Here is a 103,875-nt window from a genome sequence, read left to right as displayed (position 1 = left end):
TGGAGCCTGCTTGTGATTATGACCTACCATTTTAGACAAAAGTACAGATATTCTCTAGTTTTCTAGTCTGTTTGGAAGGAAAGCTTCCGCCATAAAATTCAGTTTAATCAAATTTCAAGTGAGTTCAACTAGCAAAGTAGTTGTGTTTCGAAAAAAACCACTCGAATATATCTATGAAAATTTGACCCCAAGATACTGTATCTGTGTCTCATGTCCTCTCTCTCCAGCTCTATCTGTTTCATCTCCTCTATCTATCTCTCCACATGGATATCGCTTCCATATTTCTTCCTCCCTCAATCGCACATTTTGATTGTAAGTTTATGCTGTGGAGAACCCCAAAATGGTAGGACAGTAACCATGGAATTTCTTTGCCAACTACGATGAAGTGTAATTTTTGTTTTATTCAACTGGTTTTGGTGGAGATGATTTACCTGTTTGGTGGTGGTGGTGCTGCTGCTGCTGCTTGAAAACTAGGAACAAAATTGAAGGTTTGGCTATAGAGGGGTGTGGAGTTGGTATTTTAAGTTGCTTTTGATCCTGAGTTTTTAAATATGTTAATGGGTTGGAAGGATTTTCAAAGAAAAAGGAATATGAATGTTTGTTTGGTGTCCTCCTAGAGTGCTTTAATTTGGAATAGATGGCATATTTTGAGCTGAAAGGCTTATCAACCGCATTTAACAGTAATGCTTGCTTCATGGTTGCCTCTCTTCCCCTTAGCTGAGCTTGTGCTGCATTTAACCTGGTTAAAGCAAGTTCTCAAGGTTTATTAATTACCAGAAACGTATATGAGGTTGAAAGCAGCTAGCTTTTGAGATCTTGAAAAGGTTGATCACTTTTGAAAATTGTGGCAATAAATGTTTCTTGTTTCTTTAAATTTTATATTTTCTAAGAAAAATAGCGGTGGAGCTATCTTTGTCTGTATCACATTTTTCTTTCACCACAACATCAATTATTAGTCACAAAATGGCATTGAGTGTTTGATAGTTGGCTTATATGTGGCTGTGATGTTCAGACCTTGCCAATAGAAGGTACCAAATGGAAAAAAAAAAAGAAAGAAAAAAAAGAATTGCAATATTAAAGTTGGTGGCACTTGTATGTGCTTCCTTTAAACCCTTGTCCTTCCATGAGGGAAGAATTTATAATAGTATATTCCTGTCTTTATATGCATAAGTTTGGCCTCTGGTGTAAAACATATTTTAGCTTTGGTTTACAATTTTACCTTGGATAGTTTGAATGATTGTTGTTTTACATGGACAAGGGGAGTGGGGAGAGGATAGCTGGGATAAGAAGGGAAAGAAATATCGGTATCTTGAATTCAATCTTCACTCGTAGCATCAGATGTGTTTGATTAATAGTGTTTTCAGCTCTTTCAGAGACAGCAAATTCCATTACCTGGAATTAGTATGTTCTTTAGTATATTCATTAGCATACAGATCCAATTCCACAACATGAGTATGGTTGAAATCCAGAGAAAAGAAAGTGAATTTGAGAAAAGATTCCAGAAATCTAATGGCCATAGGGACCCAGTAGTTGTGGCTAGAATAATGTTATCTTGTGAGTATTAAAGCTGAGGGATTGACGTGGATATTTCATTCTTAGCAAAGGTAGAGTGTAAATTTCCCGCCTTTTATCTCCTTTTCTCCTCAGATTCTCATCTCTATCATTCTCACGCCGTTTCTTTCTGCTCAGAGGACATGCAAAGAAGCAAAGTTGAAACAAGAACCCCTCAAAACTCTCTTCAATCCATAAAAACCCACCTTAAAAGAATCTCTGGAATCCTGCTTTTTCACTCTCAACCATCACATGCTAAGCGACATCGAAGTTGCAATGATGAAAGATAAAGTGCATAATCCACAAACTTTCAGTGACACTATCATCTTAACTTTAGTCTTATCATGTACTATAACTAATTTACAACACTTAAGAGAAGCAAAAACATTTAGAACTCGAACATAATTAACTTAGCAGGTAGTGCGAAGTAACTCACAAGCAGCTTAGTTTGTTGCCTGGCGGATCTTATTCAGACAGTGGTGGAACATATAGTCCCTTGCCTTGAACTCAAAGGTCCTGTTGGGAGAGTAGGTCCAAGAGCCATAACAGCAAGGCAATTAACATTAATTCTGTATCGCCCTGAAACCCAAGTTCCGACCTTCCACCTGATTCTTCCATTCACCTTTAGATTTAGAACTAGTTTTCCAGCAGTTCGATCACGCCCCACTTCGTAATTGAAGGATGGAGCCACAGGTAATCCAGTTCCAACCAAAGATGCTGTTAATAGATTGCTATCCTGATGTCCTTGGTAGAATGGGGGAACGAAGGTGTCAACAGTAATCTGTTGACCCTTGTAGGCAGCATAAACTTGTAACTCCTCGTAGTAAATGCTGACCTTTTGATTTGGGTTCTTAGAAAGTAGGGTGAGTTGGATAGAGGAGTTGAGAAGGTTAGGACCAGAGAGGCTGAGTTGGTAGATATCAGCCTCTTTGAGAGTGAACTCAGGCTTGGCAGGTCGCAGGATAAGCCAGATCATCAGTATTAGTAAGAGAAGAGTGGTAAAGATTCCTGAGAAGGCAAAGAAAAGCTTTTTGTAGAGCTTGTCGAAGTTAAGTCCTTGCTTAGCACAGTGTTTTGGAGATTTTATGGAGACTTGAGACATTTGCAGTAGGGAGGCAAAACAGAGAGAGAGGGAAGGGGAGAGGAGGAGAACAGCAAGTTTACAGGGCTAAGGAAGGGAGAAATGACGGGGTTAATAAAAGGAGCACTGGGAAACACACAAAGCAGCAATTATTTTGACTGGTGCTTATCCCGATTATGGGAGTTGCTAATAGATACTTGCTTCTAAGCTTCTTGAATTTACCTTTAACTCAATGGTTATAAATTCCATTAATATGTGAAGCATGCATCTCGACCGTTGGATCATTCAACTCATGCTCCCTGCTTTCTCTGGATGTAACGGATCATATAACGTACAATGCACAGCCAGGACCAAATTGAAGTGGGACAAGGCTACCCTTTTTCAGAAAAAAAGCATTCTGACTTGTTTGGTTTTCATTACCTTGGAAGTCAATAGTACTTTCCTATATGAAATTAGAAATTCAAAAGGTGCATGCTATTTTATATTTGTTAGGGTAGGAAGTAGTTGCTTCTACGGAATTTACGTGTCCCCATAACATAATAATGCTCATTTTGTCATTGTTTGATTATTTTCCACTAACGTTTGATAGATCATTTTACCATGTCATTTGCACTTCCAAGCTCAGTTCAAAGTTATAACCTTACCAGAGCAGTATGAAAGTAGTCCTTTTTCAGGTACATAGGATATCAGGATTATTACAGCTGCTCCTATAATTCCTATCAGAAGAGCTATTGTTTTCAGTTTCTGCCTTATTTTGGTTAAACACTCACAGAAAGAGGGACATTGAACATCTGATTGGGGTCCCAGTATCTAAGATTGGGAACTTCTATCAAACAATGTTCATGCATTTTCTCAACAACCTTTACTTTTCAGGTTTTTATTGTATGCATGCTTTTACAAGGGAAGGATCGTAGATCTAACATGGTGGTTGACAAGATAGGATACGTTGGAAACACTTTAATGATAATTGTAAGGAAAGTAAGGCTTTTAAAAGAGCAAGACTCGATAGTGTAGTAGCCAGTAGCCTTTCTTGCGGAGTAGTGGTGATAAGTATGTAATGTACGCAAGCAATAATGCAATGGCCTAGTGGCTTCTCCATAACTCTCTTTACTTGCTCAGCTTGTGTTCTAGTAAAAGGCTAATTGTGTTGAAAATGAAGTTTTGATTAAGATATTATAAGTTGATGGTGATAATACTCTCGTTTAACTAACCACAGATTGACTAATTAAGAGTTTTCAAGTTGAGGGTGTCTTTTGTTTTATTGAGCTGTGCACTGTAGAGAGTTCAAAGAAGAGAAAACATGGAGAATCTCTGAACTAGCTTTTAGGAAGCGGCTGCCATTGTTTATTACTTGAGAAAAGGGTTGATATAGTAGAAGGTATGTTGAGAAACTATATATAGTCAGTGTCATGATTGTTACAATCTCAGCCGTTTGACAATTCGTTGTCGTGTATCGCTGCCGTCGATGCATGCCACGAATACCAATCATTTGATCAGTGCACTGGTCAGGTAAGCCTTGCACGATGAAGCCATGGGACCCCCTAATCAGGATCTCCAAAGGAATATTTAGTGCTAGGAACCATTGACCCTACTTGCAATGCCCACAAGGCATTAGAGGTTTGAAATCAAGGGAAAGAGTAGTTTTATCCTCTTAGGTTCACTTTTGAAAGGCTCTTATGTTTTGCTGTTTTCTTGTCTTCCAATCAAACAAGAAAGCTAGATGGCCCCAGGATCCTAGTGATCTCTCATCTGCTCTTCTTTTTCTGGCTAGAATTTGCTTTTTTCTCTTTGTTATAAAATATAGTATTGAATTGTATGCTTAACCTATTAAAAAAGAACTCATCAACTATCTAACTTACGGTTATATATATCACTTAATATATGATGGAGATATATGTATTATATATAATAGCAAGGGACATTAAAATAATAATTTGATATGTTCTTGATTAGTAATCATTTTCTTATTATCATATATTCACAGTTATAGATGAAACATCTATTATAAAGCAAAGTTAAGAACTCGGGTAGATAAGGATTGAAATCTCCGAGAGGCAGTAGTTGTGGATGGACAATGTTATGTTTCCACCAATCCTGCCTTGCGTTCTTTTCTAGGGCGGTGGTGGGCTGGCAATATTTAGGCAACAGTCAATCAGAAAAAGCTATGTCAGATCCTGAAATCACAGCAAACACATCCCATCCATGGCAGTGCCCCCCCTAGAATTGAATTGTTTTCAAGCCCACGTATTTTCCAACATTTGGAATATACCATTGCATTATCATTATCCTTCAAAGGGTATTGGTAGGTAGAGAGCCATTTGGCACAGTAAATAAAGGTCGAGAAAAAGCAAGCAACCTGAATGGCCTCTGCTTTTAACTCCTCTTTTTTGAAACTTCACTTTCACCATATCAAACACTCTAGGAGAGAGAAGGAACCAATGCAACATGTTAAGCACACTTGAGCCCACAGGAACAGGAATCACTTGTGATCGTTGCATCGGTGACTGCCAAGCTTGCCTACTGTCCTGGTCACAGGAAACAACAATAGAGTCCATTCAACCTAAAATCTTGACCTCCTCGGGGAAACAAACGAAGGACAAGTTCATCGACAACGATGTGAGAGCACGTTTACCCAGCCTTCAAGAGATTCAAAAGCTTTCAGACAGATTAAACAAAAGGACTGCACCATAAACGATGGCTTGATTTAATCAGAGCTGTTGAAAATAGAAACCCTTAATGGATTTTGCTCAATTACTATTACATTTGCTCCAGCCTCCAGGCATTCTAAGTGAGTCGCAAATTATAGCCGCTATCTTAGTGGAACTCATTTCATATTATGTACAACGAAGAATAGACACTGTTCACAGCCATTAGGCATAAACATAAACCTGTTTATAGTATCTGTGTAGCTGAGACAGTAGTTTTACAAAGCTATTATTACTAGCTTAATCAAACAAATTACAGCATCTGTAATACAATGGTTTGAAAGATACATTGTAGTCAGGAAAATGGCCAAAGAAACAAAAAAGAAGACAGGTGCAGATGAGCTGGTTTGGTCCTACTATATTTTGAGACGTGAAGAAGGCAGTTTTTCCTAGTTCATGTACTAGATACCTACGTGTTTTTTAAGTAACAGAACCTACCAGTAAAAAATTAAGATAAGATGTTCCTCGCAAAATGTGCGGAAGAAAAACCTGCGAAATAGAAAACTAAGCTGTCATATCCAGAAATCAGCTCAGCATGAATGTGATGTCGGGAACATCCTCATACTCTTAACATATTGTTCCCTCTAGACTTAACAGAGCAAAAGGCAGAAACAATCAGTGCCGGGTAATTTAAGTCTAAGTTATCACAGAATCCACTCTAATTGACTGTAATTACAGTATCATACTATCACTTGAACTCCCACTCTACTGGTCAGTTTCAGCAGGTGAAGGATCAATGTGCACTTGACGTACAAATTGTCCTTTTACCCTAGGACGCTGCTCAGCAAGTTTTTTTCTGCTCTCATACCGAACCTGCACATAAAATTCTTGTGAGCACAATGAATCACATATTTTCTGTTCTAATTTAGTGTAACTAAAAGTGTTTCTCACTTCGTCACTGAAATCAGCAAGAATCAATGCTAATAGTATTATTAGTTGCTGTGGCAGTGGAGAAGATTACATACCTTCTTTTCATAGCATCTCTCTTTACGCTTCAAGCGAAACTTGGTTAGAGCTGCTTCTCTTTGAATAGATCGATGAGAGTTTGAGTTATGTGTGAAAACACCTTCTTCATTCTTGCTCACAGAAGCAGCACTGACAGTAGCAATTTGATCAGCATTGCTGTAGCTTCCAGAAGCACTTCCATAGCCTATGCTGTTAAAGTGACTTGCGGCTCCATTACAGAAACTGCTACTTGCACTCTGATCAGTGGCGGAAGAAATATGTTCTCTACCTTCCAAAGAATCCAATTTGTTTTCTTGCTTTTGTAGAGAACCATTGATGGAATCATTTGCATTTTGACCAAGTCGATCACAGAGCTGTACAGAGGTGCTCCCATAATTGGAACATTGAAATGGGTTCACTTTATGGATGGGTTCTTTCTGGCTAGCTGAGCTTTGACTCATCATTGGTGATAAATCTGATTGTTTACAAAATATTGGGGGAAGCACAGCACCATAACTGTTGCATAGATTATTGAACCTTGTATCTTTCACAGGAATGTGGATTGGAAATACTTTTTCGCTGGAAGATGAAGTTACAATTTCATATTCCTTGGTTTGACCAGCAGCAAGAGAGATAGCACTTCTTCGAGTACTTGGTGCTAGGCTCAAGGCATCAGAGTTGTAGCCATTAACATTACTGGATATTTTTCCGTCATAATTGGCCCTGAATTCTTCCCGATTCCCAGTATTTGCCAGTGCTGAATGTGGAAGCTGCGAAGCCCTGTTAGTGTACCTGCAAGAACATCGGTGAATGCATTAGAAAGCAGATGCTACAGACTATATCAGTTTATCTCCTGATAATTTAGTAACTGCTTAAACATAAAATGAATCAAGGATATGGTAAATAGATATAGGAACTCACCACGTAAAGGCTGATGCATTAGAATGCCGGAGAGTGTGTCTTTCTTCTGTAACTTGAGTCTCTAACCCACTAGGATGAGATCTTCTCAAGGAAAGATCCAAGTGTGGAGAAGAACCAAAGTGGATTTCGATGTTATTGAAAGAACTGTGATTCGTAGATGCTCCCATGAAGTCAATGGCTTCTCTAGGAGAGTTGGCAAGGGCACCAATTTTGTCACAGCCCTCGATGGCAATATTAGCTGTCACTCTTCCACTTCCTAGAGTAATTTCCTTGTCCACCGTAATTTTATTAGAATCCTCACAGACAGCTGTAGCTGAACCTAATTTAAGTGAAACATGCACAATGTTAGTTCTCCTTACAGACTTTAACAAATATGATATTGCTAGATGAAATTGTTCAGTATTTTTACCTTCAGCTTCACCATCACGCACAAGCAATTTCTGACCCAAATTCACATGCTCTTCGTGCTTCTGTATATTCGTGTCAGTCAATGAAAACTTGCTCCATACTGGCTGCAAAAATTCCTGCATGTTTTCCATGTGGGCACCCTCAGCTTCCAAGCCTGGCTTTGTACAAGAGCTCTGCAAGAGAAAGAAAACATGCACTCTCTACATCAAACCTCATGTAGCCAACCTAAACTGGAAGGAAATTTCTTTTAACCATAAATGTACTCTTAGATGCAGATATGTATGTCCCTGATGATACATACGTTTGAGCTTATTGAGCTATTCAATTATCCCAGGAGCAGAATTCACCTAAGGGATTCAGCATTCTAGATGGACAGTCAATCCATTCGAAAGAAGATTCTCATATGGAATCTGAAGTCTAGAATAAGCGATTGAGATAAATTAATGGCCCAGCTAAGAGGATGAATTCAAACAATGACTAAAGATTTAAAAGATGGGAGTTCTCAATCAAATTAAACCTGACAAAGGGGTTTCAGTTGAGGCTATAACTGAAGAATGGACTCATGTTTCCCAAATAACATTTCAAGAACCCACAACCTAACCTGAATAGGTTGGATTGGCTTGAAATTTTCCCAGCCTTTTCGACTATACAAAACAAAACTCACCACAAAAAGAACTGAAATGCATTTATTTCCATTTAATACTAAATCATCACTTGACGCTATTTATAAAAGAAATATGTATTGGTAGTATGATAGTTATGCTTTTAATACAGAAGCATATGAAAGAATAAAGCAACATCATTTAAGATAGGTTTCATGCTAAGCCAAGCACCAAGTACATCATGTGCTGTCTGATATATGAAGAGTGCTAACCTGAGAATCACTCCTTTTCACCGCTTGCTCTTTACTTCTCTGGATAGAAGCCATTTCACCACTTGAATGATTGCCGGCAACATTATTTTCAGAAGTTGCTTCAGTCTTATCCTGTCCAACACTTTCATCATGGGGGCCATTTCCTCCACCAAGGGACTGAGAAATAGGAACTGATTAGGGCTTTAGATAGAATGGACCTTCAACTAAAATGAAAAGAAGAGAAAATAATATAAAAATGATCAAGTGCAAAGAAGGCATACAGATTGTTTTCTCCATACATGCTGCCACAAGTTTCTCAGTTCATTCTTCCTAATAGGCTTAACAAGATAGTCAGCAGCACCTCTCAACATGCATTTATAAACTGTTTTAATTGAATCCTGAGAGGACATCACTGCCAAATCACCCAAAAACATCGGTGTAAGTTCCCTTATAATTGGGGATAATCAAATCATTTCTATTCATCTAGAAATCAATTCTTCCTATCATACTTATGACTGGAATGTTTTTGCAAATCTCGTGCTCCATAATAAGAGTAAGAAGAGCATATCCAGATACTGAAGGCAAATCCACTTCGGTCAATATGAGGTCCATGTTGTGTGGTCTTTCTTTCAGTATCTCCCATGCCTTTAAGCCATCAGAAACAGTAGCAACTGCTCAACAGAAAAGAAAAAAGAGAAGAAAATCATCTCAGTACTTACAAAATGGAGCATGCTATAAAACATTAAGAATATCATATTAGTGTGTGGCCTATTTTTGTGCTGAATATATTGTGGCATTAGCAAGTAGAAATAAAATAAAAAATTCAAAGGAAGTAATCAGCTAATACTCCTTAGAAGCCCGACCCAACAAGTCAAGGATCTCAAAGCAATAATGAATCCATGTTAAACATTTATTTAGTGAGCATCAGACAAGCTTCATCACATATAAAAGCATTGAAGAGAACATGAATGGCTTAGGAAACTCAAGAATGTCTAAATGATAATTATCTTTCTTTTTTTGGTACAATGTCTAATTGAAATGGCCATAACCTTTGATTCACTCAGAGTAAGAGACTTGCAAGATATACATGAAAAGCTTTTCCTAATGTCACTCTTAAGGTCAAAATCCACCATTCCACTGGCTTCGGGCCCGTTGTGAGCTCCAGGGTCATTGTTTTTGGGCAATTTAGGCTCGTTCATATTCAAATCTTGATTAGCTATTTTTCTTTCCTCTCAAATTAAGCCTAGACTTCCTTTATGAGCATGTATGTTGGCTTTTTAGAGCTTTCCTTCGGTACCTGATGCATCAGAACTGATTAAAAGCACTTGTACTTTTCCAGTTTTTACTTGTACTGGTTCCAACTTATCCATCAAAACCAGAATAGCTAATAGATGGCGGAAACAAAAAAGAAAAGAGAACATATTTCTCATTGCAATACAAAGAAGATCTTTTCCTCATCTCAAATAGAAACCATGGCAACCAATAACTAGCTTAACAATAAATTAACCTCAAATCATAACCTTCACATAAAACTAACAGACCTCATCTTCAAAGATCAAGTTTAGACCAACATATACACATAAAAGCCTGCAACTTGAGTCCCAGAGCCATAATGTTACAAACAAAAAATATTTCTCCATTTCTCCATCAAACAAAGACAAGCCCACATCACAATTATCATGCTTTAAAAAATCAACATAAACATCAAAACGAACAAGAACCCAGTTCACCAATCACATAATAAACACAAGATTCAAAAAGAAGAAGAAGAAGAAGCGATTGAACCAAATTCAGAAACAAGACCAAGCAACTTACCTTTATAACTACATTTTCTAAGAAGAGCAGCAATTATCTGTCTAGTTGAGTCATCAGCTTCAACCAACAAAACCCTTAATACCATTCTTGGTAAAAATCTCTCCCATCTCACTAACCCATTATTTGAACCGTCACCTTCTTTCTTCTTCCTCTTCCTCTTCCTCTTCCTCTTCCTCTTCACCTCCCCTGTCTCACTCTCTGTTTCTTCTTTACTCTGTTTCCCCTCCTCTGTTTCTATTCCTGTTTTCACTTCCAATTCTTCATCACTACTAACCACTACCTCTCCCATGATGTTACAGCTTCTCCCTACCTCTAAAGTTTGAACATTTTGTATCCTCAATATTTTTTTTGCGTGTGCGTGCGCGGTTTTTCGTGGTCTTCTTGTTGGCTTGGTGCAGCATAAAACACAAAAATATCTAATCCTTGGCTAAATATTCTAAGAAATATCTGAAATAACCCACCACCTCCTTTTCATCATCCAAAAAGAAAAAAATCCACCACCTCTAATATGAGGCCAAGATCCAATGGTTGTGATACAGAGTCTATTGCCTATCCAGTATAATCATAGGATCCACAGTGTGCCATCCCTACGAGCATCCAAAATATCTAAATGCCTGTAGTGTACGGTCCATGTTTATGGATCAAAAGGGAATATGGCTTTCCTTTTTTCTTTTTTTTTTCCTGTACTATTGCTTGTTGCTTTTTAAAATTATTTTTTATTTTTTTTTAGTGCGGGATACCTTGCTGGGTTGGGGCCTTAAGATATTTTATTTGTTGTTGGTGCTCTGAAGGAGACAGTTGTCATCTCATGGTTAGTATTTGTCCACGTGGAAGAGCATTGAGGATGGTTCTGATTTGTGGTTATGGCTTTTGTCTTTGACATTGTCAGCTAGAAATGACATGTGTTTTTTTTTGTGGTCTTTGCTTCTATTGTCGACGGACATGGCATCAGAGCCGCCAAAGGGCCTGCCATCTCACCTCTTCTTTTCACACGGGGTGCTTGCTTGCTTGCTTGCACGAGTTTCTCTCTCATCTTTTAAAATTTATTCTCGATGCTAGAATACGATGCATTAACATCAAAATTAATTAAGAATAAAGAATTTGAGATTTTTAAAAAAACTCATGCTGAAACAATATCCCAAGAAAATACTTAATATGTTTATTCTTCGTAGGGCAAACGCAATCATGTGTTTACTTGGTATAGAAAAGATAAATATAATAATAAATAAAAAAAAATAGCGAGTTAAAGAGCAAAGATTATATTTATTAATGTTGAGTTAAAGAACATAACTCAAGAGATTGCATGTGTGCATGGCCCTTGTTGGAGGTGGTGATATGTTGCATGGTTTGTTTCCAACAAGGAAAGGCTTCTTGTGTAGACAGTAATAAAATAGATCTTGAGGCATTTTTAATAATATTTTCTTAATATAAGACTATTCTTCAGGATTTAATAAATTCCTTTTTTTATGTGGAGGGTTACACAAATAGACAGACTAAAAACGAAAACAAATATTAATAAGTTTTGTAAACACAAAAAAATATCATATATATATAAAAACCAAAAACAAATTTATTATGGCAACCAAAATAAGTTTAAAAAGTACTTATTTTGCCTCGCACATAAAAAATATTAGAAATCCTCTTCTTGCTCAACTCAACCTTATATGCGCGCGGCCGCTGTCATTTTCTTATTATTATTATTTTATTATAAAGTTCATTATAACACAAGATGAAGGTTTTATTTTTTAAGTACAGGATAGAAAACCTTATATGTATTGCACCACCAACTATGCATCTTAAAACAAAACAGCTATAGTATTATGGAAATTTTAAGTAATATATATAGTTGTGTAAATATTTATTTTATTTTATTAATGTTAGTATCAAGACCAACTTGTGTGTACTTTGACTAATTTCATGACCTTTAAAGTTAACAATCATATAAACTTTTAATGGCTCTAAAATTTATGAAATTTGAACTAGTGATATCTAGAGAATCATTAAAAAGGTTTACTTCCTCTCTTATCAAGTTAATTGATCAAGCACTTGATCACTAAAATTTAGAGCTTGGTTGGCATAAAACCCACCAAGCTGCCCATAATCAGACCCTTCTGATTATACATATTTCCCCATCTTTTCCTTTTCCTCTTTTTTTTTTTTTTTTTTGGTTTTTGTCACAAATTCTGTACAGAAGAAATTGGACACCAGAGCTAGGTCATCCCTTCAAAGTTCAAACACAAGGAAATAAGATATGGGCACCGACACATTGGGCCCACAAGCCCATTTCATAATGAAAAAAGTGGGTCCTCTTCCAGAATTATCCACTAAACACATAAAGATTGAAGCTTCGGGTTCATGAACCTAAGGATTCAGTCCACATCTAGCGGGGACCAACCAAACCCAATATGGAATATCCATCAGCCGACGTGTCTCCTTATCCATTTCTCTTGTAAGAGAGTGAGAAACCTCTCCAAAGGGCAAAAACACGTTATATTCCTCCATTCAATCCAAGCAAACCTGAAAAAAAATTTGCCAATGGCTTCTCTTGTAGGCACTTTGCATGCAAGCTTTAACAACCGACTTGCCCCTTTAACATCAACAACTCCTACTCCTTCACTAGCTTCTTCTTTTGTAAACTCCACAAAAACCCAAGTCCCAAAAGTGTTTCTAAAGTCCAGGTTTTTAGGCAAAAATGTCAACTTTGTTGAGATTAGAAGGAAAACAAAGTTCCCTTTGAGCCATGGTGGCTCTTCAATTAGGATGTCATGGGATGGCCCACTTTCATCTGTCAAATTAATCATTCAAGGCAAACACTTGGAGGTTTACTCTCTAAAAAGTCTAACTACTGCGTTTGCATTTCTGATTTTTCCTGTCTTTGAATTCTATAAAGATTAAAGTTTTGATCTTTTCTGTTATTAATTGTCCATATTGTGAATGTAACAAAATGTTTGGTTTGATATAGCTATCTGATACCGTGAAGAAACACGTGGAAGACAAAGTAGGGAAGGCAGTTCAAAAAAGTAGTCATCTTGTAAGGGGAGTTGATGTAAGGTTGTCTGTTAGAGGTGGAGAGTTGGGGAAAGGTCCAAAGATTAGAAGATGCGAGGTACCATTCACATATTGAATTGAAAGTTAGCTTTCTTGCTCTTTGGGTTGCTTTAAAATGGTGATTTTTTTTTCACGGGGTGTTTTTATTTGAAGGTGACTTTGTTCACAAAGAGGCATGGAGTGGTGAGAGCGGAGGAGGATGCAGAGACAATCTATGCAAGTATTGATTTGGTGTCGTCTATTATTCAAAGAAAGTTGAGGAAGATCAAGGACAAGGAGTCTGATCATGGTAGACACATGAAAGGGTTTAATAGGTTGAAGGTTAGGGAGCCAATGCATCAAGTTGTGGAGGATGATGCAGATGAAGTTTCACAGCAAGAAGATGAGGACTATATTGAAGAGGTTTCTTGTTAAAATTTTTGTTTAATCAAATTAATCTCATGGTTTAGGTTGCCGTTTATTGTTTTTGCTTGTGTTTGGTTATTATGCATTGTTTCGTATCACCAAATTTAGGTCTCATCAGTACATATGAGTTCATTGAATGTGGTCATGGAATGGTTCTATTCGCCACAAATAGCCCTTTCCATTCCACCATCTGATGACCAGTATGGCATGTCTAATTTGCAGATAGTTAGCATCACACCTTGTGCCATGGCCAATGCCGTATTAATTTTGCTAGCTACTCGTTTATAGACTCTACAAAAGGAAATTGTTTCACAAAAATCTATTTTTGTCCACATAAAGATTCAGTCTCAATCTTTTCAAATTATGGCTTGGCACTGAAAATTCTTCCTTACGGCTTGGTTGTGATGCTCCATATCAATAGTTGAAATTATATCCATAGCATCCCTTACTGTTTGGAATAGACTCACTCTCTAAACCCAATTCAGGTTGTTCGCACGAAGTATTTTGACATGCCACCCTTGACTGTTTCGGAAGCTATTGAGCAGCTGGAACATGTGCATCATGATTTCTATGGTTTCAGGGATGAAGAAACTGGTAGGAACTTATGCTACTTATTTCAATTTGTTTTTCACTAATCCTCTGCAATTTGTTATATAGAGGTTGAATTGCTTTGTGCTTGAGTCCAGGTGAGATAAATATCATTTACAAAAGAAAAGCTGGAGGATATGGTCTCATCATACCTAAAGGAAATGGCGAAGCTGAGAGATTAGAGCCTTTGGTGGTGGAACCAGCCAGAGAACCATCCTTGGCTGAATAACCAGACCTCGAAAAGAAGATCTTCCAGTGAAACAGATTAGAAAACCCTCGTTTTTGGTAATGTTGTGTACATACTGCTAAGGCTTCTGAGAGAGCATGATACTAGTGTCCGAGATCTTGTAAATGCACATTAATGACAAGTAGTGACATGGTTGTACTGGTTATTTGTTTTTGAAATATGAGTTTCAGTGTGTTTTATCCCAGCTTTCACTGGGATGAGAAGCCAAACCATTTAGTCACCTTGCAATTTATAAGATGGGAGTAAATTAGATAAAAACATGAAGTCTTCTTTTCATGTGGTCTTGAGTCTTTAACCACTTCCTCTTTGCAGTGGATTTCACTTCTTTGTTTTGTTAGAAGTTCTATTTTCATCTTATGCTATGGTTCTTTGCATGCTGCCATGTTTGGTTTTCCTAATTTCTTGTGAATTCTCTCTGGAGAAGCTTTGCACGAGACAACTTCTGCGATGCTTCTGCCTATGTTCAAACAAGTTAAAATTGGACTTCTGACAACATCTGCCCCATTTGACCCGAGTTTGGATCCTGACTTGTATTTACCTTTGAGAGCAGGGGAAAACTTGGCGAAAGAGATGTCCATGATAAGAGTTGAGCACCAGTTATGGCTATGTCAAGTGGAGGTTCAGGAATGAGCGCATATTTGGATAAAATAGCTCACTGCTCCAGAATTTTCAATTAGAGTGAGTTTCTGAACCTTTGCGACAGTTGTGGACTGGATATTCACTTCTACAGTATAAACGATTTTCTGTGGGCTTGATGTGCAAAGTTCCGTGAACAGCGGATATGGCAGCAGGCTATCTAGTATAATAATCCACCATAAGCTTGTCAAGGACGAGCCAGATCTGCTGCACAATTCATGTTCACAATGATGCATGCAAAATGAAATGGATCCGCAAGCTTACCTCTAGACTCTGGAGGAAAACTAGTCAAGGCCAGCAGGCCGACTCCAGTTCAGTACTTAAGCGTACAGATATACAATAAATGCATTTTCTGTATCATATTTTATGTTTGGTAAGATGAACCAGATTTCTTTCACTCCACAACTGGTTGGAGGGAGCTTAAAAAACCCTCTTTGCCTGCAACGTGTAAACGGAGCAATGATTACAAGCCATGTTTGAAAGCTCTTATCCTATTTATCTAAGCTTCATGTCTCGTTATGTGGTCCTGCAAAAGGGTTTTATCCTTTCTTATTCTGATGTGAAAACTTCTCATCCGAGACACTAAGAGCTTATTGATGGACATTCTTTCCCCAATAGCCATCGTATTTAGCAGTCTTCAAGGTTGTGACCATGAAATGCACAAAAAGACTATCATTCCATCTTCGTGATCCATTTCCTCAATCAAGCATTCCAACTGCAGAATCTCGGGTTCTTGGTCATGGAAAGACTGCCTGCATAAGAAAGACCATCATAACTCAAGAATAACCCAATCAAATTTTGCAAACTCTCGCAGCTTCTCCAAGAACAAAGGCTCTTTGGTCACGAACTTGAGTATCTCATCAAATTCAACGTGCTTTTGCTTCTCCTCTCCTCGCTGGCACTTAGACTTCCGTAGCACAAAGATAATTATAATAAAAGTAACAATAACAATAATTATGCATTGATAATTATGTTGGAGCAGGAAGCATAATTCCACGATGTAAATTATCTAAAGGAGATGGCATCCTCTCAGCATTTTCGTTTCCTTTTTCTATTCTTTTTCAACATATTACCTATAATATAAATCATGATGTGTTTTTCATGTAGCCATCTTTATTGTTCCCCTTTCAGTGGAACATAATAGTGAGATTTTCTTAAAAAATTAATTTGCTCCTTGAATTTTCTATTTTATATAATTGAGCTATTTTGAACTCAAATTGAAGACTAATTGCATATTTTTTAGGAGTGAGGATTGAATTCAAAAAAAAAATTTAAATAAAAAATACAGGTAATATAGATGATAGTTTTGCAATGTATTTGAAAAGTTTATTTTAGTTCCTCAACTTTTTAAGTTAGTGGGTAATTGATCCCTATAATTTTTAAACATTGTATTTTGATACCATACTTCAATTTTTTTTTAGTCCTTCATTGGAGGGAAGAGATGGGACCGCCAGATTCTAGTTTAGAGAGAGAAAGTCATTGCTGGGAACGATTCTAATATCTAAAACAGTCGATTTTTATGTTAAATTGTTTTATATGATGAGAAAAGTTAAGATTGAGCGCTTTCTTATCTTGAAAAGACCTAAAAAAAATATGAGCTTTGAAAGATTTTAGATTTCGGGTTGATTATGGGTTTTAAAACTATTTTTTGAGTTTTTGAAGGTAATGAATTGGTTAAACAAGGTTTCGAGGGTTTTTTCTAGGTATTTTAAATAAAAAATAGATTAAAAATAGATTTTTTAATTGAAAACATAAGAGCCTTGCTTTTTTGGCCACCACAATAGCTGAATTCTGGACAATTATAAACGATGTGTCGTCTATTTATCTTTTTTGACAAAGAATGGAGCAGATGGTGCATTGTTCGCTCCATTAACTTTAGAAAAAAAGCCCTTAACACGTGAGCCTGGACTTGCAGGCTCACACGCAAGCCCTTTTTTCGTGGGCCAGACATTACGCCTGGCTTACCAGGCTCACAACATCTGACTTCATTTTTTTTTTAGATTCTTGTTTTTTTATGTATTGTTTTATAAAATATGTTTTTAAATTTATGTTTTGAACAATATTTTTTCTCAAAGATTGTTTTGGCTTATCTAGCCATTTTGAGATGGCAATGTTTTTTAATATAATGAGTGTGTTTTGTTTTTTTATAAGGTTATTGTAATTTATTTATAATTTGTTTTATATATTTTATATAGATTAAACTTATTCTTAAAAATAAAAAAAATTTATAATATTTTTATTGTATGTAGCCTTGCATTTATTTTTTTTTCTTTTTATTTTATTTAATAAATTTTATTTGTGTTAATTTCTATTACAAATTAATTTTTATAAATAAACTCATTAAATACAGTTGAGTAAATGATTTTTATTGCAATATTAAATATTTTAACTTATATTCATCTTTTAATTTCTCTAGTTTTTTTTGTTATTTTTAATAATTTTATTTATTTATTTATATAAATAACTATCAATTTATTTAATTAAATACTTATATAAAAATTTTATTTATAGTTATTTTTTTTCTTAAAACTAGCTTATATACCTATGATTTGCTTTTTAAAAATTACAACTCGCGGTAGCGGTCATATAACTAATAAAATAAATAAAAAGAAAAGGCATTAATACGTGGGGTGCTGCTGGAGCTTGGTGGGAATAAATATGAAAGGGTAAAAAAGAAATTTTATTTAATAGTAAATCCTTTGTAGCTACGAGGACATGAAAGAGACAAATGCAGAGCCGGCGGTGAGTGAACAGACAAAAAAGAAAGAAAATAAAACGAAAGAGAGAATGAAATAATTCAGTTCACTCTACAGCTTGATTATCAAAAGCAATCTCAATTTCTGGTAAGGAATACCTTTTCATGTTATTTTTCTATACCTGCATTGATTTGGGATTCTTTTTCCTTTTTTTGAGGTATTATTTGCTTAATTTGGTGAGGAATTGTTAAAGATAAGTTATTCTTTTTTTTAACAATCGATTCTGGAAGATAATCTTTGAGGATTGATGGGTTTTTTGAGATAGGAAAAGGTGGGTTTTTGGTACAGTTAACGCAGGCAGTGTGCTGTAAAGATTGAAGACGGTCATATTACGACACATTTCCAAACGGATTTGAATTCTTTTTTATTTAAAATTAATTTTTTTATGGTTTCCAATCGATTTCACATGCTAATATAATTTTTTTTAAAAAATAAAAACAAAATTATTTTAATGTATTTAAAAAAAAAAATACTTTCAAAAACATCTATTTTAGGTTTTCTAATATCCCTAAAATATTAGAAATGTTTCTTTTGGGTTCATGCTTGGTGATAGATTTTCAGGTTGGTAGGATTATGAAGTTCTTATTTGCAACTGATTATCAACTATTTTGGATAATTGGATTTAAGTTGAATGGAATACTTAGATTAAAATGGCATGTAGAATATTTCGTTTTTATAAATATACAAAGACGATGAAGGATATTTAGAATATTGGCTACATCAATAGTAATGTTTGATTAAGAAAATGTATTCTAAAAAAATAAAATTTTGAATATTTAGTATCGTAATATCATTCACTGTAATTAATCTAGGGTAGCATGATCAACCATTACCATTGATTTCTCTATTTATATGAGATTCATGTTTTCTTTTTCTTTTTTTTAGTTTTGATTGCTCGCTAATTTCATGTCAAGAGTTGGGCTCGCCTTTACATTCTTCTACTGTTCAGAATCAGGCTAGACCAAGCATCCTACGTTGGATACATTGGCAACTCGCTGCAGCCTATTGAGAAAATTGAGGAGCCTGGAATTGGACGTTGTGTTGTTGTAGAGTCAGAAAACAGAGCAGAAGAATGGAAAATGAGGAAGATAAAGCTAGAAGTAGCTGCAGAAGCGAAAATATAGACAGATTGAGTGATCTACCTGATAGCATAATTCATAAAATTCTATCCTTGGTTGACCTCAGATGTGCTGTCCAGACAAGTGTACTGTCCAAAAGGTGGAGATTCTTGTGGACTTCACTTACTGATCTCAATTTCAATGGAACCTGTATGGATTTCACGAACTTCTTAACTTTCAATAGATTTGTGAGTAGGGTACTATCTACCCGTGAGGACAGCAATGTTTACAAGATTCAACTCTATTCCACTTGGAGCCCCCATCATTCTCTCTTGGATATGGTCATAAAATATGCAGTTTCCCATCACATTCAGAATATGGTCATTAATTATGGTCATTCCACTATCCGATCTTTCTCTTTACCTCCTGCATTTTTAACATGTCAATCGTTGAAAACCAATTATCTGGATTCAATTTTAAAGCTTTGGGTTTTGCTCTCCCGAATCTCATCTCCTTGAGTCTCTCCCACTGTTCATTTACCAATCCCAGTGATTTCGATGATCCTTTTGCTAGTTGCCTGAAATTAAAAAATCTAAGCCTACGCTCTTGCAGTTTTCTGTCGTCAAAGGTCTTGAAAATATCTGGGCTCCAGTTACTTAACCTAGAAATTGTAGGCCTTGGATATATGAATCTAGCAGGATTACTGTATAGGATTGATATTTTTGCACCAAAGCTCATCTCTTTCGTCTACAAACTCTCTCATGTAGTGGATTTCTCTGGACTCCACCTTCCCTCCCTTAATTTTGCCCGTGTTCATGTTTGTACCAAGCAAGACAAGAAGAAAGAGGCGTATCTGGGCTTGATCAATATGTTCAAAGGGCTTGGCAATGCTCAATCAGTCATGCTACATTCTCAAACCATTGAGGTATTTATATGTACATATCTTGTGCATCAACTTAAATATTACTTGTTCTTCTGCTTTGTTGCTTGAACACTATATTAGAGCCGTAATTGTATTCAGCACTGTGTTAAAGGTTTAGTCACATTGAAGCAATTAAAAGAAGTTTACATTGCTGCCAAAAGAATTCATTGATTAATCTGCAACATTTCTATCGATATTAGAGCTGTAAATAATTATATTCACGTACTTTGTTGACAGCCAGAGGTGCAAACATGATTCCTTGTTTTTCGGTTTCTTGAAAAAGCTGTTGATGGTTATCTCTTACATGGAATTTTGGTGTCTCTTGTAATTAGGTCCTTGGTTCATTTCCTGGTTTACTAGAACAAGAACCTTCTCCTTTTAAAAGATTGAAGTCTTTGCAAGTTGCCCCCAACAATAAACCTTTGGTGCCTCCTCATGTGATGACCTACTTACTTGGTGGCACTCCTCACGCCAAAACTATATATGCAGATTACCTATAGGTGCTTATCTGTCTGTTTTTATCTCCTACATATAATTTGACTTTTGATTATATTCTTCAGCTGTTTGATTCAATGTTATTGATTTTTCTGGCATGTCATCAGTCACCTTCTTCCTAAGCTAGATAAATAGTTGATTTGTATCCACATTGTTTATGTTATCTGGTGATTCTGACATTCTAAAATGCTGAAAATTAATCTGCCTTGCATTTCTTTAATTAATTGCACCTGTTCTTAATTAGGATTTGGTTAGACATGATAATTGTGTTATTATGTTATGTGTGCACTGTCCCAAGCATTTTAGTGTATTATGTTTTTCCAAAACTTCAAATTCAATAGAAAAGAGTTTGAATTTGTGTCCCTTCCTCCTGTAATTCAAGCTGGTCAGAGAATATTAGTAATAGCTTCTTCTATTTTTTTTTTTTTTGGGAGAGCCTGGAGAAGGAGATTGTGCTCGATGTTTGTTTCCTTGATCTCAATCAAGTAGTGAATTGATCGAAACCATTTCAGCTTTCATAAACACTGGCACAACATCCTCAAATTTGGAATACCATGTGTACATGTTTGGGGAGCTGGAATCTATCACTTGCTTGTGTCAATAACATCTGAAATCAATGGACTTCCTAGGTAGCAACCTGAAAGTTGCACAACGTGGAAAATTTCTAGATATGTATCTTGAAACACATTGCTTGCTACTTTGAATTATTGTTAGCTATGCATATTCAAAATAGGGTTCTTAAATCCCCTTACTTTAATGCAGGTGGAGCTTGATGTTTGATACAGCTGCATCAACACCAGGAGTAAGTTGATTCTGCTTACTTTGCTTGTTTGAGCAGAGAGGCTTATGAAGCAAAGGCATATAAAGCAGTATACAGCAGCCAAAAGGATGATATGAGAAAGTGCCCACTGCTGTTCAATGGAATTCATCTGACGCAATGTGCATGGGTTTTTTTTTCTTTTAATCTTATGAAGTTGTGTACTGGTGGTAAGAACTAAAACTGAACCATATTTGTTGGCACACTCAAAACCTCCAGTTTAATCTGTGTTTCCATGAAATAGGAAGGATTGTTTTGCTACAATTTGGCCATTTATTTGTTTGGGAAAGTTCGGGTTGAAATCTTTGACCATCATAGAAACGTTAGGTGAAATTTGTTTTTGGAAAGAGTTCAATAAAGAAGAAGCTTTTCCTGAACACACTGAACAGGCTCGTCTTTTCATGAATTCCAATCTCAACATTTTGGAGTTCTGAGAAACTATTAAAATCAATCCTGTTAGGATATTAAGGTTTATTTTCAGCGTCATACGAGCTGAATATGTGTAATGTAATTGGTCTTGAAAGTCTAGCAGTTAAAATGCCCCCTACCTCCCATGGGAGGCAAAGGCTCATTAATTCTTTGTTGATATAGTTCTTTCTAGAATTGATGTACATAAGAATGAATTTATATGACGTTATATACATTCTGCAAAATCTAAAGGGCAAAAGTGTTTCAGCATCCTAACTAACAAATTAAGTCACTGATGTTGATTGAACTTTGCAATTAACAGATCACATGGCAGAAAATAAGGCATAAGCTCTTGCAATTTTAAAATATTACAAAAAACCTTAGAATAACATAGATTGAAAGAGGCAAAGAAGCGCCATTAAAGTCTTGTGAGATCCGCGAGCAGGGATGTGGATAGGTGATCAGTATGATCCCCCGGTTCTGCAAGAAAACTGCCTTCCATGTGTAAGGTTTCTTCAGGGAGTTCATCACCAAGTAAGTAGATCTGCACATGATCAGGTATCACAAACGAGTTATCCTCGCCATGCGCTTTCAAAGACTTCAATCTTCTGAAGGGGCAGGTCTGTCATTCGTGCTTGTAAGCCAGGAACCAAATTGAGGACTTCAATGGTCTCAGAAGATATCCTTACAAATCGTGCATTGTGTAGCCCTCGGAACACATTGATCAAGTTCCGAGTCTCCTTTAAGTTGCGCTCCAAATCATCGGATGATGGTCGACGGACATGAATATCAGCAAAATTAAGAGAGGGGAGGGGAGGTCGAGCTGAGAGAAATCCACAGGATGTGAATGACTATAGCGAAAGGATGTGAGTTTCGGTGCGAAAATCTCAATCCTGTTACAACAACTATTAGAATGGAACCAGCCTTGAGTATCTAGGTTAGCTAGTTGGAGTCCGGATATTCTTAAAACCTTAAGACGGTAAAAGCTACAATGGTGCAGACATAAACTCTTGAGATTGGAACAAGCAGCGAAAGGGTCAGCGAACGAATCGGTTTCATATGATATTAAACAATGGTTGAGATTCAAGGAGGTCAGATTTGTCAAACAACCCAAGGCAAGAGATTCAGGCAGACGATAGAAAGCAACAGAAGACAATTCAAGGGTTTTCAATGATTTAGACTGTAAGATTTTGTGTAGTCAAGAAAATGCCTAACATTCTGGGAAATTACGTAGTCTATGAGCAATGAATAAACGTCCTCAAGATAAATCCATCTGGAATATATTTCAAAAGTACAAACCGTGAAGGAATTATCACGGTGAGACAGTACCTTGGTGACGAAATCTGAGAAGTCCTTAGGCGTCATATATTCTGGACGGTAGCTATCAAATTTGAGACAGGGAAGAGAAGTCCACGGGAATCTCCATCGCTTAGAAAGCACACAAGTCTGGATTGCCTGTTTAAGGTAAAGGAAAGACAGAACTTTATGGATAACGTGGTCAGGTAGATCATTCAATCTGTCTATGTTTATCATGTCTTCTTCTTGTATCTTTGTTGCAGGACCATCGGCCTCAAAAGATCTTGCTCTCGCATATTTGATTAGCTATAGGTTTTCCTCCTGAGCGGTGGGACTCTTGTAGTGTTGAAAAAGGGAACTGGGAGAGGGAGAAGTCCATGATGGACATGGAAAGAAAGAAGATGTACCAAACGTATGTGGGCCTCAAAGATATGGAAAGAAAACAAGCTTTAATTGCCCTCGTAACGCAAAGGATCAATTTCAACAATCGCTGGAGAAAGAAAAGTGATGTCTAACCATCAGAATTTGCAACTCTCCTGTCTATAATATCAAGTTCAACGAAGGAATGATGTTGATCCACATCATTGTTCTTAAGAATCACACAGAATATGTCTAGAATTAACAACAAAAGAGAGATTTGTAAATAAGCGTCTTCTTACGGTGACGATAACATCAGTATTTGAAACTTGGAAAGATATTTTGTTGATCCAAAACCAAACCTGATCCCATCAAATTTCAAGTTAAGCAGTTGGATTAATCCGGATATTTTGAAAACCTTTTCAGGGGGGGCTGTTAAGAAACAGAGCATAAACTCTTGAGATTGGAGCAAATACCAAAAGGGTGACCAAAACCAGTTCCATAGAGAGAGCAGCAAGCACAGAAATGCAACGAGCTGGTTAACGCTGTGGAATTTATAACGAACAAGCTCAAGGGCGGGCTTTCAGTGAATTGCAAGTTGAAAATGCTTTTAGCAAAAGGGAAGGAAGGAATGTGTTATAATTGATGGCGGACATAAGATGCTGCTGAACATTTTGATCTTCACCGCATCATGGCTCTTTTTTTTTTTTAATGGTTGTGTGTTTATGCTGCTTCACAGTGTTTTCATTTTCTCTGAACCCTAAACTCAAACTCTAAATCCTAAAAAGAAAACCAACTCATAAGTTCTAAGTGGGTAAACAAAAGAGATAATTTAGCAAAAAAAACAATTCAAAAAAATTTAAATTCAAGTAAACAATTCAAGAACATTACAAAAATTAATTTTTTAAAAAAATAAAAAAATTATAAAACACAATTTCTACCAAAATAAAAAAAATAAGAAATTAAGTTGACAAAATAAAAATTACAGACCTGGGGAGAGGGCCAGCAGTCACAGTCACTCGCAGCAGATGAGTAACTTTTCTTTTCTTGGGGAAAAAGGAGCAGAGAAATAAAAATAAAAGGTTTAACTAGGGCTTTTCTTTTCTTCATTTTTTTCTCAACACCAAGCCAAGCCAAGCCCAGCTACCAGAGCCAAAAAAAAAAAAAAAATGTGGAGAAGAAGTAGCAGCACTAGTATTTCTTTGATCAACCACGGCGTAAGAGCCTTCCACCACCACCTCTCCTCCTTGTCGGCTACCACCACTCCCAGAACCCTCCTTTCCTCCTCTAATTCTCCCTTGTTTCACCCTCCGTCTTCTCACTTGGCCCATAACAACCGCCTCTCCGTCCGCTTCCTCCGCACCGGCCGCGACCCCTTCACCAGGTGCTTACATCATTACCTCTTTTATTATTTTGGATTCAATTTGTTTGTTTGTTTAGCAATTAATTAAATAAATAATAGTTATGAGATAACGGCGCCTGTGAATTGGGGGATACGGATTGTGCCGGAGAAGAAGGCGTTTGTGATAGAGAGATTTGGAAAGTATTTGAAGACGCTGCCATCTGGGATTCATTTCTTGATTCCTTTTGTGGACCGAATTGCTTATGTTCATTCTTTGAAGGAAGAGGCTATTCAGATTCCTGATCAGTCTGCTATTACCAAAGACAATGTCAGCATTCTCATCGATGGCGTCCTCTATGTCAAGGTGCCCTTTCTTCTTTTCCTTCTATTTTATTTATTGAATCAGCTATCAATACTAATACTAAAAACAATCTTATTGAACAGATTGTGGACCCTAAACTTGCCTCTTATGGTGTTGAGAATCCCACATATGCTGTTGTTCAACTTGCCCAGACCACTATGCGTAGTGAGCTTGGTAAGATTACTCTTGACAAGACCTTTGAAGAAAGAGACACCCTCAATGAAAAGATTGTGGTATGCTATCCCTACCCTTCTTTCACCTTTCTCACTTGTTTTCTTACTGGTTTTCAAAGCGGGTTGCATTTCATTCATTCATTTATTTATTGACGAAGAAAAGGCGTTGATTTTTTTGATAATGTTTCTCATTCAATAATTCTAAGGCTGTTGATTATGTAAAACTGTCATCATTTCTGCAGGAGGCCATTAATGTGGCTGCAACAGACTGGGGTCTCCGGTGCCTTCGCTATGAAATAAGTGAGCCCATATTCTATGTTAGGTTTCTGTTGCATCTGCTGTAAATGCTTCACTGTCTTCTCTTCTTCAGGGGATATATCTCCTCCACGTGGAGTAAAGCAAGCTATGGAGATGCAAGCCGAAGCAGAACGTAGAAAGAGAGCTCAAATTCTCGACTCCGAAGGTAGTAAATGAAGTTTAATTTTTCCATTTTTTGCTCAGCTTAACTAAACTCTACTTTAATCAAACTTTGTTGCAATTGCTTGCATGCATCATTTTTATCCATTTTTACAGAATTGTTACGCTGTCTTCTCCCAATTAGGTCCTTTTCCAACGCTCCTTCCTGTCACATTTTCTTCCTGCCCCTGTCACATCTTTGCTCATACATAATGCAATAACTTTTTTTTCACAGTTTTATCTATAAATCTTTGTCGTTCATGACTGAGCCATCTTAGGCAACCTGTTTTAAAATCATTTATTCCTTGTCCTGAGGCATTGCAATATTTCTTCATTTGCCAATTTAATGCTTAACTTTTGTATTGATGATTTTTAACAGGAAAAAGACAGGCCGACATTAATATTGCTGATGGCCACAAGAGTGCTGAGATCTTGGCATCACAAGGTTAGTTTTCTTATGTGCTGTAAGAATTTCATTGATTACAAGTTTCTTTAGAGACAGTTGTAACCTCTCTAGTACTGTTTTGAAATAGAGCACACTTTACTTCTCTAATGTTCATCATCTAATTACCATTATTTCTTTATGGAAACTCCATCCTTCTACAGGAGAGAAACAAGCTATCATTAACAAAGCACAAGGTTAGTTTTCTTGTGTCCGTGTTTGTGCAATAATCCATTGATGCTCTTCTATATTTCATTTTCTAGACCCACAAGCCATTATAAAATAGTAGATAAGCAAACAGATTTCATGAGGCAATATTATGGCGTATTTGATACAGCTATCCTATAGGTAGCTAATCTCATTCTCTTTCAATCCTTGTCTTTCTTATGTCCTTATGTATTTGTGAATTACTCCAATGATTATGTTTGGGTTTTTTTAGGGATGGCTGTAACATAGCTAGTATTATTTTTTAAACAAACCACATGACGTGAGAACTTTTTTGTTATAATCATACTTTCCAATCTGTTGAAACTTTTACATGACAGTGCTAATACCAAGTTGCGCATAAAATAGACTGGGCATTTGGGCTCTTAATTTTCTCTTCTGGCTGCCTTGGATTGTTAAGTTTGATGTAATCCTCTAGCATTTCATTTTCTAGATCCATTAACTGCTCTGAAGTATTTAATAACGAACCAGACTTGATCAAGCAATATTATGGCTTATCTTTATATTGTTTTCGTTTACCTTGCAATCCTATCATTAATATTTCAGGTGAAGCTGAAGCCATCCTTGCTAAAGCACAAGCAACAGCCAAAGGAATTGCCATCGTGTCAGAGTATATTAAAAGGAGTGGGGGAGTTGAGGTGAGGTTCTTTACGTAGATTGTGATAAGGTTGCATTGGGATTTAAAATCTCATCTAAAAGAGAGATTCCTTAGATTAGTTATTTTTACACATGTTTTATACCATATATATGATTTATGATTCAATCATTTTAGCATATGCTAGAGAATCAATTGTGCCATGTCTAATGTGCATCAAGGCTCAAGTTTGTGGCATGATTTGCAGGCAGCTAGTTTGAAAATTGCTGAGCAATATGTGGGAGCTTTTGGTAACATTGCCAAAGAGGTAAGGAGATTTACACAGCTGCACATGTGATTGTCTAGTTTGATAAGCAGTTACTTGACAACTTTCTAATGTTTTTTTCTTTTCAGGGAACAACAATACTGCTTCCCAGCGCTACTGGCAATCCTGCCAATATTATGGCTCAAGCTTTCACTATGTACAAGAGCCTGCTTGGTAATGTTTCCAACAGTGGTCGTAATGGGTCTTCTTCATTAGCAGAAAGCACATCTGCTGAATCCGTGGATTCGACCGCAGTTTTAGAGGACAATGCTTCCTCCTTTGCAATCAAATCCACGGGTGAGAATGCTAGAGATAATGGCGAACCAGGATTTTCACTTCAGAGCCGCAAAAAGGGGAAAGCTGAATAGAGTTTTAAGGAACATGAAGGAAGGATAGAGTTGATTCTGCCAAACAAATTCACCGCCAGCCATGGTTTTTTTTTTACCAGTTGTATGACTAATTAAAGTCCGATTCCAAGTTTAGTTTTCAAAGAGAGAAGTTGAACATAGGCCACTCTTAGTAATTTGGGGGGAATTATTGTTCTTTTATTTGCTCTATTGTCATGGTTTTCTCACATTACCCGCTTCAAATGGACGGAGAGTTATGCTAACAAATTTATATGGCAAGAACAGGAACCGTTGAGGTTATTTTGCAGATGTTGTGATGACCGTTTTATGGTACTCATTGTGCATATTTCCTAGCTGTCTATCAAGCTGGTTTCTGTTTCTTGTGAAGGTGTTTTATTAAAGGCGCTGGCTTAGACAACCATTGAACAGATGATCGTTACGGGGTAGAGGGTAAAAGCATGCATTTTGCTTCTATGCAAAGACAAGTTTTCTCCGACAAGCATTGGGTATGCAGAAAGATTCTGGAGTCTGGACCCCAAATAGTTGTTTTCCAAACTCAGTGTGCGCAAAACAATGTGGCCCCAGCAAAATGGAACCTCCAAGACCCTTTACTGAGGAGGGATTCGAAGTTCAAACTCTGCAGCAATCAAAATCTCGAGTCATGGTGGAAAGAGGGCATAGATGCGCTTTTACAAATTGGATGCACGATTAAGCAACAGAATAACTAGTAAAAGCAGGGCTGTATCAAGAAAAAATGAAAAGAACGATACCGTAAAATAGTTGAGTAAAGCAACAGAAAACATGAAAAATATAACAGTTGAGTTGAGTTCATGCATGCCATTAATGTGTATTAACTCCAATTATATGTTCACAGAAAAAGAAAAGGCGAGAAAAACGATACAGTGGCTGGGAAAACCCACCTCAAAGCTCTGTCTCTCATATTCAAACATGGAGCAAGTGCAGATATACAAAAAGAAGCAGAAAGAGGAGACGAGAATTCGAATCAAAATAATCCAAACAAGATGGAGAAACCAAGAACAATGAGCCAAACAATATGAACAAGAAGCAGAGCTTGAGCAGCAGCCCCATTATTTCCAACCTCACAGAAACCCTTCTTGGTCACCTTTGTCCCTGCGCATCGTGCATCATCACATCCACACCAGTAAGTCACACCGTCCACGCCACAAACTGGGTCTGGCCGGAAGCACTTAACAGGGCAGGAGGAGACAGGGGATCTTCTGCTCCATTCTCCGCACGCATCATCATCATCGTTGTTGTTGTTGTTGTGGTCTAGGGTTGGTAATCGGATTGGATTGGCATCTGATCGGACGGTGGGGGCAGAGAAGAGGGCAATGGAGGTAATGAGGAGGAAATGGATTAACAATGTGGATGGCATCATCATCATCATCATCATCTTCTTCTTCTTCTTCTTCTTCTTTGGGAACGGAAGCTGATAAATCGTGGGAAATTCCAGCTCCCGTCAAGAAGATGAAATCATGGAAAATTAAGACAAAAAGGAAAGGTAATTACAGAATGAAGGCATATACTAATCTTAGCTTAGCCGCTTGAGGTTGGCCGCCTGGCCCATCTCATGTGTCCTTTTCTTTTTCTTTAGGTTCGCTCGCCAACTTTTATCTGTCTGCTCTTGTGTGCTTTTCTTGCCTCGTAATGCAAAGCTTACACCACACACACGTCTTTCAAAATACTCCTCCTTTGTAATATTCACATGAAAATAAATAAATAAATAAATAATCTTAAATTAACAACAAAAGAAAAGTGTGAATTACTACATTGTTTATTACTAAACTAGAAAGAAAGATGATTGCCAATGATGATATAGAAAACATCCAAGGGTTTTTGTACTTGTAATAATTATAATATGATTTAAAACTATTTAATGTTTTGCTCTATGATTACCTTCATGTGGCTGCCATGTACTAATTAATTTTTCCTATTGTTTTCTCAAATTCATTTTATATTACACTTGTGTTGTGTGTGTATAACTCAAACTTACCCATCAAATTAGATTAAATATATTTGTAGGATTATTAATTAAATAATTGAAATACATCTTTTTTTAAATCATATCATAAGAATCCAAAATACAATAAAAATAAGCAAAAATGTAATTTTTTTCCCTGGATGGATATGCAATTTAAATTATTATTCATTCTCAATTTTAAAGAGATATTACAAATTTTATCACTTGATTTTATGGTTTTATTAAGAAGGGGTCCAATTGTAGTATAATTATAATATCACACATAATTCACTTGTATTATCCAAGGTAATTGTACAATCACACTAAAAAGAATAATTCAATCTCATCCTTTGAAAGATGAGAGGCGTGTGTCCTGGAAAGATCGTATGCATTTCTGTTGTTGCGACAATGTTTATCTCAGAGATGTGCGATTGTATTATAAAGATTATGTCAATCACTTCCAAGATAAACTATATTATAGCATTAGGAAGGCATTACTTTCTTCCAAGGTAATTGTGCAATCATACTAGGAAGAGTGAATTCATCCCATCTTTGGAAAGATGAGGAGCTTGTACCCTAGAGAGCTCCTGGAGAATAAAAAGTATTGTTACTTTGAACAATTTAATTCATATATAAAAAATTTACATTCTTAGTTGGTGACCATTATATAGTTACATTTTCCCTTAAGGTACAATCAATTTTATGACACTCTTGTTGAGATCATTATCTTAGGCCTAAAAGTGAAAGAATAAAGTTTCTCTAGTGGATGTCTTCTAGGCGGTCGCTGAATATAGTTCTATAATGATATAATTTGAATTGATACTCCACTTGTATTTTATCTAAAGCTTTCCAAAATCTCGAGGCTTCAATTGCGCTCGTGAAATGAACATATGCATAACCTGAATTTTCTCACCTTACTAAGCTCATGGGCAAGTTGAAGGAAGTCCTCCTCAGACTTAGAGCAATCAAATTATTGCCTATACTTTTCTAGGTAATGAAGACTTGCTGATGCACCGATGAAGCAAGTGTGCCAATAGCTGTAGGAAAGTCTATGACATGTCTCATTTCAATAGTTCTTTGATGATCTACCTTTGGTGGTGATTAGGGATGTCAATGACCTGGCCTTGAAAGAAAAATTAATGATTTTTTTATCACTCTCTCACAGATGACATAACCGATGAGGTTCGGAAGGCTTGAGGGCTAAGATGATATCTTGGATAATAGTTTAATCTTGTGGATCTAATGATCTGAATTATTCTCTCTAATCAAGGTGGTTGATGAATAATACTTGATACCTGTAAAAGGTCTTCTCTTATAAATTTAGGAACTCTCCGATGCTTAAATGAGTATTGTTTTAGAGAAAATACAATCATCTTTAGAGAAGAATGCTACGAATAGATATATAATAAGAAGTGGAGAAAAATAAAAACATGCCTTTGAGAGAGAAGGGGTTAAAGTATAAACAACGTATCTCTAAGTTATCAGAATAAAACATCTCTGACTCGTCAAAGGATAAAATATCTTTGTTTTATCAAAGTAAAATATTTCTAACTTATCAGAGTAATCATAGAGCCCAATATTCTTTAGAGTTAAAAAAAATCATAAGCTTAACACTTGGTTGAGTTTGAAGATGGTGGGTCTGACATCTTATCAGATTCATATATATCTGGGCTCAGTACTTTATTGAGCCTAAGGATGGTGGGTCTGATAACTTGCTAGACCCATATATATTTAGGCTTAGCACTTGATCGAATCCAAAAATACTAAGTTATTATCCTATTTTTGATATTTTTTAAGAAAAGAGGATCAAGGTAAAAAAAACAAAAATATTGATCCATCACCGTATTTGTTTTTTCCCTTCAGTTTGTTTCCCAAACTATCCTATTCAGACTGCATTCCACTGTTTGATAACTAAAATCCTGAAGGCAACAGCCATACAAACTGCCAGTTGTAGATGCAAGTTTTTCCGGTTAATTCTGGTTGTTGCCCTAGCTTAATGTAATGGCCAAAACTTAAGCAAGTCCAATTTTGCTTGTCTCTTCCTCGACTCAAGTAGTTACGGATTGGGGACAGCTAAAGTGAGAAAACAGTCTCTAAATATAATCAAGAAAAAATATAACAAATCAGAGTTACGAGGAGGAGAGGAGTATGCGAGGGAAAGACACTTGGAACCAACGAATCCAGCAGTTTTTAACTGTAATAACTGGCTGTCTAGCTCCAACATGAAAATCGCCGAACAGAGGCATGCTGTCCATAGGAAAAGGTCATGCACAGGTTTGCCAAACAAATTTGTCCCAAATATGGAAAAATGAATCAACTATATATTATGCACCCCCATCGTAATCAAAGTTGACCCCTCAACCTCAAATCACCTTCTTGGGAATCGATAGCCATTTGTGTTTGTGATTTTAATCACTCTGCCGCCTCAGAATCCCGCATCCATTCCACCGGTGAAAAACATCATGGGAGGCTGTGCGGGTAAATTCAAGGGCTCTGATGATCTGTCTCCAGAGCCCCTCCCAAGTGACGCTCCTGTCAACCCTGACCAGGCTGAGGGCGAGACCGTTGCTAAGGTATGTTAATTACCTTAACTTTATCTTCTTCATTCTTTTGGTGTTGATGATCTTTTATTGTGAATGCATGAATGAGTCTTATAATCCACATTATGTGAATCAATGCAGGAGAAGGAGGTAGGTGAGATCAAGACTGAAGCACCTTTGGTAGATGTCTCCGAGCAAAAACACGAGGGTGAGAAACCCGCCGAGCCAGAGACTCCTGCTGCCGAGCCCGAGAAGAAAGATGAAACCCCTGCTGCCAAATCAGAGGACAAGGTTGAGGCCGCCGCTGCACCTGAGAAGAAAGAGGAAACCCCTCCTGCCAAAGAGACTGAGAAGAAGGAATCAGATGTTGCTCCTACCAAAGAAGCAAACAAAGAGACTCCTCCGGTTACCGTCTGATCTGAAATGAAATAAATTGTGTTGACAGACAAGTATAAACCAGATAATCAGATGTGCCAGAAAGTCCAATTGTTAATGTAAGATTATTGGTTTTTTACATCTTTTGTTGTCCAAACTTGCGAGGCAGGATCGTCAACCCTTCGATTAATTTCCCCTTTAAGTAAATTACTGCATTTTAGCGCGTTTAAGAAACAATTTGCCACAGTGATGAACCGAATTCATCATTCTAATGAAATAGGGAAAATAAATTTACGTCATCAACCCTTCTAATAGAACAGTTCCTTTCCTTTTCTTCTTCTTTCTTCTGGGTTTGTAGATGTATTCTGCTTTTGATTTGCCGCTATGTATATTTGACAGCTGATGATGGAAAATCACACCTCATTACTTCAAAATCAAGAACCATCAATTTCTTGAATTAATCTCTAAGATAACTTTCAATCTGATGTTACAAACTGACAAAATAAGCATTCTTGCTCTGCTAAGCCTGAATTTGCTGCTGTGTTTGGTTCTGAATTACCAGTTCTTGCCAACCTGAAATGAAAAGGAAATACAGTTTGCTTAACTAGTGTCACAGTTTGCTTAACTAGTGTCGTATTTCAACCTGCTGTGTTTGATTCATAGTCCTTGAAGATGCTATTTGTTACCCTTTTTTTTATTTAATCTGTCTCATTTGGGCTTCAAGGACATGGTATTTAAATCAAGTACAGAGGTGGGGAATCAAGATTTTGTAATCTTTTAGCCACTTTCCTAAGAAAAGGTTTTTGACAAACAGGGAAAGTGACTTTGCATCTCAAACTAGTAGCATAGCACAGGGTAACGCCCTTTCTCCATTTCACAAACTTCTCTCTTTATCCAGTGCAAGTCGACTAAGGAGCTTTAATTTGATATGCAGGGTGGTTGTGAATTTTAGACCTATGGACTTTGATACGAAAGTTGTGCACTTGAGAAGTGGGGGTGCTACAGGACTGGTTTGGTTTTGAAAGCTCATTGGTTTAAACATGCCCTTCCCTTGCGCTTAGAAGTTGTTAGGATGCTCTTTTCAGCTAGTTAGAATTGTTGTTTGTATCTTCTGCCACTATACATCACAGCTTAACAGCTTCTGATTTTCGTATAGGTCCTTCAAAGGCAATCAATATATCTGAAAAACTAACTGGGACTCCCCACTGTAGCTGTCTTTCATGCCCAAACTTTATGGTGCTCCTAGTGCAGAGATTAATGAGGTAGCACGGACTATCCTGTATGAGGTATATTTTACAGGACAATATCTTACAGGTCATAATTGATATGGAAAGATTCAAGCGAGATAGTCAATAGTTCTTGTACGAAGGACAGCATCACCTGATGTCATGAGAACCTGTGGCTTAAAGACTACGTATAAGATTGTTCTTCATGATGTCAATTGAGATGTGCGTTATGAAATATATGGAACATAAATCATCCAAATAATAATAAGCAAGATCTGAAACTCTCTGCTCATACAATTTATTTGTTTTAAGCTGGGGTGTCTGTATAGCCAATTTATTTCATATGAATTTTTCTATCATAAATGGAGTTGTTGCCTCATTTGTGAGTGTGATTCAGTAATAAGCGTTTATCCTCATACGCAAACGGAGATCTTTTGTGACGATAAAGGAGCAAGTTATTCCTAGTCCATATCTGAACCTGCTAATTAATATATATTATGCATTTAGAGCAATGACTCGATATGATGCCCACTCCTCGCTATTGGAAGCACCGCAAGAACAATATTGCATACCTTCCAATTTAGAAAGGCTCAGAGACCAGTTTCCACGAGCATATTTTTCTTTTCAAGTTGCTTTAGATCTTGTTTTATTCCTCCAGTTTTTCAGTAAAGAGTGTTTTTCCCTGACCAATAAAGAGCAGCGATTGTTAATTTGTTGATGCTCTATCTAGTATCTTTTTATCATCTTAAGGCTCTCAAGAAACCTTCATGAGAAACTAAAGCTTGCCAGAAGGAAGGTAAGGGAGCATGGTACTGAACAAGAAAGTAGGGCAGCTTCGTGCACATGCAACACAAACTCTTCATTCTGCTACAGCAGATAAAAAAACAATTATCTACATGTGATAGCCAGTTTACTACAGCAGATAAAAAGGGATAGCCTGTGGGATATACGAGTACTTCAGATATTGAGATTAATAAACAACCATCAGATATTTTTCGAAACTCAGGAAAGTACAAGTTTCCTTGGGAAGAAGCTCTTAGTGCCAGCATGTTCTTTCTTAGACGTTTATGCTAAGCAAAAACGCCTGAACTTTAGTATGTTCACAGCAGCAATGACCAAGCTTCCTGAGGTTGGTGATGTGGTTAAAACCTCTTCACTGGGAAGGAAAGCAACAGTTCTGGGAGTGGATCCATGCAACATGAAGTTGAAGTTGAAATTTACTGAGATTGGCGTTGAATGGTAGAAAATAAGCACACTGCATGTGCATCATGGGTAAGAGCATTTCTTCTTAATCCACAGATTGCTCCCTGCTTGTGGTAAAAACTACCATTACGTCATTTTTCAGAAACAGTGGATTATCTTAGTATAACAGTGGTTACACACACGCGTATATATGCCTGTATAGTACTTGTACTGTGTCGAATACTATGAATTAGCGAATGCATTCTATCTTTATATATATATTATATGTATAGAGAGAGAGAGAGGTACAAAGGCATTAATATTCTTGGAATTGTTAACAGTGCTGGAAACAGTTGACTATACAATGACAGTGCTGGAAACAGTTGGAGACTGAGATTCAAAGAAGGAGCTTTGAAGTCAGTGAGTGCAATCAATATTCTTGGAATTGTTAACAGCCCACCTGTACAGGTGAAGAGAGTTAATGATGTATTCTTTATTTCTTTTTCTTTTTTTTCCTATTTGGGAAGCACTTACCATGTGGATATTATTGTAAGCAATATAAACATCGAACTCTTTTTGCTAAATTTGTACGTTTGCTTATGATAAGCAGTTGATCAGTCCGTCTTCTTTGAACAAAACTTGATTCATCTAGACTTGTACTGCAAAAATCAATGCTAAGACATGCAGCTTGCCAAAAGCAGAGAGCGTGCTGATTTAAAATATAACAATGGCATATAATAAATCAATGTGGGAAGGATGTGCTGGTTGAAAAATAGTGTCCTTCATCGAATTTATATCCTGTAAATGAAAGATTAAACATTAGAAACAAAGGTTTTCTTGATTTGCAAAGTGCGGCCGACACACAGTACTGGAAAGTGGAGTCGGGCAGGATGAGGAGTCTTGTCTTGACCTTGCTCCTTGAAAATTGATGCAAGAAACGAACGTCTGGCATCTACCACTGCACTTTAGAAGATACCTCCTTCTAATAAAAATCCACCAACTACAGAATCAGCTGGAAAGTGGAGGTTAGTTCACCATTTTAATGTTGCTCCGCCAACCACGAGTGACAAGCGTGCGTGCCATTTTCGTAGTGCTCGGGGTAAGTAGAATAGCCCGACGGAAAGAATGGGATTTAATTTTACATGGGCTATGTGTTTGATTTTGTTCTGCATAGTTCTAGAGAGGCTATTCGGCCTTCTCCTCTTCTTTTTTTTTAATGTGTTTACAGGTTGTTTGTATTGAAATAATATATTTTTACTTTTTAAAATCCATTCTTAACATCAACAACAGTATACAAAACAATTAAAAAATAATAATAATAATTTAAAGTTAAAAGGTATTTAAAAAATTTCAAAGACCTAAAATGGAGTACCTCAACAATCCAACAAACAAGTTGTGGTGGTGCCCGAAATTCAACATTCTACACACAATAATAAAAGAGACACTAACCTCCGAAGATATGCGAAGGGCTTTGTGTCTGAAGATTGTTGCGTAAACTGATTCGATTATGACTTTTTATGGTCGAAACAACAAGAAAAAATGGAACACTTGTTGCGCACACAAGCATAGTCTGCAAAATAACAATAGAAAACACAGATACGGCCTCTTCGTTTTTTGGAAATTGTAACGCAATTCAAGTCAACTTTGGTATTGAAAATGAATTGCAGTTTGTTTCTTTCTGCTGCCGCCGCCTAGATCCCTAACTTTATTTGTTATTGTTTTAGTCTAGCACACATCAAGTACATCTCTAGTAGAGAAATCAAACTTGACTTTGGGACCCCACGTTCTTGTGGCCGACATCGTCGTCCTCGTCACCATCAGCCCACCCAGTTCCCAAGGTGACATCCAGGAAATAGAGCATGGAAACCAGGAAAACGCATGACAAAAACATTGGAATGGGCCCAAAGATCCACAAAAAGAGTGGGAACGAGAAATAAAAGGCACGCAGCCCTAATGACCAGAAATAGCTACCCCTGTTCACGGACCTAGCCACATACTCGGTGCTGAGATGCTGATAGCGATGATTAGGGCACATCTTCTTGAAGGGCACGTTGATGAGGATACTTGCATGGCTGTAGTACCTGATTGACTGCACATTCAGCAAGAATGCCACCAGGAAGCACACCAGTATTGAGAAGAACTTGATAGACAACCCTAACTCACTCCTGTCCCCAAACACAAAATTCCTGGCTGACTTGTCCCCGCTGCCGCTTGTCATGAGAACGGCAATAAGGGAGCTGAGCATGATGGCTGTTGATGCCAAGACGGTGGATGCCATTATATTGTTTCTCAGCGTCTGCACTGCGAGAACTCCATTCTTGGACACGTCCTGCACCATTACAATTAAATCCTGATGGTCAGACGTACTGCTTCATCCTGAAAAGATGATCAAGAGAGAAATAACAAGAAAAATAAGAAATGAATAGGGATATATGCATATGTATAAGTCGACCTCCATCATGGCTCGAACCCAGAAGCGGCGATTGATAGCATTGATGCCAATGACAGTCTTGGTGGGGTGCTTCATGATTCGATACAGAAGCCATATGTGGTATGCCACCATCGTAACAAGTCCCAAAGGAACCAGTGTGTAATCAAGAATTGCTCTCCCCATTCGATCCTTAATTTCCCCTGATTTTGTTGATTCGGGCTGCAGAATAGAGAGGAGGGGGGGGGGGGGGGGGATAAAAAGAGTCCAAGTGTAACACGGGAGATTGTATGTGGACTCAGTTAAGAGAGATGGACTGGGCCGGGGCAGAGATTTCAAGGGATATTTATACATGGATGGATGAGTGACACCTGTGGGATTGTTTTTAAATAGTAATTGATAGCGCAACAAGTAGTAGGATTCTCACGCGGACGCAAACACATCTTTCCACTTATGTATGATTTATAGCTGCCTAAGGATTTATAAATTGATGAGATTTGTTTTTTGCATTTCTTTCCATAAGAAAAAAATAATACATATATATATATATTGACAAAAAAATATTTATTTATTTGATGTAAGAAAATTAAGCTAAGGAAATAAATCATACCAGGTCAACATTGTAATCTAAGAAATATGTATTTATTTGATGTAAGAATATTATTAAGCTAAGGATTTATAAATTGATAAGATTTGTTGTTTGCATTTCTTTCCATAAGCAAACAAAAATAAAAAAAAATATTGTCAAGAATGGGATTCCTGGATCTAGATCCTTAGAGCAGCAACTCGACCATCCTTGGCTATTTGTTCTTGTTAGCTGATCCTTGCATTCTAATTAAGGTTGTCTTTTACGACCAACACAACTCATGACACCATTGCTGAAAGGGATGGATCAGAAATCGCCAGTTTGAAACTGTTCATGAGCTGTGCAAAACAAAGCAGTGCTCCAAAATTTGGCAGGCCAGTAGGTTACAACCAACGCAAGGCTCAGTGCTCCAAAATCTTGATCTTTTCAAGACAGTTTTGCATGTGCTGATTAACATCAGCAGAGAGAGGTGCTCCAGCTGCAAGTTTGTAGTGCTCAAATTTCATTTCATCACACTTCAAGGCAGCATCTTTACAGGCCTTGATACTTCCTAGAACAAAAAGGACAAACAAAATTAAAGAGAAAAGCTGAGTAAAAGATCCAATGCCTGCAAAGGAAGTAAAATCAGAATAAAACATATTGGAACATTGAGATCAATTGGAAATAGTTTAATTTCGGGATCACTGAAAGGTTATATTGTTGCAAAAGGAGAGGGGGTAGAAGAAAAGGAAGATACTCACCACTTAGATCTAGCAGGTTGAATAGAACTGGGCAGTTACCAATGCGCCTAACCATGGTAATTGCAGACCAGACCTTTTGGTACTCCTCTCGTGAGGTTCTGATGATACATAGCTTGGTAATCGGATTCACATACTTGACTGCACATCACCCAGATATATAAGGGCAAGAGAAGATTTTAAAGTGAGGTAAAGGGAAATTTGCAAGCAGTGGAAAACTTGAACTGGCAACAAGTTACATACCTTGGAACGATCCAAGGGATGAAGCCAAACCACACTCCCCAAAGTTTACGAGAATACCGTCTTTAATCGCTTTTGAAACATTATATTGTGTTATTATAATAGGATCATCCACTCCAAGATCTCGATTTGGATCCAAGAAAACTTCCATTACCATGTACCTATTCTTAAATCCCACCATGATCCTTTACCTAGCTTGCAAAGACAATTTTGCCTGGATAAAGCAAATCAGCATAAAGAATATGGTACTTGGCATATGTTTTGTGAAACATGCACGAAATCTAACAAATTTTATCACCGAGAAGGACTTTGTGCACGGAAAAGACTAGTTTACATGTACTCGGAACATTCTAAACCCTGAAAAGGAGAAATTACTAAATTAGGAGAGAAGTGGATGAACTAAACCATGAATGGCTGGACAACCAAAGTAAATGAGTAGACTCACAACCCTGAACCAATAAAATTAAAATAAAACAAGGCACCAAATTTCTGTCAATAAGAAACATGTATTATCACCAAATAAGGTGGATGGAGAAACTCCAAGGCCCAAACTGAAATAACAACATATAATTGAAGTAAGCAATCAACTCTGAATTTAAACATAATTGCTAGCAGCATAGTCCCATTTCAGGCCTTTAAGTTCTGTCTCTAATGAAATCGAAATTTCTGATAAGTAAAGCTCAGATAGAAGGAAAAAAAGCGGTGTCTAACAGGATTAGCACTTGATGACACGGCTCACATGCACTGGGTGTTCACAAAATGATGATAAGCTTGTGCACGCCAGAGGAGAGAATCAAAATAAGGATGCTTCCAAGTTTTTAGCTACGTTGTTAGTGACCTAGTTAGTTATACCCAGTTATTTTTTATCATCACAGAAATGCTACCAGGGGGAATGTAAAGTCAAAAACGAATTCACATGCTATGTTTCATGGATATCAACTATACATACATAAATGCCACATCATATCACACTCCATGCACAAGCAAAAAGAAAATTCCAAAAGTCAATTAAAGCAGGAGGCGGTGAACTTCACTGATGTTATCGATGCCTTAAAATCAGTGCAATGCACAGAGAATCAGATATTAAGTAAATTGTCAGCCAAACTCATCATCTCTAACTTTAATATAACCATTCCAGCAATCATCATTTGCATTTATAAATGCAAAGTTAACTTCACCGAAACCAAAAGAAAAGTAAAAAAAAAATTCATTTAATAACTATCTATAGACCACCTTGAAACTACGCCAAAAACTATTAAACTATATTTAATTAAGATCAAACATTAGTTAACAAGTAAAAGAAAGGGCAAACCTGGCATTATTCCATCTTAACTCCATAAAAGCTTTGTGATGAGATTTTTTATTACAAATAATTGTATCCTCACCTTCGAAAACTTCAGTATCTCTACTTCAAATCAACCAGAAAAGAGCACGAGGAAGCAAACCACAAGGCTTTTGAGTATATTTAGAAAAAGCCTTGCAACGCTTTCCAAATGTGAACCTGAAGAGCTCACAGAACCTGGTGGTAAAAAATACTCATTGCAGTAAGCTCCACAGGCAAATGACAATGAATAAGCAGATTATTAACAATTTCCTATAAAGTTGGGCACTACTAGAATTAGGACTGTGGGGTGGAGCACCTAACAAAGAATCACTACTTCTGAATTGAGACCTAGCAAGGATACTATAAGGTCCTAACAATTCATCCACAGATTCTTCATGACCAACTTGAAGTCTTGAACTAAGATACAAGCTTGGTCAACGGTAGATACACCTTGAAATACAACTTCTCTTCTAAGATCATCATTCAAGCATTTACAAAATCTACACAAAGTCATGACTTCATTCTCTTTTATGGCACATCTCATCATGTAATCGTTAAACTGTGTTATATACTCATTGATAGACTCATTCCATTGTCTTAGATTGTTCCATTGGTCTAAGAGTTTATTCCTATAAGACTGGGGTAGGTACTTCTCTTTTTTTCATGGAAAGACATTTCCTGAGCACAAATACACATGTACACACAAGAACATAAACCTTCAACAGCTTTCAATAAATTTCTGGCCGAATCAAGAAAATCAATGAAACCAATTATTGTATATTGTAGTTATTAAAGAAGTCTTCTAATGATCCCTATCCATTTAAATTAAATAAAAAATAAAAAAAATACCACATTTGAAACTGAAATGTGATGGTTATAGCCATTACAAATGGGACAAAGAATGCTATCATCATAGATTACTTGAAACTAAATGCTGAAGCCAGAACGATACATTCCTCGGCCAAGTTAAAACAACAATCGATAGTTCATTACCAATTCACCCAGTCCGCTCAATAGTTTATTTCCCATATACCCAGTCCGCTCCTTTTCCCCTTTTACAGACATTTGTTCACTTTTCTGCAGTAGAAATGACTGTTCAACAGGGACTACCTCAGAAGCCTAAATTAATTGTTCATCATTAACCTACATGAATCTTTAGAAACTAAGTAATCAAGATCGACAGCTCTGATCAGTAAATAAAATAAAATAAAATAAAAGGCTAACATTTTAATCGGCTGTAAGAACCCTGGATCATAGAAATTCGACAAAAAGAACAAATAATACTAGATTACAAGATCAAACAAATGGGTTCAACTAGCAAATAAAAGAAAAATAGAGAAGGGAAAAGATCATGGAGAAAGATAAAACAACCATGACCAAAACCTAAGCCCTAAAATAATACATTACCGATTAAATGAAAGAAAAATGAATTGCTGAATCCGTGAAGCATACCTTGAGAAATATTAAGATCAGAGAGAATGATAAAGAGCTTTCCGATTGGTAGTAGCTTCTTCTCACCGCCTCGCCTCAACTAGCTGCTTCTTTCTTTCTTTTTTTCTGTTTGCTTGACCTTTCAAGTTCAACTGAGGCGGCATGCCCAATTTAACGCTCAGAATAATATTATTGGAAAGTTTTTTTTTTTTTTGGAAAAGTAAATTTTTAAAAAATTAATTATTTTTTTTGATATTTGATAGTATAATAAAAAATAAATTAAAAAATATTTTTAATATTTGATTATGTCATTAAAAATAAGTTAAAAAATAATTTTTTAATTTTTTAATTTTTTTAAGTTTATTAAAATAATGATGAATAAATCTTACAAATTAAAAAGTTAAATAAGAATGAAATTGAAAAATAATATAATTTCATAAATTATCTCAAATAAAATAAATAATAATTAAAATAATAGAGATCAAATCTAAAAAATTAAAAAATTAAAATAATAATAATAAACATTTTATAAATTATTTCAAATAAAATAAGTAATAATCAAAAGAATCAGAACAAAATTTGATAGATAAAAAATTTCAATTAAAAAATAATAAGAGAAAATCAAATAACAATTATAAAAATAAGAACCAAAGTTAATATAAAAATTAAATTTTAAGGGACGAAATTGAAAAATAAATATTTAAAACAAAATACACACACACACACACACATATATATATATATAACAATCAAAAGTTTGAGGACCAAATTTGATACAATCAACAAATAATATGACATTTCTAAATTTTTCACAACTTCTGGAAAGTGTTTTCCGCCAAAATAAAAGGAAAACAATTTCCTGAAAACCAAGCCAAAATAAAAGAAAAATGTTTTCTGTTAATCGGAAAATGTTTTCCGTTGACCAACTTTTCTAATGGCAAACAAACACAGGAAAGTTTGGAAGGTAGTTTCTCGAAAACCACTTTCCGGCAAACAAACACAGCCTACATGTGTGGTTGTATATAAAGTGGAGTCGGTACGCGCACGCCACTTCACTCGTGTGACACGCGTGCTCCTCTCTTTCAGACCTTTCTTGAATTTATGATCACGTACAGTGACAATCTCTCAGTTTTTTGATTGATACAATGAACACGGCGATCCAAATCCACTACGATCTCTCTTTGCACAGCGATCCAAATCTTTTTTTACCGTATATTAACTAAGGGTGAGAAAAAAACCGAAAAACCGATTAAACCGAGAACACTGTAAAAAAATAACCGAAAAAACCGAATCGTGAAAAAAACCGATCAAACCTATTAAAATTTTGAAAAAAACTGACCGGTTCGATTCAGTTTTAGTTTTTTTTCACAGTTCGGTTTTTTCGGGTTTTTTTTTTCAGTTTTCTCGGTTTAATTAATTTTTTGATTTTTTTGCTCACACATGGCCTAATGACCAGAAATAGCTACCCCTGTTCACGGACCTAGCCACATACTCGGTGCTGAGATGCTGATGGCGATGATCAAGGCACATCTTCTTGAAGGGCACGTTGATGAGGATACTTGCATGGCTGTAGTACCTGATTGACTGCACATTCAGCAAGAATGCCACCAGGAAGCACACCAGTATTGAGAAGAACTTGATAGACAACCCTAACTCACTCCTGTCCCCAAACACAAAATTCCTGGCTGACTTGTCCCCGCTGCCGCTTGTCATGAGAACGGCAATAAGGGAGCTGAGCATGATGGCTGTTGATGCCAAGACGGTGGATGCCATTATATTGTTTCTCAGCGTCTGCACTGCGAGAACTCCATTCTTGGACACGTCCTGCACCATTACAATTAAATCCTGATGGTCAGACGTACTGCTTCATCCTGAAAAGATGATCAAGAGAGAAATAACAAGAAAAATAAGAAATGAATAGGGATATATGCATATGTATAAGTCGACCTCCATCATGGCTCGAACCCAGAAGCGGCGATTGATAGCATTGATGCCAATGACAGTCTTGGTGGGGTGCTTCATGATTCGATACAGAAGCCATATGTGGTATGCCACCATCGTAACAAGTCCCAAAGGAACCAGTGTGTAATCAAGAATTGCTCTCCCCATTCGATCCTTGTGATAGTGCAAGTAGTAGGATTCTTACGCGGACGCAAACACATCTTTCCACCCATGATTTATAGCTGCCTTCCGTCTTCCACCTATCACCCTCTCTAGCAAGCGTTCATCTCAGTTATCAACAAGAGAATCCCAGCGAGGAATAAATCATACGAGGTCAACATTGTAATCTAAGAATTATGTATTTATTTGATGTAAGAATATTAAGCTAAGGATTTATAAATTGATAAGATTTGTTGTTTGCATTTCTTTCCATAAGCAAATAAAAATAAAAAAAATATTGTCAAGAATGGGATTCCTGGATCGAGATCCTTAGAGCAGCAACTCGACCATCCTTGGCTATTTGTTCTTGTTAGCTGATCCTTGCATTCTAATTAAGGTTGCCTTTTACGACCAACACCAAACAGTTGATTACGCATCTACATGACACCATTGCTTTACTTTCAGGTCAATGGTCATCAGCCCAGCTGATAAAAAGTCACTTTGCCTGACGCTTAGCAATCCCCTCTTTACTCCGGTGATACGAGGATCAGGGGAAACTAAATATAAGAAAAATCACTTGGAAAAGAAACATGGCGTCAGTATAGTCACAAATAATAACTTGAGGGCGAGTCTTTACTCTCCACCAAGTGTAGAACTGTATGAAAACTGAGTTCCGTTAATTTGAACAAGCAGTCAGTATGCAAATTCTCCTAATCATTATTCATGTGTGATATCCATGGATGATTGTTATAGCAGAAGTAAATTCTAAAAATTTCATGAGACTAAGGATAAACTCTCCAAATATTTTCTGCAGAGGAAAATATTTACCATCACTTGTAAAGCACACTTGACAGCAGTTTAGTGATGGTCATCAAGCCATCTTCATAACATCAGATACACAGATGCAGATGCAATCTATGAGACTCTTTACTGCTAAATAAGTTCTCCAAATTGATGCCGCAGCACCAGTGGAAGAGATATTCATTCCTTGTCCACTCATTTTTTCTGTTTTACAGAAATTAGGATTAGAGAATGTATATCAAAGAAAGATCGAACTATTGGAATAAATTGTTCTGTGATTTGATACATTGTGGTCAATAACATTTAAGTAGCATTCATAATAATCATTATTAGATGTGGACTCCCAAACGTGTATCAGCTTTTGCTAATGATTGCCAGATAAAACTTCACTTTCAAAATGTAAAACGATATGGCAGAAGTACACAAGTTCAAAATGAAAAAAAAAAAAACACAAAGCAGCTGCTTTGATAAAGGATGCACAAGATCAAGGTACAGTGGATCTCAAAGGTTCTTCACAGGCACTCTCACCTGGACAAGTTCTTGAAATGATGCTCTGAAACAAAATGGGTCAGCTAGTATGATTTCAAACATCTCAGATTTAACAACCCCAAAGACAAAGAAAAGCTGAAAGGGATGGATCAGAAATCGCCAGTTTGAAACTGTTCATGAGTTGTGCAAAACAAAGCAGTGCTCCAAAATTTGGCAGGCCAGTAGGTTACGACCAACACATGGCTCAGTGCTCCAAAATGTTGATCTTTTCAAGACAGTTTTGCATGTGCTGATTAACATCAGTAGAGAGAGGTGCTCCAGCTGCAAGTTTGTAGTGCTCAAATTCCATTTCATCAAACTTCAAGGCAGCAACTTTACAGGCCTTGATACTTCCTAGAACAACAAGGACAAGCAAAATTAAAGAGAAAAGCTGAGTAAAAGATCCAATGCCCGCAAAGGAAGTAAAATCAGAATAAAACATATTGGAACATTGTGATCAATTGGAAATAGTTTATTTTGGGGATTAACTGAAAGGTTATATTGTTGCAAAAACACATGAACCCACATGGACATCAAATTGATCACAGATGGCAGGAAGTCTGCGGGTCTAACTAATTTTTTTCTTTGTTCTAGTTCTCTTCATTATCAATTTGGTAATGAACAGTTTTCAGCTTACCACTTAGGTCGGCTCAAAAAGGAGAGAGGGGAGAAGAAAAGGAAGAAACTCACCACTTAGATCTAGCAGGTTGAATAGAACTGGGCAGTTACCAATGCGCCTAACCATGGTAATTGCAGACCAGACCTTTCGGTACTCCTCTCGTGAGGTTCTGATGATACATAGCTTGGTAATCGGATTCACATACTTGACTGCACATGACCCAGACATAGAAGGGTGAGAGAAGATTTTACAGTGAGGTAAAGGTAAGTTTGCAAGCAGCGAAAAACTTGAACTGGCAACAAATTACGTACCTTGGAACGATCCAAGGGATGAAGCCAAACCACACTCCCCAAAGTTTACAAGAATACTGTCTTTAATCGCTCATTTTGCTACAAAAATTTGTTTTTATTATTTTTTAATTCTTGATTGAGAAATAAAATAAAAAAGAGTTAATTTACATCATCAAAATAAAAAAAAGATATTTGTGTTAAATTATTTCATTTAATAATAAAATAGTCCCTTAATATTCAAGACAATACATCTTGATACCTGGTTTAACAAGGTTTCTAGGATGTTTTTTAGGTGTTTTGGGTTAAAAATAAAATTTTAAGTGTAACAACGACAGACCCCATTTTAGGTTGGAGCAAGCAACGCGTCATTTTTTAAAAAATATTTGGAGCAGACAATGCATTGTCCGTCTTAATAAACTTTTAAAAAGGGCCCGAGCTAGGGCCTGGTGTTACAGAGCATTAGGCCCGCGTGCGGGCCGTTGCTTCATTAGGCCAAGCGTTAGGCTTGGCTTGCTAAGCTTATAAGCGTCTGGCCTGGTTTTTTATATATATATTTTTTTTAATTATTTTTTAAAATAATGCATTATTTGTGTATAGTTTTTTCAAATAAATTTTTGGTTTATATTTTAATTAGATTGTGATTATTTTCAAATGATATTGAGTGTGTTTAGTTTTTAGAGAGGTACGTATGCTTCATTTGCTGTTTTTTTTTTTAATTTTATATAGATTAATTTTTTTATAATGATTTTTTTATAAGATTTTTTATATGTGCAGCCTTGTATTATTTTTTTTAATTATTGTTCAATAAATTTTATGTGTTATGTGCAGCCTTACATTGTTTTTTATATATATAATTATTGTTCAATAAATTTTATGTGTGTATCAGTTTCTATTATAAATTTTATGTGTTTTTCTATTACAAATTTATTTTGATAGAAGAATTTATTAAACATGACCATGTCAATTACCCGTGTTGCGATGTGAAATATCTTAATCTTTATTTTTTGCTTGGTTTTCTCAATTTCATTTTTGTTTATTGTTGATATTTTTTTTATTACTTTACACAATGGTTATTAGATTGTTTAATTAGACGCGTGCATAAGTTTTTCGGTTTATATTTAAGAGTCTTTTCGCTGTGTGTGTGCAGAATCTGGTGGAGAAAACTATTTGGCCAATAATAAATATTTTTTACTCTTTACTTGTTAAGAGTTGTTTGGACTTCACTTCTCACTTAAAAATTGAGCTTCCATACTTTTTTTGTTTATCATGCCACCTTTTGTTTTGAGTTGCTCAAATAATGTCTATGTATATTGATGTTCCTTTACATTTTAAAATTTAATTTTTACATGAAATTTGAGACAGTTTAAGCAAGCTTTTTGCATGTTATTTATCTATTACTTGAAAGCCAAATCATATACTTTTTAATGCTATCAACTCTTGATTGCATGCTTAGAAAGTGGGTTTTTTTTTCTTTCAATTATCTTATAATTAAAAGCAGCCCGCATTTTCAGAAGTAGTTTGTAGCCATGTGCGGACAACTTATCTAGTTTTTTGTAAAATTAGCTCAATTATTTTAAAATTTTTGTAGAATGATACATTAAATTTTTTTTATGAAATAAAATATTTTTATATATCATTATAAAAATTTGATATGGCATTTCATAAGTGTGACATTTAAATTGATATGAACCAGTCTATAAATTAATAGAACTATTCTGATGCAGTATATTTGCCTTTTCCCACAAATCCTCGATGTTATCTTTGTCCCTGTGCACCATTAATTAACAAAACTCTAAAACGCATGAGATTTCTACTGTACATGAATGCACTGTGGATCAAGAGATAATTCACTATGAACTTAATGTACATACATGCATTGTGAACCAAGATACAATTAACTATAGACTTACGGACATGTATTAAAACGTATAGGGATTTTTTCTTGTACATGCACTGTGGACCAAGATTCAATTAACTATGGACGACACTGTAGCACCATGGAAGGCGTTTATTCCCTGTGTTTTTAGTCAAGAATTGCAGCTGGAGGCGTGGCCTCCTCTGCCAAAAGTTGCTGGGTCTAGCTTTGATAGTCAGACTCAATGTTGTTGGGTCTAATTGACAAGCCAAACCCAAAACACTTCCAAAAAATGTTAATAGTGTTAGGTCATGGCTAACTGTGGACGACACTGTAGTGCCTGTGAGGGGGTGGAATGGCAATAAGTTAACCCATAACTAGGTAACAAAATCTCATTTCTTTTTCATGTGCAGCGTGCTTCAGAGGAGATCACCCCTTCCCTGAGTCAGTCCAATCTGTCAAGGGGAAGGCCTACTGACTGCATTTCGGGAGTTTGAACATCATCTCATTTCAACCAAAAATACAACCCTGTCAAAGGTATTTAACCTTCCTTCCTTATGCATGAAAATCGAATCTTGTTTTGTTTTTTTTTTCAGAAAAATAGCAAACGAGAAATTTTTTTCATTGAGATTCGGTTGGATTTTTTTATTTAAGCATGTTTGTTTTTACTTTCAAAAATGCTTTTAGACATAATTTTTTTCCCTTTACTTCAAATTAAGATTTTTATTATTTTTAATTTCATTCTCTAATATTGTCATATTAAAGTTGGTAGAGCTCTCAAAATATTTTTAATTCACATCATATACTTTATAAAATTTTGGTATTATATAAGAGAATTTTTTAACACTACAATCCATTAAAAAATAATTTATAAATATTATAATATAATTTTATTTTGGGAAATAGAAGATACGTTAATGTTGTAACATTAGTGTATGAGATTCAAAGTTTTATCAATGTTTTATCGTCTTTAGATTTTTTATACAGTGATTTTAAATTATATATATTATTAAATATATGCAATATTGGGTAAAATTGCTTTTGGGTCCTGACGTGTACAGGACTAAATTGGGTGTTAGATCCAGCGGCTGCAAGACCCAATATAGCTTTGGGTCCTGCAGGGTAATTTTAGGTCCTGCATCCGTTAGAACCCAAATTTATTGCTTTAAGAATAATTTGTAGCTTACTGTCACACTTATTTCTTGCTCATTGATTTCCACTTTTCTATATGTACTTTTGTTGTGCTTGGATTGAACTACCTTTATGAATTCCATGTCTTTTGCTTCAAAATATTTATAATTATTTTATCACCAGTTATTATAATAATTAAAATTAAATTTCACTTAAAATGGCAGACTCAAAACACTTTCTAAAAGTGTCAATAGTGTTGGATTCTGTCTCCCAGCAAAACCCTACAATGTTAACTTAATTTTTAATTTCTAGATTACTTTGAATTAACTTTTGACAAGCCATGCTAAAGAAATTTGAAGATTTTTAATTTTTTTAAAATTTTAAATTAATATTTTTTAAAAGTTTTTGTATTATTTGTTAAATATTTTTTTCTTTAAAAAAATATAGATATTGTGTAGACAAAATTTTAAATTTTCATCTTTACTTTAAATTATATATATATATATATATATATATATGTATATTTTGAGATTGTGTCTGACTGCAAAACGAGAACCAAGAAAAAAAATTAAATTTACAATAAATATTACTACTATAAAAAAAAACATAGATTTTGATTTTAAAGGTAAAATCAATTTTTATTATTATTAATTTAGGTCTGGCATCCTCTTTTAGATACAAGAAACTTGGGGCTTGAAAGGTGCATCTGACCCATAGTTTTAAAAATTCTTTGAAAAAAATTTGAAAATATTTTATTTTGTTCTCTAATATTGTCATATTAAAGTTGATAGAGCTCTCAATAAATTTTAAATTCACTTCATTTACTTTTATAAATTTTTAGTATTATATAAGAGATTTTATTTAGGGTAATAGAAGATATTTTAATTTTATAACATTCGTGTACGAGATTCAAAGTTTTATCAATGTTTTATTGTCTTTATATTTTTTATACAATTGTTTTAAATTATATATATTATTAAATACTTGCAGGACCCAACACCCAATTAGGTCTTACACACGTCAAAGATTCTTGAAGATAAATAAGAAATGAGAAATAAAGATATAATTGTTGTGAAGATTACATAAATAACAACATAAAGAGGAATTATTATTATTATATTATTTACTATATTAAAACGTTTTATCTTTACTGTTTGTAAGTCAAAAATTTCAGTTGGGTTGAAGGGTCCTGCTGCCACTAGGACCCAATGGCATGAGATCATGTTGCCAGCAAGTCCACATAGAGTGGGTCTTCCAGGACCTAGCTTTAGGTCCTGCACGACCCATCAACTTTGGGCCCTGCGGCAAGCAAGACCCATCAAAAAACATTGGGTACTGCCCCCAACAGGATCCAATACTATAATTTATTTATTTTTTCTCTTATTTTTTTTCACAGGGTAAAGAGGAAATATTATTATTATATTATTTTGTTATTGTTATTGTTATTGTTATTGTTATTGTTATGATTAATAAATTAAAAGAAAAAAAATTATTACTATCAAAGAAAAACCATAAATTTTATTTGAAGAGATTAAAAAATATAAAAACTTGGTCCATACAAGTTTAACATTATTATTAATATTATTATTTGTATTATTAATATAATTATTTTTATTATATTTAATATTATTAATATAATAATTAATAAATTTGAGAAAAATATAATTAATATTGTAAAACAACCATAGCTTTGATTTGGAGGGTAAAATTAAAAATTATTATTATCATCATCATCATTAATAATTTTGTAAAACAATATTATTACTATAAAATAAAAATAATAAATTTTATTTGAAGGGATTAAAAAATATAAAAACTTGGGCCAAACAACTTTAATATTATTATTCATATTATAAATTTTATTAAATTTGAAATAAATTGTATTACTATTGAAAAAACATAGATGTGATGTGAATGGTAAAATTAATTATATTATTATTATTATTATTATTATTATTAACTTGGATTTGACATCCTCTTCCAGATTTAAGAACCAGGACTCAACAATAGTGAGCTCTGCTGTCATCCCTACTTGTCCAACAGGACCAAACGATGTTAGGTCCATCAGCCAAGCATGACTCAATGATACTGGGCCAGATGGGTACTCAATTGCGAGGTCATTGTGCCAAGTAGGACCTTATGGCATTGAGTCCTCCAAGATCCATCAATGTTAGGTCCTACAAGACCCATCAACTTTGAGTCCTACGGCAAGCAAGACACATTAGAAAGCAATACTGTAATTTGTTTTTTTTTTCTCTTATTTTTTTCACAGGGTAAATAGAAAATATGATTATTATTTTATTTTATTATTGTTACTGTTATTTTTATCATTAACAAATTCAAAGGAAAAAATATTACTATGAAAGAAAAATTATAAATTTTATATGAAGAGATTAAAAAATAGAAAATCTTCGGCCAAACAAGTTTAACATTATTATTAATATTATTATTTGTATTATAAATATTATTAGTTTTTAATATAGTTAATATTATTAATATAATAATTAATAAATTTAAAAAGAATATCATTAATATTGAAAAACAACCATAAATTTTATTTTGAATAATGAAATTAAAAATTATTATTATTATCATTAATAAATTTGACTAAACACACAAGTGCCTCCGGTCAGAATGCCTGGTTCCATCACCATAACAGAGTTGCAACCCATGTGGGAACTAATGGTGAATCTGGTGACATGACCAAAAGATTGATGTCTTCTCCCAAATATAGGAGTGTCGAAGTAATAAATAACTTGGCAAGACCGGGGTCGAACTATAGGGAGGTTAACTATATAATGATAATAATAATAGTAATAATAATAAAAAAAAGTTGAAGAGAGCTTTGAGATGTGATATTGATATAAGAATTAAACAATGATAAAAACAATTGTCAAGGTTAGAGGATCTACTAATGGTATTTCAAACAAGTATAATATAAACTCTTATTACTCAACTAAAAACCATACACAAAATAGGTTCCAATCGAATTATAAATTGTTAACATGATTATATTAGTTATTTTATTCGAATAATGCTAATACTTGTAAATGTTTTCAGGTATTCATGATTACAACTTATGTTAACAACAAATTAAGTTTATTTCATAGCACAGGTATCGGTTATACCATACGGTTTGGGCTATAAAAGCGCCAAGTATTTGTTGTACCAAGGTTATACAACAAAAATCTAGATTAATCATTTAACAAGCAAAGTATTAAGAGTGAATAAGATAACAAATACAAAACATGTTAATATCAAACATTAAAATCCATGTTGAGTTTATACTATACTTATTCTTACACCATTAGTGTAACCTTTTCACCTTGACATCATAAACTTAGCTAAACATAATGAAGAAGATAAACATAAATAAACAAGATAAGAACATAAATAAAATATAAGTTAACTAAGTAAAGGAAATGAAATGAAAAGCATAAACAAGAGATTAATATAAACAAAACTTAAGCATTACAAAAATATAAAGAGAGAGAGCAAGAACATGATCTTGATTTAAAAACCAAGATGCCTAAATGCATGGCAAATGCCTCCTTTTATAGGCCAAAATTTGGAACTATTGATTTGATGACTAATTGTTGAGTGGGTGGCCACATCTTGACTTGGTGACAATCCTTATCTTCTTGTCTGAACAAAACATCATTGCTAACGTCTGAATTTGAACAGATTGTCCGAATGAAAGTTCAAGGAAATTTTCTCAACTTTTCAACAAAAAAAAATCGGTGCATTTGGACTTCTAGAACTCGAGATATGGGTTGAACATTGAATAGTGTCTAGATTGCAGGACAGATTCTGACTTCTCCATTGTTGCTAAGATTTGGACTTCCAAACAACAGAATTGAGTCTTTCACTCCTCATGAATGTTTCAAGCCTATGTCTTAGCTTTCTAGCCATATAAACCAAATTGAAATCCAAGATCTACAGCTTCAGATATCAATGACTAAAGAATGTTCCAGTTTGGACTGAATTAGCATATATTTTCTAAGCTTAACCCTCTCTTTGTCTTCTCAATTTCAGTAGTTAAACTCATCAATCAATCATTTGATTTATGTGATAAGCCTGCATTTAAGATGAACATTTACTGTAAATTAAAGGTATCTTATAGTATCAGACTTGTTATTATAAAACATGCTTTAGTTAAGGAGTTATTGATGCTTTAAGTGTAAAATGATGATATAAAACCTTGATAAAAATGAACTTTTAAGTACTAATCACCCGGTAGGGTATAAAACCTCAATTTTTTTTTAATTTTCTTGGTTTGAACTGAGTCAACCTGTGTAACTCAAGACCTGACCTCCTGGTCAAGTTAACCCCCTAGTCAGGTTTGATAACTATAGTTGTGATGAAAATATATTTTTTAAATGATCAAAATGCATTGAAAAAATCTTCATAAATATCTTTTTATAAAAAATAAAAATATTTGACCTGTAGCGTAGTTTAAATATATAAATAAATTATATACATTGATAAACATCAAAGTTTTATCAATATTTTATTATCTTTAAATTTTTTATGCAGTAGTTTTGAATTATATAAATTATTAAATACTTAAATAAATTATGTGTCAATTGGGTGTTGGGTCCTGCCGTGTGCAGGATCCAATGTAGTAATAACAATAACAGCCTACCACATACCACGACCCAACAGCTAGGAGTCAACAATGGTGGGCCCTACCTCTTAGCTCACTAGGACCCAACAACATTGGGCCTCATAAGCAGGACCCAACAACATTGGGCTTTGCCTCCTACCTCACCATGACTCAACGTCCAATTAGGCTTTACTGCCACCAGGACCCAACAACCCATGACATAACACCCAATTGGGCCCTTCTGCCACCATGACCTAACATCTTTGGATCATTTTCTAACCAGGACCCAACAGCTTGGGTCTTGTTAGGAGGAGAAGCCCAGCCGCATTGGGTGGGTCTATTTCATTCAAAATTTGAGCTTGCAATTGACCTGTAGTAAACTAATCGACCTGCAGGTCAACCAAAAACTCAGGTGATTCGGCAAAAATCTGGAAGGGACCCGACGGGTTAAAAAACCAAAAACTAAAAAATAGACAAAACATCCTCTCTTTTATCTTGTTTAAGAGCTCTTTTAAAAACTTTTGATTATTTGACCCGCGACGAGCGCGGGTCACATGACTAGTCTCTTTCTATTTCTTGTATAAATCTTTCACTTCCTCTTTGACCTCATGATCCGTTTCTTTCTTCTTATCCATCACATCATGTACCACATTAGAAACCTTGTATATGGCCTTATGTAGAACTTTAGTCATCCTATGTGTACCTTTGCCTAGTTCATCCAAAAAAAGCTCTAAAGGGTAGTGTTTCTCACCCCCAAAAGCATGAGAAATGCCTTCGCCAATATTTGGACGAACATAATCAATTGCTTCTTCCATCTTTTCTTTTGCTTTCTCAACCAAGCTAGACAATTTAAACTTAACACTATGTACCATCGTATTGTTGATGTTGTTGGGGTTAGGGTTGTTCTAAAGAGACCGAGACTTTAGTGTTGTGGTGACTATTTTCATCACAAGTATCAACAACTGTTGTAACCCATTTTTGGGCCCCCGCACAAAAAAGAAGAAAATACAAAAAAATCAAAAATATATTCGAAAGAAAAATAAAAAAATAATAGCAGTGAGAAGAGGATGTCGGAGTGCCCTAAAAATAGCTAGAATTTGATTAAAGAGGTTTAAAAATATAAATATTAAAATTTGACAGTATTTTGTTAACTGTTGAGAGCCCTGTTAACAAAGAATATTCAATTTGAAGAAGAAAAGTCCAAAATCAAATGTTTATGGACTCAATGAAAATAATTAACTGGTTACTGTGTTGTGCACAATAACCAGTTAATTATAATCTATTGGGCCAGTTGCTGGCCCATTTTTTCATGTTGGGTCGGTGCTGGCCTATTTTTATGTTGGGCCAGGTCCGACCCATTCCAATTAAAAATATTTATAAAAAAACATTAGTGAGGTTCTCACATATTTTTTCTATCCATTTTGGTTAATATCAATTTATATTTTTACACCGTAAAAATACAAATCCGATATTAAAATACCCGGTCTTGATCAAAAAATTGAAAAAATGAAAATATTGTTTTGTTTTCATGCATACGGTCAAGTCTCTCAAAGCTAAAATCATATTGTATTTTCATACATCAAAGAAAACTGTAATATATATATATATATATATATATATATATATATATATATATGTTTTATCATACATTTTGGTTTCAATAACCAGTTTATTAAAGTCATGAGAATTTGGCCAATATTTCAAAAATTTCAAAAAATATATTTTGTTTTGTTTTAGTATCAGGGATACGAATTTATACGTAAAATGTATTCTTGATGTTAAGAAGGTAGTTTTTTTTGTTGGCGTTAGAATGTTTAGGTTTTACCCGATAAGATAATGATCTCTTTACCGAGGATGACTTTTCTTAAACCGTAGATAGACCAACAATTAAAAACACGACAAGACCTTAGCATATATCAGACAATAAAACAATATAGCTTACCTTAGGTAGGGCATATTTGGGGTGCTAATACCTTCCCTTTATGCAACCAGTCTTCATACCCGATCTCTGAGATTAGTTAGGGTTTCTAGTGACCAGAATCCTAGGTGGCGACTCCCATTCCATCTTTCCACTGATAAGAGACAAGAAGTCCTTGTCTCTCCATATTTGTTAGATATACACACATTTTACCTGAGGGTGGAAAATTCACCGCGACGCTGCACACGTGCGACAACAACAATGACCTCATGGCCTTCTTTCTCTATAACATCTTCAACTTGCTTTTTTTGTGTTTGATTTGCTATTAGGCTTGGAGAACATACTTGTGCTAAAAATAGAGAAGTGAAAATGAGATAGAAAACTAAAAGATTCATCATTTTCTATGATTGTTAGCTACTACGTGTAATATGACATAACCACGTGGTCAATTATATGTCTCGTCCTCACAATTTTGTTCTTTTTTTGAAACTTGTGATTGCTTAAAAGCTCTTTTATATATATACTAGTTAGGTGGCTTGTGCTACGCCCAGGCCAACCTTTTTTTTTAAAAAAAATCTAAAATTCAAGACCATTGGGTCTATCTACAAAGGGAGACTCAAGAGGTTGGAGCCTGGCGTTGCAACCAGACCCAAGATTGTTAGGCACAGAGTTGTAGGCAGACCCAATACTCTTGGGTTTGGTGTTGCAGCCAGACCCAAGCCTGTGTCTGGACTCTTGATCAAAGTGTCTTAGGCCAGGCAGAGCTACAAGACCGTCACTTGGGTCTGCGCTCCCACCACTCCCAAGTAACTTGGGTCAGGTGCCCCTTTTCGGCTCCAAGTTTTTTGGGTATGGAAGGAGATGCCAGACCCAAGTTGTTAATAACAATAACAATAGATTTTATCCTTTAAATCAACTTTATGTTTTTTTCGTTGGTAATAAAATTTATTTCAAATTTAATAATATTAATGCAATTAATAATAACTATAATATTAATAATATTATTAAATTTGTATGCCCAAGTTTTTTATGGTTTTTAATCCCTTCAAATAAAATTTATTGTTTTTCCTTGATAGTAATAATATATTTTTTTTCAAATTTATTAATGATGATGATGATGATATTTCTTATTTACCTTGTGAAAAAAATAAGAAAAAAAAAATTACAGTATTGGGTTCTGTTGGGGGAAAACCCAACACTATATGATGGGTCCTGCTGGCAATAGGACCTATTGCAATTGGGTCCTGGTGGCAGGAGGACCCAACGACCTTGCTGCATTTTTTTACTTACAAATAGCAAAGACAACGCCCCCCAGGTGGGCCTGACTGCAACACTTAGCCCAAAAGCTTTGGTCTCATCTTAAATGTCAGACTCAAGAGCCTTGGGTCTGACTGCAACGCCAGACCCATTAGACTTGAGTCAGGATGGTGGACCTATTTGTCTTGGGTTCGGACGCCTGACTCAAGGGACTTAGGTCTGCGCTCCTGAAGACCCTCTGGATGAAAAATCATAAATTGACTAGTTTTATGTAAAAAATAAAAAAAATTCATAACTCTCAATCAGGTTATCATAAAATTTTGAAAATTTACATGGAGCCTTCTAATATGATGATTTAGCTTGGGTTAAAATTTCAGAATTTTTGGAGAAATTCAGAAATTTGATGAAAAATCACAATTTAACTAGTTTTATGTTATTGGACATAATTTTCAATTCGACCATTATATTAAGCTGAAATTTTACAAGGGACGTTAAAATATATTGAATAAAATCTGGTTAAAATTTTAGGATGAACGCAGATCGGTAGTGCTAAAAAAAATACTGTCAAATAGAAGTAAAATGACTCATTAAGGGTAAAATAATTATTTGTCATTAAAAAAATAAAACAAATCAGCTCTCCTTTCCTTTTATATGTTGCCGACTAGGCAAAAACAGAATGAAAAATGAAAAAAAAAAAGAAAAGACAAGAGAGAAAATTAAGGGAAAAACATCAAAAAATCCAAGGAAAAAAATAAAAAAAGTAAGAGAATAACCTTGTAAACTTATAAAGTTCAACTTATAGAACACTAATCTAAGGAAGAATCAAGTGAAGGAAGGAGAAATTGAGAGAGAGAATTTGGCTAACCTTAGGAGAGAAAAGAAATTGAAAGACAGTCAATTGGTAAGCATGAGAAGTTTGTATTTAATGTTTGATTTAGATGTTTTTAAGTTTACTTGATTAAGTTAGGAAGTAATTTCATGGAATTTTACTTTAATTTCCCTTAAATCCTTGATTTTTGAACTTAAGGTTCTTATGGGAATTTGAAAAAATTAGGAGGGGAAGGAAAAATAATGAAGTTGAAGTGGAATAGCATGAAAACAAGTTGAAATAACAAGTAAATAAAGAAAAATTTTGGAGGGGGGGAGGGGGAAGGAAGATGACATTCGGCCAAATAAAAGAAAAGTAAAGAAATGAGTTTTGATGTTAATGTTTAGGAAACTATTTTTAATCATGATATTTGAAATATGTAAGAAAGACTAAATGAAGAAATAACATTAAAGTTAAGAAAAATAAGTAAATTCAATTTAAAAGAGAATTGAACTAGTTAAAAAGAAAGCATGAAGACAAGATGTTTAGATTGTGTTTGAATATAGTTCTTACATATGTTTAGATAAAATAAATAATATGATGTGAAGGCATAAAAAATAGAAGGATTATTTGATGGAGAAATTATGAACATAAAACAATAAAAGAAGTAACTTGATTTAAATATGTGGTTGTATGTGAAATGATGATGTTATGTTTGAAAAAAAAAATTATCAGAACGAATTAAAAAAAAATTTATGTGCTTTACGTTTTGACACGTAAGAAAAATATTGATGGACCAATGATATAATGACATTTGATTGATTCAGGAGTTGTGTTTGGAGCTGGTTATCAAACAGCAGGAGTTGGGCCATCACGAGCAGAAGGTAGGTGATTCGTTACCTTATTTTGTAATTATTAGTTTTCCTTAAATATCTATGTTGTTTATTTAGTTGATGTTAAAAGAATGAAACAAATGAATAAATTAAGTGATTATTACAAATGAGAATAATTGGTAATTTATGTGAAATTATCAGAATTATTATTTTGTTAACAAAAGAGGTTAGCCAGATGCTAGGTAATTCATATAGAGTTACCATATTGATTTTGGCAACAAAAATGGGTTAGCCGGATTTCTTGGGTAATTAAAAGAATTACCGAGTTATTGGTTAAAAAAGAGATTGACCGAATATGGGGTAATTCGTATGAAATTACCGGATTAATTGGCTAATAAAAGAGGTTAGCCGAATGCTGGGTAATTCATATAAAATTACTAGATTGATTTTGGTAACCAAAATGGGTTAACCGGATTTTTTGGGTAATTACCAGGTTTATTAGTTAACAAAGAGGTTAATCAGATATGGAGTAATTCGTATGGAATTACTAGATTGATTGACTAACAAAAAAGGTTACCTGAATGCTGAGTAATTCGGATGGAATTACTAGATTTATTGGTAACAGAGGAAGGTTAACTAAATTTATGGGTAATTATATGAAAGTATTATAATTATTGGCAATCGAGATGAGTTAGCTGGGTATTTAAGTTTTGAAAAGATTATGTAAATTAATTGATTGAAGTTAGAAGTATTAAATTTCAAAGGTTAAGAGTAAAATGATTAATATATGACTAAGTTATTAAGTAAATTAATTAATGTGGTTATTGTTGAAATAGGTACACCATGAGGGGATGCAGATCGTTAGATGTGTGATTTTTCTGTTTATGAATTATCATTTTGAAATATAATATTTATATATCTTTATTTTCTTTGAAAACATTTGTGTTATAAAATCAAATAGAAAATGTGTAGTATATAATGGATATATATATATATATATATATATATATATGTTGGTATGGCTAAATCATTTTTAGAATTATAAGATAAGTTTATAACATAAAGTAATAGAATACATTAGACGTTTTAAGACAATATGACTTTTTAATCGTAATATTGTATTTATTTAGTCTAAATGAATATATATAGTTAGTTAGCAATTATTGCTCTTTAATGATGAAATTATTTATTTTTCAATTTGTTTTAGTAATTCTTTTATGTTGACTTATTAATTGATATAATAAGACTTGAATATATTGATAGGTATAAGTATTGAGAGATTGATTGATGAATTAGATGTAATATAGGATGATTGAATCAAGATGAAAGTTATAATGACATATAATAGAAGTGTTGTCGATAACTTGATACCAATAAAAAATAGAGAAAACTCTGCTGATTTTTTTTTAAAAAAATTCCATAATCTTAGACATATTATTCAATACTTGGCATTCATAAAGAAATGTTTGAGATTTCATGACATTATAATTTGAGGATGTTCCATATCAGAGCATGATTAAAGTTCAGTGGACCATTATTAATGTAAAATAACATTGTTTCAGGATGGTGCATACAACAAGGTGTCCTGGGCTGACCTGTCACCAATGAGGGACAAACGTCTAGTTGAGACAGGAAATAAAGGACTCGAGGGAGATCCTCTGGTAGATATAATATCTTTTGTGTCAACAGTGTCGTTGCGATCCAGATAAGGAGAGTCATCAGGACTCCGAGATGAGCGAGGGATGTCACGACCGGGGACATTTGATGGAGATAGGCAGGGGACTCAGCCCCCATCAACAGTAGTGCCTGCGGTAGCACCAACAACACCCCCTACGGTAGCACCTCCACCATACCCAGATATTGGGACCATTGAGTATTACCCTTTGGGATACTGCCATCACTTTAGTTCGATGGGTAAAGAGTTTGAGAGAATTAAGTTGTGAGACATTTATAGAAAAGGAGAATGCTGAGATAGTTGAGTGATGATTATGAAAGATAAAAAGGTCAATAAATCAAATATTAGTATCAAGAGAGCTTCGGGTGAATTATGCTACTCAGCTATAATCGGACAGATCCCAAACATGGTGGGATAACACTAAAGAGAGACAGGCTGCTGAGACGCTTAGATGGAGGGAACTCAGGATAGAGTTGAGAACTAGTATTATTCCCGTCAACATCAGAAGATCAAGGAATAAGAGTTATTGGCTCTTACATGGGGAGATATGATAATATTGGAATATGAGAGGTGGTTTTATGATTTTTTTTTTATGTTTGATTCTGTTTATTTCCCTACCCTAGGGTTGTTGGTTACTCTAGGATACATTGTGTGTGTAATTGAACTTGTAAAAACAGCTTTAAACTCGTGAGTTTTGGATGTTAAAAGTTTGTTTATTTTTGTATTTTAAAAGAAAAATTAATTATTTTTTAAAATTTTAATTTGTTTTGATTATTTTAAATTATTAATATAAAAAATAACCGCTAACAAATAACATCCATAATAAATTTAAATCGACTCGTTACTAGTCTTTTAATAATATTGATTAGTGAGAGATACTTGTTAGATGTTGATAAGATAGACGATAAAAGTCAATACCCGTTCGAACAGAAGAACCGAACGAAAGAAAGAAAAGAAAAGGCAATATCCAAGAACATACATGTGATGTGAGATGAGAGCAGAAAGGGAGTGGAGACAGAGATAGCCGTTAGACACGTGAGAAGTGAGAGACTTATTATTATCATCATGACATCCATTCCGCATATTCTCCACATTTTTTTGGTTAGCTTCCTTAGCGCTAGCTTACCATTTTTATTTTTTATTTTTTAAAACCATTACCATAATATATTATGCCAAACCAAGAGACCAAATCCCACTCTCATTTTCTTTACATGTATTTAGTCACTATTTATTTTTTCTTTTAGATAAATTTTAAAAATATATTTAACTTGAAAAGGAATAAAAATAAAAAAATTTAGAAAGAAATAATCGTAATATATTTTTAAATGGAAGACCATCTAATTTTTAAATTAGGGTTTAATAAAGTTTAGGGTTTAATATAACTTTTCAAGCTGGAATTTTTTAAAAATACATTCTGGAGGATATTCTTAGGATTCAGTTGAAAAAAAGAGCTCGGTATGTATGAGATGGTAGCATGAAGGCGTGTTGTGATGATGATGCTGGTGAAATGGTGATATCTCACTCCTCGGTCTGTATCTTTATAATCCAAATTATATTATTTATCTGTGAAATATATATAATACCACTTCTCCCTTCGTTTAAGAAAGAAAAATAAAGTAGAGTACTTAGTAATAAATACGTGTTGTCTGTACGTGCAAAGGAAGGGTCAAGTCAACACGAAGAGAGAGAGGCTTTATGAATAAAATTCTATAAATACCCCTCCTTCTCCCAACACAATCCTGCCGTTCACCTTCATTTTTTTGCTCTTTTAATTTTCGGTCTGCGTATTCTTATTCTTAGAGAGAGAGAGAGAGAGAGAGAGAGAGAGAGTGCGTGTGTTAGGTGTGAGTTAGGCTGTTTTGCAGGTGAGGAGTGGTAGCGTCGTCGATCGATCATTTCTTCTGGCCTCAGCTCTTCTTCTTCTTCTTCGATCTCAACTGCTTGCTTCAGATCAGATCAGGTCAGTTTTTTTTTTTTTAAACTTATTATTGTTTCTCAGTTGTGATTTTTTTTTATCATCTTCTTCAATAAACTCCTTTTTTTTTACCCTGTAAATCTTCCTCTTTTTAAAATAATCTTAATCTTAATCTTGTAGCTCAGATCTGTTTTGTTTTGTTTTAGCATGTTTGAAACGCGAAACGCGCAGACACAATTTTCAGTGTCTGCTGGGTGTTTGTAAATATTTATGATGGTTGGAATTCGAATTCTTGTTGGAGTCCCCTTTCCTGTTCTTTTCTTCCTACAGAGAGAGAGAGAGCAGGGCATAGAATTACTTTCCTTTCAATTTCGTTACTGAATTAAAGGGTGAAGATTTGGTATATATATATATAAAAGCCAGACAGGACAACCTGGACCCTCTTCTTTCGAGCACTACTTCAGTTACATCTCAGTTGAGCTTGACCTCGTTCTGTTGGTGGCTTTGCAGAACCCTTTCAAGCTGCCAATGGAGGTTTTTGGTAAATCCATGATGTCTGCTCCTGCCAATGTTGTTTATCTCTCCACTATCCTCGGCCTTGATGGCCCAATTCCTGTCCACAAATGTGACTGCAAGTGTCAGAATGAACATGTCTTTGGCAACATGTACCGTTGCAGGCTCACTGGTCTCACTCACATCTGTGACAAGAACTGTAACCAGAGAATTTTGTATGACAACCATTCTTCCCTTTGCCGGGCTAGTCGCCAGATTTTCCCCCTTTCCCCAGCTGAGGAGCAGGCTGTCAGAGGAGTTCGCAGGAAGCTCGATGCTGAGAATAGCAGTGCTCCCACTGATAGCTGTTCTTTCAAGCGCAGGCGTGATGCACAGTTTCATCCTTCTCCTTTCGAGAGATCTTTCTCTGCTGTCAGTCCAATCTGCAGCCAAGTTGGAGATGGCATGGATATGAGCTAGATATAATATATCGTATACTTGAAATAACCCTTTCTCTTTCTATTCGTAATGTTCCATTGAAGTTTTTCCTTTATATGTTTCATGAACGGATATGGATGACTTGGAACTTAATGTTGGGTAATTATTACGGTGGACCATAAGAGTCCTCCTCTATGTAGGAACGTTATTTACTTTTCTTGTGTAATGCAATTTAGCGGTTCCAATAGCGTAGCTTGACTTTTGATAGGGGATCTTGAACTCGCTCCATCCACTCTCTTATGAACCTTGAGTTTAATTTAGTTTCATTCAAGCCCTTTAATTTAGTTTCATTCAAGCCCTCCTCATCTTTTTTGAACTCTTAACAAACTACAGGTGCTTTCAGGTCTTTTGGAAGACTTTTATAGTATAATATTGATTTTTAGCAATATGATTTACTTCAATTTGCAATTATTTTGTGTGTGTGCCATGTTTTGATCTGTTGTTGTGGATGTGCTTATTTGGTGCACGTTTGTTTTGTTACCTTTGTATTGATTTTACCGAGCTTCATCGGTCTCTGTTTTTGCTGTTTAAGTTTATGTGTTAATTTTTCTGTGCTATTTCTGTGCTTTATGATATTGGATGGTGGTTGTGTTTGGGTGCTGTTGGTTATGCAGCATAGTCTTATCAGGTTATTCAGTTCAAGGGTCTTTTTTGCATTGTTCTGTGGTCAAACTTACTTGCTTCTTCGCTTTATTTTGTCTGGTTTATTGCAGGCTGAAGACAAATATTGCGGTGATTACTTGCTTTTCTTTGTTGTTGTTTACTTAGTTTTGCTTTTCCTATGATGAATGCTTTCCTGAATATGCTTTTAATTTTGCAGGGGTTGGAGTTTATACAATTCAGGAGACTTTAAATAAACCTTTCTGTTGTGATTAATGAATTGTTTTGTTTGAGAATATTTCTGACAATATAAAGCCTAAAAGGGAGTTTATTTTATCCTTTACAGGAATTCTGTCATTTCTTGCTGTGGTGAATGATGCTGCGTAGAACTGCTGATGGATTGAGAAGATGCTGCACTTATCTGCAGTTCACCCCTCCATTGTTGAAGAATTGAAATTGAGATGCATGATCGACTTATATTGACTGCTGGTTTGTTTTTTAATAGATCAGCGCCTCTGCTTTATGATACAGGTATTTCAAGGTCTGATTTCTTGCTTATCAAATGATGTTGTGCTGTAGGACTGATGTTTCTCAGACCCTACGTTATTGTCTGTTTTAGTTGAGTACCTACTACCTACCTAACGATCCTGTTTTGTCTATTAACGTGGCAGATGGAACTTAATTGGTAGGACTATCGGGCTGTGAATGCGGAGGCAAAAGGAAGTTTTATATTTTTGGTGAGCTTTGAAGCCTCGAAGAGCAGCTAGCTAAGTTGTAAGTAGCGCTGGCTTTAACCTCGTGATGCGTCGATGCCAAGCGAAGGCTTCGGCATCAGGAATGAAGATGAGAACAATCTGCAAGTCCACATGGGGCTACCCCTATCATGGTTACTTGTTAATGGTGTTAGAGGGAGTTGAGCTTTTTGTATCTGGGCTGGTCTGAAGCTCCTGAACAAGTACATAGCGTCCCCTTCTGGTCTGAAACCATCCTGTTCTCCCCTTCTGGTCTGAAACCATCCTGTTCTCGCCTCTCTTTTTTTTTTTCCCAAATGGGGGGAGATTGTTGCATTTTGCGTAAGCACTTTTTTCCACGAATTCTGATAATGGCCAAGAAAGAATGCTTTTCCTTGTTTCTCGTCAATTTGACCAAGCATTAACAAGTTAACGCTTCTTGTATGTGATCACGATCTGGTGTGCTGGTCATTCATATCAGCGATGAGTAAAAGGTGGTTTTAATATTGGGCTTTCAAAAGGATTAATATAATCACAGATGAAAAAGAGGGAATGGGAAAGGAAAACAGAGAGAAGAAGGGCGAGGGTTGTAATCTGAATCACATGATGGTGTGTGGACTGTGATTGAAGAAGCCCATCAAGGCAATTCCCTCCTTTTTCGTTCAGTATGTTCGTGTTTTTATTCTTTTTATGTTTCTTTCAGTTGAAGAGAAGCGCTCAAAATATTTTTTTGCTTCTTTTGGGGGAGACAGGAGCGAGCGTGACTTTGTTGTTATCATCTAACATGTGCTATGCAGTTTTATCAAGGAAGGAATTGCTTCGGCATGAGGCTATCTGGGTAAAAAGAAATACTAAACCCAGAAAAGTGATATTGCGGCTCGGGGCTCAGCAAAGCAACGTAATTCCTCTCCCTGTTAGATTCTCACCCCCCATATCTAGGAGTTAGCCCTTGTAAGCAAAATGCAAACCCTCTGCTACCCGTCTCTCCCGAGCGAGCCTGCTTTGACAAGCCACTAACATCCCACCAGAATTCTCATTATGCCAGTTAAGATACCCCGGACGGTGCTATTTTCCCCTCTCATTTTCTTTTCTTTCCTAATCCCCGTTTCGTACTCCTTCGCGTTTACAATAACAAACAACTGCCCCTATACCATATGGCCTGGTACCCTAGCAGGTGCAGGCACCCCGCAACTTGCAAGTACTGGATTTCGCCTGGATTCTGGTTACAGCATGCGCATTCCAAGTGTCCCAGGGTGGTCAGGTCGGATATGGGCAAGGACGGGTTGCACATTTGATGAGTCTGGAAACGGCACCTGTCAAACTGGGGACTGCGGGGGGAGGCTGGAATGTAATGGCATGGGTGCTTCTCCACCCGCATCGCTCTTTGAGGTAACCCTTGGCACAGGGGATGCCAAAGATTACTATGATGTCAGCCTCGTGGACGGCTACAATTTGCCTCTTGTTGCCGCACCTGTTGGGGTTCATGGTGCGTGCAATGCCACTGGCTGCCTTTCAGATATCAACATGGGTAAGATTTTCCAACTTCAACTGGTTTTCATTAAGAACATTCTTCCTCCTCGGTAACAAAATGACCTCATCCCTTGAAACTTCTCATCCCTGAAACTTCAATAGGTTGCCCAAAGGAACTTCAGGTGGCCGGTGGTGATGGTGGAGAGGGAGGGGTGGTTGCATGTAAGAGTGCATGTGAGGCCTTTGGGCTGGACCAGTACTGCTGCGGCGGGGAGTTTGCCAACCCAACCACGTGCCAGCCCTCCTTTTACTCGACCATTTTCAAGCGAGCTTGTCCAAGGGCTTATAGCTATGCTTTCGACGATGGTACCAGCATTTTCACTTGCAAGGCTGATGACTATGCCATCGTCTTCTGCCCCACAGCCAAAGGGTAATGCTTCTTTTCCTCTTTATTTATTTATTCTGCTGGGATCACAAATAGATCTTGTTTTTTCTGCTTCTCTCAAAGAAATGTAATAATTACCAATGGATCTCTGACACAGGATAAAGACACCTGATGGGGCACACGCAGCTACCATGATTCCCAATCCCGGTAATGGGGAGACAGTGAAGCTGGTTTCCTCCTCAAACATGCTCCAACCTCTTCCACTGCTGTTCCTTCTTCTCATCCTCTATCTAACCTTATGAACATAGATGGAAGCCTTGCCAGGATGGAGCAATTCCACAAAACACATTCTTGCCTGTATCTGATCGGTGAACTGCACAAATCTTGCACAAGGATTGGCCTCAGAATACACTCAGCCAAGAGCACTAAGAGCTATTCCACGGAAATGCATCCTTTCGCATAATGAATTTGTAATTGAATTGGTTCTCAATTCTATTAGAACATGTGAATCATGGCAGCAAATTAGCTCCCAAATTGAATTAGTTTATAGTGTTTCTATTGTAGAAGCGGCAAATTGGTAGGTTGCCCCCAGACACCAATTTATTGGTATGAAAAACGAACTTAAAATAACCATCAGTTTCTTCCAAAATAAATTAAATAAGCTATGATGATTAAATCCAGCAAGTAAAGAAAACTAATCTAATTGTGATTTCTATATCAATCTCAATCAGCTAGGTTTTATCCGGTCATTAATAATGGTTCATGATTTATGCAAGCATGTATGATATATCATACGTTGCACGGCTTTCCTCCTGCAGTTTTACCCTTCTTTCGAGCCCCTCCCTGCATCCAAACTTTCATGAATAAGCACAGATGGAATATATTGTAAAGCTAAGCAAAAGCACGGTTAAAGACATTGAGTTATTGATTAGGAAAGGTTTAGAAACATACAGATGATTTCTCAGCTTTTCTCTTAATCTTTCCATTGGATGGTTCTTCAACGTCCATATTCTGATCGGTTTGATGAGCAGTAGCCTTTGTTATCTTGTCAGTCTCATCTTCAGAAAAGAAGGAAAAACCCTCAAGCGTTCCTACTCATACAAGTCATTTCAGCGAGCTACAAAAGCGAGTCTTTTTTTTTCAAAGGAATATTTCTCAATAAAGTAATTACATTAAAGAAACCATTAAATAAAAAACCTAACCTTCAACTGTAGTTTCATATTCATAAACATTACTGCGTTTTAAGCTGAATGAAGTCATTCATGGTAGCCTCTATCTGATCAAGCACAAGAACAAAAATAATCAGACAAAACCATCTTATCTGCATAGAATGAGTAATCTGAAGAGCAAAGAGGGCACACCTTTGCCTTGGATTGACCAAAAGCTAACCTGAACCGGAAGGGAAACATGCTATATCACGCAATCATCCCTTTCAAAAGTAAAATGTAGAACAGAACCCATGGAAATCATGGGGGACCAAGATGGGGACGAGAAAGTGAAAAGAGGGGAGCGTGTCAAATCTGCAAATAAAAGAATTCAAGTAGAGATCCCTCACATACAACGTAAAATGTTCTGGAAGGAACTGTTGTTGTTCTGTATATTGTGCCTGAAAAAATAAAGTTAACACATCAGAAGCAAGCTCTTTATGGAGGCATGCATAACAAAAAATCACAAGGACGAGGTTTTTAAGGTGGATATCGAAACTGAGCCAAAAATCAAGCAGAGGTGAAAAACGAGAGTGAAAAGTAAAGCACACAAGACACCAAGTAACATGGTCAAGTAGAATGTAGGGGAAATAAAACAGTGTAACTTTTTTGTTGGGAATCTTTTCATAGATTGCTCGAGCTACTTTCTAATGAAGTTTAGTTATAGCAACATCAACATGATTGCTGTGAGCAAAATCTGGGAAATCATGCATAATGATTCTCAAGGGAAAAAAACCTTTTATTTCTGAAAATCTAATGCACTCTGCCACTAAGAAACGGTTGAGCTCTCTTCTGGTTCTATTAGAGGGGAAATATTTGAAAAATCCTACCAAAATCATCATAACAAGACAAAACATACCTTTCAAGTCTAGGTGCATTTCATAATCTCCAGATGGGGTATCTGGAATCACTGGTCGCCCAACAGCCCCCATTTCACCACTTAGATCAATGGATTCACCTTCACACTCAACAAGTGCCTGTACCAAAAAGCTTTTAATTAATCACTAATGTGCTTGTGCATGCATGGATAAATTTATGTACTCATTTCTTTATATACATAGATTAATATATTTTGTGGTGAAATCACAGAACCACCAAACTAGAAGCAAGCCCATTATTAAGCAGGGTGGTACATGGTCCAGAAAACAATGTCCAAGGACTCACCAAGAGACCAAATAACTAAGCAATACAAAAATAAGCAGCCGGCAGTGCGTAGTTTGCTTCTTCCCAGAACTGGACTTCTCTCATCCCAGGACTTTAAACCTTAATTATTTGAATTTCTACAAGTTATTGAGAGAGAAGACCTAACAATACATAAAAACTATGTCTATTAATAATATGTCCAAGATAGCACTTTGAAGTTAGGAAGTTAAATAATATCTATAATTAAAGCAGATGAACAAGAAGTGATAAACAAGACAAATCGGAAACCTACCTTGGAACGCTGGACTTTCTCAGAAAGCACCAATGGTAACCTTGATATAGAAACCTGCATGCTTATGTTACTGGGTGAATTGAGTGAAGCATGGGCAAGGGGTAGAAATATTGGTTACTACAGATAATTCTTGTTGTGCATACTGGACCGAAAGCAAACACAAATAAAACACAAACAAGAAGATTTACGTGGTTCCCCAAATAAGCAGGGTTTGATGCCTGTTAGCATCATTGTGCTTGTCAGTAATATCAAACATATAAATAGCAAGCTAGACATCTTCCAACGAGTTATGTGATCATTAAATATAACAGCATTACCTCATCTAAGCTGCATGTATATTGATTCATCACAATCTATAGAAAGACAGCTGAATAAATAGAGATAGAGAGAGTTAAATTCAGGGAGATCTTGGAGGAACTCTGACAAATTAATTTGATAATAAGAGAATATTAGAACGGACATAACCACAGTGTAGGTAGCACATGAAGGCCTTAGAGAACTAAATATTCAAAACCAGTAACCATGCTAGGGCTTCCTATTAAAGAAACATTCCGCACGCCAATAGTGGTAGAAAGAAAGTCTAAAACTAGTTGACTGTATACAATATCGTTTAATGCAATGAATGGTTAGAAATTAGACATCAACACCAAAATTCGTCACACCAGAATGAGCATAGCAGAGGACATTAAGTGTGGGGGAGGTGGCATGCCAACCATTTGATTCCTTCACTTGCGAAACCAAGGATGTCACTCTTAGAAACACCTCTAGCTTTTAGCAGAAAATTAAAGGTAAACTCCCTCAGTTTGCTGTTTGAAACCAGCCACTGTTATCTAACATCAATTTTGGCAATACATAAAAGCTTTCTTTGGCATATAACTATTAAACGACAATATTCCTTCACTATAGGAGCCATGTATAGCTAGCAGAAGCAACATTTCTTATGTGATATCCAGCTTTGGACAAAATTCTCCCACAAACTCAGACAACTCCCAAAACAGGCTATGGTATACACTTCACAGCTTTATGTACTGATCAATCAGAAACTATTGGCAGAAAACTAAAACGAACACAAAAGAAGTGTTGGTATAAATGTTCTTACATGACGTTCTTCAGTATGCTTTGCAGATGTGCCATCCTCAATATCTTGCCCATCATCCCCATCCCCTGAATCATCAACAGAAAAACAAAGTGCATTACTTGAAAGCCAATACTGCATGAATTTGAAGGGAAAAAAAGAAACATTGAAGAAAAGAGAATAAATTGTGAGAAAAACCACCATATCTAAGGCTTATCACAAGCGATGGTACTGTATCTACCATTGAAGAAGAAACCAATAATGTTTCGCTAACATAAAATGTATTGTTTCACCTTTTCTTTTCTTTTCTTTTTCTTTGCTCCCCCTTTTGATTTGGAAATCTTATTCAACGGAGAGCCTAGTAGTTGGAGCAACTGGATGGTTGTCTTCGTCTGAGGATGGAGAATCAATGGTATCACCCCCAGAAGGACCAGCCTTGGGTGAAGAGGCTGAATCAGAGGACAATGTCAGAACTGAGGCCTGTTAGGGAATGCTTTAGCGAGTTAGAATTGGAAACGTTATAACAAGAGCATAATTGAGCAAAACTCGTATGCAGTTGCGACGAAATGACACATAATTATTGGTTAATGTTCTTGGTTGCTGGCTGGGAAAAAGGGAAGAGAAGAGACCTGGAAAGAAGGTGGCCAGTCTGTAGAATACCGTGAAAAAATTAAAAATATTTAGTTATTTATTAATTATATTAAATTTAATTTTTAATTATTATATATTATATTTTTATTTTTTTAATTTTATTTTTTAAAATTTTATTTTTATATTAATTTTGATTCTTAATTTTGATTTTATTTTATTTTTTAACTAAATTTTTTTATATATTAGATTAAATATTTATTTTTTTAATTATTATTTACTTTATTTAAAATAACTTACGAAATTAATTTTTTTTTATTATCATACCTATTTTTTTTATAGATTGTTATTTTTATTTAAAATAATTTATAAAATTAAATTATTTTTTAAATTTATTATTTATTATTTTTTTATTTGTTAGATTTGCTATTTGATGTTTTAATAAATTTTTTAAAAATATTAATAAGTTTTTTTAACTCATTTTTCATACCTAAACAATAAAAATATTTTCTAATTTTTTTTAATACTATTAAATATTAAAAATAATTTAATTTTCAAGAATATACTTTATATAAAAACTATTTTATAGAAAGAAATTACTTTTAAGTTATTAAAAAAAAAACCAGAGGAAAATCGATAACACCTAAGCTGTTAAAAAAGGAAATGAAGGGAATAAAAACAAAAGAAAGAGAGGGTGAAGTCTTTCTCCTCTCCCGTATCTTTCTCTATCCACATAGCTCGAAGCAGCGGCGGCGGCGGCAACTAAGTGGTAGGAAAAAAAGAAATGGAGCAGCAGGGTAAACAAGGAGTAATTGTGTCCAAACTGCTACCCAATCAAGACCCAGTTAAGTTCGTACAGTTCAAGTATAAGGAATTGGAGGATGGCTTTAAGTCTTGGTTGTCGAAACAGTCTTTGCTTGTCGAGGCTGCCGTTGTCACCGCCACCAGCGGTGTTCAAGGCGCTGCCATCGGAGCCATAATGGGCACCATCACCCCTGACATCTCTTCCTCTATGCCAACTCCTCCTCAGGCTGCCCTCAACCCTCAAGCCATGGCCTCTCTCAAGCAAGCTCAAGTACCCTGCCTGTCTCACATACCTCACTCCATGCTTCTTGCTCTTCTTATTTATTTTTCTGTTTATTTCATTTATATTTTTTTTACAAAAGGGTTTATCTTCTTACCTCACTTGAATTGCTGTGCTTTGAAATGGGAGAAGATTAATTACCCTAAATGAATATCTTAAAGAGAGATACTTTTTTTCCTCAGATAACATAGAATTAGTTTCATCATTAAGTTACTAGGAGATTGTTATGAAAGTTTATGAGTTAAATAAAATAGGGTTTTACTCTTTACTGCATCAGAGTTAATTTTTCTGAACTTTCTCTCCTTAACATGATTGTGGGGTGGCATGTATTATTTGCTTCTGAATTCATATATTTTGGTAGAGTTTCTTCATTTGTTTGTTTTAATGCTGTATGATCTTGGAAATTGGAATACTAGCTCACAAGGTTGATGAGGATCCCTGTGGCAAAATCTACCAAGCAGTTTTTGCTTCTTGTAATGAAAATGGTGACTTTTCTGTTTGGTTCATATGAGTTCTATGTCTCACATACTTTCTCTTGAAACTCGGTTAAGCATTGCAAGGAAGAATGTGGTGGAGAGGGCAAAAATCCTTCAGAATTGGTTTATCCTTGGAATTATACTTCTAGTCAATATATTGAAGTAGATTGATTATGTGGTGACTGCAATTAATCGATACTGCTTCCATGAAGAGTTTGCTAATGTTTAACAAACAATATGCTTCACCTACAGGCTTTAGCCGGCGGTCCCTTAATACAAGCTCGCAACTTTGCTGTAATGACCGGAACTAATGCTGGTATAGCCTGTATCATGAAGAGATTGCGTGGCAAGGAGGATGTCCAATCTAGGTTAACTCTTTCTGCATCCCTTTTCCTTTGCTTACGTTCTTTTTCAGACAAGAATCTTTTTTCATGTCTTCATGTTCTCCTTAAGAGGATTGATCGACCTCATAAACTATTGTATTAGTTGAACTTCATTTAGCATTTTATGGTCACTCTCTGCACACAATTGAATTCTAAGAACTAAAGATGTATAAACTAAGCTGCACAGATATTAGTTACCAAATTTTTTAATCTATTTATTGTATGCTTCCTTCTAATGGAATCTATTTGAAAAGGGAAGAGTTTGGGTTTGAATTCTATAGTTGTATCAAAAGAAAAGACACAGGAATATAATAGATGGATTAGAATGCCTGAAAATGTAGCAATGAACGGACCAATGCCTGATTTAACGTGTCTGACAATGATATATCGTTATTGTCATGTATTAAACTCATCATCTCATTCTACAAACAGTATAGATCTTACTCAGGAAAATTAGGTCTTGAAAGGTAAAAAGATTCATGGAAATTCAAAATCAGTGTAGGAAATGGAATACTTTTGTGGTAGGATGCCATATATGGCTGGAGATTGGGTAAAAAAATCTCCAATTTTCTTTAGCTCAAGGTACTTTAAATTTCAAGATTTCTTATCCCAAGGTGCTTTAAAGTCCAATCCTATCTTTCACTATTCAAATATTAATGAAGCCTACGAAAATGTATCCATGCCTTCACAGCCTTAGAGTATTCAAGTGTATTCATGGCCTCTCCAAAATATTGTTCTGTTTCTTTTTTCTTTTTAACTCTTGGATTAAAAGACATCCAATATGTGTCTGGAGTCATCTGACCCAAATTTCTATTGAAGCATTTCAAGCATGGTTGATGATTACTTATTCCAATAAATATTATAAATTTATTGTTGCAGCATGGTCGCAGCTTTTGGTTCTGGTGCCATGTTCTCATTGGTGAGTGGCATGGGTGGCCCAAACAATGCTACAAATGCAATCACTTCTGGACTTTTCTTTGCATTAGTTCAGGGTGGTCTTTTCAAGGTAAAGATTTAAGGGAAGATTCATCTTTCTTTTCAACAGAATCATGATACGTTCAGTTTATTTCTTTTCCCATGCAAGTTGTGAGTATGCATTGAAAAGCTTTCTATTTGATATTAGTCCTATCGAAAATATTTCTTGCATTTATATAAAGAAGCAATCTGTTCTGGAGTCTTGTTTCTATCTTGAGATCATTCTTATATTTTGATTTTAATCCATATTCTCTAACAACTTTCTGTTGGTTTTACCCTTGCCAATGCTGAGATAAACTTTTATGTGATTTAGCTGGGGGAGAAGTTCTCTCAACCACCAACTGAAGATTTGCACTATGCCAGAACAAGATCCATGCTAAGTAATCTTGGCCTCCAAAATTATGAGAAGAATTTTAAGAAAGGGTTGTTAACAGATCACACCTTGCCTTTACTGACTGATAGGCAAGTTGTTAGATGGTCTAGTCTTCATTCACCTTATCTACGATCAATTTGCTTTTGTGTTCTATCAATATTTATCACGTAATATATTATTATATTTTAAAAAAAGATCTGTGGTGATCATTGATTACTATGTTGTGTTCGGTTACAGTGCTCTTAGAGATGTGAGAATCCCACCTGGACCAAGGCTTCTCATTCTTGATCATATTCAAAGGTCTGCCTCATGCTCTATCCACGACACTATTACCTTTGGCTATTGTATTTTATCTGATTTTGAATAATATTTTGTGTTTAGGGACCCGGAGCTGAGAGAGAAGACAGGCAAGCCGTGATTGATGATGTTTTAAAACAAATGGTTTAGCTGTGAGAGAGCACTTTGTTTTTAATACAACAGAGATTAGGGGGGAATAGTTGCTGTGTCTTTAATAAGATAGCCTTTTTCTCGTGAACTATCCTTCGAATTCAATTGCTGTTCTATTGTCTAAGGGATTTCTTCGTTACCATCCTGAAGCTTTAAATTTTGTTTTTGATTGTTGTGGAGCCTTGAATTGAATGATAATACGCTTAGCTTGTATAGTGAATGCAGTGGTGGTGTCTAACCTCTAATCAGGCGTTATATTTGGTTGAAGCAACTGTGGTAGCATGTGTATTGTGCTTTACTTTTGAGAAGCAAGGTTTTGCGTGGAACTGCATGTCATCATTTCATGCAGCGGAGTGGGATATGGTGGTAGTTATTTTTTAAAATATTTTTTATTTAAAAATATATTAAAATAATTTTTTTTATTTTTTAAAATTAATTTTGACACTAGCATATCAAAACTGTCTGGAAATACAAAAAAAAAAAAAAATTAAAAAAAATTATTTTTTTTCAAATATATTTTTAAAACATAAATTTTTTTTACTCTGAATCCTTGTTACACGAATTAATAACTCTTTTTCAAAAAATTTAGAGTTAAACACAAACTAAATGGAGTTTTTCTTTTTTTATTTTATCTCACTTCTCTTTCAACAAGGCTGTTAAATCCAATGGTATTTTATTTTTTAATATATATAATTTAATTCAAATGCAAAGATAAATTAACTTAAAATTATATAACTAAATTGTTAGTTTGAGTTATATTGTTGGTTGAATTAATTATTTTTAGTGAAAAAAAAAATTCCAGGCATAATTGATGTTTTTCTATTAAGAAAAAAACCTTGTGGAATTTAACTTGATGTAACTAGCTCGACTCGACAAATCCAAAGATAACCTAGACGATTAGTAAAAATATAGTTTGATTAAAAAAAATTAAAACAACATTCTTTTTTAAAAATATTAAAATGAGAACATATTGGATCAAAACAGGTTAACCTGAGTTAACATTTTAAATTCACGACCTGAGTCATCATACCATGATAGTCCTATACAAAATAAATTATAAAATTCAATTCCCGATAAATCCATTGTTGAATGAAAAAGTTGGTAAAAACTCTATCTAAAAAAAGACACAATAAAATTACCTAAATCTACTCGGGTTAACTTCCAAAGCCCGTGATCTGGGTCATAAGACTAGGATAACTTTATATAAAATAGACCAAAATAAATAACATAGTCTAACTCATAATAAACTAAATGTTGAAGATATTATATGATGAAACTAAAAAAAAAAACCAAAAAAAAGAAGAAAAGAAGACATTATTCACCAAATAGAACGAACATAATGAAACTGGAACATCTTGACCGGAATTTGGTCAAGAAATCCAATATGGACCAAGATTCAGAGCGAGATAATACTTATTCCTAATTATTCTATTTTTTAAAATGGTACGAAATATACCAATCATTTTAAGCAGAATGAAAGGAAATTGACAACCTTAATATATAAGAATAAAAAGAAATCTCATTAATGCCTTGTTTAAAAAACCAGGGAAATGATAATGGGAAAGCAACAAAAAAAAAGAACTTGGTTCCACGAAACCCGGCTTGAGTTCTACCTTAACCAATTTCCCCTATAATAAATATTACAATTATAAATTATATTAAATTAAAAAAAAAAACTAAAACCGGGGGGTAAAATCTAGAGTGCAAACATAGCACATACTCATAAAACATTGTGGACCACTGGAGGATTTTTTTTGTTTTTTAGTTTGTGTATAAAAATTGAGGAAAGATAGAAAAGAAGGGAAAGAAAAGGTTGTCAAGACTTAATTGTCAACATGCGTCACTCTAGGAAGAAGAGCTCAATAAAATGATTTTGACCACACCAAGAAAAATCATCATTGGAGCTCAAACAAGGTCGCAAGTGTTGTCTCACACATCGGCCTCCTCACACGTTTGTCCTATACACATGCCAGACAATCCTCCCTAGTTCTCTTATGTCATTTCAATTTAGTTCCATACTTCACATATTTTTTTATTTGGTCCCAAATTCTTTGATGACTTTTGAACTTGCTCCTAAATATCATCCTGCCCAAGGCAAATTAAGGTCTAATAAGAGAAAAGAAAGAGATATATTACTCAACTTGGTTATCTCATTGTGATCGTGTTCATGATACGGGTCGTGAATTGCATGAGTTTACTCAAGTTGATTAAGATCAATGCAATATGACATTTAAAAAAAAAATTATCAACAATTCTTTTATAGCTCTTCAATTAAGTTTATTTAATAACTCTTTAATTTGATATCAAATTTCATCCCACCTGAGACTAATTAAGACCCCACCAAGAAGAAAATCATGGATACAAAAGAAGACATACTGCCCAACCAAATTACCTTATTATGGTCGTGTCTATGATGAATTGTGAATTTCATGGGTTAACCTAAGTTGATTAGGTCGATACAATATGATATTTTTTAAAAGTTTATCCTCATATCTTTTATAACTCTGTAATTTAGTTACAAAATTCATCTTACCCTATGCTAATTAAGGCCCAATTAAAGCCTAATAAAAAAGAAAACAAGCGATGTAAAAAAAAAAGATATGAAAAAAAAGATATATTGGCTAATTGAGTTACCTTTTTGTGGTCATGTCCATGACCTATGTCATGAATTTCGAGATTAACCTAGGGTGACCAAGTTGATACTATATGGAATTTTTTTTAAAACTTCCTCCTCGATTCTTTTAAATCTCTTTAATTTAGTCTCAAATTTCATCCAATTAGATGTCAATTAAGGCCTAACCAGGGAGAAAATGAGAGGAAAATGAAAGAGATAAATTGCCCAACCGAGTTATCTCATTATGGTCATTCCCATTACCTTGATGGGTTAACCCGGGTCAATACAATATATGATTGTATTTTCATTTCACTTCCTAATTTTTTTTCTTATGATTTAATCCCTAGAGCCTGATAAGGTTAGGTAGAGGTTAAAATAACGACGATGTAGTCAAATGTTAACCTGTCATACTTGTGACATGAATCACATGACATTGAGATAATCATAAAGAAAGAAAATCACAACAAATTATGAAGTCAAATTTCTAATAAACCAAGTGTTGAAGAATGTGATGGTTAAGAAAATAATTAAGGTAAATACTATTGTTTATTTCATAATTAATAAAAGGAAGAGATCAATGAATTCAACAACTCTAGGTAATCAAAAACTCATATGATCAAGCATATTTTCTATAATTTTTTTTTATTTCCTTGTGTATTGCTATATGACTATATAAACTCTACATGAGTGTAACACATATATCAAATTATTGAATAATAACATCCTCTTATATTCTAAATTTCTTCTTGGTATTAAAGCAAGTCGATCATATATTACTCTAAATATTGACTTCTGCTTTTTCAGTGGGTGACCTTATGCCGTCTGTCCGACCACTTTAAAATACTTTGTTTTCAATCCTCTTCATTGTTTATCAAATATTTTATTTACTATCATTTTTTAATGATAAATCAACTCATGATGAGAAGAAGTCTTAAGATCATGCGGATGACCAAATGACATCCAAAGAATATAAAAAAAAATGGGGGTGAAAGATGACAAAGCCTAACAAAATAATTGTTATTATGCATCAAAAGAGCGACATACAAACAAAAATAAGAGAGACTTAGTGCAAGTTGATAAATTCTTGCAAAAGACATAAGATGGCATAAAAAAAGAGACAAAAAAAAAGAGTTCTTCCTAAAAAAACAGAAAGGAAAATGGCTAAGGAGTTATGATAAGAAGAAGTCACCAGCATGATGAAGAGTGAGCCAAAATAGAATGACCACTTGAAAAGCCAATTCTTGAAAAGAGATGTTTGGCAAAAAATATGGCATCAACCATAAGAGAAGAAAAATGGTTAAGAATAACTATATTTAGAAAAATACAATTATTGAAGATAAGCAGGTAAGACTACAATAACAATAGAAGTTGTGTATGTCATACTTATGAAAAACATTTGTCATGAGTTTGAAGGAGCATGTTAAGAAAATAATCAAGATAAATATTATTGATTATTTCCTAATCAATAAAAAAAAAAGAGATTAAAGGATTCAACAATCAAGAAATTATATCAATCATCTAATCAAAGGAGATGATCAAACATATTTTCTATAATTTATTTTATTCTATTTCCTTATGTGTTTTATTATATTGTTATATAAACTTTACATGAATTGAATGTAACACATATATCAAATTATTAAATAATAATACCCTCTTCAATTCTAAACTTCTTCTAAAATTCACACCAAAAAAACATAGATTAAAAAAATGTAAAAAAAGAGACATGTTGCGATAGGTCATTTTTTCCCATGCAAAAAACATAAATTAAAAAAAGGTGGAAAGTTATATCCATGATTCGGGTTGTGAGCTTTCCAAGTTAACTCAAGTCGGTGTAATATGACTTTTTTTAAAAAAAAAAATTCATCATCAATTCTTTTATAGCTCTTCAATTTAGTCTCTTTGACAACTCTTCAATTTGATCTTCTTTGACAACTCTTCAATTTGATCTTAAACTTCATCCCACCTGAGGCTAATTAAAACCCATCTAAAGAGAAAATAATGGATAAAAAAGGAGACATTGCCTAACCAAATTACTTCTTTGTGATCGTGTTATGGATTAATGTGGCTAGGTTTGTTTTTGGAATTGTGACCTCATTTCTTTGTGGTCGTGTCCGTGATTCATGTCATAAATTTTGCGAATGACCTAGGGTGACTAATGTCTATACATGACATCTTTTTTTTTTTTTTAATTTCCTTTGGTTTTTTGACGGCTCTTTAATGTAGTCTTAGATTTTATCCAATCGGACAACCGAACATCAACTAAGGCCAGGCCTAACTAGGTAAAAAAGGAGAGGAAAAAAAACAAATTACTCAAATGAATTAGCTCATTATGATAAATTAATTTAAACCAATACAATATATCATTGTATTTTCATTTTACTCAATTTATTTATTTTTTATTTAATCGTTGAAGCCTATAAAGATTAGGCAAAGATTAAACCAGTGACAATGAAAAAATAAATAAATTGGGAGCAAGATCGCCGTTTGAAGAGGGCGACTAGTTCACCTCTTGCCTCATGCAGGTCACCAACTCTCTTTTACATTTGTTAACACATATATGGTAGGAAATTAAAATTTTTATCCGGCACACGGGTAAAGTTTTCAATTTGCATTTCACACTTTCTTTTCGTCATATGAAAAAATTATCGTGCTCCGGCCTGCAGTGAAGCGTGGGACACCGGGCCTGGTCCTCTTCTAAAAGGCAAGAGCTTTGTTATCACCAAATTTTTTATGTGCGGAGACAAACTCTGGCTGCCCAGGTAAAAACAGTTAATTAAACTGTTCTGCTGCTGCCATTAGAGGGCTGGTTACTCCCTCTGCAACCAAGCTAAAAAGGTGAGTTGCTGTCAGAACCCCTGTACAACATGTTACCATTGGCCATGCATGCTTCGATACATCTCATACAATGATTTTTTCCAGAGAAGGTTACGACGATACAGGAGAAAACACTGCTGAAATAAAAATAGAAAAGGAAGAAACTAATCAAGGCAAGGGCGAATACTCAAATTTCATTCACTAAAGAAAAAAGGAAAAAGAGAAAACAATGTACAAAATTATTGACTCTCCTGGAATCGGGAAAGGGAGGGAGTCTTCAATCATCTAGAGAGAGACCTAATCAACATACAAAGGTACAGGCAAGAAACATATCTGCCCGCTCCCAGATACATATATGCTTGTTGAGGAGCCAAGAAGACAAGAAAAAAAAGAAGAGAAAAGGGGATGTTGACGATGATGATGGTATTAATTGGTTAGATGGAGAAGATTGTGGGCTTGGGAGAGCTCGTTCATGAGAGAGAGAATGCGGGAATGGTAGGCACGGGCTTGATTGGCAGCCTCGGCCTCCAGCTCACCCAGCTGGGAGCAGAGACTCTCCTCAGCCTCCTCTGCCACTCTGAGCCTCTCCCATGTCCTTTGTAGCTCTGAAATCATCTTTGCCTCCCTCCGTTTGCTTTCTTCGAGGGCTTTCTCCAGCTCCTCATTTCTCTTCTTTAGCATCATCTCTATCCTTGGCCAACCCCATTACTACTACTATTATTCTCTCTTCTTCCCTGGCTGGCTACGAGAAGACAAACCTCTCTAATTTTACCTCTCTTGGTTTATGGATGGCAACCAGTCCCTGCCCTTGTGGTTTTCTTATAGCCTCAATCAGTTGTGTCCAGGTTCAATGTATCTTCTCTCCCGATCTCCGAAAGACTAGTACTTGCCATTTCGTCTCCACGTGTTTGTTTTGCTTACGTATGTGCTTTGCTTGCTATTATATATTTATACACCTACTTTTATATTTATTTTAACAAGTTTTTGTTTCGAGTTAATTATAACTTGGTCCTCATAGTTTAGTAAGAAAAATTAATTGGTTCTCGAGGTTTTAAATTATATATTTAATCTTTATATTTTTTAATATTAGTCCTCATGCTCTTAAAAACTATTTATAGCTCTCTCTTTTTTCTTTCTATTCATGTCCTTTTCGATTTATTTTTATTTTTATTTTAAGAAATAGAAAGAAAATGAGATGGAAAGATTAATGAAAAAAAGAAAATATTTTACAAAAAAATGTATTCTCCTTGGTGATGCAAACAGAAAAGTTCTCGAAGGACACAACAAAAAGAAGAAGCATTATCGTTACAATTCCTTTTAGTTTTTATTCACACCCTCCTGCATCTACACGTGAGGCTGAGACCCAATTTAGTTATCTGACAATGAGATTGCAATCCTCGTAGCTACGAATATTTCCAGCCCTAGGAGGCCCAACCCAAATGTAAACCAGAACAAGAAACGAAATTGGATTTTTAGCCTCGTGGGCTGGGGCTATTCAGTGGTTTGATTAGCGTCATGGCTACCATCAATCTCTATTTTAGTTTACGATCCATAAACTGACAAAACACAACAGCAAGATGATTTTAACTGGAGTTTATAAACCAATTAATGGGATAATTAAACAACACTAATAATTGATAACTGGGGTCCAGGACATGATGAAAGGGGCGGTGGAGTGGAGGAGTATGTAGTGTATTTTTAATAGGGGAGGGGGGGAGGGGGAGGGGGAGGTTTTTGAGATGGGTTTAGCGTTTTAGGATGGATGGGTGAATAAGTGTTCCATCATTGGATCTGTTTGATCATCGTGACAAGTTCTAGGTAGTGGTGTAGACTATGAACTCATCTTCCTTTTAAACCCCTTCCATTTCCATTCCACTTCCACCACTGCTTCGCTTCACTTTTCTCTGAATCTTTTTCCTTTAACCATTTTACCTCCTCCTGCTGCGAGGAATTCTGTTTCTCCCCTCTCTCTCTCCGCGCGCGTGCGTGTTTTACCTCCTCTTCCTACGCCAGCCAGCAAACCATCTCGCATAATTTATTTGTTGTGTGTTGGATTGTTTCACTTCTCTCTTTCTCTCTGCCGGCAAAAAATTAATTACTAATCATTCCCTTCCCTTCCCCTCCCTTCTCCCCCACGCCTCTTCTTTTTGTTTTGTTTTTGTTTTTGTTTTTTTTTTGCTGGTGAGTTTTCCAATCCTTCCCCCCCCCCCACCTTTTTTTTTATAAACATTTTATTTATTTACATCAAGATCGCTTTGCTTGCCTTGCGTTATTAGATCAAGATTTTCTTGTTTTCTTTTAATATCATAAAATCTTGAATCAGATTGAATTTGTTCTTGATAATTATTGCTGCTTTTTGGATCAACATTTTTCTGTCTATTGAGCTATCGCTCCCGGCCTCATCTGATCTGATCCGTCGCTCTTCGATTGCTTTATTATGCTTCTTACTATTCACTAATCCATTGTCATTTGTTTATTTTTTTGCATTCTTCTACAATCTGTTCTGTTGTATGCATGCATAATATAACATAAAAGCTTCATTCATTTGATCAACTGGCTTCTCAAGAGCAGAGCTGCCCAATCCATTCTTAGCTTCATTTCCTCTTACTCAACCTTTTCCATATTTCCTTTCTTTCCATTTTTCCCCTTTAATCAAAATTAATCTTCTTGTTTATCCCTAACCTCAGAGCAGAGCAGAACAGAGAATCGTGGTTTTATCTTATTGATTGATTGATTATCATCGGGATTTTCCTCAAGTACCGTGGATATGCATGGCCATTCTCACCAAGATTCTGGAAAACAAGAACAAATCATTTCCCATTTTCTATTGAAGAGCTTGCACATCATTTTGGACTCCAGGATTCCCTCTCTTCATCCCCATAATCACCCTCGGGACTTTTGTTCCACTTCTCATGTTAAAAAGAGTGACAAATGGTTCAATTTAGTTCTTGGAGACCGCCGTGCTGCTCTGGATAACTTGAGTTTTTGGCACAGAAATCTCATGGATCCCATGGTTATTGATGTAATACTTGTTCACCAACCGTCTCCTCTATCTTCATCCATGCACAATTTGTATGTTGACCCCGGGACATCTGTCGAGACAGTTTTAGAGAGGTGGGTTGTTCACTATGAGTCCCTGCGGGTTATGCCTCCCCAAACCGCTGAAAGTTCTGCCTCTTACAAGAAGACATATAAGAAGTCAATCATACTCTTACGCTCCCTTTACTCCCACATGAGGCTTCTCCCAGCATACCGGATCTTTCGTCAGCTAAGCTCATCCAAGCAAACTTACAATTTTGATATCATTTACAAAGTTTCTTCATTTTGCGAACCCTTTTCCAGTGCAGATGGGGAAGTAATGAAGGAGCTCAGTTTTGTCCCTGTTGAGGCCCTGCCTGGCAGCCTTTGTGTAACTGTGACCTATCGTTCAACACTATCTGATTTCAAGCTTGAGCCTGTCACAACTATGCCACCAAAGATTATAATGGACTATGTTGGTAGCCCTACCACTGATCCTCTTAGGTCTTTCCCCTCTTCAGAGAAGGGAGCTGGTGCTACATCCTTTCCCCTGAGAGGAATGCAACCACCTGTTTCTTCTCCTTTTCAACGCCCTCATAGCTGGACAAGCTGTTACCACAGAGTAGCTCATATGATGAACCAACCACTTGGTGGATCTTCACCACCTTGTCGCACATCTCGCATGACGTGTGATTTTCCATCTTCTCCTACTGATATTTATGGTCATAGAGCCCAAAACTATCGACCACCAACTCCTCAAAAGACTAGTTGTTATGATGAGTACCAGATTTCTCCTCCATTCTCACCATCAATGTCCCCTTCTACCCCAACACACCTCTACAATGGTAGTCCTGTGCTAGCTCGCGTTACTTCAGAAACTGCACCCGTAACTATTCCACTTCCTATATCAAGCAGAAGTTCTAGATACCTTTCTCCTAACTTTTCTGATTCAAGTAGGCATTCTCTTCCACCTTTATCTCCCAGAAGCACAAAGCACGATTCATCATCACAGGAGTCTCCTTCTGGGATTCGATCATTTAAGAAAGCAGAAGCTATAAGGTTTGCCGAGTTAAACTCTGGCAATGTAAATCATTATTCTGGTCAGAAGGTAGTCTTTGCTCCCATCGACCTGTTTTTAACGGTTTTCATTCCTGCATGCGAACTCCATCTATCTAATCGTGTTCTGACTAATGAGGCTAATTTTATTTGTTCTGTAGCTGCTCAAAGATAGCAAAGATGATTCAGGGCGCTTCTCAGGATTGTTATCTTCTAGTGGTTCTCCACGCATTGGTTTTTCTAGAAGTTCAAGTAGATTATCTTTCCAAGATGATTTAGAGGATGACGATTTCTCATGCCCTTTTGACGTTGATGATGTTGACACATCAGATTCCCATGCCAGGTACCTATATTTACCTCAAATATTCAGCTACGATAAAATGGCAGGCATAATTAGTGTTTACCTAACCATATATGAAGTGGTTATGAATCTGTATGGTCAGTTTTTATTCCAATATTTTATTCTCATGTGGATATTTTCAGTATGAACATCTCTGCTATGTTGGTTGCATGTTTAGTTTGGATCTATTGGGTAAAGCCTTGTGATTGGTCTCTAGATTGCATGAAATACTTCTCCTGAAAGATAGATAGTTCAGTTTGTTCCAGTTTTCTCGATTAGTTATGTTATCAATTCCATCTCCATTGTTGTTTCTTTGTTTTAAGTCGAGGGGGTGATGTGGAATGCTTTGTTTGATATTACGTCATCTAAGCTAATAGTAGTATGGAAAATTAATAAATTTGTCAAGGGAGACCTAAGGAGAAAACAGGTAGTAGGAAAAGATAAGTTTAAATGCAAGGATACTCTCAAATGAACAAGAGAGATTTTATGTCTGAAGAAAGATAGCAGAACTTGCTTGCAGTTTGGCACAACCTGTTCTATGATATCTCCCACTGATGAAGTTGAGAGAAAACACAATGATGCTTTTATTTTCAATCCTGGTATTTTGACGTTCCATGATTCGTCATTTTGTTTGTGCATTTGCTCTTTGTGCTCAAGTTCACCTGTTTACGATGCTTTTCTTTTCAATCCTGAGATTTTGACGTTAAATGCTTTTGCTGCTGGGTTATTTTTCTTATTTTTTTTAATCCCCATGACCTTCGTTTTGCATTTTCTTTTGAGTCCAGTTCCCACACTGCAGCAGTAGGGAAAAAATCTCAAGATGCTGCTGTTGGTATCCTTGTTCAGATGCTGCGGACAGCGCCTCCCCTGCGACAAGATCCAAGCTGTTACTCATCCCAATCCATGAGGACTGATGTAGAGGAAGGGATAGGCACAGCTTCTGGGTTTTTTATGCCAAGAAAGACAGGAGATGCGCTAGAAGAGCTGAGGAGTTACAGAGAAATGAAAGACCTACTACTCTCTAAGAGTGGAACTCGGGCGGTCAGCAAAGAAGAAGCTTAACTGCAGCTGGTTCTGGCGGGTTCATTATCTTAGAGAGACTTTGAGTTAGGAAGGGAAGGTACACGAAGGAACTGTTGTAATCAAAATAATTAACAACAGAAGCTCCACCATAATACATTTTATAACATGACAGACCGTTCTGTGAAGATAGAGAAACATATTACGGGAATGAATGTCGAACGTTGGCGCAATTACGGGACCTGTTTTTGGTTCGGTTCTGTTGAGTCAGCTAAAGCAAGTTCCCGAAGGAAAGGGATGGCAAGTAGTTGCTAGTTTTAAGAATTTGTGAATTGGAGGGTAGGATGAACTGCCTGCTGTAGTAATAAATTATTTTAAAGATGTATTGAGGCTTAAAATATCTTTTATGTGAAAATCTTACGTTTGCAACAGTTAATGGGTAACAATTTATAAGCGAGAGAGAAAGGCCACGCATATTTATTATTTCATAAATAAATTCTTATTTAACTTCGTTACTTCTCTACTGAATAATTAATTTCATAATTTTTTTTTTTTGAGGATAGATCTTCATTATCTCAATCCATTGGAAAACTGATATTTTGCCTCTCTTTTTTTTTCCTGAAAATTGATTTATTATCGTTTCATTATTAGGAGCCTTAATTAAGACAGAAACTAGTATCCGTAGAGGACATCACGGAGGGCAGGCAGTTGGCAGGCATCGGTTGGGTTGGGAATGAGGACAGGACAGACTCATGTCAACTAACTACGTGTTTATGAAAAACATTAAATTAATATATATATTTTTAATTTTTTTATAGATTTTATGCATTAATATTAAAAATAACAGGGCTTTCTTGTATTCTACTCCTACTTATGCCGCGTTGCCTCCACGTCTGCCTTCCTGATGATATAATCCTTTTCTTATTTGGTTCCTTTAAAAAGTTTTACACTGATCGCCCTGCCTGGTACACTATAATTATATCTTGCAATGCAGGATGGATAGAATATAATTAAAGAAATAATAAAATGGATTCTCTTGCAAGTTGTCCCTTAACCCCTCCTCCGTCACAGCTTCAAAGGCAATTAATCTTTCCTCCCTTCCTGTGTATTGAATTATAAATATTCGATGGTGGATGCTTGCATGCCAACAACCACTTTGACAAGGATGATGATGGTGATGTTGTTGTTGATACTGAAAAGGATGAGCAATTTGCAAGGGACTTGGAATTGGCCCGACAACTTTCTCTTGCCCCTCCATCTTCTACACCCACAGCTCTAGAGAACAACACCATGGTTGAAAAGATTTCTTGTTTGATTGCTTTGCAGAATAGGAGCTCCTTTTACCATGTCAACCCCCGGGTGGCTTGATCGCCTTGTTGTCCAACTGTTTCGAATTACATGCTGATGCCAACACCACTGTCTTACTGGCTGGCTGTGTTGACCATTTTCAGAGCTTGCATTCTGAAGATGTTGGATGGGTTGTGGTTGGCGTAACACCCAAATGCTTAGTTCCCATTTGCTTTCCCATAGACAAGATGCCAGAGAAGTTTTGTTTGGTGGCTCTGTTTTTGTCTCCGAAATTCCCTTTTTCATAGATGGCTTGAGGATTGCCTGGGAAAAAAGGTTTTGATGCTACTGAATGTGCTTCCCCTTTTGGCTCTTTTGGCCTTCGTGCTAGAATTGTTGATTTTGGTCCTGAGGAATTGCAAAGCTTTTTTCTTTCTGTTCCCAGTACCGGTCTTCCCTCACCTCTCATGACAACAAATGCCAGAGGCAAGAGAAAAGCTTCTCAGGTTTATGGACCCATGGATAGATATCTGGTGGGTCGAAATTGTGATGTTTCGCAGCTAGAATCTGTTGTGAATGACAAGTCTCGATCCTCTACCAACAACAAGGCTGGTGGAAGTGATTATTCTGTGGCAAATAAATTTCCATGAAAGAATGAGGGTCATCGAGCTCTTCTCGATGGGATGTGGAATTATTTTTCAAAGAAAAGCTTAACCAAATCTGCCTGAAATCGACATGTTTTCATTTCCAACAGAGCGCAAGTTATTCTTGCCATGCATCTTACTATTTGCTACATAGTTTTATCAAGTATGAAAAAATGCAATTCTTGAATTGATTTAAGTTGTTGCATTAATGAGTAGACCCTTGTACTACCAACACGATGGTCACTCAATAACTATTGTTGGGATTCAAGTCAGACGTCAAGAGATTAAAGTGCTGCAGTACAACCTCTTGATTTTGGACCCTGCTCATGTAAGTAATAAACCTCCTGCGTTTTTGGCTTGATTCTTGAACATGTAATAAAGGACACCAAAATATTCAAAACCTTAACATGCTTCCCTATTCATGTCTCACTCTAACTATTCTTATGGGAATTCAGGTTGTTACGTGCAATGAATCTTGCATTTAACTGTTTCCAGTGTTCAACTTCAGTGATCAGGATCAGCCATTTACAAGAATAATTTATTGGTTCCATCTTTTTTCCTCTTTGGTCTTAATATTAGTAATGAATCCAGAAAATATAATGCTCTTTGTAATTTGTATCCCCCAAATATCCAGAGTTTTGAGCTAGTTAAATTCTAGCCTTTCTATCTTGATACATTTCTGCTGAGAAATTGTTGTCACATAACTTGTGGAAAGGACATGAATCCTATAATTTGTGGTTTTTGAAATAATTCAATCCATATGACAAGTTTTCAGTTTGGAAACCTTTGTTGAACATGGACATTGAAGAAGCCCCATTACCAGGTTCTACTCCTCTAGTTAACCTGTTTTTTCTCTCCATGCTGTTATTTCATGTGGAAGCTTCACATCGGATTTTTCTTCTTCTTCCTTCTTTCCAGTTGTGTCCCATTGATCCTGGGATAGCAAATGGACAGGAGATAGAGCAGCTCAAGAAAATAGATGGCGTCTTCATTGCATTTTAGAAGAATATTTCAAATTTCTGTGCTTCTCTTTGATCCTTGACCATTGGTAATTAATTAAATCTCATCCCTTTCTTTTTAATGATGAAAAGGACATTTGCATCTACATCATGCTTTGACTTGTAGTTGATATATAAAGTTCACGCAGTAAACTAACATCTATGATGGAAGAGGAATCACTCTTCTATTAAGTTCTGGAGCTGGTATAATCTCGAATATAATCCATCAGATGTCGCTATTAGAGCTGAGTGGCTACCCATCTGAACAATCTCACCTTTATCCATTACGACTATAGTATCTGAGTTTTTAACTGTAGAAATCCGGTGTGCAACTGTGATCTGTGTGGTTGTGTACCCGGAGCCCCTGTTGTCGTTCAGTTTTACTGATCCCAAAGCACTCACTATAGATCTTTCAGTCTCAGTGTCGAGGGCACTCGTTGCTTCATCGAGGAGCAAAATTGCAGGCCTTTTTAGTAGGGTTCTAGCAATTGCTATCCGTTGCTTTTGTCCACCTGAAAGTTGGCAGCCCTTCTCCCCTACAACTGTATCATACCCATCAGGAAAATTACTTACAAACTCGTGTATATTTGCCTCCCTTGATACCTTCACAATTTCAGTTTCTGAAGCCCCTTCATTCCCATAGATGATATTGTCTCTTATTGAGGAGCTAAAAAGAAGTGGTTCTTGTTGCACCCACCCAATTTGTCTCCTCAATTTCCTCAGATTGTATTCTCTTATATCCTTCTTATCAATTAAAACCCTTCCTTCCCATGGATCATAGAATCTTAGCAGAAGGGCCAAAACCGAGGACTTTCCAGATCCGCTTGGCCCAACAAGTGCCACCTTTAATCCAGCTTCAATTTGTAAGCTGAAGTTGTGGAGAACCGTCACTTCTGGTCGTAATGGGTAGTTAAATTGGATGTTCTGAAATTCAATTCTCCCCACGATCGTTTCAAGATCTGGACTCTTTGGAATATCTGGTTGAATTTCAGTCTCGCGGTCAAGGGTTTCGAAAGCAGGAGCCAGTACACCAATGGCAGAGATGACAGTGGGGATCAGTGTCCATAATTCTGTGATTGAAGGTACTGTAAGAGAGAAAATCTGGTATGATCTTATGCCATCTAAGAAGGTGGCTTGATGTTTGTCAACTAAACGTGTTGTGTACCATAGAGCAACGGCATGTGCAATATTCCATAAACAAAGGGAGACGCCCTGAATGAGCCCATACTTGATACTTTCTTTCCTGCTCCTCCTTTTTGGATTTTCCAGACATATCTTGGCTTTCTTGAGAATTTGCTCTTCATGGCAAAATGATGCAATGGTTTTTATGTTGGCTGTGGACTCGGAAGCAAGTTCAACAAGTTCATAATGTGCAGCAGCAGAGTCACCCGAAAATCCTTTGGCAGACTTGGCTTGAATTAGTCCACCTATGAAATGGCAAGGCATCACTGCCCAAGCTACCAGACCCATTCTCCAATTGACAACCATGCTAACAATTGTTGCAATCAGAATGGAGGAGAGGCATTGGACAATTACTGACATGCGATCAGAAATTATGATTTTGACCTTGGAGGTGTCGTTGATAATCCGAGAAGTAAGTGAACCAACAGTGTTCTCAGGTTTCTCAAACCATGCTAATTCATTGAGTAGAACACCTGCAAAAACAGGTTTAATTTGCATACTTATGGCTTGATCAGGAACAGAGATTGATTAATGGTGATGCGAGGTTATATGACAAAAACATGTAAGTGATGATGCAGGTACTGGTTGACATAACTGATACCTGAATATAAAGCTTGTCTGAGGTTTGCCATTGCCTTCTCCCCTACTGCTCCAAAGAAGTAGTGCTGCAAGGTGTGCGTGAATAATGAAAGGAGTCCTATTAGAGCAAACATGATTGAAAACCAACCAACACGGCGATTTGCATCTTCCTTGTAGTATGTCACTCCAACCGTTATAATGAAGTACCCGAAAAAGGGCTTTGAGATACCAGAGAAAGCCGCTGCAACAGAGCCAATGACAGTCTTTACAAGATCTTTATGTTCCAATCCAAACCATATTCTGAAGAATGGACTAGCTTCCTTCCTTCCTTTCTGGTCCTCTTGCAAGGGAGGTTTGCAAAGGTGCTTGTTGGGTTCTCCACGTTCCTCATGTTGATCAAGGTCTGCAGATAAAAGCTGTTGGTTGGTACTTGCTGATTCTTCAGACTCTGCAGTTCTGTCATATGGTTCACATTATTCAATTAGATTCTTTCTGTTACTGAATTTATGATGAAGGAAGAGGGACTAACCAACCTTGATTTGTTAGCTGTGCTGATGTTCTGCATGCTAAAAAATTTACCATACACTTTACTGGTCTCTAGTAAGCTGCGGTGTGTTCCTGTCTCTATAACTTGTCCATTCTCTACAATCGCAATCATATCTGCATGAATAATAGTTGACATCCTGTGTGCAATGAAGATGACTGTTCTTCCCTGCATAGCCTTCTCAAGGGCATCTTGAACCAGCTTCTCTGATTCTGAATCGAGTGCACTTGTGGCTTCATCAAGCAAAAGAATTGGAGGATTTTTTAGAATAGCTCTTGCTATGGCAATTCTCTGCTTTTGTCCCCCAGATAATTGGAATCCCCTTTGGCCTACCTGAATGTTGTCATTGTAGTCACACATAACAATTTCAATATAGAAACAAATTTGTAGCATATTATTTACAGGTGTATCAATTGAAGTATTCACAGAGATGGAGGAACACATGGTATCTGTGTTTCACCGTGTTTCATCGCTTAAAGTCCTTGATCCTGGTAATTAAGTGAATTATTTCATACTACAATGCAGGTCATCGTTGTATCTGTGCTCGCTCTGCAATGGCTCTTATATCTATGAGAAAGTTCATACTAATCACAGAAAATTCTGTTTTGGATGCTGTGGTAAAAAATGAACCAAGATGCATTGGTAATTAAAATAGTGGTTCGTGTAGAGCAACTAGATAGGGAGCAAGTAAATGACCTCTGTTGAGTACTGATTTGGTAGTTGAGAAATGAAGGAATGTGCATTTGCCATCATAGCTGCGTTTTCAACCTCTTGATCATCAGCACCCATGTTTCCCACCATTAAGTTATCCTTGATCGTCCCAGCAAAAAGGGACGGTTCTTGGGAAACTGCTCCTACGTTCCTTCGCAGAAATTTCAAATCAAGATCCTTAATGTTATGATTGTCGATGAGGATCTCCCCTGGGAAGCAAAGGGTTGCACATTTTGTCAGGGTTAACAGATCAGGTTCAATCTGTATTTTCATGAAAAGTATCCATTCCTGTTTTCATGCATTTAAACTTGATGCACATGGCATATACAATTTTAGGATCTAGGGTTTTGGATGTATGGATACGTTATACATCTATCCTAGTGTGTGTGTGTGTGTGTGTGTGTGTACATATCAGGGTTCCTTGAATTGTAGTTTAATCATTTTCATTGAATGGGAGGAGCTGCAAACCTTTAGAGGGATCATAGAACCTTGCAATTAGGGAAATAACAGTACTCTTCCCGCACCCACTACTTCCCACCAACGCAACCATTTTTCCAGATGGAATTGACAAAGAAAATCCATTGAGTATCAGTGCGTCCTGCCGGGATGGGTATGCAAAGTGTACATCACGTATGTCAATGTTGCCATCCATTCTATCGAGAGTCTTCCCCTTTGAATCATTAGTTATGAGAGGCTTCCTCTGGATAACCTCAAAAAGTTCATTTCCCGCAGCTTTTGCCTGATTGAAGATTTGCATGTCTGGAGCAGCGTAAGTGAGTGATCTGCATATTGATCAAACAAGTCATCCTTGTTTACGCATCTGAATAAAAAATGCTAGATCCATCTGTCTTTTCATCAAAGGAGGGATCCTACAGAAGACGCCACTACTTACATAGCTCCGAAGAGAATGCTCATAATTGCAGCTAAGACGTCACCGCCATGTGCCCTCTTGGCAGTGACTACAACGGCACCAACCCATATGATGAGTGCCCAAGAACAGAACGTGACTGTTTGAAACGTTCCTATTCCAACTCCTTTTATCAGTGCTTCCACTTTGCTTTTGGAAAGCTGCTTGGCCATGCTCTCTGAAAAAGTTTTGATTGCATAACTCTCCCCAACAAATGCAAAAACTGTTCTGATTTGAGACACGGTCTGTGATATATATGATGAAAGGTAGGAAACAACTCAATTAAACAATGATCATATATATTATTAACAGCTTAATTAATTAATTTGCCCTATGTTGTGACCTGGATATATATGTACCTGCTCAACCATAGAGGTAGCTTCTGAAAGGTAAAGCAGTTTAACTGTTGAAACAGTGTTCATTTTCTTGGTGTAAGTGGCTCCAATCACAAGAATCATAGGAACAACTAATAAGGAAAGCAGCGCCACCTCCCAACAGCATATGGCAGCAATTAAGATTCCAGAAAAAAAAGTTGCGAAGCTCGATAGAAAATGGCCCAACTGCACGGGGTCGATCCGTTATGATAAATTATATATATTAGCACCATAGTTTTGTTTTTCGGACAGCAAATTAAAGAGAAATTGATCGAATATATATATATATATATATATATATATATATATATATATATATATGCACGTACCTTCTCCCCAATTGCATCTTGTATGATGCTCATGTGGTTAGTGACTCCAGTGATGATTTTTCCACCTGATAAATCTGTATCGAAAGCCCCAACATCCTGGCTAAGGACTGCTTCAAGGAAAGCGAATCTTAATCGTGCTAACTGCCTTTCACTTGCATACATCCAGCATCCGACCTCTGCAAAATTTAATTAATTCCAAGTGCATGTACATTCACGTGAGATACAAAGTCAATATTGACGTCTTTTGTTTTCGATCAATACATTGAACAAGTTGCCTTGGCATGCATGTTGAAAATAGTTTTTTTTTCTTTTTTTTTTTAGATCTAATGATGGGATGCATAAAATCAACTTACCCAGTATTCCAGCTGGAAAGGTGGCGATGGCCATGTACCACACGAACGGAATAACCTACAGGTATATAGATGTACACATTAATTTTGAAGATAGATAGATAGATAGATATACAGATTTGCATGGAAATTAATGGAGATGCATGGGAATATTACATATATACATATATATACATACCTTGTCGAGGGCTTTAACCATGGCAGCATCGTCTCCGATGTTGCTTCCAAATGCATTGAGGGCTTTACCTAGCAAGAGATACCCTATGGGTTGAGCCGTGCCATGGATGATAGAACCCAAGGTTCCGAGAGCCATGAGTAGCCAATCCACCGCATCAGCGTAGCTCAACAGCTTATGAAATGGTAAAGGTTTATTGATGATCTTCTTATCCTTCTTCGTCTCGTTCTCAATATCAACTACATTAATATCTTTACTACTCTTGTTTTCCTCCACCTCTATGACAAGATCTTGGGGTTTGGGGGACATCTTGAGCATTTTGCTAGCTCTGGGTGCTATAGCTTCTCTTGTAATTGATTCCACACTACGCTAGAATACACAACTTGAGATTCACTTGCATTCAGTTAGGTATAATAATTAGCTTACATACGAGGATATTTATATTCCTATTTCACAATTATCAATGTGCAATAAGGAATATGTAGGTGGATATTCCCGGGATGCGGAGGAAAAGATTGGAGTTTTGCTCTTGGTTGCATCTCTTAAGCCCTATTCATGTCAGCAAAGCCAGCTTTCTGCATAAAACATGCACAAGGGTCTAGAGATAAGAATTTAATTACAAATTGATTTTTCTCGCGCGCACACACATACATAGTTGAAATATTAAAGGCAATGCATCACACACACAATATTATTAATTTCGCATATGAATGGCAGCCACCTCTCTCTAACTAAAACTGTGATGTGTTCTGCACATATATAAGACAGACAGCAGTACTGCTCATTATCATTGATCTTGTCACCAAAAGTATAGAAAGAAAATTAATTTAGATATATACATACATACACACACACTGTTATATATTATTGATCATCATGAGTTCAATTTATTCTTTTAAATACATCAAGTTATATATAGAAAGTTAGGTTTATGTGATAAATAATTAGTTAATTTTTTAATTTTAGTAATTTGATCTATTTTCTCTAGTCAAGATGACTAGTACTGTAAAAAACCTTATTTGTTAGATTTGAGGACTTTTAGAAGCTTAAGTATTTTTTTAGAGAGAGAAAACAATGATATTTCAGATAGATATATTTTGAGAATATATACGCTTAAAAATATTAAGAATAAAAAGATTATGAACCTGAAATTTGAAAGATTAATGGGATATTTATAGTTTATGAGTCTTGTCCTTCTATAAATAAGAGAGATTGAAGAGTCACTTTATCCCTGTGATATTTTGAGTTATATTCTACTCAAAGTAATATATATTTTATCAATATAAAATATTGAGAGACTCACATGAAATCTTGAAGTTTTTTACAATAAAATGTTGGCTCCAGGTAAAATGAATGAGCTTATTAAAGTTGGAAAATAAATCCGAGTACGCTAATTGCTAATTGAGTTCAAGTATGTATATTAGGCTCATACATGGTAGCCCGAGCTCATGTAAATGATAGGATTATCTAATGTTTTTACTGTCATCATAATGATTAAAATCTGGACAAAATAAACAATACATCATCTAGTTTTTTATTTTATTTTTTTTCTAAAAAAAAATCCCCCTCCACCCTAAATACAACCATAAAAAAATAAAGGGTCTACAGGCTTAACAAAATGAGCTGGCTGACCTAAGGTTATAAGCTCTTTGCGTTTTGGGCTTGTTCTAGGAGAAATAACTCAGCCTCTTGGATAATTTTGGGCCATCTCTCCGTAGCCGTGAGCTCTTAATATTGGACACACACACACACCAAGAATGGATTAGTGAAATTATAAAAAATCCGCCAGTTTCTAATGAGATAACCCATTTGCAAAACACACACGTGTTAGGGAGAAAAAAAATTGATACTCAAAATTCAACCACTTCAAGAAGCTTCCAACTTGTTTTAAGATAATAACAAAGGGGAAAACTGTAAAATTTCAACAATGTTATTGTCAACAAACCTCAAAGCTTGAAAAAAGAACGAGAATTTTTATTTTCCAAAGCGAATGAACAGTAAGAGAAAAGACTAAGAATTGTAGAAAGAAAAAGAAATGCAAGGAATTACAACAATGCCACATTTCTTTAGAGATGATATATTTGACTTTATACTAAATTACTTCTCATAAAATGTGTCAGAGAAAGAGAAAAAAATCTTCATATTATCGTTTTGTATTTTAGTTTCTTTGTTAATTATTGTAAATAATAGTAATCTTTAAGAAAGAGGATGGAACGGTCCATAGTTAAAGATTTGGATAGCATAATTGTTGACCTTGTTTATTTTTACAACAAAAATAATATTTATAAAAAAATTAAGAATATTTTTTTTGTTTAAAAATAATTTTTTAATAATTTTTTAATTATTTTAATATATCAATATTAAAAATAAATTTTAAAAATAAAAAAATATTATTTTAATATATTTTCATATAAATATAAAAAATTAGCCTCGCAGAAATGATGAAGAATGAGAGATCATAATTAATCATAGCTATTATTTATTTAGTTTTTATAATCATAAGTATTCGGGTCAGTTTATATATATATATCGATTAAGTTTTTTAGATCTTGAAATTATGAACCCAAACCATGTCTATTTAGGTATTTATTAATAAGGTCCTTTGCTCGGTTAGAGATAGCATCTGGGGCCAATGCCCTATTCTAGTTACTATAATTAGTGGAGCACCTTTTTTTTAAGGGCTTAAAGGCAAAGCACTTCGTCCGAGTTTTATCCGAATGAGCGGAGCGTTCAACAGTGTGGGATCTGGAGAGATTTGTTCATGAAAACATCCCCTTTTCAGTTCGGGGTATTCCTCTTTAGTGATTGACACCTCTAGTCATTTTTCTGGCAAAGGCCTTGGGGTTTTAGTGTTTGCCGGCCTAACTCACTAAGCTTCTAGTCTCATCCATATGAGATCCTAACTCAAAGGGATTTTCCACACTTGAGAGTTGGGTCTTGGAAATGTTTTATTAAAAGGATTTGTCTCTGTATGACCGGTGACCAGGAAAACTAATGCAAATTGATTTGGATGAACTCGACCGGGTAATCCTACAATTTATATCACTTAAATTAATGATATTTAAAACAAATTCAAAACATGATAAATTAATCTTCAATTATCATAATTGACAATACTTTTAAAAGACATGGGAAAGTTTAATATATTATATTATAATAATTATAATTATTATATTATTATATTATATTATATTATATACTCGCCTTTTAAACTTTTCCTATTATTAATATATTATTATATTATTATTATAACATATACTAAAAAGTAAATTAAACGGTGAGTAGATTTTTTATTTTTTTTAAATAAATTTTTCTTATTTAATTTAATTTGTTAATGTTAAATTTTTTTATTTAGTTATCAGACTTTCATGACATGGATCCCTGATTTTATGAGTTAACTTGGTTTGATGAGTTAACCTGAATTTTTTTTTTAATTAATTTTTTTCATTTAGTTTAGTTTGTTAATGTTAAATTTCTTTCTATTTAATTATCAGACTTTCGTGACACGTATCTCGGGTTCGAAGGGTTAACCCAATTAATTCGGGGTAAACCTATCAATTTTTTTTTTCTATTTAGTTATCAAACTTTCATGACGCGAATATCAGGTTCGACGTGTTAACCCAGTTAATTCTGATTTCTTTTTCTTTTTCTTCATCAGTTTTTTTTCTTCCTATTGGTTTTTTTCTTTTTAATTAATATATTTAATTATCACACTTTTATGGCACGGCCTTATAGCCAAACCCACATCTATTGCTATTGAGTCCGATGTTGCAGCCAGACTCACTTAAACTTAAGTCATATGAGTTTAATATTATTATTAATATTATAAATATTATTCTTGGGTCAAGCGTTGCAGCTAGACCCAATACTTTTGGATATATTTTTACAAAAATACCTAACACTCTTAGATCTTAGTCTTTTTTGATATTTTTTATGCAAGAAAAAAATTTAACCCGTGTCATATGCTTTTGTTTGTTTTTTCTTTTTAAACCTTTTATTGTATACTGCATGGTGCAGTCCACAGTAAAAAAGCTTATATCTTTAGTTTATTTTTTTTGTCTATAGTTTCTTAATATTAAATTTTTATGTTATATTATCAGGCTTTCATGACACGGATCCTAAGTTTGATAGTTTAACCCAGTTGATTTAGATTTTTTTTCTTTTTTTTCATTAGTTTTTTTCTTCCTGTAACTTTTTTTTTCTCTTTGCTTTTTCCTTTTTAATTAATCTTTTTGTTTTAATTTAGTTCATTAATATTAATTTTTTTTTTCTATTTAGTTATCACACTTTCATGACGTGAATCTTAGGTTTGACGGGTTAACTTGGTTTGATGGGTTAACCCGATGATTCATATTTTTTTTCTTTTTCCTCATTAGTTTTTTTCTTTTGATTTCATTTTTTAATATTGTATGCAGTCCACAGTGAAAAAACCGATGCTTTTAGTTTTTTTTTTTTATATACCTTTCACTGTGGACTTCACAGTGTAGCTCACGGTGAAAAGGCTGATATCAGTGCAGCTCACGGTGAAAAGGCTGATGTCTTTTTTTTTCTTTTTAAATAATTTATTTATTTAATTTGTTGATATTAAATATTTTTTTATTTAGTTATCCAACTTTCATGACATGGATATTAGATTTGACGGGTTAACCTGGTTAATTTAGATTTTTTTCTTTTTCTTCATAAGTTTTTTTTTATAAGTTTTTTTTCTGTTATTTTTTCTTTTGAATTAATATTTTTTTATTTAATTTAGTTCATTAATATGAAAATTTTTTCTATTTAGTTATTGGTTGATGCTTTTTTTTTTATTTAGTTATCTTAGGTTTGGCTAATTAGAGAATTTTTTTTTTTGCTTTTTTGTCGTTTTTATGCCTTTACCACGGTGAAAAGGCTGATGCTTTTTATTTTTTTAAATAATTTTTTTGTTTAATTTAGTTTGTTAATGTTTAATTTTTTTCTATTTAATTATCAAATTTTCATGATATAGATCCCGGGTTTGACGGCTAACTTGGTTTGGCGGGTTAGCCCAGTTAATTTTATGTTAACCCGTTAATTTTTTTTCCTATTTAATTAATAAACTTTCACGACACGAATTTAAGGTTTAACGGGTTAACCTGGTTTAAAGGGTAACCTAGTTAATTCAGATTTTTTTCTTTTTATTATTTTTTTAATTAATCTATTTAATTATCATACTTTTATGACATGATTTTATTACTAGACTCACATCCAAGGCTATTGGGTCTGGTATTGCAATTATATCCAAGTTTAATATTATTATTAATATTATAAATATAACCCTTGGGTTAAGCGTCCAGTCAAACTCTAAACTCCTGAGTATATAGTTTTATAAAAAGATGTAATATTTTTAAATCTTAATTTTTTTTAATATTTTTTTTAAAATTAAATGGACATAAAGGAGGCAGCACTAAGCAGTAAGCACAACTACCTTTATTGTGGGCTGGACAAGTAAGAACAAAGGCCTAAAAGCAGCGAGTGGCTATCAAGCACTCGTTTGACACAAAGGAAAAAATAGCCCAGCCTCACCTTAGAGACTTCTCCCTCTCTCAAAGTATCGAGTAGAAATTGTAGAATGGCATCACCAACTCACTCCCTCGCTAACAAAATACCAATGGAACGCCAGGAACACAAATTGGTGTTGGAGGAGGAGGAGGAGGAAGTGCTGTCTCTGCAAACCAGGCAGTTTCAGCACAGCAACACTGCTGCAGACACTACTACTCTGCTTGCCAATATTTCCTCTAACAACGATGATGGTAATGAAAATGGAAATGGAATTAGTAGCCTTATTAGCAGCAGCAGCAGCAGCATTAATGACCACTCAGAGACACCGAAAGTAGGAGTATCATCTCCCTGTGGATCTCCACATAAACACAGTGGGGATGAGGAGAGAGTCCACCATCTAGATAGCGTTTACTTTGACCAAAACCAAGGTATGCTTCTCCTAAATCTTGTCACCATTTCTCTTTTTTTCCAATATATCCATCCGACCTCCCCTCCCGCTTAATTTTACTTAAAATCAATAATACCTTAACCCTCCTCCTCCTCCTCTTCTTCTTGGACACACAAATAAGTTATAGAGATCAAGATTTCTTTCTGTTGATTTCAATTGTTGGATCGATTGCCATTTCTTTTCAATTCAATAATCTAATTGGAATGCTACTGCAACTGGACCTCCTACGTTGGAACTCCGTGGATTGGTCATGTTCAGAATCATAAACAGTGCTCCCACATGCTCATAAATTTCGAAAATTTCAATAAACAGGAACCACGTTTCGTTTTTGACACTTAAGGTCAGTAGCTGCCAAATATTTCTCAGCATGAGAGTGCCACTTACTGTTAGTGAAACTGCTAAATATTCGCAATGCCGTTCAGTCCTCTGATTTATCGGTTCTATTCTACTATATTCCAGCATGCTGCCTTTTCTAGTCCATGCCAACAATTGTAGGATAAAATTAAGTTAATCAGCCTCCTATTTGCAGCATGATCCCAATTCCGTAATGTTCTCACACGATGCTACTTTTGTGAGATATTCGTTTTATGTTATCATTTCTCATTACCAAAATTTGCCTATCTGTAGATACGAGATTCAAGATTATTATAAATAAACGAGATGTATCAATTACGGGATGATAACCAACATTACCACTTGCCATTGCACTATCGTGAATTTGCTACTTTTGCATGATCCTCCGCTATTCTTCAGATGTCTTTGTGTATCGAAATTGTAATTGTGCATATAGTTTATTGATCCATGCTCTGCAAATGAAATGCTCGCCTTATGCATGAATGCAGGTGCTGATTCCATTGATGGAGTTTCAGACGTGAGATGTGGTGGTGTTACATGTTCTGTTTTTGAGACAAGTCCCGGAGATGTGGAAGTCCTTATAAAGAAATCTGAGATTCAGAAAAGTCTAATCAAAGATGTCAACCTTCAATCAAGGGAAAATTTGGACAATGAAGGGCTTTCTAGTTCAAGTCTTACACCTTTAGAAGGTACATTTGAAGAACACAATATTAAATCAAAACCCTCTGACAGTGAAACTAGAGTAGTTGGAGATCTGGACTTGATAGAAGAAACAGACCAGGAAGTGACAGAATTAGATGTTGAGAAGGTGTTAGAGAAGCAGAATACACATGATTTGTATTGCCCTAATTGTAATTCTTGTATAACCAGAAGGGTTATCCTTCGTAGAAGAACACGAAAGATTCATAAAGCACCCCGTAAACCAAAACACACAAAAGCTGACACAATTCTTCCCTCTCAGTCAGATGCCAATTCTACCTATTCAGATGCCAATTCTGCAGATTCAGCCAAGGGTTCAAGTCATGATATAGCTAACATTGGTTCAAATGATATCCCAACACCTGCAGTCGATGAATACAATGGTGATAGACAACCAGATGTATTCAGATGCTTATCATGTTTCAGCTTCTTTATTCCTGCAGGTATAGTAGTGATCTCTGCTCACTGAAAAATATACATTATGTTAATCTTTTATTATCTTAAGCATTGTAGCTTGTAAGAACGGTGATTGATGTGCTTCCTGCTTATGATTTTTAGGAAGTTACTGCTTCATATGTCTTAATATACCTTTATATGGATGTTATTGCTTAGAATGAGCATTAATTAGCAACCTGTCAAACACTAGTTGGTCATGATGAGAGATAGAAGAGTCTTTATTATGCGAGTTGATGTGTGCACATATCACCAAAGCTTAGTCTGATAGTTTATTCTTCAGGTTGTGATTTCTTATCTTGTTGAAGTTGTGTTTGTTATTTTTAACTACATATCACATGTACACATTTTTTTTTAATTCTTTACTGTTTAATGCTTCCAACTTCTGTTTCACTTTGTTTCAAAATGAAACGTGGTTGATAAAATCTTGATTCAGATCCTAAGATATTTCGATTCTCAGTCAAGTCGTTCGTGGTAGCTTCTAATTTGTATCCTTTTTGTAATGCTTTTTAGGCAGTCTTTGCTTTCTCAGTAATTCAATTTAATATTGATTTTATCATGACGGTATCAAGTATCATTTAGTGAATGTCTTTTCTGATTGAAGGAAAAAAAATGATGATGAGTGTGTAAAATGCTCTGCCATTTGGCTGATGATAATGAGTTCGTGTTTGAGGGTAGTTATCTTTATTCTTTGTTTTCCTTTTCTTCCCCCATTCTATTGGCCCACAGGATTCCACCAATTTGGGTAGTCTTCATTTTTGGATGGATTTTTAAACCGAGGCTATCATACTAGGATCCAAATCCAATGTTCTTGACTTATGCATTCTATCAAGAGCCATATCTGCTCTGCTAGTTTAACTCTTTTGTTGAATTTTCCAGGAAATGGTTTTAAATTGTTTCGGGTATCATCCACCGAGAATGAAAATGAACAAGTTCCTCCGAAGATATCAACAACCAACACAAACTGGTTCTTATCTATTTTTGCAACACATAAGAGGAAAACAACCACCGAGCAAGGTAATGCAGTTATTTTATCTGCAATTGACTCATTAGCACAATGATATTTGCTTGAGACATTTTATATTGTTCAGGATTGTTCCCTGTGCCTTTAATGCTTGCTCTGAAATTCTAAACATGACGCTGCTTGTTTGGAAAAGGTTTCATACTCTCGTTTGGCTACAGTTCTTGCTTCTTTGTTTTTTGACGGGAAACATTTTTTGCATCTTGTTTCTTATTAACTTTAAGCCTGGCCTACTGCTGCTACTTTAACATGTTGATGTTTGTGAGTTGGGACTGGGGAAAGAGAGATTGTTAGTTACACTTGGAAATGCTGTCTTACTACCAAGATTTAGCAACAATGATACTGTTAAAGTAAGATGGCATTTCCAGCAATACTATATTTAATTGACTTTAACATTGGAACAACCCGGATCACATTATCTATGGTTGCAATATTCTAATCTTTACAAATGAGATTTAAATTTGCATTTCTATGTAAAGAGGTTGTTTCTAGGAATGTTATTTTAGAACCTTTGGCATTATCAATTTGCTATGCTTGTTTCTTTCACATGTAATGTTACTAGAAGTATGCATTTTATTGACAAATTGATTCCAGCCAAAGTTAATTACATATCATGCCTAATGAGACCGGCTGAGACCATACCAATGTACATCAGGTAGTTGTGTGCAGATGTTAAAACTTATATGAATGCAAGGATTTTCACACCTCAGGAATGTTTAGTTGATATGCTGTTGCAGGTAATGCTGCAGTGGACCACACTCAAGTATGTGGAATGAATCAGGACACCTCATCAGGTTTTCCTAACAATGTTTCATCCTCAAATGGAAGCGATCATTCAGTAATGCCACATGCTGAAAGAACTACAGTCAAAATTGGAGAACATCCAGAAGGTTCTTATTCTAAGCCTCACCAAAGTGGAACAGAATCTCTGAATCCTTCAACAATGGAGCCATTATTGCATGATAAATCACCACAAGGAATAAACCTCAATTCCAATTTGACAACTAGGAATGGGATACTTGCAGATCAAAATTCTCCTCTCCTTTCTATTGATTTGCCACCAGTTGAATCCTCTTCTATTGCAGGATTAGATGATATGGGGGGTGCTTCTCTTAAAGATGGAATGGGGATTGTAATTTCTTCAAGGGAAACAAAATTTGCTGAAACTACATTGAACAGTGCAAGAGAGAAATCAGGTGATGCAGCTGAAAACTCAGGTATGACAGAACTTTAAGTTCCCTTGTTAAAAGAATGAGTAGGAGTCATGATGATTTGGAAAGATGCTTTTTGGTTATATATCCATTTTTTTGTACCTCCTAATGCGTAGTTATATTTCATTTTGTGAATTTTGTACTGGTGGGATTGTGAAGGCTTTATGGTCTTGTCTTTTCTTGAGTTATGAATATGCCTGTATTCATTGTTGGCCAGTCTAATGCCAAGGAAAAGTATCATACCGTGGACTTTCACTTACCACATTATTTGGGTGAGCCAATATAATGTGAGCGATTTGTGGTCTTGACACCCACATGTTAAGAGTTTCTGTGTGCAAGTGCAATTTTCTTTGTTTGACGTGTCTGCACATGCATGATTGTGTTCTCATCACATTCGTGCTCTGAATGTCTGCGCACCATTTGTTTTATTTTTTTGTTGCTTCAGCAGTAAATTTACCACAGTGACACTAATACACCATACTAAATTTTTTCTACGCGATCTTGTGCAGGTGGGTCTTCAGTGAACCATGCTATCATGGATACTGTTCAACAGTTACCATACTCTTCAGGTAGCATAGAGGGCCTAAAGGAAAATGCATCACTCCAACCCTGGCAAGGCAGAGTGAATCCTCCAGAGTATTCAACTTCCATATCTTTAATCCTTGAGCAGTCAGAGATACGAATAGAAGAGAATTTCAACATGGCAAAAGGGAATGAAAAACCTTTACAAAATGGTCGGGCCTCGTCAACACAAGGAACCTCATTACCCTCTCAATTGTATTCTAAAGAAGGATTTATAAATGATGCTCCTTTGAAATACTATGAAGTTGGAAAAGGTGCTCTAAATTCTTTGAGCCAAGGAACCTCAAGGCCTGAAAAGGAGAGAGTCAATATTGGAGAAGATGCAGTTAATTCTGTCAAAAACAAAAATATAGGTATGCACAAGAATCAGGGGTCTCGAAATTCTCCCTCATTTGAACTGGACAAGTTTTCCTAATTGTAACTTGATTCTGCTGTCAAATTTTATTCTAGAATGTGTTTTTTTTCCTTACACCAGAGATCAACAG

General features: G+C 35.5%; 18 protein-coding genes, 1 long non-coding RNA gene and 1 pseudogene across 33 annotated transcripts in view; 10 read left to right on the top strand and 10 right to left on the bottom strand.

Annotated features, from left to right (window-relative positions):
* Positions 1 to 1,388: 1,388 nt before the first annotated feature.
* LOC133676315 (NDR1/HIN1-like protein 26) lies at positions 1,389 to 2,823 on the bottom strand. The gene is made up of 2 exons (XM_062097974.1): positions 1,988 to 2,823; positions 1,389 to 1,681 (listed from the first exon to the last, which is right to left on the bottom strand). The coding sequence occupies exon 1, from the start codon at positions 2,651 to 2,653 to the stop codon at positions 2,021 to 2,023; it is 633 nt and encodes a 210-aa protein (XP_061953958.1). The 5' UTR covers positions 2,654 to 2,823; the 3' UTR covers positions 1,389 to 1,681; positions 1,988 to 2,020.
* A 2,679-nt stretch (positions 2,824 to 5,502) lies between these two features.
* Positions 5,503 to 10,892, bottom strand: LOC133676106 (two-component response regulator-like APRR5). Of its 2 annotated transcripts, none has more exons than XM_062097684.1 (8): positions 10,280 to 10,892; positions 8,974 to 9,135; positions 8,746 to 8,876; positions 8,486 to 8,641; positions 7,613 to 7,784; positions 7,204 to 7,516; positions 6,303 to 7,074; positions 5,503 to 6,150 (listed from the first exon to the last, which is right to left on the bottom strand). In XM_062097684.1, exons 1-8 carry the CDS (start codon positions 10,566 to 10,568, stop codon positions 6,043 to 6,045), a joined length of 2,103 nt encoding a protein of 700 aa, XP_061953668.1. In that variant the 5' UTR covers positions 10,569 to 10,892; the 3' UTR covers positions 5,503 to 6,042. The 2 variants fall into 2 exon arrangements, with proteins under 2 accessions (XP_061953668.1, XP_061953667.1); XM_062097683.1 differs by having other exon boundaries at positions 7,204 to 7,522; positions 10,280 to 10,883.
* A 1,839-nt stretch (positions 10,893 to 12,731) lies between these two features.
* On the top strand, positions 12,732 to 14,751 carry LOC133676118 (ribosome-binding factor PSRP1, chloroplastic-like). The gene is made up of 5 exons (XM_062097699.1): positions 12,732 to 13,099; positions 13,242 to 13,385; positions 13,481 to 13,729; positions 14,218 to 14,326; positions 14,419 to 14,751. Exons 1-5 carry the CDS (start codon positions 12,815 to 12,817, stop codon positions 14,547 to 14,549), a joined length of 918 nt encoding a protein of 305 aa, XP_061953683.1. The 5' UTR covers positions 12,732 to 12,814; the 3' UTR covers positions 14,550 to 14,751.
* A 3,137-nt stretch (positions 14,752 to 17,888) lies between these two features.
* Positions 17,889 to 21,515, top strand: LOC133675329 (uncharacterized). 3 transcript variants are annotated; one of them, XR_009835399.1, is made up of 4 exons: positions 17,889 to 18,046; positions 18,909 to 19,942; positions 20,272 to 20,439; positions 21,197 to 21,515. It is a non-coding gene; the product is annotated as an uncharacterized LOC133675329 (long non-coding RNA). The 3 variants fall into 3 exon arrangements; XR_009835401.1 differs by lacking the exon at positions 21,197 to 21,515 and adding an exon at positions 20,947 to 21,190; XR_009835400.1 differs by having other exon boundaries at positions 17,892 to 18,046; positions 18,845 to 19,942.
* Positions 21,516 to 24,335: 2,820 nt separating this feature from the next.
* Positions 24,336 to 27,864, top strand: LOC133676217 (uncharacterized). The gene is made up of 10 exons (XM_062097840.1): positions 24,336 to 24,696; positions 24,775 to 25,018; positions 25,099 to 25,248; positions 25,431 to 25,488; positions 25,559 to 25,651; positions 26,024 to 26,089; positions 26,251 to 26,283; positions 26,858 to 26,949; positions 27,154 to 27,213; positions 27,300 to 27,864. Exons 1-10 carry the CDS (start codon positions 24,482 to 24,484, stop codon positions 27,576 to 27,578), a joined length of 1,290 nt encoding a protein of 429 aa, XP_061953824.1. The 5' UTR covers positions 24,336 to 24,481; the 3' UTR covers positions 27,579 to 27,864.
* Positions 27,865 to 28,560: 696 nt separating this feature from the next.
* On the bottom strand, positions 28,561 to 28,953 carry LOC133675972 (uncharacterized). Its single transcript, XM_062097551.1, has one exon. It carries the CDS (start codon positions 28,951 to 28,953, stop codon positions 28,561 to 28,563), a length of 393 nt encoding a protein of 130 aa, XP_061953535.1.
* Positions 28,954 to 31,723: 2,770 nt separating this feature from the next.
* On the top strand, positions 31,724 to 32,756 carry LOC133675133 (uncharacterized). The gene is made up of 2 exons (XM_062096410.1): positions 31,724 to 32,111; positions 32,220 to 32,756. The coding sequence occupies exons 1-2, from the start codon at positions 32,001 to 32,003 to the stop codon at positions 32,493 to 32,495; spliced, it is 387 nt and encodes a 128-aa protein (XP_061952394.1). The 5' UTR covers positions 31,724 to 32,000; the 3' UTR covers positions 32,496 to 32,756.
* Positions 32,757 to 36,180: 3,424 nt separating this feature from the next.
* On the bottom strand, positions 36,181 to 37,663 carry LOC133675485 (uncharacterized). The gene is made up of 2 exons (XM_062096883.1): positions 37,314 to 37,663; positions 36,181 to 37,190 (listed from the first exon to the last, which is right to left on the bottom strand). Exons 1-2 carry the CDS (start codon positions 37,641 to 37,643, stop codon positions 36,621 to 36,623), a joined length of 900 nt encoding a protein of 299 aa, XP_061952867.1. The 5' UTR covers positions 37,644 to 37,663; the 3' UTR covers positions 36,181 to 36,620.
* Positions 37,664 to 37,909: 246 nt separating this feature from the next.
* On the bottom strand, positions 37,910 to 41,788 carry LOC133675487 (probable ribonuclease P/MRP protein subunit POP5). Of its 6 annotated transcripts, none has more exons than XM_062096888.1 (5): positions 41,629 to 41,788; positions 40,165 to 40,371; positions 38,856 to 39,066; positions 38,616 to 38,753; positions 37,910 to 38,425 (listed from the first exon to the last, which is right to left on the bottom strand). In XM_062096888.1, the coding sequence occupies exons 3-5, from the start codon at positions 39,031 to 39,033 to the stop codon at positions 38,277 to 38,279; spliced, it is 465 nt and encodes a 154-aa protein (XP_061952872.1). In that variant the 5' UTR covers positions 39,034 to 39,066; positions 40,165 to 40,371; positions 41,629 to 41,788; the 3' UTR covers positions 37,910 to 38,276. The 6 variants fall into 6 exon arrangements, with proteins under 6 accessions (XP_061952872.1, XP_061952873.1, XP_061952870.1 ...); XM_062096889.1 differs by having other exon boundaries at positions 40,238 to 40,371; XM_062096886.1 differs by having other exon boundaries at positions 38,856 to 39,209; positions 41,629 to 41,787.
* A 596-nt stretch (positions 41,789 to 42,384) lies between these two features.
* On the bottom strand, positions 42,385 to 44,749 carry LOC133675486 (uncharacterized). The gene is made up of 2 exons (XM_062096884.1): positions 43,555 to 44,749; positions 42,385 to 43,431 (listed from the first exon to the last, which is right to left on the bottom strand). The coding sequence occupies exons 1-2, from the start codon at positions 43,714 to 43,716 to the stop codon at positions 43,042 to 43,044; spliced, it is 552 nt and encodes a 183-aa protein (XP_061952868.1). The 5' UTR covers positions 43,717 to 44,749; the 3' UTR covers positions 42,385 to 43,041.
* Positions 44,750 to 44,879: 130 nt separating this feature from the next.
* LOC133675971 (probable ribonuclease P/MRP protein subunit POP5) lies at positions 44,880 to 54,352 on the bottom strand. Its single transcript, XM_062097550.1, has 4 exons — positions 54,241 to 54,352; positions 45,967 to 46,038; positions 45,727 to 45,864; positions 44,880 to 45,390 (listed from the first exon to the last, which is right to left on the bottom strand). Exons 1-4 carry the CDS (start codon positions 54,350 to 54,352, stop codon positions 45,242 to 45,244), a joined length of 471 nt encoding a protein of 156 aa, XP_061953534.1. The 3' UTR covers positions 44,880 to 45,241.
* Positions 54,353 to 61,843: 7,491 nt separating this feature from the next.
* Positions 61,844 to 64,673, top strand: LOC133675770 (uncharacterized). 3 transcript variants are annotated; one of them, XR_009835473.1, is made up of 4 exons: positions 61,844 to 61,988; positions 62,454 to 62,927; positions 63,880 to 64,064; positions 64,205 to 64,673. XR_009835473.1 is itself a non-coding variant. In XM_062097245.1 (2 exons), exon 2 carries the CDS (start codon positions 62,472 to 62,474, stop codon positions 62,913 to 62,915), a length of 444 nt encoding a protein of 147 aa, XP_061953229.1. In that variant the 5' UTR covers positions 61,844 to 61,988; positions 62,454 to 62,471; the 3' UTR covers positions 62,916 to 63,120. The 3 variants fall into 3 exon arrangements, 1 of the variants encoding a protein (XP_061953229.1); XR_009835472.1 differs by having other exon boundaries at positions 63,754 to 64,064; XM_062097245.1 differs by lacking the exons at positions 63,880 to 64,064; positions 64,205 to 64,673 and having other exon boundaries at positions 62,454 to 63,120.
* Positions 64,674 to 64,818: 145 nt separating this feature from the next.
* On the top strand, positions 64,819 to 66,653 carry LOC133675769 (pathogenesis-related thaumatin-like protein 3.5). Its single transcript, XM_062097244.1, has 3 exons — positions 64,819 to 65,792; positions 65,897 to 66,164; positions 66,277 to 66,653. Exons 1-3 carry the CDS (start codon positions 65,303 to 65,305, stop codon positions 66,419 to 66,421), a joined length of 903 nt encoding a protein of 300 aa, XP_061953228.1. The 5' UTR covers positions 64,819 to 65,302; the 3' UTR covers positions 66,422 to 66,653.
* A 65-nt stretch (positions 66,654 to 66,718) lies between these two features.
* On the bottom strand, positions 66,719 to 68,848 carry LOC133675773 (DNA-binding protein BIN4-like). Of its 4 annotated transcripts, none has more exons than XR_009835476.1 (7): positions 68,760 to 68,848; positions 68,489 to 68,628; positions 68,184 to 68,301; positions 67,481 to 67,725; positions 67,322 to 67,395; positions 67,071 to 67,236; positions 66,719 to 66,962 (listed from the first exon to the last, which is right to left on the bottom strand). XR_009835476.1 is itself a non-coding variant. In XM_062097247.1 (3 exons), exons 1-3 carry the CDS (start codon positions 67,377 to 67,379, stop codon positions 66,909 to 66,911), a joined length of 252 nt encoding a protein of 83 aa, XP_061953231.1. In that variant the 5' UTR covers positions 67,380 to 67,464; the 3' UTR covers positions 66,719 to 66,908. The 4 variants fall into 4 exon arrangements, 1 of the variants encoding a protein (XP_061953231.1); XR_009835474.1 differs by having other exon boundaries at positions 67,071 to 67,210; XR_009835475.1 differs by having other exon boundaries at positions 67,071 to 67,210; positions 67,481 to 67,639.
* Positions 68,849 to 71,086: 2,238 nt separating this feature from the next.
* Positions 71,087 to 74,405, top strand: LOC133675164 (chloroplastic import inner membrane translocase subunit HP30-2-like). Its single transcript, XM_062096452.1, has 6 exons — positions 71,087 to 71,497; positions 72,235 to 72,350; positions 73,245 to 73,371; positions 73,654 to 73,802; positions 73,951 to 74,013; positions 74,095 to 74,405. Exons 1-6 carry the CDS (start codon positions 71,207 to 71,209, stop codon positions 74,129 to 74,131), a joined length of 783 nt encoding a protein of 260 aa, XP_061952436.1. The 5' UTR covers positions 71,087 to 71,206; the 3' UTR covers positions 74,132 to 74,405.
* A 5,362-nt stretch (positions 74,406 to 79,767) lies between these two features.
* LOC133675772 (protein RESPONSE TO LOW SULFUR 2-like) lies at positions 79,768 to 80,394 on the bottom strand. Its single transcript, XM_062097246.1, has one exon. The coding sequence runs from the start codon at positions 80,273 to 80,275 to the stop codon at positions 80,018 to 80,020; it is 258 nt and encodes an 85-aa protein (XP_061953230.1). The 5' UTR covers positions 80,276 to 80,394; the 3' UTR covers positions 79,768 to 80,017.
* Positions 80,395 to 81,301: 907 nt separating this feature from the next.
* Positions 81,302 to 85,535, top strand: LOC133676297 (autophagy-related protein 13a-like). The gene is made up of 3 exons (XM_062097953.1): positions 81,302 to 83,717; positions 83,827 to 84,008; positions 84,791 to 85,535. Exons 1-3 carry the CDS (start codon positions 82,359 to 82,361, stop codon positions 85,065 to 85,067), a joined length of 1,818 nt encoding a protein of 605 aa, XP_061953937.1. The 5' UTR covers positions 81,302 to 82,358; the 3' UTR covers positions 85,068 to 85,535.
* Positions 85,536 to 86,056: 521 nt separating this feature from the next.
* On the top strand, positions 86,057 to 90,707 carry LOC133675590 (uncharacterized; annotated as a pseudogene).
* LOC133675698 (ABC transporter B family member 19-like) lies at positions 87,662 to 93,414 on the bottom strand. Its single transcript, XM_062097148.1, has 10 exons — positions 93,109 to 93,414; positions 92,934 to 92,988; positions 92,581 to 92,756; positions 92,221 to 92,365; positions 91,863 to 92,154; positions 91,439 to 91,752; positions 90,956 to 91,179; positions 90,249 to 90,592; positions 89,738 to 90,171; positions 87,662 to 89,609 (listed from the first exon to the last, which is right to left on the bottom strand). The coding sequence occupies exons 1-10, from the start codon at positions 93,412 to 93,414 to the stop codon at positions 88,132 to 88,134; spliced, it is 3,768 nt and encodes a 1,255-aa protein (XP_061953132.1). The 3' UTR covers positions 87,662 to 88,131.
* A 5,187-nt stretch (positions 93,415 to 98,601) lies between these two features.
* LOC133675129 (membrane protein of ER body-like protein) overlaps positions 98,602 to 103,875 on the top strand; it is a 6,658-nt gene continuing 1,384 nt past the window's right edge. Inside the window, exons 1-6 of one of the 2 annotated variants that reach the window (XM_062096407.1) lie at positions 98,602 to 99,050; positions 99,913 to 100,566; positions 101,456 to 101,593; positions 102,335 to 102,487; positions 102,683 to 102,814; positions 103,318 to 103,743. In XM_062096407.1, the coding sequence (XP_061952391.1) occupies positions 98,693 to 99,050; positions 99,913 to 100,566; positions 101,456 to 101,593; positions 102,335 to 102,487; positions 102,683 to 102,814; positions 103,318 to 103,743 (1,861 nt within the window). In that variant the 5' untranslated portion in view covers positions 98,602 to 98,692. Of the gene's footprint in view, positions 99,051 to 99,912; positions 100,567 to 101,455; positions 101,594 to 102,334; positions 102,815 to 103,317; positions 103,744 to 103,875 lie in introns of both variants that reach the window. The other variant, XM_062096406.1, reaches the window with a different exon arrangement.

Source organism: Populus nigra, chromosome 16 (assembly GCF_951802175.1).
Source record: "Populus nigra chromosome 16, ddPopNigr1.1, whole genome shotgun sequence".
NCBI lineage: Eukaryota > Viridiplantae > Streptophyta > Magnoliopsida > Malpighiales > Salicaceae > Populus > Populus nigra.
The sequence above is the reverse complement of the archived record's forward strand: the minus strand, read 5'-3'. Positions and strand labels throughout refer to the sequence as shown.

Excerpts from the sequence above, each read along its gene's own strand:
- LOC133676315 (XM_062097974.1), bottom strand. The coding sequence starts at position 2,653 with ATGTCTCAAGTCTCCATAAAATCTCCAAAACACTGTGCTAAGCAAGGA.
- LOC133676106 (XM_062097683.1), bottom strand. The coding sequence starts at position 10,568 with ATGGGAGAGGTAGTGGTTAGTAGTGATGAAGAATTGGAAGTGAAAACA. Across the intron at positions 8,877-8,973 it reads CAAAAACATTCCAGTCATAA|TGATGTCCTCTCAGGATTCA; the intron begins GTATGATAGGAA and ends GTGATTTGGCAG. Across the intron at positions 7,523-7,612 it reads GCGTGATGGTGAAGCTGAAG|GTTCAGCTACAGCTGTCTGT; the intron begins GTAAAAATACTG and ends CACTTAAATTAG.
- LOC133676118 (XM_062097699.1), top strand. The coding sequence starts at position 12,815 with ATGGCTTCTCTTGTAGGCACTTTGCATGCAAGCTTTAACAACCGACTT. Across the intron at positions 13,100-13,241 it reads TTCAAGGCAAACACTTGGAG|CTATCTGATACCGTGAAGAA; the intron begins GTTTACTCTCTA and ends GGTTTGATATAG. Across the intron at positions 14,327-14,418 it reads TTTCAGGGATGAAGAAACTG|GTGAGATAAATATCATTTAC; the intron begins GTAGGAACTTAT and ends GCTTGAGTCCAG.
- LOC133676217 (XM_062097840.1), top strand. The coding sequence starts at position 24,482 with ATGTGGAGAAGAAGTAGCAGCACTAGTATTTCTTTGATCAACCACGGC. Across the intron at positions 25,019-25,098 it reads ATGGCGTCCTCTATGTCAAG|ATTGTGGACCCTAAACTTGC; the intron begins GTGCCCTTTCTT and ends CTTATTGAACAG. Across the intron at positions 26,950-27,153 it reads AAAGGAGTGGGGGAGTTGAG|GCAGCTAGTTTGAAAATTGC; the intron begins GTGAGGTTCTTT and ends CATGATTTGCAG.
- LOC133675972 (XM_062097551.1), bottom strand. The coding sequence starts at position 28,953 with ATGCCATCCACATTGTTAATCCATTTCCTCCTCATTACCTCCATTGCC.
- LOC133675133 (XM_062096410.1), top strand. The coding sequence starts at position 32,001 with ATGGGAGGCTGTGCGGGTAAATTCAAGGGCTCTGATGATCTGTCTCCA. Across the intron at positions 32,112-32,219 it reads AGGGCGAGACCGTTGCTAAG|GAGAAGGAGGTAGGTGAGAT; the intron begins GTATGTTAATTA and ends GAATCAATGCAG.
- LOC133675485 (XM_062096883.1), bottom strand. The coding sequence starts at position 37,643 with ATGTATAAATATCCCTTGAAATCTCTGCCCCGGCCCAGTCCATCTCTC. Across the intron at positions 37,191-37,313 it reads GGGTTCGAGCCATGATGGAG|GACGTGTCCAAGAATGGAGT; the intron begins GTCGACTTATAC and ends GTAATGGTGCAG.
- LOC133675487 (XM_062096888.1), bottom strand. The coding sequence starts at position 39,033 with ATGGTGGGATTTAAGAATAGGTACATGGTAATGGAAGTTTTCTTGGAT. Across the intron at positions 38,754-38,855 it reads ATCCCTTGGATCGTTCCAAG|TCAAGTATGTGAATCCGATT; the intron begins GTATGTAACTTG and ends GGTGATGTGCAG. Across the intron at positions 38,426-38,615 it reads CAACCTGCTAGATCTAAGTG|GAAGTATCAAGGCCTGTAAA; the intron begins GTGAGTATCTTC and ends TTTTTGTTCTAG.
- LOC133675486 (XM_062096884.1), bottom strand. The coding sequence starts at position 43,716 with ATGGGGAGAGCAATTCTTGATTACACACTGGTTCCTTTGGGACTTGTT. Across the intron at positions 43,432-43,554 it reads GGGTTCGAGCCATGATGGAG|GACGTGTCCAAGAATGGAGT; the intron begins GTCGACTTATAC and ends GTAATGGTGCAG.
- LOC133675971 (XM_062097550.1), bottom strand. The coding sequence starts at position 54,352 with ATGGAAGAAGCAATTGATTATGTTCGTCCAAATATTGGCGAAGGCATT. Across the intron at positions 46,039-54,240 it reads TTTGGATGAACTAGGCAAAG|GAGCGATTAAAGACAGTATT; the intron begins GTACACATAGGA and ends TTGTAGCAAAAT. Across the intron at positions 45,865-45,966 it reads ATCCCTTGGATCGTTCCAAG|TCAAGTATGTGAATCCGATT; the intron begins GTACGTAATTTG and ends GGTCATGTGCAG.
- LOC133675770 (XM_062097245.1), top strand. The coding sequence starts at position 62,472 with ATGGAGGTTTTTGGTAAATCCATGATGTCTGCTCCTGCCAATGTTGTT.
- LOC133675769 (XM_062097244.1), top strand. The coding sequence starts at position 65,303 with ATGCCAGTTAAGATACCCCGGACGGTGCTATTTTCCCCTCTCATTTTC. Across the intron at positions 65,793-65,896 it reads CCTTTCAGATATCAACATGG|GTTGCCCAAAGGAACTTCAG; the intron begins GTAAGATTTTCC and ends AAACTTCAATAG. Across the intron at positions 66,165-66,276 it reads TTCTGCCCCACAGCCAAAGG|GATAAAGACACCTGATGGGG; the intron begins GTAATGCTTCTT and ends TCTCTGACACAG.
- LOC133675773 (XM_062097247.1), bottom strand. The coding sequence starts at position 67,379 with ATGACTTCATTCAGCTTAAAACGCAGTAATGTTTATGAATATGAAACT. Across the intron at positions 67,211-67,321 it reads ATATGAAACTACAGTTGAAG|GAACGCTTGAGGGTTTTTCC; the intron begins GTTAGGTTTTTT and ends TTGTATGAGTAG. Across the intron at positions 66,963-67,070 it reads GAAAAGCTGAGAAATCATCT|GGAGGGGCTCGAAAGAAGGG; the intron begins GTATGTTTCTAA and ends GTTTGGATGCAG.
- LOC133675164 (XM_062096452.1), top strand. The coding sequence starts at position 71,207 with ATGGAGCAGCAGGGTAAACAAGGAGTAATTGTGTCCAAACTGCTACCC. Across the intron at positions 73,372-73,653 it reads TTCAGGGTGGTCTTTTCAAG|CTGGGGGAGAAGTTCTCTCA; the intron begins GTAAAGATTTAA and ends TATGTGATTTAG. Across the intron at positions 74,014-74,094 it reads ATTCTTGATCATATTCAAAG|GGACCCGGAGCTGAGAGAGA; the intron begins GTCTGCCTCATG and ends TTTTGTGTTTAG.
- LOC133675772 (XM_062097246.1), bottom strand. The coding sequence starts at position 80,275 with ATGATGCTAAAGAAGAGAAATGAGGAGCTGGAGAAAGCCCTCGAAGAA.
- LOC133676297 (XM_062097953.1), top strand. The coding sequence starts at position 82,359 with ATGCATGGCCATTCTCACCAAGATTCTGGAAAACAAGAACAAATCATT. Across the intron at positions 83,718-83,826 it reads ATCATTATTCTGGTCAGAAG|CTGCTCAAAGATAGCAAAGA; the intron begins GTAGTCTTTGCT and ends TTTGTTCTGTAG. Across the intron at positions 84,009-84,790 it reads ACATCAGATTCCCATGCCAG|TTCCCACACTGCAGCAGTAG; the intron begins GTACCTATATTT and ends TTTTGAGTCCAG.
- LOC133675698 (XM_062097148.1), bottom strand. The coding sequence starts at position 93,414 with ATGTCCCCCAAACCCCAAGATCTTGTCATAGAGGTGGAGGAAAACAAG. Across the intron at positions 92,757-92,933 it reads CTTTCCAGCTGGAATACTGG|AGGTCGGATGCTGGATGTAT; the intron begins GTAAGTTGATTT and ends TAAATTTTGCAG. Across the intron at positions 92,155-92,220 it reads GCAGGTACATATATATCCAG|TTGTTTCCTACCTTTCATCA; the intron begins GTCACAACATAG and ends TGTTTAATTGAG.